We start from the raw sequence: 144,179 nt of genomic DNA on the forward strand, positions 1-144,179 counted from the left end.
AGAGGTCGATAACTAATTTAGAACATTTTTAAAGGAAATAAAATACATAAAAACATTAAGGAAGTATTTTTCATTGAATTAAAACAAATAAATGAGTCGTAAAAGAGTTCTAGCTTGACCCTCTTCTTTCTCGAGCGTTATGGGAGTGTAAACTCGCTAAACAACTTAAGAAAAACATAACAAAGGAAGAAGAAAAAGTAGAACTTGAATTAAAAGCAATACGATAAGCAGAAGTATGAAAATACAAGGAAATAACAAGTACAAGTTGAATTTAAAGTCTAAGAACGAGTTCAACAACGAAGGAGAAAGTAAATGAAGCTTGAAACGAGCATGGAAGGGATGTTTTGCTGCTGGAGGAACGGTTTTCTTATATAGACCGTTGGAGTTGTTGAACTTCCCACCTTTTTAGGTGGCAATGAGTCGAGATACACCTAACCACTCCTATTTGACTTAGACTCACAGTTATAACTTTGATTCAAACACATAGGAAATGTCCTCATTGCCCCTCATTCATTAAAACGAATGTTTTGCCAAATTGTCCTCCAAAATTGTGTTAGGCGCAATTTCTGCAAAACAGAAAATTGTTATTTTCGTCCAATTTTGACTGCATTTTTTCTCATATTTTTCCTAATGTACCATAGTTTGACTTTCATGCAGAAATGTTTTATGCATATTCTACTTTAAGAATATGTAATACTTTTTGGCAAATAATGTTAGGAAAATGGTCAAACAGGCCCACCGACACGTGTTTCTACAGTAAAAAGTCAACCCTAACACCAAACAATGATAAAAAAAACCTACTTAATAAATTCATACACCCTAGTACATGCTTGATTATTAAGAATAACTCCTTATCACATTAACAGCAAATACAATCAATTGTAATATCCACATGATACGCAACAACCCAAGCATATTGAGCTACTCGAGCCACAAGCCACTTGAATCCAATCGTAGAGTTGGTTCAACCCGAAAGACTAAGGGTTAGAGGGATTACTTTTGCAGTCATTACCTTGAGCAGACAGATTACTCACTATGCTCGAGGTCGGAAACATTCCACGAGTTTGATGACCAATCAAACAAGCATGCTCCGAAGGGTCAAATACGAAAGCCTAAGCTAAACCACACAACGGGATTCGAAATTTGAGAAGGGTTTGTACACGGCAAAGGGATAAAAACATACTAGGTTTTTTATTCAATTCAACATTCAAAAGATGCCTAAACAATAAGGGGATACAAGCCTATTTATAGGCTAAGGCCCTTTGCCTTTTAAAGAAAATAACAAAATTAAAAAGAAAATTAAAAATGATAAATTCCTAAAATGTCTAAAACATGCCTAAAGATGAAATTTAAAATTGTTAAATAAAAAGAAATAAAACAAAATAAAATCCCATAAAATAATCAAAAATCAAAAAGGAAATTTATTACTTAAATGGGAGGAGTGAGCGGCAAAGCAAGGCTGACGCGCGCAGGAGGGCGGGGCTGGCACGACGCGCGCGCGCATGGGCAGGGTCAGGGGCGCTGGGCATTGAGGGAGGCACGCTGGGCGTGCGGTCATGGGCGTTGGGCGTGTGGACGCTGGGCGATGGGCACTGGCGGTGGGCATGCGCTGAAGCGTGCGGATGCTGGTGGCTGCAGGGGCACGCGAGTGCTTGAGCGTGCAGGTGTTGGCGCTGAGGGCTTGGACGTTGGTGGCGGCAGGGGCGCGCGGATGCTTGAGCGTGCAGGGGTGCTGGCGTGCGAGTGCGAGCGGCAAGCCATGGGAGACAAGCGTGGGTGAATGGTAGCACGCACAGGGGACAAGCGCTGTGAGGTTAGCGGGGTGTTGGTGCGCGCGGCTGGTGGCGTGCTGTGAGGTTCTCGAGGCACATTGGCATGCACGGAAAGGGCGTGCGCCTGGAGGTGCGTGCATGCGGGTGGCCTCTCGATAGGCTTGTCCTTGAAGTGGGGCCACTCGCTTGGCTTCTCTTCTTCTCCATGCTTCCTTTTGACCTTAGCGGGTTCTTCATTGGCCTTCAAAATAGTCAAAATTTGTTGATGGGTCCAATGAAGTCTTCTTTGTTTGGAGGGTCTTTTCTCAAGCTCCTCTTCTTTGTTGGTGTAGGTGTCATTTTGGAGAGTTGGGCCAAATATGATCACATCACTCCCGATATGATAAATATAAAATATATCAGACTATTAAGTTAGCCTTTCATTTCATTATATATATATATTATATATATATTTTGTAAAATATCCTTGAAAAATGATATTACTACCAAAAGATACTATGGTTAACACAACCACATCCATAGCTTATCGTCTTTTGTTATCTTAGCTGATAAATTATAATAGTTGTAAGCCTTTGAAAATGTAAAATATTGAGAAGTATTGAAATGCTTGTGCATTGGATATACAGTTTCATTACTCCAAAATTTATTGACGCATGTATCTTGGTCTAGAGAAAATTGGCTCCAAAAGTTGAATATTGATAGTTAAATGCACATGCTCAGTGAACTCAGAGAGCTCAATAAAAAGTTGAGTTTCACATTCCATCACCAAAACAATTTAGATACCCTAGCACGTGTTTGATTATGAGGAATAACTCCTTTGTGACATTAACAACAAATACAATCAACTGTCATACTAAGATACACCTATATGATGAATATAAAATATATCACGATATTGAGTTCTTATAACTACCAACTTGGTATTTATTTTTAGATATAAACTACACCCCGATATAAACAATAAGTATTTAATTAAACGTTGAATTCACAGCCCAAATTTTGCACCACCCGAATTTTATTTGATTCTTTGACAATATAAACTCTCAACATCTCCAAGGTAGTATTCTATTATCCCCTATTCTTTGCTTTAATTTGTTTGCAGAGGCAATAAAATTATTGATTGATATGATTCCAAAAACTTTAACTGCTCGATGATGATAACTATTGATTTATGGAAAAACGAATGGGGTTCCGAAGGAAACAGTAGAAAGGCCAAGTTGGGCAACTTGTTCCTGATTCTAAATCATCCTCCTAAAAAGAATTAGGGGGACATGTTTAAAGGATTTAATTGATTTTAAAACATACACAAAATTGTTCAAAACTGCACTCCCCTATTTTTTTAAACACACACAAAGTCAGAAATCGAAAACTTTGAAGACTATGGGTATGGACACTGTATCATGGAATCTATATCAACTATAGTGCTTTGTAAACCAAACTCTAACACCCAAGATATAAAATCATAAACAGACCTCGAGTTTTAAATGGTGAGAAGCTGGCGGGCTCCGGCGACGAGAAGAACAAAAGGGGCTGCTACCAGCGAGAAAACGGAGAAAACAGTCGGAAAAATGGTGTTTTTATGAAGAATAAGAAGAAACCGGTGGGTAAAAGAAGAAACTGACGGATGAAGAAGACGAAAAGATTTTGGGGATTTAGAAATTTGGGTATTTTTATTTCAAGAAAGTGTAAAGTGGCATAAAATTACGGATTTAAAATTTACCCTCTCAAATCAACAATTTTAAATATTCATAATTTAATAATATTTAAGTCTAAATAAAAATGATATATTGGTAAATTGTTGATGGTTACAACTTAAACGGATATATTTTATAATAAAAGTGTATATTTTTTAGGATGAATCATTTTATGTAATTATAATCTCTAAAAGGTCTATCAATGTACTAATCAAAAGAAAAATGACAACTAGAGGAGTGACTATATTAAATATTGTGACTTAGAAAATGGCCAAAAGAATCAAATATCGTGAAAATGGTTAAAAGGTGGTTAGAGTTCAACCATGGAATTTTATGTGGACAAATATACCATCCCATCAAAATATGTAAAATTATCTCGCCATCACCTCTAAAAATTCGTGGCAAAAATACCATTGAAACAAATATTTGTTACACCTTAATTTTAGTAAATAAAAAAGTGAATCAAAATTATAAGGTTTCAAATTTTAAAACAATATCTAGATTTACAAATTTCAAATTTTGGAGGATAAATCTGTTAAATGCAAACTTTGAAAAAAAAAAGATTGAATCAAAATGTAAAATGGACTAACAAATCGAAAAAACAAGGTAGAAAAGCGTAAAATTAATAAAAAAAATTGAAAAATTGAAAATATTATTTTTAAAAATATAGATGGGATAGTTACATTGGGGGACATGAAAATTAATACCACGTCAGTCTCGTTTATGGAGGGGTAGGTAACGAAACAAGATTTTCCCTTCTTTTTCTTACCTTCTTTCATTTTTTATTTTCTCTTACCTTCACGTTGCACGCCTTCCCTTATTTTTTCACATGTCGTAACTCCATTTTTTAAGCTTAATTCGAACACACATGCTACATGCCTACAAGGGTAAAGCTTCAGGTGCAAGGACTCAAAAACCCAGAACTTAACGAGAAGGACTGTTTACATGGTTATGTACTCCACACTCGCCTGATTCGAGAGTTCCCCTTTCTTCTTCCTCCAAATTTTTCAACTGCATGTTTGCAATTCTTCCCCCAAAATTTACTTCAATAATAGATTTGTCGCTCTATACTTATTGTTCCCTTAAATAAATGAAGTTTAAATAATAGACTGTTGGTTTTTTTAATCCGTAACAACTTCCTATTTGTAGGGGATTTTTTTTGGACACAAATGATTTTGTAGGACACCATGTAGATATGATCACTTGGGGAAGACTTTAGATTTTTTCGAACAAAATATAGCAATTAATAAATTATTGTTAAGATTTGTGTCCAACAAAATCCCCTCAAGCTACAAAATCCCCTCAAGCTACAAATGATTGTTGCTCCCTTTATAATAAGTTGAGACTTGTCTTATTGTCCCTGTACATATGATTAAAGGTAAGGCAATAGCAGGTAGACGTTCAAGCCAACGATAGATAGATGTTGTAATATCTCCTTCAAGACTAAAGTCGGATAAACTGTGCACAATCACGTTGGACAGTGAGGACAAGGTTACAATAACTTACCTCTTCAAGTTTACCGGTAACTATATGTCATACTTAATTCAATCTATGTGTAGACTGAGAATTCTATTACTGAGAACGCAACTACCCCAATCCGGATGGAAATTATAGAGGCACATACCCTTAAAAAGACGCTAGACAAACGGTCAAAACGTAGCAAAACAGAAAACGAAAACCCGGTGAAAAAAGGAATGAGCAACCGAGTAAAACAAAAGCAAATGATGAAAAGGTTAAGGAAAAAAAACAAAACCAAGAAAAATCATCAGCGGGCCAAATGAAAAGAGCGAGGTAAGTATGATTTAAATTCGGTTTGTATGGATATAGTTGCACTGTAACGACCCAGAATTTCCCACACACTTCTAGGACACGTTAACTACCCAACTGATTAAACTTGACCCCAGACACGAGATGCCAACTCCCTATACAATAATTATATAAAATCAAGTTCCACCTTTCATCAATTTAACAATAAATCAATTCCATAGAATATCAATCAACAACATCCGTGGACAACCTCACGAGGCAAATTTATTATTCAAACTAGGCAAAACTCAATGAATGGAAGAAAAACTAAGATAGACACCTATCCCGAAATAAAATAAACAACAAGTGGGAAACTCCCAATTGTTCAAATACGAACAAATGGTTTATTGACCATAACATAAGGTCTTAACTAATGACTTAAGCTAAGCAAGAGTGACTATGCAGCCTATGGTCCTCGCTCGTCATATCTCCTCCGTCTCATCACCATGGTCGCCCACGAGTCCTTCACCTGAAACAATAATTGTAGAGGGCGGGTGAGTATATAAAATATACTCAGTAAGTAACCCTCACCAACAACACACACACATCATGCTCAACCAAATCATGAAACATTCATAGTCATGCTTTTCATCACATTATGTAGTCAAACATAGACACATTCTATAAAATTCGGGACAACCACAACCAGGAACACATTAACCACCAACCTCTAGTCTCCCTAACATCTCAAGTACCTCTACGCTTATCACAGCTATCCTAACCTTCCACAGTTAACTTCTTCGAGTAGAGTCGGCCCCTGACCATTTTTACCCAGAGCCCCGACACTACTGCATCAGCCCTCGACCATTTTTACCCGAGGCCCCGATGACTTCACCATCTATTGGCCCTTAACCATTTTTACCCAAGGCCCCAATAGCCTTCCTTCCAAAGGACTCCTCGCATCGACCCTGGATCGTTTTTACCCGAGGCCTCGATACTCAATTAGTGACGTATCAGCCCCCGACCATTTATACCCGAGGCCCTGACACTCACTCATACATTTACTCCAAGAATCAAACTCTCATCAGAGTCTTACTATATACTTTCTTAAGCCATGACCCCTGCATCTTTCAGCTCACAAATACAGCTCAGCATGCTTCCACAACATAAACAACATTCTAATAATGAAATGATAACCAATCATGCTCTCACAATATAACTTTTCTTAACAACGATTCCACAATGAGTTTTGTCACAACAAGGCATAACCAAACAAATTTTAAACCATTAGAGTCCGACACAGTTCACCCAAAATACTTAATATCCAACATCAATATTCAATAAACATTACTAAGTATAATAACACACAAAACACGCCGCACAATTCATGCATACTCAGGCAACCAACATTTCCACACCAATACTCAACGGTTAAGCAAAGCAGAAATCTCACCATTTTCATCGACAAATATCCAACACTACTCCAAGTATACCGATTAACACAACGAGAGTTATTTAGCACAATGACGTAACAAAATTAATATTAAACGCCACAAAACCAGAACATTAGAGACCATTTAACACACATGAACGCACGCACACGCCCCTTGTCTACTTACACACAACCGCGCCCTTAAGTTTTGCGTCGATCTCCCACCTAAGCACTAAAACAGAAAAATACAGCAAGTTACGTACACTATTCGGCCTTCGAAATCAATTCTAAAAGGGTTCAAATGACTCATTACCACCAAAACTGACTTCGTATGGGTGTGGGTCACCTAGATCTAGCTCGCCAAGATGTGGGTAGTCTAAATCGAGCTTCGAACAGATGTGGGTCACCGCCAAACGTCCTAAAACGCTGCTGTAACGCACGAATCCCGCCGCTGGTTTTGTTACTAGAGTGGCTGTTTTTGCTCGATGCTGAGGGATCGTCGTCGTTCGTGGCCGCCGGAGTTACTGTTCGTTGGAGAATGAGATCGTAGCAGCAGGTCGTCGAGGTTTGCCGCGGATCTGATCTGTTCGTCGTGCGCCGCCGCGAGGAACGCTGCAGGAACGGTGATGGCAGATCTGGGTCGTTCGCCAGAGAACGCGTCGCCGGAGAAAATCGCGCCACCGCTTCTGTGGATCGCCGGGACGTCGGGTCGACGTCACGCTGCCGCTGGATGGGTCGCCGTCCGTCGCTGCTGCTGTTACGGAGGTGGTCGCCGGCCGCCGCTTCTGCTGCTTCGAAGAGGTGCCGCCGCTTCCGTCGCCGCCGTGAGGTGTGGTCGCCGGTGAACAAGAAGAAGAAGAGGGGTGGGTGATGGCTAGGGCAACAAGGGAGAAAGAGAAGAAGAAGATGAAGTCCTTTTTGTTTTCTTTTTCCTCTTTTCCTTTGTTTTAAAACCAAATTAACCTAATAAAGGCCCAACATGACCAAGCCCAAGAGAAAAGAAATCCATCCCATCTTTAAACTAAACCCACCACACGGAGCCCGATAATTATAAATCTAATTAGAGTTTAGAGCCCGATAAATATAAATTTAATTAGAGTTTAATTTTTAAAATAAAAATCTCCTGATTCGAGACTAACTAACCTGAGAGACTCGGGGCGTTACAGACTTCCCTCCAAAAACTTTCGTCCCCGAAAGTTGACTTTTCCAGCAGTTCAGGGTATCTCGCCTTGATATCGTCCTCCCGTTCCCAAGTAGGCTCTTCCAATTGGCGGTTTCTCCACAAAACCTTAACCAAGCGAATCGTCCGGTTCCTTAACAACTTGGTTTCTCTTGCCAAAATTTTTACAGGTACCTCTTCGTAGCACAAGGACTTATCTAGTTGTAATGGTTCAAGATCCAAAACGTGCAAAGGGTCATGCATGTACCTTCTCAGCATGGACACGTGAAACACATTGTGAACCCTGCCAACGATGGTGGCAAAGCCAACCTATACGCGACTAGGCCGATAAGTTCCAAAATTTCAAAAGGCCCAATGAACCTTGCACTGAGCTTCCCCTTTTTCCCAAATCGTAAAATTCCCTTCAGGGGTGCCACACGAAACACCCGCTGACCTACCACAAACTCGAGCTCCCTACGTCTGACGTATGCATAACTCTTTTGACGGCTCTGAGCAATTTACATGCTTCCCCTGATCTTTTGAATGGCACTGTTAGTCGTCTTTACCAAATCCGGTCCCAAGAGAACTCTTTCTTCGACTTCGTCCCAATTAACCGGAGACCGACACTTCTTCCCATAAAGTGCCTCGTATGGAGCCATCGCAATCGTGGCTTGCAAACTGTTATTATAAGCGAACTCTATTAGGTAGAGATACTTGTCCCAACTACCACCAAAGTCTAGCATGCAAGCTCTGAGTATGTCCTCTAAAACCTGGTTCACGCGCTCCGTCTGACCATCAGTTTGGGGGTGAAATGCTGTGCTAAAGTCCAACTTAGTGCCAAGGGATTTGTGTAAACTCCGCCGAAAAGTCAAGGTGAAACGCGGGTCGCGATCGGACACTATGGATACCGGTATACCATGTAGCCTGACAATCTCCTGCAAATACAGTTCCGCCCATTTTTCTACTGTATACATGGCCTTGTCGGGAATAAAGTAAGTAGACTTGGTCAAACGATCTACAACTACCCAAATCACAGTAAATCCCTTAACCGTCCTTGGTAGTCCTGTAATGAAGTCCATAGCCACATCGTCCCACTTCCAAACTGGTATGCTCAAAGGTTATAGCAGTCCAACAGGTCTTTGTCTTGAAGCCTTTACCTGCTGGCAGGTCAAACACTTGCTAACAAACTGAGCTATTTCCCTCTTCATGTTATGCCACCAATAATGTTTCTTGAGGTCTTGATACATTTTGGTGCTTCCTGGATGAACCGAGTATGGAGCATTGTGTGCCCTCTCAGTAAGTTCTTCCTCAAAGAATAATCTTTTGGCACACACAACCTTCCGCGAAAAAGCAAGGCCGCCTCACCCGAAAGAGTGAAATCTCCATGGCCCACCATACTAAAGCCTTTGGCCAAGCTAGGATCTTCCTTTTGGGCAACGATGATCCTCTGTCTCAGGCTAGGTCCCACTGAGAGTCGAGCCAACAACGCTGAGACATCATCCACTGTCAGCTCCACCTCCAAGCGTTCCAACTCGCTGTGCATTGGACTGCAGGCCACTACTAAAGATGCCACACTTGCCGCTTTTCTACTAAGAGCATCGGCCACAACGTTCGCCTTACCCGGATGGTAACTAATCTCACAATCATAGTCCTTCACCAACTCTAGCCACCGTCTCTGTCTTAAGTTAAGCTTCTTTTGAGTAATAGGTACTTCAAACTCTGATGATCAGTGAAGACCTGAATTCTTTCTCCGTAAAGGTAGTGCCTCCATAACTTTAAGGCGAACACCACTGCTGCTAGCTCTAGGTCATGAGTGGGGTAGTTAAGCTCATGCACCTTCATCTGTCGAGAAGCATAAGCTCTAACCTTCCCATGTTGCATCAGCACACATCCCAAGCCCTTTCGCGAGGCGTCGCTGTAAACCACCAAACCTCCCGTTCCATCGGGGACAGTTAACACCGGTGCAGACACCAAACGCTTCTTTAGTTCCTGAAAAGTCTCCTCACACTCGCTGCTCTAAGTGAAGGTAGCATTCTTACGAGTCAACTGCGTCAACGGTGCCGCTATCCGAGAGAAATTCTGGATGAACTTCCTGTAGTAACCAGCCAAGCCGAGGAAACTACGAATCTCTGTAACTGAACTAGGCCTTGGCCAATTGCTAACAGCCTCTACCTTTGCGGGGTCTACTGCAATACCATCCCTAGTGACTATGTGACCTAGGAAAGCCACTTTGTCCAGCCAGAACTCTCACTTTGAAAACTTTGCATACAACTTATTTTCTCGTAGTGTAGTCAAAACCTGTCTGAGATGCTCCTTCTGACACTTCTCAGTCTTGGAGTATATCAGGATGTCATCGATAAACACAATAACAAATGAATCTAAATAATCCCTAAGGACCCGGTTCATTAGATCCATAAAGGCTGCCGGAGCATTTGTGAGTTCAAAAGACATCACGATAAACTCATAGTGCCCATACCTTGTTCTGAACGCTGTCTTTGGAATGTCGGCCTCCTTTAACCTTAACTGGTGGTACCCCGAACGTAAGTCTATCTTCGAGAACACTTTCGCTCCCTGAAGCTGATCAAAAAGGTCATCAATGCGTGGTAGGGGATACTTATTCTTAACCGTAACTTTGTTTAGTTCCCTGTAGTCTATGCAAAGTCGCATAGAACCGTCCTTCTTCTTAACAAAGAGCACAGGCGCACCCCAAGGGGACACGCTTGGGCGGATGAAACCCTTGTCGAGTAATTCTTCCAACTGTAGCTTCAGCTCTTTCAACTCTGCCGGAGCCATTCGATAAGGTGCTTTCGAGATGGGAGCCGTCCCCGGCAGCAACTCTATACAAAAGTCCACTTCGCGAAATGGTGGCAAGCCGGGGAGGTCCTCAGGGAACACGTCAGTGAACTCATTAACCACACGAATCGCCTCAATGCTTGGCACAACCTTCCTTGCATCCACAACGCTAGCCAAATAGGCCCAAGCACCATGTTGGACAAGATGGCTGGCCTTCAATGCCGACACCACCCTTGGAACCCCGCCCTTAACTCCCTTAAAGGTAAAGTTTTGTCCGGAGGGTAAGCGAAAACTAACTTCCTTCTTTGAGCAATTAATATTAGCCCGGTTAACAGGTAACCAATCCATGCCTAGTATCACATCGAAATCGTGCATATCCAGTTGAATTAACTTTACCTCCAAGGTCTGACCATCGAAAGAGAGCTGGCCTCCTTTCACCACTTGACTAGTGACCAACACAGATCCTGACGGTGTGGATACCGACAACAAAAAACCTAACGATTCTAGCTCTAGGTCCGCATGTCGAACAAAGGTAGAAGCAATGAAAAATGACTAGATCCAGAGTCAAATAATGCGTAAGCAGACATACTAAGCACTAAAACAGTCCCTGCAAAAGTAATACGCATGCAATAAAACACAAGCATAAACACACAACTCAAAACTCGCAAAGAGAAGGTACCTGTGACCACCGCCTCGGCATGCTCAACATCCCCCCTGGTGAGAGCGAAGACGTGCGCCCTATGGGTTCCACCTTGAGCTGCCGCCGTCGCAGGGGTCTTCTGGCCTAATGCTTGGGTATTCGAGTCGGTCATCGGACACTCCCTTGCGAAATGTCCTTCCTTCTGGCACTTGAAACATATTCTTTTTCCCAACCAACATGGCCCAGCATGGCTCTTCTTAAAAGAGGGGCACACCGGAAGAGCAGTCTGCCTTTGCACATGATGCTGGTGTCCTCTTGAGGGTTGACTGGAGGAGTACGATGCAAATTTCCTCTTGACCCCCGAGCTGGAGCCTATCACCTGCTGAGACTAAGGCTCCTCGAGACATTTGTCCATAACCAACGCACACCTGACTGCCGCTGCATATGTAGTTGGTTCCTTGAGAACAAGTAGCCCATTGATCTCCCTACACAAACCGTCAATGAACTTGTCAATCTTTAATTGCTCAGTAGGAATATATTGCATTCCAAAACGGGACAGCTCAGTGAACTTCCTCTCGTATTGGGCCACAGTTAGGCTCCCTTGAGTGAGACGGAGAAACTCTGCCCGTTTTTCATTCCTGACGGTCACGGGGAAATAGTTCTCATAAAGTAGGTCCTTAAACCTTGCCCACGTGACAGGTACGTTGGCGTGATCCTCCGCTGCCGCCACCGACTCCCTCTAATTTACTGCTTTTCCCTAAAGCATAAATACTGCTCCCCGGACCTTGAAATCGTCGGAGCATCCTAAATACACATAAAGGGCTTCCAACTCCCTGACCCATTCCTCGGCCGCAGTAGGCCTCTCACTCACCCCGTTGAAAACGGGTGGCCCAAAGCGTTTGAAATCCCTGATAAACTGAACCTCATCTTACGAAATTTGTGTCTGGCGAGGCTGCTGCACTTGAGCTCCACCGTCTCAATTCGCATTATCCAGCAGTACTTGCAATGCCTTAGCTAGCAACGCCACCTGGGATTCACTTAGGGAACTCCCTGAGGAGCTGCCTGAGGGACCGGGGGTGCTACCCCTCCAGGAACTACCGGGGGAACATTTGGATCCGCTGCCTCCTCACCCCTAGGATTCAGACCCCTCATAGTTATGACTCTCGTGTTCCGTCGGAAAGCCATTGTCTAAAAGAATAGAGCAACAAGGTCATTAACGCACTAACCAGGGCACAACACAAGTGCAAAGTTCAAGCAAGTCTATATAATGAACCAAGGAAATGCGCTCACTTATCTAATGTCAGACAACAATGATATCTCAACCATAAGCAATGTAAAACATTCATTATCGAACTAGGAAACGTACCTAGTGATGACGAGGAGACTGACAAGGACCATACACTATCGACTGCATGTTTGCGATTCTTCCCCCAAAATTTACTTCAATAATACATTTGTCGCTCTATACTTACTGTTCCTTTAAATAAATGAAGTTTGAATAATAGACTGTTGGTTTTTTTAATCCGTAACAAACTTCCTATTTGTAGAGGATTTTTTTTTTGACACAAATGACTTTGTAGGACACCATGTAGATATGATCACTTGGGGAAGACTTCAGATTTTTTCGAACAAAATATAGCAATTAATAAATTATTGTTAAGATTTGTGTCCAACAAAATCCCCTCAAGCTACAAATGATTGTTGCTTCCTTTATAATATGTTGAGACTTGTCTTATTGTCCCTGTACATATGATTAAAGGTAAGGCAATAGCAGGTAGACATTCAAGCCAACGATTGATAGATGTTGTAATAACTCCTTCAACTGTGCACAATCTCGTTGGACAGCGAGGACGAGGTTACAATAACTTACCTCTTCAAGTTTACCGGTAACTATATGTCATACTTAATTCAATCTATATGTAGGCTGAGAATTCTATTATTGAGAACGCAACTACCCCAATCCGGATGGAAATTATAGAGGCACATACCCTTAAAAAGACGCTAGACAAACGGTCAAAACGTAGCAAAACAGAAAACGAAAACCCGGTGAAAAAAGGAATGAGCAACCGAGTAAAACAAAAAGAAATGATGAAAAGGTTAAGGAAAAAAAACAAAACCAAGAAAAATCATCAGCGGGCCAAATGAAAAGAGCGAGGTAAGTATGATTTAAATTCGGTTTGTATGGATATAGTTGCACTGTAACGACCCAGAATTTCCCACACACTTCTAGGACACGTTAACTACCCAACTGATTAAACTTGACCCCAGACACGAGATGCCAACTCCCTATACAATAATTAACACAACGAGAGTTATTTAGCACAATGACATAACAAAATTAATATTAGAGACCATTTAACACACATGAACGCACGCACACGCCCCTTGTCTACTTACACACAACCGCGCCCTTAAGTTTTGTGTCGATCTCCCACCTAAGCACTAAAACAGAAAAATACAGCAAGTTACGTACACTATTCGGCCTTCGAAATCAATTCTAAAAGGGTTCAAATGACTCATTACCACCAAAACCGACTTCGTATAGGTGTGGGTCACCTAGATCTAGCTCGCCAAGGTGTGGGTAGTCTAAATCGAGCTTCGAACGGATGTGGGTCACCGCCAAACGTCCTAAAACGCTGCTGTAACGCACGAATCCCGCCGCTGGTTTTGTTACTCGAGTGGCTGTTTTTGCTCGATGCTGAGGGATCGTCGCCGTTCGTGGCCGCCGGAGTTGCTGTTCGTCGGAGAATGAGATCGTAGCAGCAGGTCGTCGAGGTTTGCCGCGGATCTGATCTGTTCGTCGTGCGCCGCCACGAGGAACGCTGCAGGAACGGTGATGGCAGATCTAGGTCGTTCGCCGGAGAACGCGTCGCTGGAGGAAATCGCGTCGCCGCTGCTGTGGATCGCCAGGACGTCGGGTCGACGTCGCGCCGCCGCTGGATGGGTCGCCGTCCGTCGCTGCTGCTGTTACGGAGGTGGTCGCCGGCCGCCGCTTCTGCTGCTTCGAAGAGGTGCCGCCGCTTCCGTCGCCGCCGTGAGGTGTGGTCGCCGGTGAACAAGAAGAAGAAGAGGGGTGGGTGACGGGTAGGGCAACAAGGGAGAAAGAGAAGAAGAAGATGAAGTCTTTTTTGTTTTCTTTTTCCTCTTTTCCTTTGTTTTAAAACCAAATTAAACCAATAAAGGCCCAACATGACCAAGCCCAAGAGAAAAGAAATCCATCCCATCTTAAAACTAGACCCACCACACGGAGCCTGATAATTATAAATCTAATTAGAGTTTAGAGCCCGATAAATATAAATTTAATTAGAGTTTAATTTTAAAATAAAAATCTCCTGATTCGAGACTAACTAACCTGAGAGACTCGGGGCTTTACATGCACATTCTAATATTTTCTTCTCTTCCAACAGGATGTTTAAAAGTCAAATGATGAGGAATTACCCGATGATAACGCATCTTCAGAAGAATACAAGATGAACAACTCCAACAATGAGGAAGAATCAATGACAGAATCAGAAGAGATACTTCCTCGATCCAAAAAAAAAAAGACTTCAGAAGACAGCTTAAAAAGGTATGTTGCTGTTAAATTTAATTTCCAATAACGATTCATAAAATCAATGTGCTAAATTTGTGGTTTCTGATCATTGTAAAAAAAGAACCTATAAAAAAGGTTTCAAATTAAGATAAGGATAAATAGCATAGGAGGAAGACTACAAGCGTGGTGAAGCAGCAAGCCAAGGATGAAGCTAAGGTATTTTCTTATTCATACGCCGTATATAATAACATTTACGCTGTACTGAAAGTAGTTTACGTGGATCTATAATTTGTAGCTTGCTACCATCATTTCATTACTTACTTCAATTTTACAATTGTTAAAAGATGATTTGTACCTAATGAAGGCGTCAAGGAGAAATTAGGCATTGAAAATAAATCATTGCTGCAAGGGGGTGATAATGGATACTAGTCAAACAAACCTAGGCGACAAACATAGTGATAGGTTTAGAAAAACCTATTTTGGCTATTTATTGCATTTCTCAAAATTAGCAAGACCTCATCTCAACTTCTCCTTCACCTAATCCAACGCCTTTGTAAACTAAGAAAGGCATCACAATTAAACTTCTATATTGGGGGAAAGATGTTAAAGTTTGGAATCAAGGTTTTTGCCATAGTGATAGGGTTGAACTGTGGTTCATTACCCTAGATAGACATAGATTTGGTAAAGGTGGAAGGACACATAAGGAACATTTATTTTGAGGGGGAGAAATCTGTGATAAGGAAACACATGAACCGTGCTTTAAAGGTTAACAAGAATGCACCAAAAGAGGATATGGTGAAGATGGCCTTGCTATATTGTTTAGAGAAATTTCTTTTGTCACACCAAGATTCGGTCCATGTAGAGATGGACCATATCCTAATGGTAGAAGATGAGGAAATATTCAATAACTACCCATGGGGGAGGCTATCGTTTGACCTTTTTATCGATGACATGAAAAAAACGCCAGACAATCAGGGGCTAACAGGCGTAGGGATGAGTGCAGTCATATATGTGCTGATAGTGTGGGCGTACGAGGTGATACCTTCACTTAGTGCCCCGCCAAATTATTATGCACGGAGGATTGGATATTGGACTTCGCGAATGCTCAACTAGGAAGCCACTGAAACCAAAGTGGAAGTAATTGGCTACAAAGATTTTTTACTGCCAACGGTAATGTTCTAGTTATTATTATTTTTTAAATAAATTGTACTGTCAACCTGATTAAATTACTAAATATATCATTCTCTTGTGTAGCTGGAGGTGGTGCCAATGGAGCCAACCAAAGAGGAACTAACCATGCCATATATGGCGTCGTTCCTCAAAGAGCAAGATGGACCAGCAATTAGGGGGGGTCCATGGCCTGGCATTTGGGATTGCAATAGTTATAACTGAAGGGATGTGAATCCTGGAGCGGAAGCGGACCATTGTTCGTGAAATTTGGGAAACAAAATCAAAACGTGCAAGATGAAAATACAGAGGAAAACCATTACCTTTGAAGAACTTTTCTTCAACGGTTTCCACCCGAACACCACCACCGAGTCTTCCTTGCTATCCTCTTAGGTTTCGAGAACACGCTTGTGGGAGGGTTTCGTTTGGAAGATGAGGGGATTTTTTAGAGAGATCGATTGGGAGAGAAGAATGGGAGTTCTGGTGTTTTTTGTTCTGTTCCTCTGTGTTTTTGCATAACTACAAAAAAAGGAAAACAAAAAACAGTGACGTGGGGAGTTGCCCCACGTCACTTAACTGCCCACTCCTGCAATTTTGCAGGGGAGTTAATTATTATATATTAATATTAGTAATTAATAATAATAATAATTAATATATATATAATTTATTAATTAATCATATTAATTAATTATTAATCCAATTAATAATTAATTAATAAATATATATATAAATCAAATAAATAATTAACACTTGATAATTTATTATAAAATTAGAATCATATTCTAAAACATTTCTCTCGCATAACCTATAGTTGTAATGCACATCTTATGCACATTATTTTTAACCTATAGTTTTAATATGAATCATATTCATATTAATTTTATTTGAATCTCATTCAAATAATTTCTCTCATAATATATAGTTTTAATTTATAATTAACTATATATTATAATGTATCAATATACATATAATTCCCTAAGTAATTTGAACAATTCAAATTCTTCTAAAAACTTGATCCTCATTTTACCTATTATGAGCTAGCAAGGGGACTGAATGGACCTACAGATCAGAAGCTCATTGACCGATGCAAGATTAATCGGTCAAACTCATTGACCGAGTTAATCAAGATTCGTTAACTACGGGTCATTCCACTGAAGACCCGCAATTGCACTCTTCTCACTGCAGAATGTTTTCGTGTCCATGGATATACGACCATTAATGACGAGTCAATCCTTCACGAGTGCTCGTAACTCAAGTTGGGTCAAATTACCGTTTTACCCCTGAGTTACATCTTACTCCTTAAATACCACTGTTCCTCTAATGAACAACCCGGTTATGGTCCGACCAATAATCGGAAGTCCCTCTCGGGCCAATGAGAGGGTGGGGCCCTTTGTTCAAGTCTCGGAGTCATCATTTAAGGGAACACTCATCTACTCCTCTAAAGTCGGAGATGAGTGAATTCCATCTTGTGAAGTTATGTTCCCAACTCCCCACTCGGTCTCGTCCCCAAAATGGTAGGAATATTGAGTCGGCAACTCGGGCCACTCTCACCCATACAGATCAAAGGACGAGCCCTCACGGGCAGGAGTCCATAACTCACTCAGGATTGAGAATGAGTTGTCTGGTCATCCTAAGAACAACAATCTATTAATTAACGGCGTTACATCTAAAGTTGGCTATTTCGTGGTCCGGTCTTATACAAACTCATTGTATAGGATACCCCTACTCGCATGTCTCCACACGAACGACCTGGATCGAGTCGTCTGTAACCTTTACAGAGTGGGTCGTATCTATAGTGTTGCCAGGATAAGGTATCCAGCCTTATCCATATACTATAGACCCTTTAGGTTATTCACGGGACATTATCCACTTGTATATCAGGGTATATAAAATATGTACTTCGTATATCAAGGGTATATCAAATATATACCCAGTACATATACTGTCCCGGTTACACTAAAATAACCTCGGATGTTTAGTTTATTGGATTTTGGACAATGCAATGCTATGAATTCAACAACAAATTTATTGAATAAAACTTTATTGAATATACATTTGTTTTTATATAAATACAAACTACGAGTTTAGGGCAACACACCCAACAATAACGAGTGTTTGACTGCAATTGAAATGAAACACGATAAAGTTGTAAAGAAGTAGAACGAATTTGTGGGAAAACTCGATGACATTATGACAAAGCTTAAATCTTATTTTTGAAGAATTGAATAAAAGTACTGGACTGGACGATGAAAGACTCGGTAGGTTTATGATGAGAAGGGACGTGACTGTGGGGACTGCAGTCAAAACTATCTACGAGGTAAATATAGTTAGCTACTGAGTAGGTTTATTACAGTTTCGTCTTGATATATGAATGTTGTAATGTTGGAAGGGACATCATCTTTTACAAATGAGCTTGAGACTCTGGAAGCCGAAAAACAATAAGATAATGAAAAGGCTAACCATGCAGTTGATGATCACCAACATGAAAAAACCCCAGCTGTGTAGAGGAAAGATGATGAGGAGGACCCTACGGGTGGATAAAGACAACCATGCCTTGTGGCTACGCAGGGTGTCCGAGCGGGTGCCACCTCGAAAACAAATGCAGGAAATGTCTCTGAAAAAGAAGACACTCAAGACAAAACTCAGGTAGCAAAAAAGTAAAATAATATGTGATGGACTTGATGATATTGATAATCAAATCAATGAGGTCATTTGATGTATTGACGAGGAAAAATTTATTGAGAATATGAAAATGACCCGGGGGGGGGGGTGGAGACAGTGGGAAAGGTGACCCTTTGTTTTATATAGATGTATAGACTATATAAAATAAAACATGTAATTGTATAATTCTACTATATGTAGGAAACATCCAAACTTACTCACAATATGCTTCCAAAGATACCGGCTAGGAGCGGAGTAAATAAGTTGTAACGGGTGAGAAATCATATAACTGTGTATACTTATTATTTAAAACTGGTTTGACATTTTGGAAATCTGCTATGGGGATCAAAATACAGGAGCAAGTATCCCATAAGGTTGGACTTGTAGAAGAGAGGTCGGCAATTTAAGAAATACTGTATACATAATTGTCTTAACTGTAAATGTAGTTAGCTACATGAATTGTCATGGTAACATGGTCTATTTGATTTTTTAGCTGAACGCCAATGTAATAATGTAAAGAAAAGATTTATTGGCACGTGATGAAACAATGAAGAAGGTGGAAGGTTGACCGAAAATATTGTTGCGGACATCTTTATAGACGCAATGAGAGAAAAAAGCATTGCACGTGATAAGCCACCAACGAGATACCATCAGCAATTGTTTGATCTCCTAAGCCAGTCCCAGGAACCCCAAGAGTGACACACTTTTGCCTGAAACTTTCTAGAACATTCACATTACATAGCTTATACATTACGTGGAGAATGGAACTTTGTTTTTGCTTTATTTAAACTATGTATGGACAGACTTTGTTTATGCTTTTTTTTTTTGGCTGGCTACTATTTTTGACTTATAGGATCAGGAAGTTATCACTTATTGTAACTTTCTTTATGTTTTCTTCGGAAAATGTGGTAACTACGTAGTTATACTGTGTATGGACAGTTTAATCCTATATCTGGTTACAACCAGATATATAGTATAATTCTATATCTGGTTGCATTTGATAACCAGATATAAGATTCTCTTATGGTAAGTTTTGATGCTTTCTTTTGACCATGTAGTAGCTACATATTTATACTGTGTATGGACTGTTTGCTATTTTTGTTTACAGTTCCATCCATCATATTTATACTATTTATGTTTGCCTTTCATCAACCCATGCAAACTATATCTACTTTCAAAAGTTGGTGTTCAGTAAGTTTTTTATGAGTATATGCTTATGCTTTTTTTGTTGGCTACTCTTCTAGGATCTGGAAGTTACCACTTGTTGTAACGTTCTTTATGCTTTCTTTTGAAAATGGGATAATTACGTACTTATACTATGTATGGACAGTTTAATCATATGGTTGCATTTGACAACCAAAAATAGGATTTTCTTATGCTAATTTTTTATGCTTTCTTTTGACCATGGAGTAGCTACATAATTATACTATGTATGGACTATTTAATTCTATGTTATCAAAATACAACTTATATAAGGTAATGATTTGTAACGACCCTATCCGACTCCAAATTGGTGATGGTGTAATTATTGACTGAAAAACAAATAATAAAATAACTCTCATTGTTTACTATCAAGAAGACAGTAAAAGCTTACAAATAAAAAAAACAAAAAAAAGAACAAATTAATGTTAGAGTTCCTTTTTACACCGTCTCTGATTTTGTCCTAACTGACCACATCTACCACATCTACCACACTTTACTGTCGATCTCTTTTCAACAAGGGCAACAAGTCTCTTTTTTCGTGGCTCGAACGTAATCAATTATGTCGCGCGGACTACAATATCTCCCGTTGTTTTTGCTTAATATTATCTTCGCACAATCACTTATCATTGTTGTAGTCGCTTGCTTATGGTCATTACGAACAACATCAATTGAACAAGTGTGCTTTGGTACGAGTTTTCTAACAATCTATAATTTACCATCTCTATATCAAGAGGAGTAACTATACCACTTACATGTTTCTTTGATGCACCTTACAACTAGCTATTTTTTTGGATTCGGGAGTTTTAAACTGAAAACTCCCCTTTAATGCAATCTCATAAAATGCCTTATTCAATTTTTTTTTTATTTTGAAAAACACAAAATTCTTCCATCTTGAAATTCGAGGGAGCATAATCAAAATCAATAGGGTCCATGAAGATAAATTTCTTCCCCCTAAGGTAAACTACATTCTAATTGGCGTTCGTTTTTCCGTTGCCCCCATAGATGGTATTATATACGAGGTTAGTGTCCACAACTATGCAGCAGCCATTGCACATAACATCCGACAGAAGGGATATGGCCCACACCACATCCCTGTTCACATTATTCTCGCGTTGATTGATTTAATTTCTAAAAAAATGTAGCAAAACTCATGAATTAGTTAGGTTTGTTATACATCTTAATTATATTATGTTGGAGACAAATTAATAATATTTTAAAATAATTTGAATGATACAGGTAGATTAGGCTATTTGATTATGTTGATTTGGTAGTTTGATTATGTAGATATCTTTCTGGTTTGGTTATGGAGAGATTTTAGGGATTTGACGGTTTGATCATGTGATTTCTGGAATGTGGGTGGTTGAAAACCTGGAGGGGTAAAATGGAGAAATGATGGAATGACAATATGGGCATGAAATGTGTGGAGAGGTAAATATGGAATTCTACCATTCCCCTAAATTTAGAGGATTCAAATATGACCATCATATGCAATTCACGAAAATTTTGATCATTTTTCATTACGGTATCCTATATATAGCGGAAAAAAAAAGAGTGAAAGTCATTGGGTCATGAATAGGCTCAATTTATGTTGCCCTTTGTTTTTAACATATCTTTATATATATACACACACGTTACTAACTTTTTTTAGGTTGTGTGCCCTGGTTATAGCCATAAAACCGAAGTTTCTTGTTGTCGTGGGTTTTATACATTTGTGTTGCTGCACAAATATCAAAGAGTCGTCGTGGAAGTTTTGGTAAAGCATAAAAGTCGAGATCCTGGAGTTGTAGTGTGTTATCGGCAACCTGATCTCGTGAGTATTGGTGAGGTTTTTCATCCATATATTCCTAGGATTCTATTGTTATAGTTTCTAGAAGCTAGGTGGTTTTTGCGAGGCCTCCAGAGTTGAGATATTGTATCGCCCATTGTATTTATCCCAATGTCATTGTAAAACCCATTGTCACGGAAGATTGGACATAGCACATAATTGGGTGAACTATTGTAAATTATTTGTGTTGTTTATGTGCTTTATATACATCTCTTATATATTATTATTGTGGTTGATTGTATTTTCACTGAAAATTTGTGGAAGGCGAAAAGTTTCTTGATGAGTAAATTTTTCCAAAAAAACAAGTAAAGAAAAGTGCGCTTCTTGCAAATTTAAGGCTTTCTTGGTTTTGGCTCTAGATGCAACAATCTCTCACTTGGGACAAAACAATGTCACTCATCTTGGCAAGCCCATCAAGGTTCAGTTTTGATACCACCATCAACAACCTATTCTCATTGCCTCTGATACCACTTGTTTGGAAATTAATGCTCGACATAATTTTCCCTTCCACGATTATCCAGCAAAAATCAATAATAAGAGATTAATGGAAAGCACGTAAACAACACAACAAAATTATACTGAGTTCGCCTAACAATGGCATTTGGCTCATATGCATGTTCCACTAATATGACAATTGGATACGATAACTCACGAGTATCTTACCCAGATATTCATCCTCCAGAGGTTCCAACAAAAGTCAGACTTCTAAGTATTCAAACACTCTACTTCGGTACAAGAATGAAAAACCTTACAAGAATTCCAACAACGGATTGTCGACGACACACTACAATCCAAGGAAATCGTTCTTTTCTTCTATGCCAAAGCCTAGTGCCACCACGCCTAAAAAATTGCTTCTGCCGATTTTTTAACTCACCAACCAAAACCTAAAAAAAAAGAAGAAAATATATATAGCCTGCTGTATAAGAGAGCTAATCTGTATAAGAGAGCAAATTAAAGGTGTTTAAGAAGAAAAATTGCAGATTTTCTATGCAAAGGAGTTAGAATTATATTACTTGCTGATTCTGCAGGTCCGTGAGGTAGTTGCTAATTGAGCATTTCTTCAGTGTATTGAAAATGTGGCTGCGGTGTAGATCGTGTTGTATCTTCAATTTGATTAATGTATTAAAAGTATGAAACAAATAAAACAAAGTCGAAGTAAATCTTATTCAATCATCCTGCTAGACCAAAATCATTTACATCTCACCCAGGAACAAGATTGGGTAAATGAATATTGGTAGTATAATTCATGTTATATTTTAACTGATCTTAAACAACATATTGAAATAGATTTTAAAAAACCACACATATTTAGGGCCCATTATTGATTTCTTTTATGAGATACATTATACTGCTTTAAAGGGTTGGATATAGAGACCAAGCAACAAAGAGCGTAAATGTAAGTATTCTTTTAATATGTCAATAGATAATATTAATTTTACTCATTTCAATGGTCTAATTCATATATTTTTGTGTGTAATAAAGTAATATATGTTGATCTCAAGATCAAGATGAAGGCATACACAAAGACTGATGAAGAGATTATGATTATGGTCCTTAGAAAAGAGATACAAAGAAGGAACGAGAGATACCAACGCTACTTCAAATTATGAAGAAGTTGTTGAATGAATTAAAGTACCAACACAGAGATAATTTAGATACCAAAATATATAAACATAAATCCAAAGGTTTTATATAGTCATATAGTCTTAATTAGTTTCAATGGATTCAGTAGCGTTCTCATCTTGGAAGCTCGTCGTCACTGTACCCTAAAGAGTTCAATGAGTAAGTCGTTGTAATTGATTGACTTTCTTCAATAATCTCTAAACAATGTTGAGACTTCCTTAATTCTTCTAGTTCCAAATATACTTGCCTCATGGTAGGCCTATCTTTCCCCTTTGATCTTAAACATTTAGTAGTAAGTTTTGCTACAGCGCTAACAGCCTCCATCTTTTCTTCATTCGCTACTACAATATCTAGAATTTCAGCAAGCTCATTAGACTTTTCCAATGAAACGAAGTAGTCTAATAGAGTTTTGTCCTCATTCTTCGCAAATGTCACAGGTAGCTTACCAGTTAAAAGCTCTACCATTAAGACTCCAAAGCTATAGACGTCACTCTTTTCAGTGTATTGACTTGATCTGAAGTACTCTGGATCGATATATCCAAATGTTCCTTGCACTTTCGTTGTCAGATGAGATTGATCACTTGACACAAATCTTGACGTTCCAAAATCAGAAACTTTTGCACTATATTTATCATCCAAAAGTACGTTTGAAGACTTGATATCTCTGTGAAAAATTTGAGTTGAAGCTGTAGAATGCATGTAAGATATGGCTCCTGCAACTTCTGAAGCGATTCTAAGACGAGTTTCCCACGAAAGAGAAGGTGATTCTCCAGGATCTTTCTTGTGAATGTGGTGTGAAAGCGTTCCATTTGAAACAAATTCATAAACTAGCAAAGGAAACTCAGTTTCTAAACAACAACCCAGAAGCCTGACAATATTTCTGTGGTTTATTTGAGAAAGGATAATAACTTCATTAATGAATTGATCGATCCAGCTTGCCTCAATTTGCTTGGACCTTTTAATTGCAACAATATTGTTGTCATGAAGCATTCCTTTATAAACTGTGCCATACCCTCCTTGACCAAGAAATCTACTTTCACTATATTTATCCGTTGCCTGCTCAAGCTCTTCTTGTGTAAAAATTTTGACTCTCTTGGTATCTTCCAGCAGTTTTTGTTGCAATAGGAGGCCACCATTTTGCTTGAAAAACTTTTTCTTATGAAGTTTCTCTCTTCTTTTCCTCAGTATTAAACTTATAACCATTACCATTATACCTTCAATTAACACAAAGATATTAGTTAGCAATCAAAAAAATAAGAAGTAATTTGAGATATGAAACGAGATTGGTATAAGTTCAATGAGTGTGTTGAGATTTTTATACAATTAAACTCATGTGTATGCGTCCTTGACGCTCAGACGAGATATAACTATAAAATCAATATTTTTTTTCGAGCTGTTTTGCTGCTAAAATAACATCTAAGATGGGATACCTGCAAGTTGAATAACGGTCGGAAGAACTACATTCCTTATTTCACAAATATTAAAATAAATAGTTAACCCATTTCATTTGAACTTATCTAACTAATTTTGATCAAATCCAGCTTATTTAACCCATCCATTAATAATTAATGGAATTCAGATTGATCAAAATATTTATATATATAGAAGACAAATATAAGCAAAACAACACAATAATTAATAATAATTCAATCTCAAGAAACAAAAAGGAAAAGAAAGCACAATAATTAAAATCCACACACATGCAGAGAGAGAGAGGAAAGAGAGAAACCTAAAGAGGCTGATATCATATATACGGGGAAACTTGAAGAAGTATCACTGCTGTTGCTGTCGGATATTGTACTGATATCATTTTGGCCCAAAGGAAGCAAAAGAGGCGTGAAGGGGTAGATGTGGCTTGAATTTGAGAGCTTGTTTGCTTCCAAAACGCTTTCTTCCTCGACCCCAAAATCCCTTGCAACCGATGCAATTGTTTCATTTGGATGTAGTACATACACAGCCAAGGACTCGACTCCATTAGCCTTCTGAGCTTTGGTAGGACAAGCACATCGCAAAGGAACTTGGACTACTCTCCCTATCGAAGAAGTATTATCGATAACATAGTCTTGGTTTCGACTTCTCAACGACGAGCAGCTTGTTAGGCCTTGAAAAATATCATTCGCTATTTTCTCATAGCTATCACCACTCTCGATAGTGTAGTCTATAAATTTGAGAAAGAAATTACCTGAACATTCACAAGAAACGTTAAACAAACCATAGTTACGTACTTTAAGATTAGAGAGAGGATGGAAGAGATGGGAAAGAGTGTCGGGGGTGGATCTGAAGGCCAAATATGAAGTACATGGAGAAACAGGATGAGTGCATAAGTAATTTTTTGGCGTTGGAGTATTAGAGAGAGAGCAGCTGTCATTTCCCAAATACGTCTGTTGGCTAAGGGATTGTTGAGGAAAGAGGAAAAGGAAGAAGATGAGAGAAACAAACCAAGCCTCCATTGCTTTACAATTTTGGTTCGGCTTGGCTTCTTGTAGTTGCTTTATAATTTAGATTACCAGTCATGGTTGGCTTCGTGTGAAAATAATGAAAATTAAATCAATTAAATTCTTTTTGTTTACAGAATTTTAAAATGCGCATAGATTTATATGGCACCCATAACTTTTAGCACCAAACAATAGTGAATTTGAATTTCCTATCTCTACTTATTTTGTTGTATTAAAGTAAATTTATTAAAAGGTTTTTATTTGCTTTAATTGATTTAAATATTATCATTATTATTATTGTTTGTTTTTCAAATGTAAAATTTTTGTTAAGATCTTACCCTGATTTATAATAGACATGAGCTACTCCTCTAATTGTCAATTGATTTTGAGATGGAACTGCATGAATATTAATATGGTATCACAGTCCAAAACGCTCAAACGAGCAACCGACACATTGAAAATGAAAGGGACCTTACAATAACATAAGAGGCCTATGTTCCACCTTGTTTGATTTCTCATAGAAGAAGGATTTTTGTCTTCTTTAGAAAAAAAAATTATTTAACAATCTTAATTTAACAACCTCTTATTTTTTTAACCAAAAAAAATCTTTTTTTTTTAAGCCTCATACTTTTAAATATTAATATTTGGACATTTTACTCCAATGATATTTAGGATATGTTTGGTATGCAATTTAGATTATGTTGGATTTCCAAATTCACTTAATCACGTAGATTTAATAAATATTATTTTATAATAAATAAAAATACATCTAATGAATATATATTTGGCATGTTTATTTTTTAAAGCTATTCTCAAATTTTTGTGATTTGGAAATTTTTAAAAAATAACATTGTCATGTTTTCAGTTTTTTCCTATTTTTAATTTGAAATTTGAAAATTCAAAATTACATTAAAAAGGACAAAAACTAGAATAAATATAATATTTCATGTCATCGAGATAAACTTATTTAAATTTTTTCTTTTTAAAACTTAAAACTCGTAAAATATACTTATATAGCTTATTGTAAAATAATAATTCTAAATAATTAATAAGATATATGTTAATAAATTAATTAATATTATTTTATATTAAACTAAAAATTTCGTAGAACAGTCAACAATAATTCAACTTGAAGGAAATGAATTATGAGTTTATGTCCTTATTTTTGTTAGATATGCTTTTAATTATAAATTTATAATTAAAACCATATCTAACAAAAACAAGGACTAAATTCATGACTCATTTCCTTATATATATATATAATAAAATTATATTACAAAAAATACAGACAGAAAGAAAAAGGATAGCTCTAAACTTTATGAAATAAAATTAACAAATTATGTTTTAAATAATTTTAATCATTTGCTTCAATTTAATTTTGATCAGTTATTAATTTTTAGAAAATATTTCAAATCTGACTAAAACCATGTCATCTATAATATGTTTCAATGTTTTTTTAATTTGATGACCAGTTTTGATAGAAAAGTAAAATGAGATAAACTATAATTATAAAGGTGTTCAAAATAATTTAAAGTTAAAAAAATATATGGAGTTTTATGGGGGTATAAGAGTGAATTTTATGTCAATTGGAGTATAGCTCAACGATAACTAACATTTACTCTTTCTGTTGAAGTCCGAAATTCAAACTTTCATACTCCATTTTGTTGTTAAAAAAAAGAGTGAACTTTATAATTATTTTAATAATTAATTAACTTTGAAAATCACACAAGCATATAGTCACTAGTCAAGTCAATTGCTTAAATAAATTATAAAATTAAGTCAGTGTCAATGATGTGATTAATTTGGAGGGACTTATATTACAAGTAGAACGATTCAAATTTTAAAATTAAAATAAGTTCCTTTCCATGGCATCATTTTCAATATTTGAGATCAAAATAAAAAGAACCACACAATTCTATTCATTTGCCCTTATTCCTATCTTTCTTTTATCTTCTATCATTTTCATGAATCCTGTCCACTCACTTTAAATTTTAGTTCAAAGAAGTCAATAGCTTATGTTGGAGGTAGATTTTAGCTCACACGTGGCGCACGTTAATTGGAAGATGAGTATTACACGTGGTTTTCATAAATATGCTTCAAATGTCACCACCTCGATCCCATGTTCAATGCCCCAGTCGACGTCTTGCGTGGCCGAGCCGACCAAGCTTCATAGAGATATGCTCCCACTCCGTTAAGTTGATCAGCTTCATCTCGGCTCAGCCCCAATCTCCGACAGACTCCACGACAATGCGCCGCGATTCACGAGCACCTTAAAGAGCCGTTGAGGCATTAAATTGATGACTTAACACACGTTAAACATATATCAGAGGTTAAGTCAGTTGCGCATTCCAAAAAAGAGTAGAACACACGAAAATAAATAAAGTGTTCATTAAATTGTGAAGTAGATGGCTGAAATCCCCTCGTACCAAATCTTATCGAAAGGCTTTAACCGGTCTCTAATCTCTCTAATGTCGTATTGATCTGAGGAGAGGGCCGAGGCACAGCTGCGAAAATATAAATATATATAAATATATATCTGTGTGTGTGTGTGTGTTCAAAATTGAATGTTAGATAGAAGAGACAATACGACTACCTGTTCATAGTGACGAGCCACTCACTCGAGACGAAGAACCAACTGTCTCGCCAATGTTTATTGGCTGAGGACGAGTCTACAATCTTGCAAAAAGTGTTCCGAGCTGAAATATGATATTGACCTGGAGACTCTTTGTAGTGCTTTATGATATGTGTGGCAAAGAATTGACCTACATCTAGGAGCATACTCTCGTCGCCTGCACTGAAGCTCTACCAAGTGAACCACAAGCCGAGGAGAGTGGAACACTCATTAGGCACCAGCTTAGTCGGGCCCAAGTTAGTGGGTCACGTTGAATGAATGGGTGTAAAGGTAACCGAACCCCGCGGTCGAACATTTGGGGATAAAAGCCTACCTACCCTAGTGGAGGGTTGTCTAAGGTTTTTCCGGCTTGAGGAAGCCTCATTTGTATTCTATTTGAGACCCTGTGGTTAAGGGTGTGGGCCACCACAACTTGAAGTAGATGCCCCACCTCTTTTTGACTCTATCTTATTTTGGCTCGACTCTAACCTAGAAGTTGACGCGTCGTCCCCTCGACCTACGAAGACCCTAATAATTACACCCTCGGACTCACTAGACAACTCACTCATTAACCAAAGAAAATAAGAAGTGACCTAAAGGGATGTCTGAAGCGAGGTAATCTTCGAAGCGAGGGAGACTTTTGAGAGAATTTGAAAGCTTGCATACACGAAAAAGTGATAAATTAACTCTCTTATTTATAGAAAGTGATGATGTCATCTCGATCGTTTAAAAAATTTAGATCCAAGGGTCCAGATTTTATCCCGCCAAAACCAGCTTAGCATGACGTCATCATACGTCAACTTGATCATTCAAATTCCACCTAATCTGGTTCGCACTTTCCCATCACTACACCATTCAAGGACGACACTGAGTTGAGGCAACCTTGGCACCGCAGCACAATGGGGCCCAATGTTGGAGGTAGATTTTAGCTCACACGTGGCACAAATTAATTGGAAGATTAGTATTACACGGGGCTTCCATCAATATGCTTCAAATGTCACCACCTCGGTCTCATGTTCAATGCCTAAGCCGACGTCTTGTATGGCCGAGCTTTCATATTTCAAATGTCACCACCTAATCATGTTATTTTGTTTTTTAAGAACTTTCATATTTCAATGGCAGGCAAAATATTGACATGCCACGTGGAAGAATAAGGAAAGATCATCTCACGTCACCTTTTTCCTGAGTAATCTTGAAAATGTGCAATGACCGAGCGATTAGCCCAATGAAGGCTAATATAAATACCTAGCATTGTCATCCATGGACTTAGTAGGTCAACGCCAACGTATCCCACACAAATTGTCTGTAACGGTACTGCAACTCATTTATAGAATGGTAGATCTGCTTTTATGTTCTTATATTTTTAGGTCTGTTTTAAAATATTGTAGAACTGTATTATTGCATAAATTAAAGTTGTATTATGTGATATAATGTAGTGTGTTACATATATATTACTGCATTCCAAGTTATTTTTTCTGATTCATAGTGGTGAAATTTGCTAATATTGCAACAGTATAGATAGTTGAGTGGTAATTGACATATATCTCCAACCAATAGGTTGTGAGTTCGAATCCCCACCCCACGTGTTGTGAAAAAAAGGGAAAGAAATTTACTAATATTTATTATTGAAAACTCTTGAATTATATTCAGAAAATGCATGGTTCTTTATGAGTAAGCAAATAATTTTAAAAAACAAATACCATTTTCATATTTCTTTTTAAGGTTGAGCAAAAGAGAATATTTTTGTTTCTCTTGTTTAAAAAAAAAGAAAAAGAAAGAAAGTGAATATTGTTGGTTAGCTAGTATGCAACCAACAATATTATATTTTTTATTCGATCATTAAAGAAACGATGAAATGTATTGCCCGTTATTAAATAATATTGGAGACCATTTTCCTCCGGGATGCATTAAAAATTAATCTCACCCACATTTATATTGTATATTATTTTTTGTTATGTTGTAAAGTCATTAATAGTCATGTTTTTTTTTTATTATTCATTGCTTATAAAATGAGGACTAATTTGAAGTTTTTACCCAATCTAAAAACAAAGAACAAAACAATAGTCATGTACATTTTCCATAATTCTTCCATTATTTAATTTTCTCGTTCCCGTGTAGGTACATCAAAAGTTTCAAAATTCATTTTATGTACATATTCATGATTCTCAGTTAGGATGAATTAGGGTCTATCATATCCTAGGCTTTTTTTCCCTAAGAAAGTTAAATTTTGAAAAAAAAACAAGTTTATCTTTTACCTGCAATATTTCTTGTTCATGCACAAATTAAAAAAAAAAAAGAAAAACTATATCTTTTCCATGCATCATTTCATATGTCTATATTAATTTTAAAAGAGAATAAATTTATCCTAGCACATGCATCATTATTCATGGTCATAAAATTTCAATTTTTGTTTCCCCAAATTGCGGTTCAATAATTGCATAACATCATCTCATGCACATCAGTGTTTTTTTTTTTTTTAAGAATTCAAATTTTAGAGCATTCTCCATCTCATCATCAACAATCATTCTCTTTTATTTCTTTTAGAAAATAGTTCAACAACCACATATTTTTCACTCTTATAGTGCAAAATACATAAGACAAAAGCATGGAGGAGGATGATGTTGAGCTAAAGTAAATGAGAGACTAACCTCCATTTGGGATTTATGCCCTGAAGCCTCATAATTTATTAATTAAACAATTTGATTATTTTTCATGTGCAATATGTATTATCTATCTTATGAAAATCCAATGTTACATGTATAAACTTGAACAGTATGTAGTTGACATGTGGATGATTGTGTTGAAGTAGTAACCTAAAGAGTCTATGGTATATAGATAAGTTTATATGTCTTAATTATCATGGTATAACAGTGTTGATACAACCCACTTTGTAAAAGTTACAAATGATTTAAGCCTAAACATCCATATGGAGACATGTGAGTGGAATTATCCTATACAACGAGTTTGTACAAGACTAGATCATGATGTGTCTATTATTTTATCATAATACCATTATAGCAATTGAAAACACATCACTGCGATGATTATGTGCTTATTTAATCATAATCCTGAATGTGTTATGAACTGCTACCTATAGGGTATGTTCTTTGATTCACATGGGTAAGGGTAGCCAAAGTGTTTGCGCAATAAATCTACTTTTTTAGAAACAATTCAATTAGGGAGCTGGGAACGTTCCTACAATATAAGATAGAATTCACAGTCACTGAATATTTGAAAGTATAAAGTGTGTACTTGTCCTGATTGAGTGAGCATATAAGTGGTTCCCTTAAAGTACTAGTTCGGGACTTGGATAACAGGGTACCCACCTTATTTATAACCCAAAAAAGATTGACCCATGATGAGATCATGGAAGACTATTGTTAGGGTTGACTTTTTACTGGAAAAATGTGTGTCGGTAGGCATGTTTGATCACAAATTTGAACCATTTCTCATCATTATTAGCAAAAAAAAATTTACATATCAAGTAGAACATGCATAGAACATTTATAGATAATTTGGAATATATGGTACTTTAGGAAGAATATGAGAAAAATGCGGTAAAAGTTTGAAGAAAATAACAGCTTTTCGATTTTGCAAGGAAATTGCGTCTGGCGCAATTTGGTCACTTGCCAAAAATGATGAATCTCAACCAATTTCCACCTAAAATAATGGGGAGTTCAACCAACTCAAGGGCCTATAAAAGGGAGGCTCTCCCCTACAGCAAATCATATCTTCCAAGCTCGTTTTCAGGTTCATTTACTTCGTCCTTTGTTGTAGTTTTCGTTCATATGCTTTGGATTTATGTTTTAGTTGTTATTTCCTTGTATTTTCATAAGTTTGCTTACCATATTGTTTTGAATTCAAGTTCTACCTATTGTTCTTCATTTATTCTATTCTTGAAAAGTTCTTAAACGAGTTTACACTCCCCTCACACTCGAAAGAGAAGATGATCAAGCTAGAACCCCTTATACGACTTATTTATTCGTTTAAATTCAATAAAAAAATACTTCCGTTATGTTTTCATGCGTTTTCTTTCATTTAATTATGCACTAAATTTGTTATCAACCTATTTTTTGAACACCTTAGCCAAAATGATTTGATTTTCAACATGCTCGGGATTTTGCACAGATTGCGCCTGGCGCATTATTGGGTTGGTTTCTAAAAACTTCTCTTTACGTCTTTTTTTCCATTTCACGAGTGCAAATTTGATTTATGCACTAAAGTCTAACTTTGAGAAAGACGTGTTAGGTAAAATAATAGGAAACTAATATGGGATGTGACTTAGACATAAGTGCATAAAACATAGTCCTAGACATAGGTCATTTGACTCATTGTGCAAATGAGTTGATAAATATTATCTAGGATTGTAATCACACATAGAAATATGATTGTAGGTTACCCTAGCCTCTGCAGCAACCAAAAGCGGTAGTGAAAGAGTATAACTCAAATTCCCAAGAAAAGCCAGATTGCGCCTGGTGCATTTTACCAAAAGTGTGTATCTTCCATATTTTCCATTAAAACAAAGGTAGGAAGCAAAAAGGCTGAGTTTTATAAAATTGCTTGATATTTAAAATCTCAAACAACAACTTTTGTCACTATTTTCTTCATATACCACAATTGCATATTTGAACCATTCACTTCTTTAAAACGGTCTTGAAAAGCAACAAGTCCATGAGGATTTGACCTTGATTACTCCCAAGTAATACTTGTAACCGTGTGTGCTTGCATGAGTCTCTAATCTTTTTAAAGGTAGAGAAAGTCCCAACAACTATCTATTAGAGAACTAGTGGGACATAGAATAAGAGATGGAACCAGGGGCAAAAAGATAATTTTGCCTAGTTGGAACCATGGATCACTTTGTGAAGGATTAATGAGCAGTTAAAATTATATCAGTGGAGTCACCTTGGATTAATAGTAAAATTAGTTAATTAATCAATTGTTGACCATTAGAGCTCAAAGCTGAAGGTCCACAAGGTCCCTTGCTAACTTTTTAAACTTTGCACTGAAAAATAAGTTTGTAGAAAATTAAATAATTCGATTAGAGATTCATTCATAGTTTTAATTAAAAGTTGCCATGGAGATTTGTTAATTCGATTTATACTATCCCTACAGTGCAGCGCCACGGTGCTGTCTGCGCAGTCTGCTTCGACTTCTTCGCTGTTTTCTGCAATTTTCGCCAAATCCGACGCCACGAACGACTTTCGAGCGACTCGGACTTATAGAAACAATACAGAAACACAATGCCCAAAACACCGGGCCCTTACATGATCAAATCAAGACTTAAATCGCAATCTACATGCCAAAAACCGAAAATTTTCCAACCTGCAAACCCATATTTCAAAAATATGAAAACACCCACCAAAAACACCGATTTTGCTCCCAAGAATCAGAACAACAACTTGGCTCTGATACCAATTGAAGGGATGTGAATCCCGGAGCGGAAGCGAACTGTTGTTCGTGATATTTGGGAAACAAAATCAATTTGCAAAGAAGGAAAATACAGAGGAAAACCATTACCTTTGAAGAACTTTTCTTCAACGGTTTCCACCCGAACAGCACCACCGAGTCTTCCTTGCTATCCTCTTGGGTTTCGAGAACACGCTTGTGGGAGCGTTTTGTTTGGAATGTCAGGGAGAGTTGAGGGAAAGAGCTTGATGGAGAGAAATCACAGAAGTTCTTCGTTGGGGCCTTTTTTCTGTTGCAGAACACTTCTGCAAAAAAACTGATATGACGCGGGGATAACTCCCCACGTCATAACTGCCGCCATTCCCCTGCAATTAAGCAGGGGAGTGTTAATATTAATATTATTATTAATATTAATATTAATAATTAATATATATATATATAATATATATAATAATTAATATATATATATAATTAATTAATCATTCATATTAATTAATAAATGTTAATTAATTATTAATCTAATTAATAATTAATTAATATGTATATATATCAAATAAATAATTAACCCTTAATTATTTATCACATAAATAGAATCATATTCTATTGCATTTCTCTCGTATAACCTATAGTTCTAATGTACATGTTATGCACATTATTTTTAACCTATAGTCTTAATATGAATCTTATTCATATTAATTTTATTTGAATCTCATTCAAATAATTTCTCTCATAATATATAGTTTTAATTTAGAATTAACTATATATTATAATGTATCAATATACATATAATCCCTTAAGAAATTTGAACAGTTCAAATTCTTCCAAAACTTGATCCTCGTTTTACTCGTTATGAACTAGCAAGGGGACCTAATGGACCTACAGATCCGAAGCTCCAATGATACGAGATTAATTGGTCAAACTCATTTACCGAGTTAATCAACATTCGTTAACTACGGGTCATTCCACTAAAGACCTGCAGTTGCACTCTTCTCACTGTAGAATGTTTTCGTGTCCACGGATATACGACCATTAATGACAAGTCAATCATTCATGAGTGCTCGTAACTCAAGTTGGGTTAAATTACCGTTTTACCCCTGAATTACATCTTACTCGTTAAATACCACTGCTCCTCCAATGAACAACCCGGTTATGGTCCGACCAATAACCGGAAGTCCCTCTCGCGCCAATGAGAGGTTGGGACCCCTTGTTCAAGTCCTGGAGTCAGCATTTAAAGTAACACTCATCTACTCCCATAAAGTCGGGGAGGAGTGAATTCCATCTTGTGAAGTTATGTTCCCAGCTCCCCACTCGGTCTCGTCCCCAAAATGTTAGGAAGATTGAGTCGGCAACTCGGACCACTCTCACCCATACAGATCAAAGGACGAGCCCTCACGGGCAGTAGTCCATAACTCAGTCAGGATTGAGAATGAGTTGTCTGGTCATCCTAAGAAACGACAATCTATTAGTTAACGGTGTTACATCTAAAGATTGGCTATTTCGTGGTCCGGTCTTATACAAACTCATTGTATAGGATATCCCCAGTCGCATGTCTCCACACGAACGACCTGGATCGAGTCGTCTGTAACCTTTACAGAGTGGGCCGTATCCATAGTGTTGCCAGGATAAGGTACCCAGCCTTATCCATATACTATAGACTCTTTAGGTTATTCACGGGACATTATCCACTTGTATATCAGGGTATATAAAATATATACCTCATATATAAGGGGTATATCAAATATATACCCAGTATATCAAATATATACTCAGTACATATACTATCCCGCTTACACTAAAATAACCTCGGATGTTAGTTTATTGGATTTTGGACAATGCAATGCTATGAATTGAACAACAAATTTATTGAATAAAATTTTATTGAATATACATTTGTTTTTACAAAATACAAACTACGAGTTTAGGGCAACACACCCAATAGAATTTATCGACTAGGTCTTCCCAACTTGTAATGGATTCTGACGACAACGACTCTAACCAAGTCCTGGCTTCGTCTCTAAGTAAATAGGGGAACAACTTGAGTCGCAACACTTCTTTGTTGCATCCTTCATCCTTAAACGAATTGCATACCCCCATGAAAAACTTCAGATGTGAATGTGGATCTTCAGTAGGATGACCGTAGAACTGACCCACTGTCTGGAACATCTAAAACATTACGGGTTTTAGTTCAAACTTTGGGGCAGCAATTTCCGGCTCGATTAGGGGATCTCATTCCTCAAAATCCACAAATTACTATAGAAAAGTACTAATCCCAAATGAAGCAAGTCAGCAACCATAAGCCCTTCCAAGTCAATACAGACGCTAGCAAACACGACATGGCAGCCAACAATGTCACGCAAGATTGAAGAAATACAAACAACTTCATTTAAAAACAAGTAAAGTAGTGACATGTTCAGCTTACAACAGTTAGAGCATGGAAGACTCCCCCGAAATGGGGTTTAGCTCATGAATGAAGAAGAAAATAAAACGGGTAGAAGAAGGAAACAACCCATCTCAAGGAGACAGCAGAAAACGAAGAAGAAGTTGTCAGTTGGAAATTGCAGCAGAATATCCCCTTCTGTTGTCAGCATGCTCCCCCCAAAAATGGCGAGAATCACTCCTCTTATCTTTTCAGCTTTCAAAATCATGCTCATCTCGGGATCTGTGTGTGGCAGCTAGGGCAACACTCCCCTTTTATATCGAGCTCCAAATTTAGGGCACCCAGTTGAAAGTTGTACGGACACGGTAAATCCCAAGTCTAGGCCGTTACTGTGCAGTGAATCCATGCTCTAGCTCTGCTTCACTCCAACATTTATCTACTCTGCCTCGAAATTATCCTGCCCACTCTACTCTGGGTTTTTGCACTTCCTTTATGCTTAGTCTTTTGCTTCCAAACCTGTGCATTTACACCAGAAATAAGAGCATTTAGTGCAATATTTAGCTACAACATTCAAAACCTGGGGCTTTTAGCTCGGATTCGATTTTCTACTATTTTCTATGCTAATTGCGCACCATAACCATCACACTTTGACAATTACTTGTATAAAACAACCCAAATGAATACTAGAATAACTCTCTTTTGGAAAGTTATCAACTTCCTCGAACGGTTGGAGAGGTTTTCTTGAAGTAAAGGTTGAGTGATTGCAATAATGAAAGGGGTTGTGTGTGTGTGGAGGCTTCTCTTTCTTGTGGCATTTATACCTCCTCCCGTTTTTAGGGTAACAAAACAAACCCTGTGGGACCCAGCTCTCACTTTCAGGTGAAACCTCCAGTCGTTGTGGTAATTTCCGTTGGGAAGTCTTTTCACTGCCAGCTTGCTGCTTTCTGTCTCTTTTTAGACCTGATGTTGTAGCATCATCAAAGCTGCAGCAAATGCTCAAAATTAGATCATTTATATATGATAACATTATGAAGGAGAAATCTAACTTCTATGCTACTTTAGGCACAACTCAGCGAATATGGGGACTAGATGAGACTATCTTTAGCTATCTTATATGAATTTTAGACACAAATAACTCTCTTTAGAAGAGTTATCATCGGCCACATCCGACATCGTTTCCCTTTAATGACATATGATAACTCTCTAAAAGAGAGTAATTGTGGCAATATATTAGGCTAAATTGAGTGAAAATAGGAGAGTCATGGTCATAAAAGCACACCAAAATGAGGAATTTAGTGAGGAATAGAGTAATCATATATGAAATCCTTGTTTTGTTATATGTTGATAAATTTTAGTTAATTTATTATTTTCACGACGGTAAGTTCCCAAACTCCGAGCGTGCGCACGCGGTGGCCAGCAAACGTGCCCGTCCCTGTGGCAGCGTTCCAAGAGAATGAAGTCCGCTCTTCGCCAGATGGAACTTCGGGTTTTCGTCTTGGAGAGGAGGTATAGTTTTCCACAGATCTAGGGTTCTGAAAGTTTATGTGCCTTATATTCTTCTATGCACTTTTGAATATCGCCGAGGGCGATGCGTATAACTTGTAATGCTAATTTAAGTGAATAAAGCTGAAACTTTCCTAATACCATTTCACCTTATAGTTCTTTGCAATTTTTTTCGTATTTCTTTTTGTCTTGACCCACCACGCGCCGTCGGACAGCCCACGTGCGTTCGGAGTGTCCACGCGTGAGGGTCAAGCGCTTTAAACAGGTGTGTCGTTTGTAGTTTCTTCACACGCGGTAGTTTTAGCGTTGTTTTGGATGGACGCGTGGCACAAGGTCATGAACTTGCTCGCACGATGCTTCGTCATTGAGGCATCAACTTACCCGTACGACGTTTCCGCTCCCCAAGGTCATGCTTCATTAATGCCTCTATAATAACTCCTTCAATGCGACCCATGGCCTTTCTTCCCGGGTCGGTGATGACGTCCTTATAAAACGGGGCATTTCCTTCTCGTCTTCCCACCTTTGACGATAGGGAAGAAATGAAAGCTTTCTATTAACGAAGACGTGTGCACGACAACATTGACTTTCCTCTTGGCGAGGGCGAACTGGCTTCCGAGGTTTTGAGGTTGTTTCGCTGTTGCGGATATGAGGAGTTTTTCTCACAGTCAGGCGAACCAAGCTAAATTCTTCCATAAGGCTAATTCTACCCTTGACATGGAGAAAGTTGAATTGGAGACGGAGATTGAAGCTCTTTGTGCTGACGAGGCTCTTCGTGACCGTGTGGCTACCTTGAAACATGCCCTAGCCTTCTGATTGGATGGGTGCAAGAGGAATAGGCGGCATCGACATGCACCTGTTCAGAAAACGCTCCTTCGAGTGAAGGCTCCGTCGACTAAAATAGTTGTTCAAGGGGGCTGGTCATGCACCGGTTGCTCGGGTTCTATCGTAGGGTAGCAGGCCATGACTCCACTGCCAATCATCTTTGTAACCATATTTATTATGAGGGGTTTGTTGTTTTTGTACGTTCCTAGCAGAAGTTGAACTCGGTGGATTCAAATGTTTAATGAAAATGACGTTCTCTTTATTTATTTTGATTTGCTGTGCTCGACCTAGGTTCTAGGGAGTTGGGGTTATATAGATTTTCTCCCCCAACCCAGGTTGCGCTTTTCCCTCGGGATGGGTGGAGCTTGGGTCTTAGGGCAAAACGTAAACTCAAAATAATTGCAACGAAAAGATTCCCACTTTATTTAATAACAGGAAGAGTCACCTACACAGCAACCGATCTATGATCCTCTCATGGGTAGTACATACGTAGGTGCTCGGCATTCCACGGGTGGCGAAGGAGCTTTCCTTTCAAATCTTCAAGCGTGTAAGTTCCTGGTCATATGATGCCATTTACATCGTACGGGCCTTCCCAGGTGGGGTCGATTAGTCCATCTGCTCGTTCCTTCTTGAGATACAAAGCCACTCGATCGTCCCTAGCTTGGTACTCCTAATTGACAATCGGTTGAAAGTCGCTAATGATGCTAAGGTACCGAGCCCCCGTCGACTTAGCTAGCCTGAGTATGGCGATCAGTGCCTCATACTCGGCCTCATTGTTCATGGTTCAAAACTTAAAGTGGAGCACATACTCGTGGCGACTCCCATATGGACTCGTCAGTAAGATTCCGGATCCGCATCCCTGGTCGTTTGCCAATCCATGAGTGTATAAGGTCCACCGAGTAGGGTTAGCACCATCCTCGGATTGCGTCGGGGTTAGCTCGACGATGAAATCTGCAGCCACCTGTCCTTTCACGGACGTTCGGGAGGCGTATTGAATGTCATACTCGCTCATCTCTACGTCCCACTTCATGATTCTTCCTTAAGCCTCAAGCTTTTGGAGTATATGTTGGAGCGGTTGGTCAGTTAAGATTATGATCTAGTGGGCTTGGAACTAGGGTCGCAACTTCCTTGCCGACATGACCAGCGTAAGGGCAATCTTTTCGATCTGGGTGTACCGGGTTCCCGCTCCGATCATGGCCTTACTGGTGTAATACACGGGGTGCTATTTACCGTTCTTCTTCTTCACCAGTATTGAGCTGGCCACGCTCCCTGAGACAGCCAGGTAGAGGTATAGATCCTCCCTCGGATTCGACTTGGCCAGCAGAGGGGCGGATGCCAGATACTATTTGAAGTTGGTGATGGCTTTTTCGCATCGGTTGGTCCATTCGAAGTTTCCTTCCTTCTTCAACGTCTTGAAGAAGGGCAGGCATTTGTTGGTCGATTGCGAGACGAACCGGTTTAGGGCTGCGACTTTCCCATTTAGGCTCTGGAGCTGCTTCAGGTTGGACGGGGGCTGCATGTTTAGGATGGCCTGGATCTTTTCAAGGTTGGCTTTGATCCCATGCTGATGTACTATAAACCCGAGGAATTTACCCGATCTTAATCCGAAGGCGCATTTAGTCGGATTCAGTTTCATACCGTGGTCGTGCATGACCTAGAAAGCCTAGAAGAGATTTTCATCGTGCTGTTCTGCGATTCGGCTCTTAACTAACATATCATCCACGTAAACCTCCATTTTTCTCCCAATTTGGGACGCAAACATCTTGGTCACCATCCTCTGGTATGTAGCTTCCGCATTTTTCAACCCGAAGGGCATGACCTTGTAGCAGAACAACCCCTGTTTGGTGATGAAGGAGGTGTGCTCTTGGTTAGCCGGATGCATATTGATTTAGTTGTATCCTGAGTAAGCGTGCATGAATGTTAACAGTTCATGTTCTACGGTAGCATCGACTAGCTGATCTATTTGGGGTAAGGGGAAGCTGTCCTTGGGGCTAGCCCTATTCAGATTGATGAAGTCTACGCACATCCGCCACTTCCCGTCGGCATTTTTTACTAGAACTACATTGGACAGTCTGTCGGAGTAATGGACCTCCCGAACGAAGCCGACCTTTAGCAATTTAGTCACTTCTTCCGTCGTGGTGGTGTTGCGCACTACATCCATGGTCTGCATTTTTTGTCTTACTGATTTAGCTCCCGGGTCGACGTCTAGCCTGTGCACAGCGACCAATGGATTGATACCCAGCATATCCTCATGAGGCCATGGTCGAGGGAGGGGAGTGTTGTCGCTGTGAATGTTGTCGTCGTCTCTGCTGCGGTCTAAGGTCGCCGGAGAAGCACGTCGTTAGAGAAGAAGGAGGTAGGGGGTAAGTGGCAGCTAGTGCAAGGATGGGTTAAGGATGAAGACAACAGGTTACAGATTTTTTTGGTTTTTATTTTATTTTATTTTTGTTTATCTTTCTTTTCCCATTTTTAACGAAAAATAATTATGATGTCACAAAGAGCTTTATGATCCAATAAATAGGGTTTTATTTTTCTAATTCTTTTGTTAAATGGAAACTCACTTTAAAAAGGGTGTGGGAAAAGATTTCAAGGGACAAATTAAATTTTAAAATCCAAGAATAAACTCCTAAACGGAAAATTAAATTTCAAAAATGACATGCGACAACCCAAGCATATTGAGCTACTTGAGCCACAAGCCACTTGAATCCAATCATAGAAATGGTTCAACCTGAAGTCTAAGAGTTAGAATGATTACCTTTGTAGTCGTTAACTCGAGCAAATAGAAATGGTTCAACCTGATGGCGTGTAGGGGGTGAAGGTGCTTGGGGCGTGAGGCAGGGGTAGCGCGCATGGGCGCTGGGGCGGACAATGGCGCGCAGCCGCTAGGGCAGGCATGGACGTGTGGGTATGTGCGGTAGACTGGGGCGCTAGGCAGGCGTGGGCACGCGGGCATGAGCAGCAGGCGGGGTGCCAAAAACCGTTCCAACTTTGCTCTTTAATTATTTTATGCATTATGAATGTATATTTTAATTAAAATCATATTGCATATTGTATGCCATATAGTTTTAAAATCCCACCATATGTTACATGCATAATATGTATGTTTGATATATATTATGTATGTATGGTCATGCATCATATAGTTATAAATGTTATAATGTATGAATGCATGTTATATTTTCATAATTAATATAAGTGTTGTATTAATTAGATGAAAATAAAGTTGCATTGAGCATGACATTACTTTGGTTAATATAATTGTTATATTAATGTATGCTAACAATGCATAATTATAGTTTTAATTTCTTAAATTTTATAAGAGTTATAAAATGTGGTAGATAGAAATTAAAATCTATAATAAAGAATTGCATGCAAACATAAGGTCTAAGTTTATTAATTTTAAAGGGGTTTAAAATTAATTAGACCTTAGGTTATATCTTCTAATGTGATTAGGGGGTAGTCTTTTATTTTATTTTAACCAGGTTTAAAATGAATTGATAAAAGACTAAATATAAAATATTGCCTATAAGGGAACCCTGTCTAAGGAAGGTTCTGTCTAGGTTGAGGTATTTAAGCTGACCGTAGGGGAACACCTCTACCTGGGAACCGACCTGGGGTTGAATTAGTCAATATTTTATATACATGCAATAATGTTGTTGGTTTATTAAAGTGTTTAATGAACTAAAACATTATTGTACAACTACCAATATAAGAGTTATATTGGGCCGACTAAAAATTCAGTTAATTAATTTCATTTAGCCAGAATTTATCTAAGTAATATACTCTAGTCTTAGAATACTAAGTGGGAGCAAAAGAGAATATGTAATATACTGCGTATATATTTGATATACAAAGTATATATAACATACTTTTCTCTCTCTATCACGTTCTCCTTTATATTCACACTGTGAGTTCCATGCTCAACCTCATGTTGCCCTGGGCGCGGCCTCCCTACGGAAGGTGTTTGCATGGTTCAATATTGAGGTGAATGGAGATAGTATTCATAGTAAGTAGGAGAAGGACGTGTGACAACACATCCTGCGGTCTCCGCCATTAGTTTGCACCGTGAGGTTTCATACATGACTTGCGTGTCGTCCTGGTGCGACCATCCCTACGGAGGGTTCATTATACGGAATCAAAACCAAGGCAAACTCCAGAAATGGATAAGGGTCTCTTAGGTTTTGCTCCAATATTTTCCTTCCCTACGGCGGGATTATTCGGGTAGATCTCTGAGGTCCGAAAATAACGTGTCACACTTACGGGGAGTTGTTAAGTTAGTTAGCAATTTCCTGACCAAATAAACGATGACTAAAGTTTATAGGAATAAGAGTTATTCTGGTGTAAAATTTAGTTGAGAAAGTCTCAATTCAATGATGGAGTACCTGTCTGCCCTACGGTAGCTGTTGCTCTAAATCACTAAAGCATCGTTGCAAAACAATTTTGTTAGGGTGCTTAATTACTTTTGCTAAAATTTGATTGGGTTTAAAGCCTAATGCATGAAACTGATATAGGTTGTTTTTACTTTCAGCATATCTGCTTCCATTGTTGCACTCCTAGCCGCTCAAAAACTTAACGGCCAGAATTACAAATAATGGAAATCGAATCAAAACACTATTCTCGTGATAGATGATCTTAGGTTCGTCTTGCAAGAGGATTGTCCTCAAGCTCCTGCGCCTAACGCCACTGTGGCAGTGCGCAATGTCTATGGCAGGTGGATCAAGGCCAAGGTCTACATCTTGGCGAGCATATCTGATGTGCTTGCCAAGAAGCACGAGGACACGGTCACCGCTAAGGAGATCATCGACTCGCTGCAGAGCATGTTAGGACAACCGTCCTCACAGGCTCGGCATGAAGCCCTTAAGTTCGTTTACAACTCCCGCATGAAGGAGGGTTCCTCATTGCGAGAACACGTTCTCAACCTGATGGTCCACTTCAAAGTGGCTGAGTTGAACGGGGCCATCATAGACGAGTAGAGTTAGGTCAGCTTCATTCTGGAATCTCTTCCGAAGAGTTTCCTGCCATTCCGCAACAATGCGGTTATGAATAGGCTGGAGTACACTCTTACCACGCTCTTAAACGAGCTGCAGACCTACCAGTCTTTTATGAAAAGTAAGGGACAAGAAGGGGAGGCAAACATTGCCACCTCAAAAAGGTTCAACCGAGGTTCGTCCTCTGGAACCAAGTCTGCGCCCTCTTCTTCTAGAAGTAAGACTTTTAAGAAGAAGGCTGCTGGTAAGGGGTCTAAACCTGACTCCGCTGTTGCCGCTGCCAAGAAAGGCAAGGTGAAGGTTGCAGAGAAAGGAAAGTGTTTCCACTGCAATATGGACGGGCATTGGAAGCACAACTGCCTAAAGTACTTGGCCGAAAAGAAGAAAGCCAACGAAGGTAAATATGATTTACTTGTTCTGGAAACATGTTTAGTGGAGAACGATGACTCCGCCTGGATATTGGATTCAGGAGCCATTAATCACGTTTGTTCTTCATTTCAGGGAATTTGTTCCTGGAGGTAGCTTGACGCCGGAGAGATGACTCTCAAGGTCAGAACGGGAGAGGTCGTCTCAGCTGTGGAGGTGGGGGAGCTCAAGTTGTTTACAAACAAGAATATGTATATATTATTAGATAATGTGTACGTGGTTCCTAAAATTAAAAGGAACTTAATTTCAGTTTCTTGTTTGTTAGAACAGATGTATTCCATTTCATTTCAATTGAATGAAGCGTTCATTTCGAGAAATGGTATTAAAATTTGTTCTACTTTGCTTGAAAACAACTTGTTTATGCTAAGACCAGCCATAACTAAAACAGTTTTAAATACCGGGTTGTTTAAAAATGCTAGAACTCAAAATAAAAGGCAAAAAGTTTCTTAAAAAGAAAATACCTATCTTTGGCACTTAAGATTAGGTCACATTAATCTCAATACGATTGGGAGGTTGGTTAAGAATGACATTCTAAATGAGTTAGAAGATGATTCTTTACCACCATGTGAGCCTTGTCTTGAAGGCAAGATGACTAAAAGACCTTTTACTAGAAAAGGTTATAGAGCCAAAGAGCCCTTAGAACTTATACATTCAGACCTTTGTGGTCCGATGAATGTTAAAGCTCGAGGAGGGTATGAATACTTCATCTCTTTTATAGATGATTATTCAAGGTATGGTTATTTATACCTAATGCAACATAAGTCTGAAGGCCTTGAAAAGTTCAAGGAGTACAAGACTGAAGTTGAAAATCAATTAGGTAAAACCATTAAAACACTTCGATCAGATCGGGGTAGAGAGTATATGGACTTGAGATTCCAGGACTATATGATAGAACATGGAATTACGTCCCAACTCTCAGGCCCTGGTACACCTCAACAAAACGGTGTATCAGAAAGGAGAAACAGAACCCTGTTGGACATGGTTCGATGAATGATGAGCTATGCTCAGTTGCCTAACTCGTTTTGGGGTTACGCAGTGGAGACTGCGGTTTATATTTTGAACGTAGTTCCATCAAAAAGTGTTTCTGAAACACCTTTTGAGCTATGGAAGGATCGCAAAGCTAGTTTATGTCACTTCTGCATTTGGGGATGCCCGGCACACGTGCTCATGACTAACCCAAAGAAACTGGAACCTCGTTCAAAAGTATGCCTATTCGTAGGTTACCCTAAAGAGACGAGAGGTGGTCTATTCTTCGATCCTCAAGAAAACAGAGTGTTTGTATCGACAAATGCTACTTTCTTGGAAGAACGCCATGTTCGAGATCATAAACCATGAAGTAAGGTAGTGATTAACGAGATTTCTGAAGAGGCTACAAACACATCAACAAGAGTTGTTGATCAAACTGGCACTACAACAAGAGTTGTTGATGAAGCCAGTACATCACGTCAGTCACATCCACCTCAAGTGTTGAGGGTGCCTCGACGTAGTGGGAGAGTTGTGTCACAACCTGACCGCTATGTGGGTTTAACTGAAACCCAAGTTGTCATACCTGATGATGGCGTCGAGGATCCATTGACCTACAAAAAGGCAATGGAAGATACTGACAAGGACAAATGGGTCAAAGCAATGGACCTGGAAATGGAGTCGATGTACTTCAATTCCGTTTGGGAACTTGTAGATCAACCTGACGGGGTAAAACCCATAGGATGCAAATGGATCTATAAGCGAAAATGAGACGCCGAAGGAAAAGTACAGACTTTTAAGGTGAGACTTGTGGCAAAAGGCTACACACAAAGGGAAGGGGTGGACTATGAAGAAACCTTCTCCCCTGTAGCTATGCTTAAGTCCATTAGAATACTTTTGTCCATTGCCACATATTATGACTATGAGATATGGCAAATGGACGTCAAGGCTGCTTTTCTGAATGACAATCTTGAAGAAAGTATTTATATGTCTCAACCCGAAGGGTTCATAGCTCAAGGTCAAGAGCAAGAAGTTTGCAAGCTTAAACGGTCTATATATGGACTAAAACAAGCATCTCGATCTTAGAACATAAGGTTCGATACTGCGAACAAATCTTATGATAACAGTGCGCATCTCACTTTATTGTGATAACAGTGGTGCTGTGGCAAATTCTAAAGAACCTCGAAGCCACAAGAGAGGCAAACACATCAAAAGGAAGTACCACCTTATACGGGAGATAGTGCAACGAGGAGATGTGATCGTCACAAAGATTGCTTCGGAGCACAATATTGCTGATCCTTTTACGAAGGCACTCACGGCTAAAGTGTTTGAGGGCCATCTAGAAAGTCTAGGTCTACGAGCATTGTACGATTAGTCTAGGGCAAGTGGGAGAAATGTAATGGGTATAGTGCATGCCCTAGTTTATTGTATTTTCCCTTTGCTTTATGATAATGTACACTCCACTCGAGTTTAGTTCAAGTGGGAGTTTGTTGGGTGTGTTACCCTAAACTCGTAGTTTGTATTTTGTAAAAACAAATGTATATTCAATAAAGTTTTATTCAATAAATTTGTTGTTGAATTCATAGCATTTCATTGTCCAAAATCCAATAAACTAACATTCGAGGTTATTTTAGTGTAAGCGGGACAGTATATGTACTGGGTATATATTTGATATACTGGGTATATATTTTATATACCCCTTATATACGAGGTAAATATTTGATATACCCTGATATACAAGTGGATAATGTCCCGTGAATAACCTAAAGAGTCTATAGTATACGGATAAGGCTGGGTACCTTATCCTGGCAACACTATGGATACGGCCCACTCGGTAAAGGCTACAAACGACTCGATCCAGGTCATTCGTGTGGAGACATGCGAGTGGGGGTATCCTATACAATGAGTTTGTATAAGACCGGACCACGAAATAGCCAATCTTTAGATGTAACACCGTTAACTAATAGATTACTGTTTCTTAGGATGACCAGACAACTCATTCTCAATCCTGAGTGAGTTATAGACTACTGCCCGTGAGGGCTCGTCCTTTGATCTGTATGGGTGAGAGTGGCCCGAGTTGTCGACTCAATCTTCCAAACATTTTGGGGACGAGACTGAGTGGGGAGCTGAGAACATAACTTCACAAGATGGAATTCACTCATCCCCGACTTTAGAGAAGTAGATGAGTGTTCTCTTAAATGCTGACTCCAGGACTTGAACAAGGGGCCCCACCCTCTCATTTGCCTGAGAGGGACTTCGAGTTATTGGTCGGACCATAATCGGGTTGTTCATTAGAGGAGCAGTGGTATTTAAGGAGTAAGATGTAACTCAAGGGTAAAACGGTAATTTGACCCAACTTGAGTTACGAGCACTCGTGAAGGATTGACTTGTCATTAATGGTCGTATATCCGTGGACACGAAAATATTCTACAGTGAGAATAGTGCAACTGCGGGTCTTTAGTGGAATGACCCGTAGTTAACGAATGTTGATTAACTCGGTAAATGAGTTTGACCGATTAATCTCGTATCGTTGGAGCTTCGGATCTGTAGGTCCATTAGGTCCCCTTGCTAGTTCATAACGAGTAAAACGAGGATCAAGTTTTGGAAGAATTTGAACTGTTCAAATTTCTTAAGGGATTATATGTATATTGATACATTATAATATATAGTTAATCCTAAATTAAAACTATATATTATGAGAGAAATTATTTGAATGAGATTCAAATAAAATTAATATGAATAAGATTCATATTAAGACTATAGGTTAAAAATAATGTGCATAAGATGTACATTAGAACTATAGGTTATACGAGAGAAATGCAATAGAATATGATTCTATTGATGTGATAAATAATCAAGGGTTAATTATTTATTTGATATATATACATATTAATTAATTATTAATTAGATTAATAATTAATTAACATTTATTAATTAATATGATTAATTAATTAATTATATATATTATATATATATATTAATTATTAATATTAATATTAATAATAATATTAATATTAACACTCCCCTACTTAATTGTAGGGGAGTGGGGGCAGTTATGACGTGGGGAGTTATCCCCACGTCATATCAGTTTTTTTGCAGAAGTGTTCTGCAACAGAAAAAAGGCCTCAACGAAGAACTTCTGTGATTTCTCTCAATCAAGCTCTCTCCCTCAACTCTCCCTGACATTCCAAACAAAACGCTCCCACAAGCGTGTTCTCGAAACCCAAGAGGATAGCAAGGAAGACTCGGTGGTGCTGTTCGGGTGGAAACCGTGGAAGAAAAGTTCTTTAAAGGTAATGGTTTTCCTCTGTATTTTCCTTGTTTGCAAATTGATTTTGTTTCCCAAATATCACGAACCACGGTTCGCTTCCGCTCCGGGATTCTCGTCCCTTCAAATTCTTGATGAAGTACTTCCCAGCTAGCAAGAACGCTAAGTACAGAAGCGATATTAATAACTTTCAGCAATTTGTTGGGAGAGTCAGTAAGTGAGTCGTGGGAGCGTTTCAAGCGATTGCTTCAGAAATTCCCTCACCATGGAATCCGAAGGTGTATCTAGATTGAAACATACTACAATGGATTGGATGACACTACACGTTTGGTCATTGATGCCCCAACAAATGACACATTGCTAGCAAAACCTTATGCTGAAGCTTGCAATATCTTGGAGAGGATATCATCGAACAATCATTCATGGTCAGACCCTAGAGTCATTCAAGGTAAAGGAGGTAAGGGACTTAATGAATCTGAATCATACTCTGATTTGAACTCGAAAATTGAAAATTTGACAGATTTAGTGATGAGAAGCATGACACAATAGAGCACAGTGGGAACATCAACTGGTAAGGTAAACGTCGGCCACATCCAGGAGATTTCTTGCTTATTCTTCGAGGGAGATCATCATTATAACAATTGCCCTGGCAATCCAGAGTCGGTTTACTATCTAGGGAATCTACAGAACAATAGAAACAACACATATTCCAACACATATAACCCCGGCTGGAGAAATCAACCCAATTTCAGTTGGAGTGGTAATCAGGGAGGAAATAATGTTGGCACCTCCAATGGTTCAGCGTACCAGCCGAAAGGGAAATATACCCCAGGATTTGCGAATCAAGGTCAGGTAGCAGCACAGAAGCCCGCAGAAGGAACAATTGCGTCATTGGAAAAGTCGATGAAGCAATATATGGCCAATAGCGATGCTACTGTGCAAAGCCAAGCCGCATCACTAAGAAATCTAGAACTGCAAGTAGGACAGTTAGCAACCGATTTGAAGAGCTTACCTTATGGAGCATTGCCAAGCTAGATGTGCTGAAGCAACTGCATGTTTGCATACCAAGCCCAGTGCAGTGTGTGCCTAAGAAAGGGGGCATGACTGTGGTGGAGAATGCGAAGAATGAGTTGATACCCATAAGGACAGTGACAGGATGGCGTATATGTATGGACTACCGCAAACTGAATAAAGCCACCAAGAAAGATCATTTTCCTCTTCCCTTCATCGATCAGATGCTAGACGGACTTGCAGGCCAGAAATAGTATTGCTTTCTAGACAGGTACAGCGGATATATCCAGATTACGATAGCCCCGCAAGATTAGCAAAAGACGACATTCACCTGTCGTTACAGAATGTTCGCTTTCAGACGAGTGCCCTTTTGGGCTCTACAATGCCCCACATCGTTTCAAAGTTGCATGATGGCCATCTTTTCAGACTTGCTAGAATCAGTGGTTGAGGTGTTCATCGATGACTTTTCAATCTTCGGAAAGTCATTTGTCGAGTGCCTGGATAATCTGAACAAGCTACTGCAAAGATGCGAAGAGACTAACCTGGTATTAAATTAGGAGAAATGTCATTTCATGGTGCAGAAGGGAATTGTGCTAGGGCTCAGAGTCTCCAGCGAGGGCATAGAAGTAGACAAGGCGAAGATGAAGCAATAGAGAAACTGCCCCCACTTGTGAATGTCAAGGGCATCCGAAGCTTCCTGGGACATGTCGGTTTTTATCACAGATTTATAAAGGATTTTTCGAAAATCTCTAAACCTCTATGTTCTTTACTTGGAAATGACAAGGAATTTAACTTCACATCTGACTGTTTCCATGCGTTCGAAACACTTAAACATGCTCTCACCCACGCTCCAATAATAACAACACCATATTGGACAAAGCCCTTCGAACTCATGTGTGATGCCAGCAACTATGCTGTGGGAGCAGTCCTTGCTCAACGCAAAGAAAAGCTGCTGCATCCGATATATTTCGCCAACAAAACTTTGATAAAGGCGCAGATCAACTACACCACCACAAAAAAGAGCTATTAGCAGTGGTGTTCGCCTTTGAGAAGTTCAGAGCATATCTAGTAGGATCCAAAGTGACTGTCTATACAGATCATGCAGTGTTAAAAATATATGCTCACCAAGAAGGACGCTAAGCCAAGGTTAATTCGCTGGATTTTGCTGTTACAAGAGTTCGACATAGAAATCAAGGACAAGAAGGGAACATAAAATTTAGTTGCGGACCACTTATCCAAATTGACGGGCCTAGGATCCTCAAGGGACGAATCAGGGATTCGAGGAACATTTCCAGATGAGCAAGTATTGGTGATTGAAGCCCTGAATGAGGAAGAATGGCCATGATTTGTCGATCTAGCTAACTACATAGCCAGTGGAATATTGCCAGCCAACATAAACAAGCAACAGCTCAAGAAGTTTCTGCATGAGAGCAAATTTTATCTGTGGGACGACCCATTTCTCTATAAAGTATGTCAAGACAAAATGATCAGAAGATGCGTTGTCAATGCTGAAGCACAGCAGGTGCTAACCAAATGCCATTCTGCACCATATGAAGACACTTTGGAGGACAGTGGACAGCGGCAAAAGTTTTCCAGAGTGGGTACTTCTGGCTGAATATTTTCAAGATGCTTACGCATTGGTACAGTACTGTAACGAAAGCCAGAGGGTTGGAAACATCTCCAAGAGATCGGAAATGCCTTTCACATACATTTTAGAGGTGGAGCTCTTCCATGCCTGGGGCATGGATTTCATGGGGCCCTTCCCTCCGTCAAATGGACACTTGTTCATTATGTTAGCAGTCGACTATGTATCCAAATGGGTCGAGGCAGTGGCATGTACCAGCAGTGACGCCAAAGTGGTCGCCAAATTTTTACACAAGCATATATTTACAAGGTTCGGCACCCCTAGAGCTATGATCAGTGACAAAGGCTCCCACTTCATCAACAAAGCTATAGCCTCTATCCTTGATAAGTACAATATCAGGCATAAAGTGTCTACAGCTTACCATCCCCAAACGAATGGGCAAGTTGAAGTATCCAACAGGGAAATCAAATGCATCTTAGAGAAGGTTGTGAGCACAAATAAAAAAGACTGGTCAATGAAGTTGGATGATGCCTTATGGGTCTATCGCACTGCATTCAAAACACCTTTGGGAACATCTCCGTACAAATTGGTTTTGAAAAACCATGTCACCTGCCCCTAGAGTTGGAGCATAAGGCATTCTGGACCATAAAGAAGCTGAATCTGGATTATGCCGCAACAGGAGAAGTGAGGCGTTTGCAATTACTAGAGTTGGAAGAGTTTTTGGAGAGATGCGTATGAAAATGCCAAAATATATAAGGAGAAAACAAAGAGATGGCACGATGCAGGAATCCAACCACGACAATTCGAAAAAGGACGGGAAGTTTTGCTATACAACTCACGGCTAAAACTTTTCCCAGGGAAGCTCAAATCGAGATGGTCTGAACCGTTTTTAGTATCACATGTGTACCCTCATGGAGCCATCAGAGTGCAAGAGATGGACTAAAGAAGGGAATTTATGGTAAACGGCCAAAGGCTGGAGCATTTTTATGGATGAAGCGTGGTGCGCGATGCTGGAGCCCACCATTTCGCGACAGACTGAAGAAATTCAACAGAGGAATAAAGGAGCAGAAGTCAATACTAAATCCTTGTCATGCTCCCGCAATGTTAATTCCGCTTTGCATAGTTTAAGTTTTTCTCATTTCATATTCATAATTTAATTTTATATTTTTTTTTAGGTTTAGGGATAAGGTTGAAGTCAATATGAGCAGTCGGTAATTAAAGGATGGTTGCAGCAGTAACGAAGAGCTGTCGATGGCACAGGGAGAGAGTAGGTGGTAGTGCGGCCGTGTGGCAGGCGTGTAGAGGGGCTAATTAAGGAAACTACACCATTAGAAGAGAGAGGTTTGTCGTTTCCAATATATGGGGAAGGAAAATTAATTATGACAATTTCGGAAAATCTATTTTGATTTGGGACGGAAATTTTGAATTGGGATTTTTTGGGTGAATTCAAATTCCGTTTTTTTCGTTTCTTTTTAAAGGCCACGATTCCCCACCACCTTCCCTCACTTCGCCCAAAACCGTCTTTTCCCTCCCTCATAAGAATCCCAAACTTCCTCACCCTTTTCTCAGAAACCCTAGTAGCAGTCATGCCTCGCATTAAGCATAAAGTTAATCGAAAGAAAGCTGCCGCACTCTAGGTCTCCGCCGGTGAAAAGTCGAACGGTAAGTTCCGCGAAGCTATTACGGTGATTCCGCCGCCAGACGCTTCAGCAGAAAGAAGCTCAGCCTAGCAAATGCCGGAGAGTTCAGAAAACACCCAAGAAGGGCCAGAGCTCCTACCACCGCATCCGCCTCTCTCCAGTCCTCAAGTGAGTATCCCAGCCTTGTCATTTCTCTCCCGTTCACCCCGCCTGAAGCACAACCCTCTTCCCCCGCTACAAAGAACCCACCCCTCAACCCCGCCGCTCCCATGGCCTCCCTCTCAATCGCCAGCACCCCACCACCAACCAACACCCAACCACCCACCCAATCGCCCGTCCTCCAACCTCCAGATAACCCTACAACCATCACTGCTTCCTATACCCCGATAGTGGTTGAGGAAATCCACCCTCAGGTGCTCCTCAAGCCAACACCCACCGACGGCCCCACCTCCCGAACTCGAAAGACAAAATGCCTGTCCCCTTCATTGCCCAACCCTAGCCCGACCAAAAGCCCAAAGCCCTAAAACCACCACCACCATCTAAATCGAAATTGGTAAAGACCGTTTCCTCATCTGAGGGGAAACGGTGCATTAGCGGCTCCTCTGTTTTGCAGGTACCACAAACACCGAGTTCAGCAAAGTGTATCAACGTCATACCTGCTGCCCAGACGTCCTTCCAGAGGTTCGTGGACCCCACAGCCAAGGCTAGCTACAAAGCCATTAAGAGTAGAGATCTCAACTATGAGAAGGGCTTTGTAGCGGCCGATATGCCCCAGATTGTCAAAGAGGGAGCAGCAAAGCAGAAGTGGGAGCATTTTTGTGCTCCCCTTACGCCGGTGCTACTAGAGCTGGTGCGGGAGTTTTACGCCAACCATGATCCAAACAGAGTGAGACGCATAGTGGTGCGAGGGGTCGAAGTAGACTGGATGCCCGAGCGAATCAACAAGGTCCTCAAGCTCCCGAGCAACCCGCAGGCCGACTTTAATCAGCTTATCTAGCAACCCTCAATCAAAGAGCTTGACCATGCCCTCCAATTAATAGGGATAGAAGGCGCATCGTGGCAGATCACAGAAAAAGGCGCCCGCTCCTTAAAATCTGGTCAGCTCACTACTGAAGCAAACATTTGGCTCTACTTTGTTAAGAGCCGAATCATGCCAACAACGCATGATTCATCTGTTACAAAGGACAAGGTCCTTCTGTTGGCTTGCATTCTGGAGGGGCGTTCTATTGACGTTGGCCAACTCATTCACTGGGAGATCGCCCATTGTGCAGCAAAAAGATCCGGCCATTAATTTTTCCCAAGCCTCATCACCAAGCTCTGCCTCCGTAGAGATGTCCCCGTTTTTTATGACAAGGAGCCCATTAAAGACAAATTGGTGATCGACAAGCATACGCTGGAGCGTCTAATGCTGCAGGACCCTACGCGTCGTGGAGTAGTGCCTACTACAGCCATCAGTCAAATGATGGCTCAACTCGGAAAACTCCAGAAGCAGTTCACGCGTATGGAGGAAGCGCAATCAGGCTTTGCTATTCAAGCAAAGAAGCGAGATGCGGGAATCATGGAAGCGCTGGAGCGATTGAAAGCGGCGGCCCCTTCGACATCTACTGCCCCCCTGCTGTATTGAAGATGCTGGAGCAATCCCGCATCTCTGAAGAGGAAGATCAGCCCACGGGCGACTCTTCAGAGGAAGACAAGAGCTTAGAAGAGAGCGAATCAACCCTCCCCATTGTCTTTTATGTTTCTAGTTAGCATTTAAATTCCGCAATTTATTGCTTTCTGCATTTCAATTATGTTTTTAAGTTTTCATCAAAGTAGTTCTTATTTTTAATCAATATGTGACCCCCCCCCCCCATTTTGTTGAAATCAATTGAGTGGTTGTTAGCATTCTTGTGTTCTCAACATCTGCTTGTTGCCCAGCCTGGTGTATATAGTTTGGAGGCTAGAGCCTCCTGCACGCGCAGTTTTCCCTGTTGATGCTGGAGCATTTTAATGTCGTTAGCTCTCTTTTGTTCATCCTCTGATTCATGTTTGTCTGCCAATGCCCTAGCATCCCTTTCATAGTACTGGCCCCAGGTAGCGCCTACCCTAGACAGAAATTTCAATGGTTCTCTATCCAAAGCCAACCCTTATCTTTGTATAGCTAGCATGGACATCTTCTTTTAGATCCCCGTAGTTGTTAGCATTAGCCCTCCGCACTCATGTATATATTTTGATAGCGAACATCCTTGTATTTCTCATTTTACATTCGCTTTAAGTTTGAGGGTATGTTAGAGCTTTACATTCTAGATGTCCTTAGCCACATTGAGGACAATGCAACTTTTAAGTTTTGGGGGCGTGAACCTTCAGTTCTTACATCTTTAGCAGTAATTGTATAGAACCATGAATCTTTCTAATCCTGTAATTCACCCCAATTCAAAAAACAAATAAAAAAGTCATCACATCCAGAGCATAAAGAGGCTGCAAGATTAGGAAGTGCTAGTAGCCCATGGTTAAAAGCCCAAGTTGGTAGTGCAAAGTTTAAAAGTTTAGGTTAGAGAAAGGGGCTTGAGAAATAAATCTCTAAGAGAAGTTAAGCTTGAGGCTGGGAAGTAGAAGGAAGCTAGAGTTAGGCAGAAAATAGCGTCTTCTAGAGTGTCAACAAACTTGAGCTTCTTTCATTTTTATGCTCCAGCTGAAGCACTTAGCAGAATATGTAATTTCTATGCATTCTTGATTAAAATGAAGGTTTGAGACCTATGGCAGGTTGCTTGAAGTGCGAGTTTCTAACACTCTTCATTGGTGAAAAGGGAAAAAATGTATGTTCTTGCTTGGGGACAAGCAAGATTTTAAGTTTGGGGGTGTGATAACTCTCTAAAAGAGAGTTATTCTAGTATTCATTTGGGTAGTTTTATAAAAGGAATATTCAAAGTGTGATGGTTTTGGTGCGCAATTAGCATAGAAAAGAGTATAAAATGAAATCCGAGCTAAAAGCCCCAGGTCTTGAATGTTGTAGCTAAATATTGCACTAAATGCTCTTATTTCTGGTGTAAATGCACAGGTTTGGAAGCAAAAGACTAAGCATAAAGGAAGTGCAAAAACCCAGAGAAGAGTGCGCAAGATAATTTCGAGGCACAGTAGATAAATGCTGGAGCGAAGCAGAGCTAGAGCATGGATTCACGTTGCAGTAACAGCCAAGACACGACATTTACTGTGTCCGTACAACTTTCAGCTGGGTGCCCTAAATTTGGAGCCTGATATAAAAGGGGCGTGTTGCCCTAACCGCCACACACAGATCCCGAGAGGAGCATGATTTTGAGAGCTGAAAAGATAAGAGGAGCGATTCTCGCCATTTTTTGGGGGAGCAAGCTGACAACAGAAGAGGATATTCCACTGCAATTTCCAACTGACAACTTCTTTTTCGTTTTCTACTTTCTCCCTAAGATGGGTTGTTTCCTTCTTCTACCCGTTTTATTTTCTTCTTCATTTATGAGCTAAACCTCATTTCGGGGGAGTCTCTCATGTTGTAACTGTTGTAAACTGAACCTCTCACTACTTTACTTGTTTTTAAATGAAGTTGTTTGTATTTCTTCAATCTTGCGTGACATTGTTGGGCGCCATGTCGTGTTTCTAGCGTCTCTATTGACCTGGAAGGGCTTATGGTTGATGACTTGCTTCATTTGGGATTACTACTTTTCTATAGTAATTTGTAGATTATCAGGAATGAGATCCCTTAATCTTGCCTAAAGCTGGTTTTACTGTTTCGGAACTTAGCAACGGAAGTTGTGGGTTTTCATGTTCGGATGTTTCGGAAGGGAACCATGTCGAGCTGGGCATTAACAAGCATTTGTTAATTAGAGGGTAGGTTAATAGGCTGTGAATGCATGTGAGTCTCCCTCACTCTCTCATATCGGTATTCTCCCCATTTTCGTCTTCTGTGCTGATTTTTCTGCTTGTGTTCAGCTTTGCAAAGTGTGTCTGCTCTGGTGTTTTATTTACTGCTTATTTATTTTACATACACTCATTCACGTCCCGAAACAACTTTTATATTTCGTTATTTTATGCTTTTGGTATCTGTGAACGCTGTTTAAAATATTATCCAAAGTCCCTGTGGATTCGACCTCGTTGCGTACTGCGATCGACATTTTGTGTATACTTGCATGTGTTGTCAACACGTTTGTGTGGACGTAACAAGTTTTTGGCACCGTTGCCGGGGACTTTAGTGATTTTATTCTAAACAATAGTGTTTGTAGATACGCTGCTTAATCGAGTTTTCTTTTTCTCGCATTTTTGTGTGGTTGTAGGTGCATGAACGATTTTGAGAGCTTGGAATACATTATCGATCACAAGATAGAACAAACTATCCATAAAAATCGATGAGAACAAAGAAGAACCCAAGCTGAAGTAAATATGAATCCACCCAACCCGAATATGCGTCAACCTATTCCGCCGAATGCGAGGATCGAGGAAATAGTAGATGGGGTTCATGTTGCTGTTGACCCTGAGGTAGCAATGCCCCCTCTTACGCCCTCAGGTTAGAAGAAGTTATTCATTTATTGTTCATGTTTGTTATTTTTGTTGACTATTAAGTTTGTTTACACAATCTATCTAAAACCCCTGCATTGACTTTTATTTCAACATGTGTACTAGAAGAAAATTGTTTAGTTTAATGCAATGATTTCTTGGGTGATTATTGAGTGTTTGGTACTTAGCCTCTGCGAATTCGAACTTTTTATTATTTGCTGCGATGATTGTGTATACTTGCACGTATAAGAATTGGTAACATAAATCGAACCAACATCCGACATCTATACAACTTGCATAGTAGCTTACACGTCTGTTATTAAATGTGCGTCATTAAATATCCATTTCTAGTGACGAGGCAATGCCTACCTTCGAAAGAGTAATCGCCTAAGAGAGACAGTGTCAGTGACTACAAGCAGATTCGTCGAGGTCAGAGAGACATTCGCCGACAAAGTGCAAAGTTGTGCAAGCAAAAAGAACTGTCCGAGAGTTGGGCACTCTGGCTAGTCAAAGCCAGTCAAGCAGGAGGAAAGTAACCGTACACATGGGTTACTTGCCCAATCAAGGTGCTCCAAAAGCCGTGAGCACGTGTGTCCCTTGACTCGTTCCATTAAAGGTAATGTGTGCTTGCAGGTGTGCTTCAGAAAATGAGCCGGGTTGCATGACGTTTCCTAAACGGGCGGCTTCTCAAGTGAAAAGTTGCTAGAGGCCATATTTAGCTTGAGTAAAAGGAGTGTTAGCCTGGCAAGTCAAAAGAGCGAAGAAGCCAGCGAGAAGCGATATTGCAGCTAATCTGCCACAACAGGTGGCCTGAATAGACGTTGGCTGAAGGGTAGGGTCAACTTGAAGCAAGCCTCAGAGTAAAGTGTTAGCTGCCTCAGCAAAGTGTCAATTATTCAGAGAACTTAAGAGTTGAAGCCAAGGGAACTTGAAGCAAGAGCCAAAGTGTGCTCAAGTTTAGTATTGTGTTTCTGAAACATGTCTTTGGCCAAGTTTGAAAGCAGGGTGCAAGAACGTCTACGATAAGATACTATTTCACGAGCATTGTGCCAAGTTGATGTTTTGCTGCAACACTGAGAAAGGGTTGTGTCAGTTAACCAGTCTGAAGAAGACGTCATTGAAAGCGATGACGAGTTTAAGCGGGAGAGAGTGTCACAATCACATGAGCTATATGTGGATTGTCCCCCAGGAATATGTCATCGAGAACGATAACTGATTAAGTGGGGGAGAATGTCTCAACCCTACTATAAGAAAGTGGGTTGAGACCATCACCAAGTGTGCAAGCGTAAGCGACATGCATATGTCACCATCAGGTCATGTTGAGGACCGAGAGAGAAGTCGTGATGCAACCAAGGAGAATGATGCATCACCTATCACATCCAAAATATGTGTACAAGAATGCCTAGAGAAGGCGTACGCAGAATGCAAGGCGAAGGAAATGTCAGTAGTGTCGGTGACAAGCTCAGCGGGGGCCAATTGGGGCCCCAAGCCATTACCCTAGAAGTCGGGGTTCCATCGAGAGCTTGGACAAGCGACTTTAGTGTTAGATGCATATCAAGATATGCTAGCACGCCAAGTTTCGTATCGATCAGAGTTCAGACGTGCACTCTACATTGGCGAGTGACTCCTTGCCACTTTGCACGTACACACCTACCAAACCAAGATTGTCTTTGAATGTACTATAGGGAGAGGCATGGTGTCAGCTCTCCACCACCCCTGGGCCCTATGGCCGAAGTGAGCTACCTCATGGCACATGTGTGTGTCATGGCGTGAGCGAGCGTTGCAGGACCAAGGTCTTGGGCGTCTTGTTTCGAGAATGGAAATCTCAAGGACAGTGTCGGGTGGCAGGGGGGTGTCGGCATTGCGCCTCGTCTCATGGGCTGGAGGTTGCACATAGGGGCCGTTATGTAGTACGGTATGCTCAAACGACAAGGTAAGGGCGCAAGATCATAAATACAAGTCCATGGGTCAGTTCTCGGTATGCGTGTCCAAGTGAGCAGCGAAGCCCGATAACATCTCGATGCTCGGGTGGCATCCTACAGTATTGGGGGACACTCGATAAGTGAGAAAAAGCTAGTCTTGGCCCAGTAAGCGGTAAGACTCATCCCTGTTGCCAAATAGGGTAATTGCTTGGCGGAGTTTAGTTTTATGTGACTTGAACCCAAGACCTAAAAGATATTCCTTGAAGCCCCAAGTCACCTAAGTTATCCATTAGGGACAATTATACCATTTTAAAATTAAGTTGCAGTATGGTTATAACGGTTGTGCGAGATACCTCTGCATTAACCTGTTTAAGGCTATGAATCATCATACGAGCTATTTAGATTAACCTTAATTGGGCTAATAGCTCAACCATTGCGCATTTTCAATGTTACTTAGAAAAATGTCATGTGAAATGATCTTTCTTTATTCTAGTGTGTGGTAAGTTGGTATTTTTCCCTCTCATAAGTAACCGTTGAAATATGCAAGTTCCTAAAAATACAATATTTTTATTTAAGGATGGAATAAATAATCGCCCATAAATTCTGGAGAACTTTGAACTATGTAAGCGGTTGACTTGGCTACTTTTCTTTGAATAAAAATTTCAAGTGATTGAAGAGGACCGATAGAAATGATGAGAAGATAAAAAGAAGATAAGAAAATACTATTTTGTGGTTCTTTTTATTTTTATCTCAAATTGATGCCATGGAAAGGGACTTATCTTTAACTTTCAATTTTGAATTATTCTACTTATGACACAGGACCAAATTAATCCCATTTTATAATATAATAATTTAATTTATGTAAGCAATGGATATGATTAGTGGTTATGCTGGTGTCATTTCTCTGGTTACTCAACTATGGGGTTTCAGCCTTTCACCTCAATAGAAAGAGTAGAAGTTAATTAAAACTTGATATATGTTCACTCCTATACCTCCATAAAACTCGTTATATATTTTTTTTTTATTTTAAATTATTTTGAAGACCTTTATAATTACTAGTTTGTTACCTGTGTCATGCACATTTATGTATCTAATATGATACAATTTAATAATTTTATAAACAATTAAAGTTAATTCATCTTATTTTCATTCACAAAATTTTTAATTATTTATATTATTATTATAAAATCATAGTTATATTTTATGGTTAAAAATATATATATTTTCCTTAACTTTTAAAAGAAAAGGAAAATCATTATATTGGAAATTATAAATTTTATGCCACTTGATAAGAAATTTGTATGAACTCATATTTTTTGTTTTTTCTTTTTAATATTTATTTTTTAGATAAATATTTTTATCTAATACTTACTTCAAATATTATATAATTTTATTAAAAAAATAATTAAGTTAATATATTTGAATTATTGTTACTAAAAAAATATGAGAAAATATTTTAACAAAGATACTAAATTTCTTATACAATTTGAATTGCCAAATTAAAATTAAAACATGCACAAACATTTTAAATAAAAAACTAATAATACAAGTTATAAAAAAATATTAGGAAATAAAAAACACAATAATATAGAAATTACATAATAAAAAAAATAAAAACAAGAGTAACAAAAATAAAAAATAGTAAAGAAGGTAGCTTTAATGTATAAGTTTTCTGTCGACTTTAATTTAGTATGTATGTCTTGACTCTTAGTTGCTGAAAAATGATAGAAAAAAATGCCTATTTATATTAATAGATGACGAAAAATTACAAATCTTTTAGAATTCTAAAACTTCTGAAATTATATTATCAGTTATTATTAGTAAAAATAATTAACCTCTTCATAAATTAAATATAACAACCTTTTACCTTTTATAACATTTTATATTTCATCTTGTCCTCCAAAAAATAAAATTTCATGACATTGTTATGGTTGATATTTATTATTTATAATTTATTAATTAATTTATTATTTACCATTAATTTACAAGACAATACCTATTTATAGTAGACCATGAAAATTTACAAAATTTTTAAAATTCTATTATTAGTTATTGTTAATGAACATAATTAAGCTATTCCTCAATTAAACAACAAACCCTTGCATATTCTAACTTTTTTGATTCCCTTTTGTCCTAAAAATAAACTTTTTAGATTCCATGCTATTTTTATGGTTGACATTTACTATTTATACTTTATTAATTAATTTAGTATTTACCATTAATTTTTTATGGCATGTTTTTTAAGTTTATAAATTATAAAAGATCATAATAGTCTAAAGATATTTTTTCAATATATAATAAACATGAATCTATAAGACATTTGAATTACTAAATTAAAATTAACATATGCACAAAAATTTTAAATAAAATAACATAATAATGCTAAATATAAAAAAAATATTAACAAATACAAAAAAAAAAATAATAATATAGCAATTATAAAATAACAAAAACAAAACAATAGTAACAAAATTATAAAAAATAAAAACTAAATCAATACACACATCCTTGAATATAGATTGGTCTTATTAGACAAACATCATTATTTAACTTCATCAGAGTAAAATTATAACCGTATACAAATCAAGATACAACTTCGATATATAAATCTGATTCCAAACTGAATATATCGTGTATGAGTTGCTTTCAAGGTTAGAGAAACTTTAAAAGCTAGAAAATGAGGGAGCAATAGTAGAAAGTTGGCCTTCAATGACAGTTAAATTCTGTCATTAACATAATTCATGACAATTATGTAATTGTCATCTATTAAGGCATCAAGAAAGAGAAGAATATGACAAATTTGAAAAATTATCATCAATACATTTTCAACTACACTACAGTTATAATTTGTCATGAATAGATTTTCAAGCACAATTAATAAATGTCATGGAAAGTCATTTAATTACAATTTATAAGTGTCACTAAAACAATCAAATATTTTTGTCATCCTGTCAATAAATACCTAAAGATGAGAGTTTATAAATTGTCATGAACTAGTATTTAATGACAGTTAAATATTGACATGAATTTTTTTTAACGATTATTTATAACTGTCATGAAAACTTTTGTAGTGATAGTTTTAATAGTCAATATTGCCAGTTTTAACAATCACGAAAAATTGTATAATGACAACTTAAAAATGTCATGCAACATTAAATAATGACATTCGATATATGTCACATAAAGATTTACAACGACAATTTAAAACTATCATGATATACTTAATAATGTCAACATTTAATTGTCAAGTAACGGTTTTAAATGTTTTTTATTTTTTTGTCACGAAACATATTTTGTTGACATTTATAAATGTAACTTTTCATATAAACTTGTTTTGAAATGTTTCTAAAAATCGCTTTCCATAGTTGTACATGTACCTGTCAATTGTGACGTATTTTACATACAAAAACATATATATCCATTAGTACACCAGCCCACCTACAAATATAAAGTGTATACATATAGTAAATTATATATACATCAACGAAGGTTTTTCATATCCATCAACCCCGTACATAAACAAACTATATCAAGTAACTACTAACCCAACCAAAAATGGCCCAACAGTCATCTTTTAAATATTCCAAGTAGCTACCTGTCGTGGTTCTCCAGGCTCTTCTTGGAAGACCTAAGCAATAGACGGAAACTTCAAATATTTCACAATAGTATATGCAAAAGGTCAAACTACAACAAATATGGCTAACATATTACTATTATATGTTGTTAGAGTTCATACCGTGTAAACATGAAAGGTCAAACTACAAAATGTAGCTAACATATTACAGAAACCCTCGGCCCTGCTTCCTTCAACTCTCGCTCCCACATGCTGAACAACATATTCAAAACAAACAATTAAGAAAACACGAATCTAACTTCGGCAAATATACACAAAAGTGGAGAACCTAAACTTTCAAATCTCTTACACTGAGTTTACTTCATCTTTCTACTCATTGTAAAGGTTAACATAGTAGAAAAGATAATTATATTTCAGACCTTCGGAATCAACACACTTTCATAGCCTTTATGTAGTGCCAGAGAGCTAACAATCACAACGCACCTATGATATTTTTCTTTCCTTCAAATCACTCACACAAAACCCTTCTTTCACAAAAATAAAGACGCAAAAAGGCAATATCAAACAGTTTTTGAAATTCTCAAAAACTAAAGACTTTACCCAAATAAAAACTGATTTAGGAACAACACAGATGTTGAACACTAACAAACAAAAACAATCTACTTATCTAAACCTTAATTGGTTATCTTTGCTACAGGATAACCAGAAAATTATCCCACTAGACTTCCAACTATATGCATGACATAAATATGAACAATAAGTCTTAATTGGCTATCTTTGCTGCAGGATAGCTACACAATTATCCAACTAAACTTTAAACCACACAACTATCCAAGGAGACATTATACTATATGCATGACACATATAAACACTAAGTCTTAATTGGCTACTTGCACAATCTTACATAAGCAAGTCAAGCCTAAAATCAATGCACGATATTCACAAAAGAGACCACATAAGTAGCCAAAACGGGAGAGAAAGACAACCAGAAACAAGATATGAACACACCAATCTAAACAACATAGCTTTAACAAACACAAACGAAACGGAAACATTATCTAGCACATTTCTCACTGCAAGAACAAGCTTTCACAATTAGTAAAAGTAATGAAAGGAAAGAATATGCAAGAAAAAAAAGTTTGAACACACTCCACTATTGCCAAAGTGCTAACTTGCAAAAAAACAATAGAAAATAAAAACTAAAACTGAAGGAGGGACAGAACAAATGAAAACTAAGTGCTTCCTCCCCTCCCAATAATAAAATTAAGGGAATGATCACCCTTTGTCTTTTGCACTATATTTATGTACATCATTTTCTCTTATTCAATTGAATGCAATTTATTGCTTTAGTAATCATTCTGATCTCCTCCAATGTAGTACCCATGTATTTTATTTTCTTTCTCCACACCAAAATGAAACAAAACTATATATATACATTCTCTATTCCTTGAGAAGACATGAAAAAATAATGCCTAACTAACTTTATGGGGTGGTAAATGACACAACGAATAATTCTACTATGAACAACATGCTTCTAAGATCATACGATATGTTTCAACTCAAGAATATAGTCAATAACATGAGGCGTTAACAGTGACCAAGAACCATACCTCAATATGCCGTTACAGTATATGTTGTTCATGCTAAGTGTATTGCCCAAAAGTATTCGATCAAATCTTTCACTCAACAAAAATTTTCAATCTCCAACATGCGGAGGCCAACAAAACGACAATGAGTGACTTGAATGGGGAAGCCAAAAAACAAGACAGCACATATACTACGAAAAGTATATGTGCGAGAGTATGAACTCTGCCAACTTCTTCCTAATCATATCCAAGTGCTCCTGTATGTAACACTGCGATGTCCCTTTCATCTATACATATTTATATCAAAGTCAAAGCAATACAATGTGAGAATATATATTATTATTCAAACATTCACACTATGCTATATACGTACACATTATGGGATTGTTGAGTTACGGGCGAAGACTATGTCACGCATGAACCGCATGACATAGTATCCACATTCTATTGCATTCGGTTGTTTTGGGCACTGTTAATATAACATATAAATAATACACCGCAATGAATAAGTTACATATAAATCCAGACAAATAATTGAACTCCAAAAACGCTTTACCGGTACACGCTTCAGAGCAAATGGTTTTATCTGTATATTTCTTACAGCCCTACACCAAGTGACTCATATAAGATAATTCATCATTATATATGCTAATAAATATTCAATACTACATGAGGAGGCATGCAGTATACTTACATGGTGATGACACTAAGAATATCGTTTGTCAGGTGATTTCTCATCGAGTCAAGAAAAAATGTCATATTCTTTGCGGGAGACATCGTTATCAACGTCCAATGATCTATTCAAATTCAAGTTAATAATTACTTATTGGCACGTCCAAAATATTTATCTATGGCAAAGACGAAAACTTACCTGGAATGATATGGAAACATCAGCAGTTGGTTCAACTCCAATTCTGAGAGTCTTTTAGTCAATACTTGCACGCGGTTTTCTTTAGACAGATTAGTTATGGAAGTGGCCCCAGCATCTAGAAACTTGTACGAACTTGACTCATTTTCGTTGCCCAACGATCTATGTAAGAACCTACACAAAGGCGTTGAAAGTTCAGTATTTAATAAAACAATATATTGATCAACATAACGTACTCTACAACCAATAGAAAATCAACTTGAAAGCGATTAGCTTACGTTGTGTAGGCATCAATGCATGGAGTAGTTGTCGGTTCCATATGAAACAACTTCTGTACATCATCCACCATGATAAACAACTTATGTTCACGACCGAACACATCCTTTGATATAATCATTTGAATTCCCCTTCCAAGGTAGTTTATCTCACGAGTTAATCATGTTAAACTAACGGGCGTGGGTTGTGTTGGAGATTTTCCAGTTGCCAAACTGAACAGCTCCCTCAAATGTTTTATTTCCTTCAATTCAAGATAATATGGTTGTTAACGATGAATTAATGAATTCTTACAATCAACTACGAGATGTTACCTTCTCTTTATCGGATATGACTAGACTTTATGGCCATAATATATGTGAACCTATTTCTTGCGAGAGAATATCATTTCCTCCATGAGTCGGAATTGGAAGTCGAGAGTCGTCATCAACCACCATGTCTATGGACACTTTCACGTTTCCATCATTCCTCCCAGATTCAAATATAGTGCCCGCAGCGACAACATTATCGATGGACCCAAGTGTCACACGACAATGAGTTCCCTCCTGTATCGAAAACAATATTTATAAGCAGTTAACGACGTTATATTTCTTGTTTCCCTAAATTGAAAAGCTGGTGAACACTTACCTTGAACTCCAAAGTTTCTTCCTTGTCCAATATCTTCAAGTGAACACATAAAGTAACATTAGTTAAGTATTGGTAACTACGTGCATTATATTTCTTATAAGAAAACTTGGTAAACATAAAAATTTACCTCATATATATTCTCCTTTTTTAAAACCTTTTCATCTTGCTCATGCTTCAATAAAGTACCACGCTTTGATTGAGGAGATTTTTTTGAAGCGTTTTTAGATGGTGTGGTACGCTTTGACTGAGGAGATTTCTTTAGAGCATTTTTAGATGGTGTGGTACGCTTCGGTTTAGGAGATTTTTTTGGAGTCTTCTTAGCTGGCGTGCCATGTTTTGATTTTGGGGAACCTTTTTCATGCTTCTTCAGTTTTGCTTGAAGTTCTTTCACAAGAGTTGTCATTCGATCATACTCTTCGATGTCCACCTTTTTCTCTCCTACTGGGGGCGCTGAGTGTTTGGTTGGATCATGGAAGTACTGGATTTTTTATATGTCCCGACCCACTACTCTAACAAGTCCAGGCCGATCCCGACTGCCTAGTGCGATGGATAACAAATCCCCATATTTGTCCACATTCTCTTCTTCCAAGCCTTGCGTTATCATGAGATCATCCTATAATTGTAACAGCAAATATAAGTTCAAACAATTATTATTCGTGCTTAAACATTAATATAACACTTACCATACACTCTACGACTTTCTGTGTCGGTTCATGCACAATCTTCCCCTCGCGATTCGTTCGAGCCTTCTTCCATAAGATGCAACGATCTGATGGTCTCTCATGTGATGCATCAATTTTCTACACACATAGTTAAATTTAGTTAATAAGTATTGCTTAAAATGTTATAATAAATATATAACGTACCAATTCCTCAGCAAGGTTTGCATAACCCTTCCGCGACATGCAATGGTTATACACGTGTTTTTTACGCTTTTCTCTGTTCGTCTCACTTTCTCTTTGCATAAAGGCGTTAATGTATCGGTGTACTACATTTTCTGATCTAGAACATACATAAATGATGTGCAAAGTATCCAGATTCTTATCCGTACCTCAAAGTCTTCAGTCAATCTAGATTTCACGAACACTTCCCAATGTTGTTGCGAAATATGCAAGTAGTCTTTCGGAGGAGCTTTTAATTTATCCTTGTCGTTTATGAATGGCTTAATGAACTTGTTCGTGAGCCTGTACTTAAAGTTTCTAAAAGCAATCCCAGCCACTTGAACTGATTGCCTACGGAAAACAAAAAGACAACAGTTCACACGTGTTAGAATTTTATTAACACAACAACAAATAAAAAATTATAAAATATTGTATATACGTACTTAATACATAATTAAATATCAACTCATGTGCCTTCACAATCTTCTCTTGTATATAGTGGGTCATTTTCATCAACTTTAGCTGATGGTATGTCCTTCGAGATTGAAGTATAGTGCAGCGAAGAATCATCAAGATCATCCTCGGAATAAGTGTAACTGAAGTCTTTCATTGAGGGTGTCACTACGATTGACCATTGTACATCACTTGGATCTTCTACATAGAAAACCTGCCTAGCTTGTGATGTCAGTATGAATGAATCTGACGTGTGTCCAATACGATTTAGATCAACTAGTGTAAATCCAAGTTCGTCTATTCTAACGCCGTTGTGGTTTTCAACCCAATCACATTTAAATAGTGGAAGTTTAAATGTGTTGTAGCTAATCTCCCATATCTCTTGAATGACCCCATAGAATAACATGTCTCTAACTATTGGATTCTTATTTTTTGCACTAGACACTTGAATTGTCGTGGCAACTAAGCTTACCCCACTATTTTGGAAACTTCTAATATTGTCACGTTTTTTGGTGCTATAAGAACATCCATTCATCCTATAGCCGTCATACATCCTAACCTCTGGGTTAGGCCCATGAGCCATCCAGCGCAAGGTTTCCGAAATGCATTTACCGTCTGTAATTTCGCTCATCGCCTATGGAAAGGGAAAAAAAAGTCACATCTGATTATACTGCATACCTATCAAGTGTATAAGATATCTGAATTATGGACATTGTTCACCTTATCACGTATCCAGTTGTCGAAGCTTCTGGTGTGTTCATTCTCAAGCCACTTCATATTATTTGACCTACTTGGATTTTCCTCTTCAAATGTTTCATGTGTTGTCTGCAACAAATGTTGAGTGTTATGAAAATCTTCAACTGAAAGACACTTATGAGATTGAAATCTTAATACCTTCGATATGGTTCCACTTCTTCAGTGTTCTCCAGTACATAAATATGAGCTTCTTTTAGATGTTCAACACTCAGCTTTACGTATGATCCAGCTTATAAAGGCCTATCACGGAGACTCTCTCCTACATTGTTTTGAGAGCCCAGTCCAACTGCATCTAGTCCAAAAATAAACTCAGTGCAAAATTCAACAGCTTCCTCCACTATATATATGACTGTGCAATACTTCCTTCAGGACGATTTCTATTCTGCACATATCCCTTCAATACTTTCATATATCGTTCACATGGATACATCCACCTTAAATAGACAGGCCCACAAAGTTTAACTTCTCTCACAAGGTAAATAGTAAGATGCACCATTACATCGAAAAATGAAGGTGGGAAGTACTTCTCCAATAGACATAATGTGACCACTATATCATCTTGCAATTTATCCAATTCTTCAACATTCACAATTTTAGAACATATTCGGTTGAAGAATAAACACAACCTGATAATGGTATATCGCACATGCTTCGGTAGAACTGAGCGTAGCGCGATTGGAAGTAGTTGTTGCATCAAAACATGACAATCATGAGATTTCAGCTGGTTGAGTTTCAAGTCTTCTAAAGAGACAAGACTCCTAAGGAGTACCCTTCAGGAACTTTGACATCATACAAAGTCTTATATAAAGTTCTTTTCTCCTATCTTGATAATGCGTGACAGGCAGGAGGTATATAAGTTCTTTTCCCTCTCGTTACTGGTGCAAATTCAGTGCGAATATTCATCTCAACCAGGTCAAGCCTAGCATTTATTCCGTCTTTACCTTTTCCTGGAATGTCCAATAATGTTCCCATGATATTTATACACACATTCTTCTCGATATACATTATATCCAGACAATGTCTGACATGCAACTTATTCCAATATGGGAGTTGAAAGAATGCCGATTTTCTCTTCCAATACCTATTGGCAGTTTGCCAGCTCAACTTATTGTTGTCTTTCTTACCCCTTGGGAAGTTCATGTCAGTAAGTATTCTAAAAATAGCATCTCCCAACAAAGGTTGTGGAGCATTTGCACGCTCTTGCCTACCATTAAATGCTGTTTTTTGTTTTCTATATGGATGATATCTTGGTAAAAATCTTCTATGTCCCATGTACACATTCTTTTTCCCATGAACCAACCGTATTGAAGAAGTGTTAGTGCCACATATCAAGTAAGCTTTATAACCCTTCACAATGAATCCACATAAGTTTCCATATGCTGGAAAGTCGTTAATAGTCCACAACAAGACAGCTTTTAGAATAAACGATTCTTGTTTGTGCGCATCATAACACTGAACTCCATCTTCCCACAAAAGTTTCAAGTTCTCAATCAACGAAGCTAGATATATATTTATATCGTACCCCGGTTGTTTCGGTCCTGAAATTAACATGGTCAACATCAAGAACTTTCTCTTCGTGCACAACCATGGTGGAAGGTTATATATTGTAGTTATCACTGGCCAACAACTATATTTATTTTTCCTATCCCCATATGGGTTAACACCATCCGTTGATAAGCCCAAACGTAAATTTCTTGATTCCAAACCAAAATCCGGCCAAAGGTGATCTATCAACCTCTAAGAGGGAGAGCCAGTTGGATGTCGCAAAACCCCATCTAGTTTCCTACCGATACTGTGCCATGTCAAATTCTAAGCATGATCGGAGCTCCTAAATAGTCTAACGAATCTTGGAATTATCGGAAAGTACCACAACTGCTTTGTGGGAACTCCTTCTTTCTCCTTAGTTGTATCCTTATTTAATTTCCACCTAGCCAAACTACAATAAGGACATCGGTTCATGCGTGCGTATTCCTTTGTATATCAGCAACAATCATTAGGACATGCATCAATTTTCTCATAATTCAAACCCAGAGAACACAATGTTTTTTTTGCCTCGTACATGGATTTCGGCATTTCATTCAATTCTGGTAAGAGGTCACTAATTACAAATAGTAATTCTGAAAAACTGGAATTGGTCCATGAATATCGTACTTTCAGGTTGTATACTCTTACTAAAGCTGACAATTTCATGAACTTTTTACATCCAGGGTATAATGGTTTCTTAGCATTATCAAACATATTTTCAAACGATTTCGGTACATGTGAAATTCCATCATAAACAGTCTAAACCATGTCAATCACATTGAACAAATCATTATCATCTTCGTGATTCTTATTGAACTCACCATTCAACCTATCCTCATCTGTTCTAGGTGCATGTTCTTCACCATGCTAGAACCATACCCTATAGCTCCGATCAATACCGTGTTCGTACAAGTGATTTCTAATGGTTGCAGCATCCTTATCTATACGGTTTTCACATTTCAAGCAGGGACAACGTATAACCTTAGAACCATTTGCATGATGGAACCCAAATTCAATGAATGACTCGACTCCTAACTCATAATCCTCAGACAATCTATTTTTTCATCCATGATTTGTCCATTTTCCTGATATTAGGCAACTTATTAAATGATGACGTAAACAATTTGCGGATGATAATATGTAAAAGATAGAAACTACAGGTCGAGACTAATTTTAAGGTTTATTCAAAGTACATCAAATATGTACAGTATGATTAAACTTGTTGTCAAACTTCAAGAACAGGAGATCATCCCATGAAAGGCATCGTAGGGAGGACCATCCCAATGAAGAAACTACCATGACGTATAATGGTCATTAAAAGGAAAAGTTTCCTAGAAACAAACAAACTTGCAAAGATATGGAGGCTAGCAAATATCTAAATATAGTATCTAACTTGGTTAGTCTAACAATTAGACAACTCTCATAAGATATAATTTAACTAAACTAACATGGAAAAAATAGAAACCTTCCTATTTTTATTTCTATTCCTATTTCATATTCCCTAAAATATAGCAAATAAACACATTTGTTTTTTTTTCTTCCCCACTCATTTTCCTTGTGTATATAGCAAAGGGATTCAAGAAAAATTATTATGATTGTTGTGTATAGAAGAAAGTCTTTACTAGTGATGTCTTTGTTCTACTCCTCCTCTATGTCGATGACATCTTGATAGCTTCTAAAGATAAAAGCGAGATTGAGAAGATAAAATATGAACTTATAAGTGAATTTGAGATGAAAGACTTGGGCCAAGGCAAGAAAATTCTGGGTATGGAGCTTCATAGAGGCTGTCCAAGAAACTCATATTATTGTTTATATCACAAGCTGAATACTTGAACAAGGTGATAAATCGTTTCCATTTGGAGCTTGCTAAGACAGTTAAAACTATATTAGCCCAACATTTTAAGCTGTCAACATGTCAGTTTCCTTCTACATAAGATGAAATTGAAGAACCGTTTGTCAGTTCCATATGATAGTTTAATAGGAAGCCTTATGTATGAGACGATTTGTAAACTCTAACATATCTTAATGAAACAATACTAGACAACATATGCTTTAGAGTTATAAAACTAGCAGCAAATATTTTTACAAAAAATTGTTAAGGTGAAAGTTAGCCTATGTTTAAAAACCATAACTTCCATGAACTAAGATGGCATAATAATTACATCTATGCATTCAGTCCACTAAAAGAGATAAAAAATTAAATGGGAAAACAATCAATTACAAATTAACTCATACCAATAATTATTCAATTGAGAAGAATGAAAGCACTTACATGTCTTGTTCTCAAAGTTTCAATATTAGATAGACCTTTATTTCTAAATCCTTGCCATCAGCTGCACCAAGCCTATATAATGAAATAATAACATGATGAGAAATTAATTAGAAAACCTTCTTGTCGAAACCATGAACTCAACTAGCCCGAAGCACATCATCAATCTCAGAGCAGCCAATATTCAGCTTATAACAGTCAAACATATTTCCATAACCAGAACATGTAAATTTTTCAAAATGAAACACAACCTCTCCTACGACGAACATATATCCAACAGGCTTCTCACAAAAGTTCAGCATGCTTTTCAAACACAACCAAGCAAACGACAACATAACAACAAGCTTTAAAAGCCACAACCACCAATATAAACTCAGCATGCTTTAGCCCTACAACCTCATCACAAATATTCAATAAGTTTTTAGGAACACAACCAAGCAAGCAACTTAGTAAACACCATTTGGAAACACGTCCATCAATTCCAGAAAACAGTATTTAATCCCACGTGTTCAGAACTAAACAAGAACCAACATGTGTATCCAACAGTTCATTAACAATATAGCAAGTGTAGTTTAAAGTTTAACTAACTTCATGGCTACTTCATATACCTAACTCAGGATTGGTACAAGAGAACAGTACGTACATCGTCGTCGTATCACTATTATCTAACATCAGTACCTTCATCCATGTTAATAATATCAAGTTTAGGATGTATAATCAAAACCATAGGATTATCAGGATGAATAATCTCTCCTTTGTAATTAGTGAGTAAAACCATAGTTTAAATTGAACAAATCAGTGAATCATAGCAATGATCTCAGAATCCTTTTATCATCTATCTTCATATGCAGACATGGATGTACATTGCAGTCCCATTACTTCTGTATGTGAGTGATAGACTTATTATAAAATTCCACGAATTTTACCATAAAGTCAGTGTGAAAAAAGGTACAGAGATCTGCAACCCTTTTATCTTATCTTGGAAGTTCGGTCAAGCAAACTAAACAAATTCTTCGGTTGTACTCGAATTTTTCAGGGAGTATTATATAGTGGAAACGTTCTAGCACTATACTTGGCGAAACATTCGGGATTCAAGTACAAAAGTGGAATGTATCTCTTTGTTAAGTGCCCGGATATACCAAAATTTGAATGGTAATATCTCATATTTTAACATAAGAAGTTGATTATAGGGTTTGGAAGTTTGATTGCTTGAAATTGGGATTGTTTTCACTGGATACAGGCATCCATTCTCTATCACTTCTGCACCAGGAGATGACTATTTAAGTGTCCATATACGTGCAGTAGAAGACTGGACAAGAGAGCTCATAAATAGATTTAAATCCGTAATACATATTTCTACGATCAAGCTCTTGTGCCTTCTATTCTTTATCACCATTTGCTATTTTTCATCCATTTCTACACACTAAACAAGAACCAAACAATGAACAAAGTTGTCGCGGGTCAAAGCTGAAGGAAGAAAACGCACCTCAAGTCGAGCTTTTCGGAAGTTGCTGCGGGTCGAGTCAATCACTAAAGGAACATCAAGGATGGTGTGCGTGTTCGAGGTTCGTGAGTTGCCGTTGGATAGCTGAGCCGCCGAGAAAATCAATGAAAAGCGTTGAAGTCGCCGTGAAATCACGCAGAAGCTACCCACCGAGGAGGTGAACCAACTGTCGTCGAACACTCAAGCTGTCGTGGGTCATCGACTTTTTGAAGTGAGTAGGGCGCGGCTGCGTGATTTCACTGGAGAAGAAAACCGTGGGAAGGGGGGGGGCGCGGGGGGGTGGCGCGGCTGGTCACAAAGAGAGGGGAAGAAAGGATAAGATGGTCTAGGTTTTCCTTTTTTTTGTTTTGTTTTCTTTCCTTTTTTTTTCTAAGACCCAAATTAAAAAGAGGCCGTGGGTAAAACTAAAACTCTAATTTTCTTTAAAACTAACGATTTTTAGAAGAAAATCCCAAGCGAAAACACCAATGCAATTAGAATTAAAATTCATAACAAACTCACGTCAAGCCAGAATAAAATAAAAAAACAAAATGAAATGAAAGAAAATAATTTAGAATAAATTTGAAATAAATTATAATTCTTTGTGTTAAACGAAATCCCACTCTAAAAAGGATTTGAGAAAAATAATTAACTTTCAAAACCCAACCATAAAATACAAAACGGAAAATCAAATTCTCTAAACGTTGGATTAAGATTTAGTAAAAAAAAATCTCTTTAAAAAAAATTAAAACTTAATTCATCTCAATCTAATGAGATTGGACTTTAAGTTCTAATTTACCCAAAAATAGATCTCTGAAATTAGAAGATCCAGTAATTTAATTATCAGCTTAAAGGAAAATCCAAATGCACGGTTTAAATCTTAAAATAAAAATAACTCGAAAACTTGGGACGTTACAGAAGTCATCTTTCTCAATATCTTCTTCCCCAACATTAGAAGCCTCATCTTTCTCAAAAGAGTCTGGAATTGTAATATTTAAGAAAAACTATATTACCGATGCTATTTTAGAATGGTCAGGAATATTAATATGTCCCGAATATTTCGAAAATAGTCGGGAATTGTAATATTTAAAAAAATAAAAAAACAATAGCAACCAACAATTTATTAAAATATTGGTGTAAAGTCCACTATTCAACTTTTTTTCTAAAAATAGTCGGGAGTGGTAATTTAAAAAAATTAAGAAAAATTTTGTCCGACTATATAATAAAATAGTCGGGAATATAGACCTCTCCCGACTATTTCAAAAATCGTCGTCGGTAATGGTAATATATTGACACGACCCACCCTAAACACCTAACTATCGGACAACTTGTGCCGACCACAAACCCCCAACCATCCCCCAGCCATCTACACCTTCATCCTGATCAACTATATCCTCTTGTGAATCTACATGATGGTGGCTAGACTCACCAACTATGTCTTCTGCCATTGTATTCTGCCTACTAGGGACATGTTGAGTTTCAAATTTTTTAAACCTCCATGTTCTGCCCTCACGTAATAAAATAAAATGACATGCATATCACACAATTATAACATAAACCATTAATGCATCATCTATTCATGTTATACAGGATCTTTCTTTTGCTCTGATACCAAACTGACACGACCCGCCCTAAACACCTACTAACTATAAGACAAGTCGTGCCGACCACAGACCCCCAACCATCTACCAAGTCTTTAGTCAATTTCTTTCTAAATTTCTAATACTAATTTAGATTATTCTTCAACATATAAAACATAAAGTGTAACATAATTCATTTCGAAAATAACTACTCGGCCACGACTTCTAAACATGTTGTACAACCACAAAAGGTACAACTATTCCAGTATAAGTCATTCTAGATGTACATACAAAATGATATGCAAATTCTGAGACGGTGAGTGGCAGAAACTGGTCGGCTTTCTCTTTGAAACTCAGGTGCAGCCTGGTGGAGAAAAACAATGATAAATAGTGAGCTTGGAAGCTCAGTGAGTGGCATTTTATTAAGAAAATAGTTTCGTAAAACTTATTCCATAAAAACAACTGAAATTTCAATTCTTAAGATGAGCTTCATAAAGCTGAAGTAATAAACATTCTCGTTAAAACTTCAAATAACTTGAGCAACTAAAATTAAGTAATTTTCTGAACATAACTTGTAACAACATATACTTTCTAAAAACACTTTCTGAATACGTATCAAATATCTTCTTTCAAACCTAAAATAGGTTAAGAAAATTCAACACCGCATATGTACCCACATTCTATTCTGGTCTACTGGCGCAGAGTAATCTCAATACACACAGCAGAATAATTCTATTTCTGGATATACTATAGAAACACATTCACATAGCATACGAGTAATCACTTGGATACAACAATATGGTGGTTTGTAAACTTATTTCTGCATAAAATTCTCAATCTTATAAACAGTTCTAAAATTCTTCTTTTTCTTCTTTCTAAGAACATTTCTTTCTCAAATCACTTTTAAACATATTTCTTTCTAATCATGTTCAGTAAACACAACAGTTTCTCAGAAAATCATAAAACATTTCTATGTTCTCAGAAGCATTCATAAATTCTCAGCAAACTCAATTTCTGAGCAGAAATAATCAAACATACGTAATATATATTTTCTTGAAGTTCTATAATAGATATCTTAAAATAATTAGTAAAATAACCACTCACAATTCCTATGAACGAGGTGAATTGGGTTGGTACGCTGCTCCAATTTTCGATCGTCCTGAAATAATAACCAATGAAATTTCAATTCACACTCAATTTCCAATTAAACTCTACAATTCTTCGAATTAAACCATAAATTAAATCAATAACCCAATTCTCTCTCTACAATCCAATTACACTTCTTTCCCTCTCATTTTCCTTACAAATGGGACCCACAATACACAAATTCCAACTTGGTTATTAACCATTGGTTATACCCCAATTTATTTCCAACCAAAACCCACCTCACGTTTCCTTTGCTTCAATTTCCAATCATTTTCCTTTTTTTTTGTTTAATTCCCAACACATAGTCTTTCTCTCTTCTCTACATTATTCATCTTCTTCTTCCCAAACGGTGGCTTCTTCCCGTTCCATTTCCCTTTTTTTTCCTTCTTTGCAAATACCACCACCCAAATTTGTGATCAAAACACATAGAAAACCAAGTTCAACATCTATTTCAAGAAATCTCCTAGGCAAAGCAACAAACTCATAGACCATTTCATTCTAATCTCAAATAAACTTGTGATTCACAAACCCACAAAGTAAGGGAGTCCATATCCTAGAAATTCAGGGTTTAAAAATTCCAAAACTTACCAAAGTCAAGTTCCCAGCCTCAAACCGGTTTCAGAATCAACTTCAATTTCATCCTCCTTCCTCTGTTTCGTTTACGTTTCTTCCGTTTCTTTTTTTTTTCCTTCTCTTCTTTTTCTTTCGTTTTCTTCTCTTTTTCCTTTTTTTCTTTTGTTTTTCATCTCCACGTGGCTTCCTCCACAACACACACATCTCACTTTCCCACTTCTCTTTTCTTTTCTTTTCTTTTTCTTTAAAAAAAACTCAAAATTACGAAAACACCCTTACATATATAAAAACAAAATTTTACCCGAATATTAGGCAAAAGCGTCGGTAAGAGTAACTTCACCCAGTGTCGATAATAAAAGCGTGAAAAATATATTCCTTTCCTGATTATTTTATTCAATAGTCGGCAGAGTCTCTACTATTATTCTTTGATCGGGAAAAATATGTTTGCCCAGCGTCGAAAATAAAAGCGTTGGAAAAAACTCATAATTCTTGTAGTGTCGGCGATCGATTATGTGAATTTGCGTCATCTAGGTAACGGATCTTGAACGACGGCGCGAGGAAGATAATGAACTTTTGGTTTTTTGAAAAGAACATCGAAAACAGATGAGGAAGAAAGAAGTTCGCAAAATGGCGACAAGAATCTAATTAAAAAACAAATTCTAAAAACTAAGATTTAATTAAAAAAAATTTCTATCTAAACTTCAAAATTTTATGTTATAAAAATTTAAAGCTTTATGAACCAAAATAGTTCCAATTTAAACTCAAATTAATTCCTAACCATTCGATTAAGTTGACTACCTTTCATTCCAATAAAAAAAAATCAGGGTATAATTTAAATATGAATATTTTATTTACGGAATGCTTGGTGAAACTATAATTAACTTATATAATTTTTTTATAAAAATGTATTAATAGAGGGTTGAAAAAATAATTTAAATTCATAGAGCTCAAACTCAGGACTGAAGAGAGGAAGGGCACAATTACGCAAATAAGCATACCACTATAACAAATACCATTTTCTACTTGTTTCATGGAGTATTTGGGGAAACTATTAAGTCTATACTCGATGCGACCGGACAATCTCGAAATAATTAATATCGTTAACAAAGCTGCAGTTTTTCCGCCAGAAATGAAACGCGTTCAAAATCATTTGTTTTTGTATGACATACATTCTCAAGATGGTCTAGGTAATTGTCATGGAATACTTGAAATTTTTTTATTTTCATTGACGATTATAAAATATCATAAAAGCATGAAAATTTTCGTAAATTGCCGTTTTTTCCCGCCAAAATCACGCCTCCACCATTTCGTGACAGTTTTCCACTGTCATTGAAATTTCGATTTTCACGACAGTTTTTAATTGTCATAAAACTTACAAAATCCGAAAAATAGCATTTTTTCCGGCCAAAAATGCACCCCCATCATTTATAACAGTTTTTTTTTCATCCAAACTTTTTTACTGTTCACAACTGTCATGGAAGACCAACATAACATCATACGTCTGTCTTACTGGCTATTGGTGTTTTTTGTTCGGACCTTTACAATCAAAGATTTGTCATGCCAGACACACAACAATTGGTACGTTCACAATGCCTAACCCTTACGCACACCAACTAATATGGCACCCCCACCCCACCTTCACCCAGTTAAGAAAGGTATTCGGAGGACTCCGTGGCCTGTATACCGTGTGACCTGTTAGGTTTGACTTTTTGCCATAGAAACGTGACTGTTGAGGAATGTTTTACCATAAAACGAACATTTTTTTCATATTAAATTAAAAATGTTTACATATTTTTAAAATATGATATAAGGAGAATATTTATGGGTAATTTGTAATATAGGGTGTTTTGAGAAAAATTGGAGTAAAACGTAGTCAAACTTGACAAAAACTCATAGAATACCTATGTTGTAGGAACCATGCTCCTGGTGAATTGTTGGCATATTTTCCAAAACGTGTGTTTCACTTATGGATGGCACGAGAGTCATTTCACAAGTGTTTCGTTGGAATAAAATGAACCTAAATTGAGTTGTTTGATGCATCTCAACCCCTGTCAACCCTGTCCTCCTCTTTTGGTGGGGGGAGTTCAACCAATTTGGAGTCCTATATAAGGAGAGCCTCCCACTCCATTTCAGCAACCATTGTCATTCATTCCCAATTCCTTGAAGAGCTTTATCATTGAGTTTTAGTTTAAAATTCATTGTAGTTATTTTTCCTTTTTTATTCTATTTTATTTTTGAAAACTCTAGTGTTAATCTTGTCTTAATTAAAGTTATTTCATTTATTCTTCATCTATTTTATTCCTTTAACGTTTTTAGCGAGTTTAAACTCCCTTCAAGCTCGAAAAAAGAGAGGAAGTTATTCAAGCTCGAAAAAAGAGAGGAAGTTAATAGAACTCATTGTACGTTGTTTTATTTAAATTAATAGAAATTATTTCATGTTTTATTTTCTTTAATTATTCTCTAATTTAATCAACCTCTCTATGGAATGTTAGTTATGATCTAAATTAATTGAAATTATTTCATGTTTTATTTTCTTTAATTATTCTCTAATATAAATATGGCCCAAATCAGAGAGAACACTGTAGTTGTGGTAAAAAGAAACAAAGAGGGAGCATTTTATAACAGGCGCACCCCTCGTCTTCTATGAATCTAATCGATGTGGGACATCACGCTCCCTTTCCCTTAAGCGTAATATTCTTTTTTTTTTCTTCCTTCCTTCTTTATTTTAAATTACATGTTTTCTTTTAAATATATCTTCCCATACAAAATACTTAATTTCATATACTAATCAGTTGGTAGATATCTCGAACTAACGATTTTTTTTATTCCAGTTGAATTTTATTTTTGAATTCTTTTATTTTGATATAAACTTACCATACTTCTTCTTTTCAAATTTAATTACAAAATTTTCAAACTTATCCTCCAAATACCAAGCACAATTTCACTAGATCCTTAAATGTCGTATTTTTTTTATTAATTAAATTATTTGTCCTAGTTCATGTATTATAACGATTTGTATATAATAAAATTTTATATTTCGATTATGTAACTAAATCCTAAATTGGATTACAAATTAGAAATATAACCCTTTGCAAAAAATTATAAATATAACATAATTCAACGAACTTTAATTTTTAGTTCAATTATTTCCATATATTCTTCAACATTTCTATTGACTTCAACATTTCCATAGGTAAACTATTTTAACATAGGATGCTTTAAAAGTGATCAATATATCTTAATTTAGCCACAATTAAAATTTTATTTACTAATTCAAATAATTTCCATCAATTTTCAAAATTTTCGTAATTTTTCTTGAAATATCCGTGGACATTTCCGTAAAATCGAGACCTCGACATTTCTATCGACATCGACATTTGAAACCTTGGTTAGGCTAGGCTCTACAACAATCAAAAGCAGTTTGTGAAAGAGTAGAACTCAGATTTCCAGAATTAGCCAAGTAGCGCCTCATAATTTTTTCCCAAAGTGTATATTTTATGTATTTTTTTATCAAAACCAAGGCAAAAAGTGATAGCGCACTTTGCGAGCTACAATTCGTTAGACTTGTATTGTAATTAATTGTTAGCTTTTGTTTCTTTATGACATTATTTACGCACATAAGCTATATTTTGCAAGAATGAATAATCGTGAAGAAACAAAACATAAATTGATCAAATTGAGAGGAAAGTCATAGCCCAAGCAAATAGAAGACACTACGGCACTTAATAAAGTCCCAAAATCCAAGGAGACAGTGCCACGATGCTGCCACAGAGCGTCGTGGCGCTCCGAAGTTTAAATTTCGCATTTTTTGAATAGTTTAGTGTCATGGCGCTGCCACGACGATATTTTTCTTTCAAAAATAGGGTTTTGCAGTCGCCGAGAGGGAGGAATTTGGGATAGGTTTTTTGGCAGTTTTCCTTTTTGGCCAATATGGAGGGCACGTATACCATTGAAGAGCTTAGAAAATAGATTTTCAAGGCTTGGGATTGTGGAGATCGCTTCGGGGATGGACAATTGACACACCAACTTAATTTTTTCTCCTTTCGCTTGATTTTTATAGTTTTGTTATGGACTTCTCATTGTGATTAAATTGTTTTTCATTGAATATGACAAGCTAAACCTCTTGTCTTAGGGATTGATGTAGCCATTAAAATTTATGAATTGGTTATTTAGTTTTTCTTGATTGAATGTTTATGAATTTTCTATTTATGTTTCTCTATGCTTAATGCCTTTAATCTACTGGTCATAGATTGATTGATTTTAGACTTGAAATCTTACGCTCCGGAGAGGTGGGTTAGAGTTAGAAGTGGGATGCATAACAAAACGGATTTTAAGATCGGGAAATTTAGAAGTCTTTTAGATATCCTTAGAAGACTTGTTCAATAAAGCCTTTACTTTTTATAGAAACTAGATATGGATATTGGTTTCTTAATTGGTAGAGAGAATTAGCTTGAGATTTGAGAGTTCTTGGCATATATAATTAATAATTTGTTCAATTTTGAGGAATTAAGGGCCCGTCTGATAACCATTTCCGTTTTTTGTTTTTTGTCTTTTTGTTTTTTAGTTTTTGGTTTTTGGTTTTATGTTTTTAAAAAACAAAAACTATATATGTTTGATAACCATTTTTTGTTTTTTGTTTTGAAAAAACAGAACACGAAACATATTTGGTAACCATTTTTAGTTTTATGTTTTTAAAAAGTTATAAAATTGAAAAATACATATTAGAGAGAAAAAATTCTATATAGAGTAGAGATGACAATGGTGTAGGTGCGAGTGAGGATGTTCTCCCCCACTATCGTGCTCGTGAAAATTTTTAATCCCCATCTCCACCTCGTTATTCGGTCCGAGAAATGTTCTCGAGAAAAATTATCGGTTTTATAATTGTTTTTAATTATTTTTAGAATTTTAAAAATAAAAAGGTGTAATAAATATATATTAATTATTTACAAAATGGAATCAGGGACGGGGTCAGAGTCGGGACATGAGTTTCCTATTTTTTGTACTCGACCCTGCGGAAATTTTTTTCATCTCTAATGTAAATATATCAAAATACAAGTTTAGAGAGGTGTAAATAAACTTTTGGAAGATATATTTTAGAGAGATAAATAAAAAAACAAATTAGTGAAAGAAGAGTTAAGACAAAAAGAGAAAGATTTTAGAGAAAAAAAAGAAAAGTAGAGAGGAAAAAATATGTAAAGAAAAAAGAAGAAATTATAAAGAAAGAGAAAAATTATAATGGAAAAAAATTTAGAGATAAAAATAAATTTAAAATATAATTTTCAGAGGAAAAAATAGATTAGGAAGACAAAGAAAAGTTTTAAAAGGTGAAATTGTAGAGAGAAAAAATTTCGGAAAAATATTAAATTGTTAGAGAGAGAAATGAAAGTGATCTGTTAGAAAAAATTAAAAAATAAAAATACATAAAGATGAAAAATTTTTAGAGATAAATAATAATAAATATTTAAAATATTAAAATTTTTGAGAGAGAACAGTAAATTTTGTAGAGAAAATTAGAAAGAAAAATATTTTAGAGTAAGAAAGAATTTTGTTAGAGATAAATATGAGAAAGAAAAAAAAATTAGATTTCGAAAAACAGAAATCAATTTTTGAAAACTAATTTTTTTATTTTTAATTTACATAGGATTTCAAAATGGTTTTTCAAAAACCAAAAACATAAAATTGAATTGGTTACCAAAAAACCTTGTTTTTAGAAAACTAAAAACCAAAAACCAAAAACCAAAAACAAAATGGTTATCAAATGAGCCCAAAGTAGTTGGTTCATAGATTCATTAGGTGAAATCAATTCCCTAAAACCTTTATCGTAATTGTTTTTAACTTTATTTTAGTGCATGTTTATTTTCTTTCAATCTATTTGTTCATTCAGATTCGATTCTCTAAATAAATTTGAGTGATTGCATCTGTTAGTACTTGAGTGAGCTAGAAACCAAATCTAGGACGATATAGGTATTCACTTAGCATGTATATTAAAACTTGACCCGTACAGTTGCGGTAAGCAATTTCTGCTATAGGAAGTAGAGAGGTTGTGTTTTATAACAAAGCTTGATATTTGCAACCACAAGCAACAACTTTTATCGTAATCTTTACCAATTTTTGAAGCAGAAGTCCTCGAGGATTCAACCTTGGAATTACTTTCTTATGTTATTTGTAACCGTGTAGTCTCTTATATTTTTAAGGTACAGAAAGTCCCAACATGACCTCAGACAATAGGCAGATGGGTAACGTAGACTGTGGTATATTTGCATGTAAATTTTTCTAATATGTAGTGACTGAGAATGATTTGTACGCATAATAATACAAGCAAATATACCAATGGTTTAGGATCTAGTATGTCGTCCAACTATGGTTTAATGACGATTTATTTTAGTGTAATATTTGATTCTTATGTACCACTCCAACAAAACTTTCGTTAATGAAATGAGAAAGAAATCCTTATTTCGTTAGCGAAGCTAGAAAAAATCAGCGGAACAGACTATACCTCGATTCAACGACGACTTGTTATGGGAACAAATCTATGGATTTGAGATTCCCCAATTTCTCCGATTAAAATGTTCCAGCGCCGACCCGAAAGTTCACAAATTCATTAAATATTAATCTTCAACTTACAACTATTCATTTCAATCTCAATTTCAACAATCAAAACAAAGCCTCAAAAATTATTTTTAACCCATGGAATAAAATCAAATCCTTACCAGTTCGTAGCTGGAGATTGGACGAGAAACCTCGATTCACTTCCCATAAACCAGCCTTTCCTTTGTGAGAATGCCGGCAACGGGAGCAAAGCCGCGCTTCTCCAGCAAGCTCGCCACCGACAACACTTGAGAAAATTCGTTTCATTAGTGTCAGCAACAATGAACAGAGGTGGGCTATGGCAAAATCTGAAGGAGACGTGGGAGTATACGAATGTGGGATATGATGGGGAAAAGAAATAGCCATGTCTCAATTCTTTTAAGATCTATTGAATCAAAGTATTTGTTTTTAATTAAAAAGATACAAATGCCACGTATTTAAAGTAAACAGATAAGTAAATGTCACTTAAGACCTAAAAATGCCTCATCAATTATCTCAGTGACACTAACAGAAACTATAGAGACTCTTTAAATCCATTCTCTAAAGGCCCAAGACCAAATTGTCATGAAGCTTACCACCACTGCTTCTACTTATGTATTATTTTCTCTTGTTATCAACTTTGCAAAAATGTTTTCAAAATCTAAGTGAAATTTTGAAAACCAACAAAATTAGTTTCTAAAAACATGTTTTTGTTTTTAAAGTTGGCTAAAATAATTGTGAGAAAACTAGCCTGATTTTAAAATAGAAAACTAAAAACAAAATCAATAACAAACAGGACCTTAACAATAAGTTTCATTAAGATAAATAAATTGGTTTTAAAGCTATGAATAAATAATAAGCTTTTCATGTAAAAATAAACATTAATAAACATCGTAAACCTAAACATAGCTCAATTGATTAAGGTATTATTAAACAGACAAAAAATTTAGAGGAATTGTGTTTATGCAAAAAATTGATCGAGGTATGACCTGGTCCAAGTATGACTACTGGAACAGCTTGAGTGTCATTGGAAAGGAATGACCAATCCAAGAGGTCAATGAAGGTTGACTGAAATGAGCTGGAGTGTTTGGAATGAGCCGAAAGGCCACTTTGCAGGGAAAGACCTGCACAAGGGAACAAACACTTCGACGCTCAAGTAAGTTTTAAGTCCGACCTTAGTATGGAGACCGAGCTAGAATACGATACCACCTGACTGAAGAGTGAAGTGTCCTATTTATAGGTTTAGGTACCCGACAAGAAGTTCAACCAGCGGTTGAGCATGTCGGGACTAAGGTCAGCCTGTCGGGAGTAGCTATTCCTGTAACGCCCCAGGAATTTCACCATTTCCAAACAGGGACCGTTGTTAAGCCTACCTAAAATTTTCACATAAACAAGAGAATTTTCTTCACAACAATACTAAGCAATAGAACTACCACGCTTCCGCTGCGCTATTCTGATTTTCAACACTCATGAGAGCTTGAACAATTAGAACAACAACACTAAAGTTTTAAGAGAAACTCAAATCCTATACAGATAAACCGTTTAATACCAACTTCACGTTAACCAAACCCTTCAAGGAAACCTTTACTAACTATAAACCATCCACTAAATGAATTTTAACATCTCGAATGGCAATGAAGCAAAAACTAATTCAAGTACGAACAACTTAAACGAATGTATTCTTAAATATTCTATGTAGATTACAATCCCGTAGTTCAAGAGGCTAACAAAGTTAATGCTCTAAAAGAATAATGAATCAGCACCCTTACAATCATCCTTTAGACAATAAAACTAAACAAAACCAACCACTACCAACTCAACTACAAGATTAAATGGCCACAACTATCCTAACTAAAAAAAATTAATTTCACGCAGCATAACTAATGGTATTTCCGATCAAGCCTCCTCCTCACCATCACCATCCCAAGAGCTAGCTCGATACCTGCAAACTGGAGGGGAAAAAGAAGGATGAGTACAACCATAGTACTCAGTAAGCAGCCCTTATCTGAAGGGTCACGCACAAACAACATACTTATCAAGGAACAACGTGTCATGCTTATTAAAGAATCAACACACACACATCATGCTCAACCAAATCATGAAACATTCATTGTCATGCTTTTCATCACATTATGCATTCAAACATAGACACATTCTATAGAATTCGGTGACAACCATAACCAGGAACACATTAACTACCAACCTCTGGTCTCCCTAACATCTCAAGTACCTCTACGCTTATCACAGCTACTCTAGCCTTCCACAGTTAACTCCTTCGAGCAGAGTCAGCCCCTGACCATTTATACCCAGAGCCCCGACCCTGCAACATCGGCCCTCGACCATTTATACCCGAGGCCTTGAACTCTACATCGACCCTCGATCATTTATACCCGAGGCCTCGATGTCTTACAATCTATTGGCCCTTGACCATTTATACCCAAGGCCCCAATAGTTCTCCTTTCGAAAGACTCCTCGCATCGACCACCGACCATTTATACCCGAGGCCTCGATACCCAATTAGTGACGTATCAGCCCTCGACCATTTATACCCGAGGCCCTGACACTCACCCATTCACTTCGTAACTTTCATAACTCCACATATCATTTCTAGCTTCCAACCAGGATTTCAGTACTACTTCCCTAATAACACCAACCACCACAAATCCCAACAACAACACAACCACTAGTAAGATTTCAATGCATCACGGGTCTCATTGACACAAAGTTTGACAACAACCAACCTGCTCACAGCATAGCGCACACAAAGCTTCCACAAACAACCCTATGACATTCTTCACACAACATGCATGCTTTTCACAACATAACAAATCCTAATCACTTCCAACCAACCATACAATATCAGTAAGTTCCTAAAGTTGCAGACAAAAAACATGAATACCAGTCATATACATATCCAATATATAAAATAACCGCAAGTTACAATAACAGCATCGACCTCATAAACCTGTCCAACAATTAAAATAATAAGAGAGACATGTTTATAATGTAAAATCAGCAAGAACAATTTCTATTAACACACATCAACACACACACCCGCCCCCGTGCTACTTACTCTGTTATGTCCCAAAATTCTCACAAGAGTCCTACTTGCTACTACGCCATGCCTCATGCATCAACAATCTCATAACAGTCCAATATGCGATACACCAAAATGATCGTATGTAAAAGCCAATCAATCTAAAATAGTCCAACATGATCCAACAGCTCCAACAGGCATCGTTCACAGAAAAAGCACAATCAACCACTTATCCAAAATATAATTGATAAATACCTAGCATACATCAAACACAACCGATTTCTCATAAATATTCAATATGCTTTCGAAACAACAGATTATAGTACCGGTATACAAATTTCATCATGAAAACCAATTAGAACATAATAACAATTCAATCATAGTCATCCAAGATTACCTGGCTACAATTTATTCACACAACCACATAATTTTCCCAAGATATATCAACAGTTTTATCAACAATGACGTTTACTAAATGATAACAATAACAAGCGACATGCAAGTATCACACATGGGCACACGAGGAAACAACCATATCATATCAGCACACAACAACCAATCCCTCCAGTAAGAAACTACTTACAACAAAGTTCTAATGCTCTACCAAGTTCACCGAAGGGTTCCTAAATCCAAAAGCAAACCAAACTTGATTAGAATTCATGTTAGAAACACTTAGTTTGCATCGAAAGTGAGTTTAGATGATCCGCTGCCTACTATCTCACCATAGAACCTCTTGGGTAAGGAGTGGGTCGACGCCGAGGAGGTTCGGGTCCCCAAAATCGAGTTCCAAAGGCAAAAAGCTTGCTGGTCCGACGCCAAAAAGTGATGGGTAACGCTGATTTGGGTCCGATTGAAGGTGGGTCAATGCCGAACCGATGCCGTAAGGAGTGGGTAACACTAACCAAGCTCCGTTTGGGTGTGGGTCAACATCGAACGTCATTGAAGGGCCGGAAAACGTCACCAAATCTGCTGGTCCTTGCAAAAACGGGCGCGGGGTCACCGAATTCGGTTTGCTACGAGTCACAGTGGTTGTCGAAGTTCGTGGTTTGCTGCAGCCATCGAAGGTAACGCGCCACTGCTCGTGGAACTCGTGCGCCTCTTGTCGAACTTACCATTCGCGGTGGACCGCCGCGGCTTTACACGCAAAATGTAGGATTTACTCACTGTAGGCTCCGGAGGTTCCGTGAGTCTGCTGCAGATGAGTCGTCGGCCGGAGGATGAAACTGCTGCCGTGGGTGCCGTCGAAGAAGGAGAAGAACGAGAGTGGGTGGGGGTGGCTAGTTTACCGAAGAAGAAGAAGAAATTGGGGGGGGGGGGGGGGTTGACGGCTCAACAAGGAGAGGAAGAAGGGGGATGAGAAAAGGTGTTTTAGGGTTTCTTTTGTTTTCCAACATTTTCTTTAACTTGTTTTAAAACCTAGAAGCCCAAACCTTTATTCTTGAAGGTGGCCCAACTAAATAAAACAATGACCTAATAATTATAGTTTAAAAATCAAATAAAACCCACAACAATCCAAAATAAAATAGTTAACTGAAACTCTAAAACCCAAGTGTAATAATTCAAAGGAAAGTAGAATTTATGAAGAAAAATCCTAAAACCCCTGAATTTAAGATTTAACTAAAAATCTCCTGCACAGGTCGAGAACTTAAATTATCTTAATCCAATGAAATTAAACTTAATTCCAATTTAGCCAAAAATTAGAATTTCAAAGTTACAAGATCCAAGAATTAAAGTTATCAACTTAGGGAAAAAATCCAAGGACACCATTTATCCAAAAATAAACGAGTCCGAGAACGCGGGGCGTTACAATTCCAATTCATACTCATGTCATATGGAATTTGGCTAAGTATGGAAGCTTGTTCCTCCCTTGAATGATATTAAGGGAAGACCTTCAGGTCGGCCTTCAGGGAAGACTTTGATGAGGTCGATCCTCAGGTCGACCACTAGGGATGACCTTTAGATCGACCTAAAGGTCTCCCCTGAAGGTCGGCCACCTGGGGAGACCTTCAAGTCGACCTTCAGGGAAGACCTTGATGAGGTCAGCCTTCAAGGAAGACCGTTAGGTCGACCACGAGAGAAGATCTTCAGGTCGGCCATCAAGGAAGAACTAAGTTGGACCTCTCTCTATCTTTCATGTGTCAGTACGATTTTCAGCCCCAAACATTGGCCCCCATCTGGCTAGTCAGAGTTCGACCTAGCAAAGAAATTTTTCCTGGGTTTGAAAATCTGCCTAAGTGCTGACTTACTTCTTTTGAGCTCGACCTAAGCTGGGTGCTTAGGAGTACAAGGTAAGAGCTTGGACAAGCTCGACCTAAGCTGGGCGCTTAGGAGTATGAGGTAAGAGCTTGGACAAGTTTAACCTAAGCTGGGCACTTAGGGTCTTTAGTTAAGAGCTTGGAGAAGCTCGGCCTAAGCTGGGCAGTTAGGGTTTTGAAGTAAAAGCTTGGAGAAGCTCGGCCTAAGCTGGGCGCTTAGGGTTTTTATGTAAGAGCTTGGAGAAGCTCGACCTAAGCTGGACACTTAGGGTTTGATGTAAGAGATTAGAGAGGCTCAACCTAAGCTCGAGGCTTAGGAGTTTGAGGTAAGAGCTTGGAGAAGCTCGGCCTAAGCTGGTCACTTAGAGTTCGAAGTAAGAGCTTGAAGAAGCTTGGCCTAAGTTGGGCGCTTAGGGGTTTGACATACTTCTTTTGTATTTGGTGGCCCCCATTGGAGTGTAGGTCGGCAGCCCTTAAGTTGGGTCTGTCATGTTCGCTTAAATATGATCAAATGATGGGAAGTTATTTCTCTAGATGAGGATGAGTTGCCTTATCGAAGCTCTTATCCTAGGTGGGGATGAGATGAGATGAAAGTTCTTCCTCTATGTAGAATGGATTGAAGGCAGCATCTTAACTTCAGTAAGGGAGGAAATCAAGAAACCAGGTGCACCAGAACACTTCCCAATATCAGTAAAAGGTAGCTCAACAACCAGGAATGCTAATGCCTAACCAGCAGCAAGGTATAAGACCAACAACTAATTCTTCCAATTCCATGAAAGCTATGATGAGATAGTATATGGATAAGAACGATGCAACAATTTAGATTAAAGTTGCTATATTAAGAAATCCTGAAGTTCAAATGGGACAGATGGCGAATGAGCTAAAGAGTAGACCTCAGGGCACCTTACTGAGTGACTGAAAATCCTAAAAAGGGAGGGAAATAACAGTGTCAAGCCTTGATCTCATTTTGTGGAAAAACACTACCGCCACCATATCCTGCACAAGTACAAGCAGACAAAGTGGAACCTCCCGCATAATCGTAGTTAGAAAATGTAGCAAAGGAAATTGCAGAAAACATGCTTATAGATGAGGATAAAGTTAATCATGCTGGAGAATCGCAGTAGCAGGAACTACACCAAGGACCAACAGTACAGTCAGAGATATAAAGGCAACCTGAACTCGAGATAAATAGAAGAAAGAGGGCTGCAAAAGCAGAGCCAGCTAAACAGGTATCCATTGAGACTCTAGAGTAGAAAAAGGTGAAGTTACCAATGTCATACAAACCACCACCTCCATACCTTCAGAGGCTCAAAAAGAGAAATGAAATCATGATATACAGTTCGACTGTTTTTTTAGAGGTTATGAAGCAATTTCGTAACAACATACCTTCGGTAGAAGCACATGAGCAGATGCCCAACTACGTTAAATTTTTTAAGAGTATTTTGGCGAAAAAGAGAAGACTAGGGGAATTTGAAACAGTGGCCTTTACCAAAGAGTGTAGTGCCATTTTGATAGGAAAACTTCCTCAAAAGATGGGAGATACAGGGAGCTTTACCATTCCTATTTCTATAGGACGTAAGAATGTGGGCCATGCTCCGGGTGATTTGGGTGCAAGCATAAACCTGATGCCCCTATCAGTATATCAGAAATTGGGAATTGAGAAGGCACGCCCCACCACGGTGATCTTACAGTTGGCTGACAGGTTAATCACACATCCAGAGGGTAAGATAGAAGATGTTTTAGTGTAGGTGGACAAATTCATCTTCCCATCTGACTTCATCATATTAGACTATGAAGCTGACAAGGAAATCCCAATGATTTTGGGAAGGCCTTTCCTCTTCACTGGTAGAGCTTTAATATATGTACAAAATGGGGATTAACGACGAGAGTAAATATTGACCAATAGGTGACATTTTATGTTTTTAATTCTATTAAGTTCCTTAATGATGTGGAAGAATGTTGTATGTTAAGGATTGCAGTTGCTTACAAAGGAGATGCAGGTTGAGGAGCTACTAGATCAGTTGGAAGATGAGTTGCGCATAATCTTTGAAGTAGAGGAGAAGGAAGCAAGATGATCCAGACCAGTGAAAGAGGAACACAAGTAGAGAAAGTATTCAACAAGACATTTGAAGCACTAGAATTAAAAGATGGAGAGCAAGCACCGCGACAACCATATGTGGAAAAGGCTCCCAAGTTGGAGTTGAAAGCCCTACCAACTCACCTGAAGTATGCTTATTTAGGAGAAGTTGAGACACTACCAATAATCATTGCAGCTCACTTAGCTGAAGACAAGGAATGTTGACTGCTAGGAATGTTGAAGAATCATAAGAAAGCTATTGGCTCGACACTTGCAGACATGAAGGGGATCAGCCCAAGCTAATGTATGCTTAAGATTAATTTATAAGAAGGCTGCAATAACTCAATTGAGCATCAGAGAGGACTTAACCCTGTCATGAAAGAGGTAGTAAAGAAGGAAATCATCAAGTGGCTTGATGCTCGAATAATTTATCCTATAACTGACAATGATTTGGTAAGCCCCGTTCAGTGTGTGCATAAAAATGAGGGAATTACAATGGTGCCTAATGACAATAATGAACTGATTCCAATAAGAACAGTCACGGGTTGGTGCATATGCATGAATTACAGGAAGTTGAACAAGGCAACAAGGAAAGACCACTTTGGATTGCCATTTATCGATCAAATGCTAGATCACTTAGCTGGACATGAATATTACTGCTTCTTTGATGGATACAGGGGTTACAATCAAATTACAATCACCCCTCAAGACCAGCAAAAGACTACTTTTACTTGCCCATATGGCACATTTGCATTTAGTAGAATGCCTTCTAGATTGTGCAATGCTCCAAAGGTGTATGATGGCAATCTTCTCAGGTCTAATTGAAACAGTAGTCGAAGTATTCATGGATGATTTTTCTGTCGTTGGGAAAAACTTTAGTAAATGTCTGAGTAATTTGGAGGAAGTATTAAAGAGGTGTGAGGACACTAACCTAGTCTTCAACTGGGAGAAATGTCGCTTTATGGTGCAAGAAGGAAATAAAGGTAGACATAGCCAAGTTTGAGGTTATAGATAAACTACCACCACCTACATCAGTCAAGGTTGTTTGGAGTTTCCTTGGATAAGCAGGTTTTTACAGAAGATTCATCAAGGATTTTTCTAAAATCTCTAAACCTTTACATTCTTTGATGGAAAATGATAAAATTTTTTATTTCTCTTCTGATTGTTTGCAGGCATTCTCAACATTAAAAGAAACACTCATAAAAGCCCCCATAATGATAGCACCAAATTGAAGTGAACCATTTGAAGTCATGTGTGATGTCAGTGACTACGTTGTAGGTGCTATATTGGGACAGAGGAAAGACAAGCTTATTCATCCTATCTACTATGCTAGCAGAACTTTAGTGGAAGCTCAGCTCAACTACACAATCATTAAGAAGGAGTTCCTATCAGCGGTTTTTGCTTTTGAAAAATTCAGATTGTACCTATTTGGAACAAAAGTAGTTGTGTACACAGACCATGCAGCCATTAAATATTTGCTAGCCAAAAAGGAGGCCAAGCCAAGACTAATAAGATGGGTGCTGCTGCTACAAGAGTTTAACATATAAATCAAAGATAAGAAGGAGTCGGAGAATCGGGTGGCTGATCATTTATCCAAAATGGAAATCGAAGGACCAGTGGAAGGACAGAATACTATACTAGACACATTCCCTAATGAGCAATTGCTAGCTGTGAAAGAGAAGAAAATTGTAATGCCCCGCATTACCTATAAGGGTATTTTCATGACTTTATATTATTATTGTTTTTTTAGGTAAGTTAGTCAAATCTAATTAGCTTTATGCCAATAAACTTTAATCAATCCTAGTTAATAATTGTAGGCTTCTAATACTCTAACCAATTAAGCTCAAGTTAATTTTATTTACTTATTAAAAAGAAATTTACAACAAAATTTAGTAATTCATCTTATCAATGTTTAATTAATTATGTATGTTAATCAGAAATAAATATGCATAAGAGATTAATAAGATTAGCGAGATTATAATTGTATTTAAGTAACAAAATTAACAATACTACTTTAGTAATTAGATAAATGTTGTGAAATATGGTAATTGTAATGGTAGCATTATTTGAGTATTTATAAAGTTTCAAACATTTTATCCAAAGTTTTATTTTAAGGTAATTAACCAAGTAAAACCCCATGTTACCTTTATTTTACTCTTTATTTTTCTACCTTAATTAAATTAATTTAATTGGGGGAATATAGAAAGTTTTAATTAACTCATAACCATGATTAGGCAATATAACTCACCTTCCACTAACCATGATTAGGCAATATAACCCACCTTCCACCCAAGAGACACATGTAGTAATTAAGTTAGTTAGGAAGACCAAAAAACACTAACAATCCCATTAAGTAATTGACCATGCATGAGGAGAGAGAGAAAGTTGTTCTATCTTCCAAGATTCATGTTTGTTTCATCTTCCAAGTCATTCTCTTTACGTTACCTATGTTTGTTTCATTCATTTTCCTCCAAGAACATTTCTAAACAAATCTGAAAATTTCCTCTCAATCATCTATCCTATGTTTTAATCACACCTTAGAGGAGTTGTGGTTGCTTTTCCAAGTCCCTTTAAGGATCGTTCATTGCGGTTTTGTCTTTTCGGTAAGAACGGTTTCTTTTAGTCTAGTTTTGTAAGTAGATTTTTCCTAATAATTTTTATAGAACCTAAGCATGTTCATATCCATTTTCTAAGGTTTCCATCATCATTTCAAGCTCTCTTAGTTGCTGAAAATTTTCTCTTCTTATTCTTTACGGTAGAGAGGAAAACGCACCAACGGTAAGCATCATTCTTCCTTGTGTAAATTATTTTAAGGGTTCATTATTAAGATAAAATAGGTACTGTTTAGGCTTTATTTTTGTTGATTTGAGATCTAAAAATTTGAATTTAAAAGGTTCTAAAAATGTTCATAAAATTGCTTCATAACGGTTTTTAACAGTTTATGTTATTTTCGTAGTTTTAGCTTGTTTAGTATCAAATTTTGGATTGTTAATTCTGAATTTTTGAGACCATGACCAGCACCTTTAAACTAACCTAAAATGTATTTGAATGCATTAAAATTGATTTTTATGATTAGTTTTACCTACGGTTTAAAATTGTGAAAACTAGTGCTATGTGTTTTCTCTAGTTTTTTTTTGTAAATTTGCAAAATCAGTAAATTATTTTTATCGATATTATAGTATATAAATCAGAGACTAATATGAAGATTTAAAATTACTTTTCACAAATTTTTATATATATTTTATGATTATTATGGACTAGGTTAATTATTAAGGGATTTCTACTAGTAGAATAGTGAACATATCTAGTTATGAGAACTTATTGGAGAAAGCTTAGTTTAAGTAATTGAGTCCTAATTTTAGTTGTGTTAATTGTTATTAGGAAGCTTTAAGGAATTTCTTTTAGTTTGCGAAGTTCAGGTAAGTGGATTCTAACATAAGTTACCGCCTTGTATGTTTTGTTGTATTATTGTTTGATTGTAAGTGAATTATGTTATGTGTTGCTTTGTTTTGTTATTGAATTATGTTATTCATGTTGCTTAAATATATTTTGTTATTGAATGGTGATTGTGGTTAAATTTTATGTATTACAAAGCATGTTATGATTCTATGGCTTTCTCATGTCATTTTAAGTATGTTTAATAGCAAATCATGTTTAGGTAAAACATGACATAATGTGTGATGCATTGCATTCGTAGTGAAGTTAGTAGTCTTATGTGTCATGGATTTAGGTAAGATTAATGTTATGCATGAAATACCAAAATTAAGCAGTTATGTTATGCAGCTAGATGTATGATATGACGTGTATGGTTTCTGCTAAAGGCTGGGCCCTAGGAAACAAATTAGTTCATGTTAATGGTATTTATGGGGGGTAATTACCTTATAAATATTACATGCGGAATTGACGGTTATGGTATGGGGTATTTCTGTATAGTCTGACGCCAAATTAAGGATTTAGATATGTAAGTTTATGCTAGCAAGCACAAGTATCTTAAGTTAAGTTGTTCGTTGGTTTATATGTTAGGTTGAGGTATGCATGCATATAAGCATGATGTGTGTGTTTGAGCATGAAAGGTTCCTTATGATGGGAACTACTGACTGGGTATTTTTTTATACTCATTCCATGTTGTTTCAATTTTTTCTACAGATAGTTATATAGTTGACGAGAATAACGTCGAGGATGACCGGGGCATTGACGAGGAGGAGATATGAGACACAGTTGAATTTTATTTATAATTTATACTTTTAATTATGACTATACCACATTTTTACTTGTTTTATTTAAGGATAATAACTTTGTGATTTCCGCTGCTAAAAATTTATAAGTTAAGTCTTATTAAGTTATCGTTTTCATTTTTAGATGAAAAATACAAGTTTTTATATTATTTTATTTTAATGAAATTATGTTTTATGAGTAATTATCTCAATCTTATATTATTAATGACATATAAAAATTGGGGTCATTACAAAAATGGATCCTGAACCATGGTTTTCAGATATGGTTAATTATGTAGCCAGTGGAATCTTGCCACCTGACATGTAGAAACAACAACTGAAAAGATTCCTCCATGACAGCAGGTTTTATTACTGGGATGAACCCTGTATGTATAAATTGTGCAAAGATCAAATTATGCGCAGATGTATGGAAAATACTAAGGCATTGACAGTGTTAGAGCATTACCATTGTGCTCCGTTTGGTGGCCACTTTGGAGGATAGAGAAGAACAACAAAGATTTTGCAATGTGGATGTTATTGACCATCAATCTTCAAAGACGCATACTCGTATGCAAAAAATTGTGATAAATTTCAAAGAGTAGGAAACATCTCTAATAGGTCTGAGATGCCCCTGAACTTTATCCCAAAGGTAAAACTTTTTTATGTTTGGGGCATAGACTTCATGGGACAGCTTTCCCACCATCAAACGGTAACCTCTATATCCTTCTGACAGTAGATTACGTATCTAAATGGGTGTAAGCTCTAGCATGTGTGAATTGTGATGCAAAGACTGTGTTAAAGTTCCTCCACAAAAATATCTTTACCAGATTTGGAACTCCTAGAGCTCTTATTAGTGATGAAGGCACCCATTTTGTCAATAGGGGGTCACACTACTTGCAATATATAACATTAAACACAAGGTATCAATGGCGTATCATCCGTAAACAAATTGACAAGCAGAGGTTTCAAACAGAGAAATCAAATGCATACTAAAGAAAATAGTGAATACCAGCAGAAGAGATTAGTCTTTTAAAGTAAATGACCCATCGTGAGCCTATAAGACAACATACAAAACTCCCATAGGAACCTCCCCGTACAAGCTAGTCTTTGGAAAAGCTTGTCGTCTACCATTGAAGTTAGAGCAACGAGCATTCTAGGCAGTCAAGCAGTTAAACATGGATCTATCAGCAGTAGAGGAGGTATGGAAATTCCAGCTTCTGGAATTAGATGAATCAGAAGGGAAGCCTATGAAAATGCATATATACAAAGAAAAGACCAAGGTGTGGCATGACAGAAAGATAAAGCAAAGAATATTCGAGCCAGGGCAAAGAGTTTTACTATTTAACTCTAGGCTCAAGTTGTTTCCTGGAAAACTGAAATCAAGGTGGTCGGACCCGTTCACAGTAGTGCATGCGTATCTCCATGGAGCCATAACCATTAGAGAGGATAATACTGAAAGGGAGTTCACTGTGAATGGTCAAATATTGAAGCATTACTAGGGAGAAGAAGTAGTGAGACAGATGGATTCTCACTAGCTCGAGTCAACCTGAAGAAAGAGGAAAAGAAAATAAAAGGGGAAGAATTCTTATCTAGCTGCAATTCCCCTTAGTTAGTTTAACAGTGAGTTAAGTTTGAATTTTTGATGATTTCCAGTAGGTTTATTTTGAAGTTCTTTGTTTTGTTTGTTTTGAGCAGTGAAACTAAATTGTGATTCAGCAGTTGCAAGGAAAAGAGAAGTGTAGGGAATGAAGTTATTAGTAGTGATGAAGGCAACTCTGATAATGCTGAAGCATTGTTGAAAAGCATCAAAAGTCTGGAGGTTAATTATGAGGGGAGAATAATCGTTGGAAAAGAGAGAAAAGTAGTTTTGCTTTTCTTCAAACAAACTGCGAGGAAAAAGAATAGAGGGCCAGAGATGGTCGAAATTTCCCCAAACACAAATTTCTTTCTCCCTCCAAATCTTTGGAAAAGTGAGGAATAATTTTTTAGCAAAAGACAAAAAAAAAAGGGGGGCGGGGAGTTTCAACTTTCAAAATTACAAAACGAGGGAAACGTGTTTAAGTGGGGCAGGTAGAGAAAACATGGGCCTTTAATGCAAAAGATATGCTAGGTTTATTTAAGAGAGAGAACGTTTATTTCTTCAAATTTAAAAAACTATTTTCCCCTTCTCGTCATCTTCTCCAATTTCTGCCCTGACCAACCTCCACCATAACCTCAGCCCTCGAGCAGCACCATTCCTACAGCACCAGTGTATCACCATGCCTAGACTAAAGACAAGGGCAATGAAAGGTAAGAAGGTCGTTCCTCCTCCTAGCCTCACCCCGTCTCGTTCGCCCAAAAAATCACTATAGAAGACCCCTTGAAAGTCTCCTCCTCCACCAGAATAGCAACCAGAAAAGCACTTGTGACAAGAGGTAGCTTCTTCCCCCCAAAGAAGAAAAAGTAAGCAAAAAGAGGGCGAAAGCCTACCAAGGTGAAACGTCCCCCAAACCCGCTGAAGAGGAAGAAAGGGTAGCCCCAGACGTAGAAATCCCGCAAATGAGCGACCGGTTGAAAACGAAGAATTACCACCAGAGGAGAGGAACGAAAACAAAGCTCCGACCTTCTCTTGAAATAGTGTAGGCGGTGGAGGAGTTTGTCAAAACTCTATTAGATAACGAGCGGATACTCATGGGTTTCGATGAGTTGGGCTTCGGCAAGCGAGGTGAGCCAAGTGGAGCCAAAGATAAAGAGGAAGAAGAAGCAACTGAAGAGCTCCAGAGTGACAAAGAGGAAGAAGTAGTCCCTATGGCCACAAGGGCATCTCCCAAGCAACTAGCTGGCAAGAAAAATAAGGTGAAGAGCGAAACGCTAAGGAAATAAAGAATGAAGAGGCCCAAGTCAGAGAAAAGGGGAAAAAAAGGTTGTTGTAGGAGAGCTAGAGTAGGAGAGGTTCATTGATGCTGCAGCATCCGAACGATTTGAGGAATTGAAAGAGAGAAACCTGCTGGGTGAGAGGGGCTTCCTAACTGATTACTTAATGCCAGACTTCATGGTCAGCACCATCCAGAAGCATGAGTGGCAATCTTTTTGTGCCAAGCCCAAGCCTACAATCATCCAACTGGTTTGGGAGGTCTACGTCAAATCAAACCATCAAAATCCCGCTAGAGTAATGGTGCGGGGAAAGAAAGTCTGTTGGAATCCTGAAGCCATCAGTGAAGTATACAATCTGCCTAACTACTCTAAAGCAACTTTTAATTAGATGTTGGCTGCTCTATCTGAGGAGCAGCTCAATAAGGCCCTGAAATGCATAGGACTAGATGAAGCTAGATGGCAATGGTCCACAAGGCAAGCTCATGCCCACTATACACGATGCTTCCATCACCAAGGAAAGAGTTCTCTTCCTGTTCTGCATTATGGAAGGCCTTAGCATAGATGTAGGCCAGCTCATTGACATGGAGATTGTTGCTGTGGAGAAAAGGAAGCAGGGAAATTTATTTTTCCCAAATCTGATCACGGAGCTGTGTACCTTTTCGGGTGTCAAAGTAGAGGAGGCAGATCAAGTGCTCAAAGATAAGGAGGTGATTAATGAAGCTGCCATTGAGAGGTTGAAAGCAATGGATCATAGCAAAAGAGGGGGGAACATTGTCTTCGCCATTAAAGAAGTCACCACAAATCAAGCCAGCATGTTAAAGCATCTCAGCTTTATAGCAAAAGTGTTAGCAGTGGTAGAAAGAAGGCAGCAAGCTTATTTGCATTATGCGAGAGAAAGGGATATTATGATCTGTAAGGCCCTAATGAGAAATTTATCTCATTCATTCCCTCCATTCTCTAAAATTCCTAAGGAGAAGATTGTTTAAGAAGAAGATGATGTTGTTGGCGCATCTTAGCCCGCGTGCAGCGCCAGTGATGAATAAGAAGGATAACAAGGGGAGTTGATTTTCTCCTACTTGAAAATTTTTTTAGTTTTCCTTCATTTTTACATTTCGATTCTTTAAGTTCAGTAATTTACTTTATGCCTGTTTTAGTTAGCTAGGTTGTTAGTGGTTTGATAGGTTTTCAATTCATATGCAACTGCTTTATTTACTATTGTTTTCTTTTAAAGTAACTTAATGATTCAGAAAATGATTCAGAAATGGAAAGAACATGGTTAAAATTGAACAGCTTAGTGTAGAATAGTTGAATTGTGCATGCTGATCTATTTTAGCTAATGCCTGTGATGTCTGATCTGAAGGATATTTGATCTTGCAAGAGTTAGAAAGGAAATATACAACTGTTGTCCTTATTCTAAGGTGTTTTAGAGTAGCATATGATAGCTTCACTCTGCTAGTATCCCCTAGCTGCCTTAGAAAGTTAACCTTAGCTGAATTTCAAAGGCTGAGTATCTCTCTCCACATACTGCCAGTGAGTTATTGTCCTTAGGAAACCTTGCAAGATTCTCACTCCTCTAGAACCAGTTTAGATAGGTAGTACTCCACATTTTTTATTTATCCTATCTTTACTCTAAGTGTGGGGAGCCTTGTCCTCATTCCTCCAATTCCATATATCAAGCATTATGGACAATACTTCACTTTAAGTTTGAGGGTGAGGGATTTTTATTTCAATACATTATACTCATTCTTGTAATATCCATTGCAATGCATTCAAAGCTATGTTAAATTTTAGGGCTTGTAATTCAGTTATGAGAAGAAAAAAAAATTTGCGAAGAAGTGCATGGTCTGAAATGCCTAGTAGCCCATAACTATCCTAGGAGGGCAGTAGTTAGCTAGCAGTCAGAATTAGGGAAGTCAATTTTAGAAAGGAAGTGAGGGGATCTTTCAAAGGCTTACTTAGTCTTAGTGAAATAGTTGTTTGATTCCTTTCTAGTTTGATGCTTCAACAGATTGAGAAATACTTACCATAGTAATGAATCTTAGGTAGTTGACAGAAATAATTGGCATGCATAATGGACAAATTATAGCACTTGAAAAGACAAATGCTAGTATTGCTTCCAAGCAATAGTTCAAGTTTGAAGATGTGATAACTCTCCAAAAAAGAGTTATTTGGGCAAGAATTTCACATAGTTTAGCTAAGGCTAGTCTCAATTGCACCCATTTACACTGAGTTTATGCATGAAACGTTATAATTTTCTCTCTCCTTTACTTTGCTAACATTGTTATATAGAAGTTTTATTTTTTAGTGTTTTGCTGCAGCATCAACTATGCTACAGCATTGGAATTAGAAAAAAGCAGAAAATGACAAGCTGACAGTGACAAAACTTTACACTGGGAGTTACCACAGTAACTCGAGGAATCACCTGGAAGTGAGAGTTGGGACCTATGAGATGTGTTTGTTGCCCTAAAAATCGAAAGGGGGTATAAAAGCTAACATTTAAGGAAGCCTCAAAGAGACTTTTACACATCACCTCACCCTTACTTTAAGAAAACCTCCCAAAGTCAGTTTCAAAGAAGACGAGAGGAAGAGAACAGAGCCGACTGAAGCAGACCAACCAAATTGGAGTTGAAACCTTCAGCTCTATCTCTTCATCCTTGAATCCATTATGTATTGCATTTCTTCTTGTTGTTTTCTTGCTTTCTTTTATGGCTATGAATAGCTAAGCCCATTTATAAGGGGGAAATGTTGTGAACTTTTTTCTTAGGCTGTAAAACTGTGCTATTAGTGTTAACGATGAATGAATATTGAGTTGAAGTTGTTTTCAAAGTTTATTTTTAGCATGCTTTATCACAATTGTTGAAATATCTCCTTGTTAACCGGAAAATTGTAATAGGGAGTGGTAAACTTCAATTCATGCTATAATCTGTGTGAGTTAGAGAGTTGGTACTTAGGAATAGGGCTCACCTAGCATGGTTATAAACTGTTACTATATGCTTTTGAGTTTGTCTAAAAACCCTAATAGTCGAAAATCTGGGACGTCGGGGAAGACTCCATGTCTGTTTGACCAATATTTCAACATTGTTAATGTTATAGCATCGTTTGTGTAGCCTATAAAATGTCACGTTTAACTTTTCTCCTTACCCTTTTAAAAGTCAGTGGTTAACCATTTTATTGTGTACTTTCCTTTTTAAAACTTCGTGAAGTCAATTTAAGTTTAGATTAGTTACATTCGGTGAGCATTGTGGCGTTTATTCATTTAATTGCTTATTTTGTCCTTGTTGGATATCATATTGTGTTTAAATATTAGCTTTCTTTAGCAATTATGCAAGTGTTTAGTGAGCAGTTCCTGTGGATTTGAACTTTTTATTACTTGCTACAACGATGGTGTATACTTGCACATAAAGGACACAAATTCATCCAACATTGCAAGAAAAGGGCGACGGGCTGAGGAGCTCCCTGAAGTCCTTCGGTCTTACCAAACGACCCCAAGAGAGTCAACTGGCAAACCCCTTTCTCGTTGGCCTTTGGTTTCGAAGCCGTAGTACCGGTCGAGATAGGAATGCCAATGAAAAGGATAGACTACTACGAGCAGGAGAGGAATGAGGAGGAATTGCTCCTCAACCTAGATCTCCTAAATGAAAAGCGAGAGTTGTCTCAGTTACGCCTAGCAGAATACCATAATTGGATGGCCAAACATTACAATGCCCCGAGTTTGACCTCGGAGAGTTTAGGTTGGGCAACTGGTCCTCCAAAAAGTTCACTGGAATCAAGCTGGGAAGGACCATTTGAAGTTAAGGGCATTGTATGACCGGTTACATATATGATGGCCGATCATAAAATAAAAAGCATAAGTTCCAAAAGCATAAGTTCCAACAGTCTAGAAAAGCGTAAATTTCATTCTTGTATAATCTTTAGGTAAAAGCTTGGGACATCAATCTTCGTTCTTGGTGATTGTCTTGTCTTCGGAGATAATATCTTTGAAGCTTTCCGTTTTTCCATAAACAACACTTTTGGCGTTGGTTTATGTTGTCTTTTGGGACGGACAAGATCAACATTTTCGACGATGTTTTTTTATTACATTTTTCGTCTTTGTAACATTGCTTTTATCTAGAAAAAAAAAATTATTTCATATATTAGTAGTATATCAGAAAACATATATTAGAGGTAATATGTTCGAAATAATTGGTAGATATCATCATTATATCAGAAGTAAATCAATTTCATATTTATATCAAACATATATCACATATATATCAAGAGTATATATGTCAATCATAGTTATATCAAAAGTAAATCAATAGTATATCAGAAATGAATCAGTTCTATATCACCTATAATAGTAGATGTCATAGTTATATCAGAAGTAAATCAATTTCATATCATATGTATATCAAACATATATCACATATATATCAGGAGTATATCTGTCAATCATAGTTATATCATAAGTAAATCAATAGTATATCAAAATTCAATCAGTTCTATATCACCTATAGTAGTATATATCATAGTTATATCAGAAGCAAATCAATTTCATATCAGATATATATGAAACATATATCACATATATATCAGGAGTATATCTGTCAATCATAGTTATATTATAAGTAAATCAATAGTATATCAGAAGTCAATCAATTCTATGTTAGTATTAGATATCATAGTTATATCAGAAGTAAATTAATTTCATACCATATGTATATCAAACATATATCATATATATATCAGGAGTATATCTGTCAATCATTAGTATATTAGAAGTCAATCAGAAGTAATTTATTGTTGATTCGGGCCTGCAGGGTATACTTGTAATTTAGAACGTGGGCCTCCACCACAGCAATACAATCAACAAAGATCTCAAAATAACACTGGGTAAAGTGGTAACAATGCAATTTTGGAGGCCATGATGAAGGAATACATGACAGGAATGATGCCGCGATACGAAGCTTGGAGATGCAAGTGGGACAAATAGCTAATGACCTAAAAACTAGACCACAAGGTATACTGTGAGGACACACAGAGAATCCGAAGCGAGATCGTGAAGGTAGGGAGCAGTATAAGGCGGTCATCACGAGAAGCGGATTAAGTTAAGATGAACCCTCATTTCTAGATGAAGGAACCAATGTGGCTATTCCTGCATCCACCTCCACTCCCACAACCAGAAGAGAAATCAGAACCCGTAAGTTCATAAGAGAGATAAAAAAGCAAACAAAGGTAAGCAAGTAGTGCCTTGCACTACTCCACAGGTAGGTAACGTTAAGATTCCTCCACCTTTCCCCCAAATACTAGTAAGAAAAATAATGATAGTAATTTTAAGAAGTTCTTTGAGATTCTAAAACAGTTGCATATTAATATACATCTCATAGATGTCATAGAGCAAATGCCTAACTACACCAAGTTTTTGAAAGATATTATTTCTAGGCGCAAAAAGTTAGGAGAACATGAGAAAGTAGCTCTAACAAAGTGCAGTAGTGATGCTCTAGGGAATCCATTGCCTGTTAAGTGTAAGGACCCAGGTAGTTTCACTATCCCTTGCTCGATAGGATGTAAGAACTTAGGAAGAGCATTGTGTGACTTAGGGGCAAGCATTAATCTTATGCCTCTTTCTGTATTTAAAGAATTAAATATAGGAGAAGCTCGTTCCACTACTGTCACTTTGCAACTAGTTGATAGGTCCATTACGAAACCGGAAGGGAAAATAGAAGATGTGCTTGTTAAGGTTGATAACTTTATTTTTCCCGTCGATTTCATAATTTCGGATTATGAAGCAGACCTTGAGATTCCGATCATTCTTGGGAGGCCATTTTTAGGAACTGGAGACATGGTATTCAATGTTCGGAAATGAGAAATCACTATGAAGGTCAATGATGAGCAAGTCACCTTCAACGTCCTTAATGCGATGCGGCTCCCGGATGAAGTCGATGACTGCTCTGCAATAGGGGCAATCATGGAGGATCTCTAGAAGATCATTGTGAAAGACTTAAAAGCAGATTTGGAGGCTGCAAAAAAAAAGGGAAAATTGCGCCTGGTGCAATTTTGCCACAATATGAGCATTTTGAGTTTATGCAGCCAAATGATTTGAAAACCTTGCAACCTTCCATCATTGAATCTCCACAACTCGAGAAGAAACCCCTACCCTCTCATTTAAAATATGCTTATTTGGGTTTAAACGACACTTTGCCGATTATCATTTATTTGTATTTGTCGAATGAACATGAATCTTCGCTTCTACATGTTTTGTCTAAGTACAAGAGGGCTATTGGATGGACCATAGCGGACATAAGAGGAAGTAGCCCTACTTTTTGCATGCACAAAATCATCCTAGAAGAATGAGCCACCAATTCTATCGAGAGCTAAATGAGGCTCAACCACAAAATGAAAGAGGTGGTAAAAAAAAGAAGATAATTAAATGGTTAGACGCCGGGGTGATCTATCCCATTTCAGATAGCAGCTGGGTTAGCAAGGTTCAATGCGTTCCCATGAAGGGTGCTATGACGGTGATTACTAACAATGACAACGAGTTGATCTCGAAAAGAATGATGACTGGTTGGAGAGTGTGTATGGACTATCGTCGCTTTCGAAAGAACAATTTTCCACTAACCTTTATTGACCAAATGTTTGATCGTCTTGCAAAGAAGAACTGCTATTGCTTTCTAGATGGGTATTCTGGTTACAACCAGATTACAATAGCTCCGGAGGACTAAGAAAAGACCACTTTAACGTTTCCTTACGAGACATTTGCGTTCCGGAGAATGCCGTTTGGTCTTTGTAATGCTCCTGCCACCTTCTAGAGATGCATGACCGCTATTTTTCTGACATGGTAGAAAGCACGGTAGAGATATATATGGATGATTTTTATGTGTTTAGTGAGTCGTTTGATATTTGTTTAGAGAATCTAGATAATGTTTTAAAAAGGTGTGAAGAGATTAACCTTGTTCTTAATTGGGAGAAGTGTCATTTTATGGTACGTGAAGGTATAGTCCTAAGTCACAGAATTTCAGGAAAAGAAATTGAGGTCGATTGGGCTAAAATAGACTTGATTACCAAACCACCCTCTCCTACTACTGTTAAAGGTTTTAGAAGTTTCTTAGGACAGGCGGGTTTCTACCACCGTTTTATAAAAGATTTTGCGAATATTTCTAAACCTTTGGGTCAGTTGTTGGAAGTGGATCGACCTTTTGATTTTGATGAAAACTGTTTGAAAGCTTTTGAGACACTTAAAGATGCACTTAGCTCAGCACTTATTATAATTGAACCATATTGGAACTTGCCATTTGAACTAATGTGTGATGCAAGTGATTTTGTTGTAGGTGTGATGTTAGGACAACGAAAAGGTAAAATTCTTTATCATATTAATTATGCAAGTAAGACCTTGAATAGTAGTCAGTTAAACTATATTATTGTGACTGATAAAGAACTTTAAGATGTTGTTTTCGCATTTGATAAATTTCGTTCATATTTGATTGGGACTAAGGTGATAGTTTTTACGGATCATTCTATGTTAAAATACTTGTTTACTAAAAAGGAAGCCAAGCCTAGGTTAATTAGAACGATATTATTGCTACAAGAGTTTGATCTAGAGGTAAGAGATAGAAAAGGAATAGAAAACAAAGTAGCATATCATTTATCTAGGCTTGAGTCTTCTTTACAGCATGATAATTGTGAAATTAGAGAGCATTTTGTTGATGAGCATCTGTTAGCTATTTCTGAAGTCCCTTGGTATGCTGATTATGCGAAGTATCTAGTTAGCAACATAATTCCTAATGACTTAAGTAAACATCAGATAAATAAGTTCTTTCATGATGTTAGGTTTTATAGATCGGATGAACCTTTCTTGCTTAAATTGGGACCTGACAATATTCTTTGCAGGTGTATTGTTGAGCATAAACAGAAGGAGATCCTGGAGGCGTGCCACAAATCGCCATATGGTGAACATTTTGCTGGACGTAAAACTGTGTCGAAGGTCCTCCAAAGTAGTTTCTTTTAGCCGTACCTATTTTGAGATGCTCACATATTCGCTCAAGGGTTGTGACCATTATCAAAGATCAGATAACTTGTCACAGAAACCTGAGATGCCCTTAAACCCAATATTGGAAGTAGAGTTGTTTGATGTTTGGGGCATCGACTTCATGGGTCCGTTCCCGCCTTCATTCTGTCATAATTACATTCTCTCGGCTTATGACTATGTTTCGAAATGGGTTGGGGCTCTAGCCACCCCTACTAAAGATGCTAATGTAGTTTCTCTCTTCTTGCAGAAGTTCATTTTCATTAGATATGGTACACTCAGATGCTTGATTAGTGATGGGGGCACGCACTTTTTATATATAACAGTGAGTAATTTGTTGAAAAAGTATAACATTCATCATAAGATTGTTGCCTATCACCCTCAAACTAATGGATTAGCAGAGGTATCAAATAGGTCAATAAATTCAATTTTAGAGAAGTCTGTGAATGTGAATAGGAAGGACGGGGCTATTAAACTTGATGATACTTTGTGGGCGTATAGAACTGCTTATCAAACTCCGTTAGGCATGTCCCCTTATCGAATTATTTTTGGTAAAGCATGTCATCTTCAATTAGAATTAGAACATAAAGCATTTTGGGCTACGTGGAAACTAAATTTTAATTATGTTGCTGCAGGTGAAGCAAGATTGTTACAGTTACATGAGTTGGATGAGTTTCATCAGTTTTTTTATGAGAATATTAAGATGTATAAAGAACAAACAAAAAAGTGGCACGATAAGAAAATAATGGATAAGAATTTGAAACGTGGAGATTCAGTTTTGTTGTTAAATTCTAGATTAAGGTTGTTTCTAGGTAAGCTTAAGTCTACATGGTCGGGTCCGTTTGTAGTTAAACGTGTTCATCCACATGGAGCTGTGGATTTAAGTGATTCGAAAGGTAATGTTTTTAAAGTAAACGGGCATCGAGTTAAGAAATAATTTGGTGAGCATATTGACAGAGGCAAAACCTCTGTACTATTGAAAGATACATGAAAAAATAGTGAGAACAGTCCCTCGGCCAGTGTTGTTTTTATGTAAAATATTTTTTGTCTTCTTTCTGTGAAATTTTTACATTCTTTTTAAGGCTTTTTTGTGTAGATTCCAAATCTAATTTTTGTTTTTGCATTTGAATTTTACATAATCAATATCTGACTCACGTCAAAATTGCGCTAGGTGCAATTTAAGAGGAAAAATATCGATTTTCGAATTTTGGGTATGATTTTTGTGGGCTTAATTTGGGTTATGTTTAAATGGGATTGGGGTTAGTTTTTAAATCAAGAAAAGGCCCAATACTAAGCCCTGTTATGTTGTTAATATGTGTTAAAACATAAAACAAAAAGTCCTAAGTTTCCAAAACCCTCATTTCTGATTTCCTCACATCTCCCCACTTGGTTTTCAAACCTTCTCTCAAGAAATCTTCAAGAATCCTAAATTTTCTCACATCCCTCTATTTTTCGGCACACTTAGGGTTAGTAGGAGGAATTTTTGTGTTAATTGTGAAGCAAAAGCTCAAGAATCCATGGAAGGTTCTTCCTCTTCCAAACCGAAAGACAAAGAAAATGGGACGAAGAAAGCGCTGCTGCCATCGCCGACTAAATCGGGTATGATTCCCCTAGAACCACCTCGTATTCCCAAAACAAAGGTATTTCTCGATTGTAATGATCCTTGGGTATTGGAAAGCTTAAAAAAGTTTGAGATATTGCACCCTTGCCTTGTAGAGAAAGAATCCATGTGTAATTCTGAAAAAAAAAAATCAATGTAGCATCGCATGATGCTAGGTTTAATAAAAAGGGTCATAGTGAGAAGAAATTAGGAGAATTTGGTAAGGTCTATCTTTGAAAAAATCAATCCTTGGATGAGAGCGGTGCTGCTTTAGACGAGAGAATTGTTAGGCTTAATGAAAGAGTGAACATTGAAAATAAAAAGAAAGAAATTAGGGATAAGGAGAATGAGGGCATTTGTGCTACGATTGAAGAACTAAACACAAAATGGCAAGAATTCATGGAAAATTCAAGGAGAGTGAGTGAGGAGATTCAACTTGAATTAAGTAGTATGAGTATGCGCTGTAGGTTGAATTCTTCTCAAGATAACCCCATTTCCTAATCTTCAAATCTGTCTATCCCTCCCCCTCTTTCCGCTACTGTTGCTATGAATGTTGAAGGTCAAGAACACGACAAGGAGCCCTTGGAGCATTCAGATTCAGCCACGGTCGAAATACACTGTCGAATTGCGCCTGGCACAATTTTGGAGAACACTCGTCCGACCACACTACAAGGTATTTTTGTCTCCATCTTTTGCAGATCCTATTTTGACTAAAAAGCCCTTAGTTTTTATTATTTAGAACGGGAACGAACAATATTGAAAATTGTCAAATTTTTGGTACCGTTGAATTGAATGAGGCGATGTGAGAGGATCCACTAGAGTATGATTGAAACAGTGGGGCAGCACAAGAGAGATTAAATGTTGATGGAGAAAATGAGGATCTTGGAGAATTACCCCAAGAGGTGCATGGAGATGAGTTTGAGGAAAAAGAAGAAAACGACGATATATCTCAATATGAAGTGAGAATACGTACTCCGATGCACGAATCGCAGAAAAATGATGAAGAGTCCCCTACACAAAAGCAAGAAGAAACATTCAGTCTTGTGGATGTCTCTAATGAGGCCATGGAGGAATCATCTTCCTATTCTTCAAAAGGTAAGTCCCCTTCTCTATCAAGTTTGAATGTTTATGACCCCAACTTTGTTGCTATTGTAGAGACCTCAGAGGAGGAGGTGTGCTCAACCCAAGTGATGAAGAAAACATGAAAGAAGAAAAAGTTGGTAGAAATTGCACCCGGCGCAATTTCCAGGCTAAGGACCCGAGCCGCTGTAGCATGTTTGGCTGTCCTAAAAGAGGCTGAGGTTGTTCCATCTAAAAACACAAAGAGGGCTAAGAGGCTTGATGTGATCATATTTGACCCAACACTAAAAAATGCCACCTACACAATGGGAAGCAGTAACAAAGATATAACAAGGGTAGTGGGAGTTCTAATGGGGAACTAGAGTGTTATTATTGCCACAAGAAAGGACACGTGAAACGTTTTTGTAGGAAGTTTAAAGAAGAATATGAGAAGGGGAACAATTCTACAAATGTTGTAACAGGAGATAAACGGATGATGAGTTTCTGGCTTGTCTTCAAATGAACATATATGTAGACCAGTGGGTAGCGGACACTGCAGCATCAGCGCATGTTACTTCAGACAAACATTGGTTCTCATCTTTTATTGCAAGCGATTATGGCTCGGTGGGGATGGGAATAGGATTATCTCCAAGGTGAGAGGAATTGGAGATGTATGTTTGAAGACAGGCGACGGGCTGAGTTGGTTCTACGAGGCGTCTGGTATATATTCCTATCTTCAAATTTAATTTGTTATCTGTAGGGAAGCTAAACGACGATGGCTACATCTGTGAGTTTGTTAGGCGTTGCTGGAAGCTAAAGAAAGAATCCAGTTGTTGGGTGTGTTGCCCTAAACTCGTAGTTTGTATTTTGTAAAAACAAATGTCTATTTAATAAAGTTTTATTCAATAAATTTGTTGTTGAATCATCGCTTTGCATTGTCCAAAATCCAATAAACTAAACATCCAAGGTTATTTATGATGTAATCGGGACAGTATATATACTGGGTATATAGTTGATATACGGGGTATATATTTGATATATCCCTGATATATGAATGGATAATGTCCCGTGAATAACCTAAAGGGTCTATAGTATATGGATAAGGCTGGGTACCTTATCCTGGCAACACTATGGATACGGCCCACTCTGTAAAGGTTACAGACGACTCGATCCAGGTCGTTCATGTGGAGACATGCGAGTGGGGGTATCCTATACAATGAGTTTGTATAAGACCGGACCGCGAAATAGGCAATCTTTAGATGTAACACCGTTAACTAATAGATTGCCATTTCTTAGGATGACCAGACAACTCATTCTCAATCCGGAGTGAGTTATGGACTTCTGCCCGTGAGGGCTCGTCCTTTGATCTGTATGGGTGAGAGTGGCCCGAGTCGCCGACTCAACATTCCTACCATTTTGGGGACGAGACCGAGTGGGGAGCTGGGAACATAACTTCACAAGATGGAATTCACTCCTCCCCGACTTTAGGGGAGTAGGTGAGTGTTCCCTTAAATGCTGACTCCGAGACTTGAACAAGGGGCCCCACCCACTCATTGGCCGAGAGGGAATTCCGATTATTGGTTGGACCATAACCGGGTTGTTCATTAGAGGAGCAGTGGTGTTTAAAGAGTAAGATGTAACTCAGGGGTAAAACGGTAAAACGGTGTTTTGCGTCCATATGGGATATTGTTTGGATTATGGAGCCAAAATAGGAAACTCATGTCCTATAACGAAAAGGATTTTCAACACTACTACCAATTCTTACAAGGAGTACGATATTATTGTATTATAAGGATTAAAATATCGTTTTCCTATAAGAATTATGATATTTGACCTCTTAGAGCCTTTATGTTAAGTTTCATTTGTATATAATCCAAATAAAAGAGACTCGAGTGATTGTGGGCAGTGTTGAAAAGGATTATGTATCTCGTGGGTTTAGTGAGTGTTTTTCATTCCTGTACCTAGTGTGTTATAATACTTAGAACCTAGGGGGCTTTTGTTGGGACTTCTAGGGGATATTTTCTGGGAGAGTTTTTTATTTCAATCCTTAAACAATTATTAGTGAACTACTTACATCTGAATAGATGATTGGACGTAGCCCTTAGTGACGAACCATTATAGTTTGTTGTATCGTTATTATTGTTCTTTTACAGTTTTCTTCCTATTTCCATATTTTTTGTTGTATTTGGATATTTCTCTGGAAGAGAAAATTATACAAGACTGTTAATTTCCCAACAGGACGATAGTGGATTTCATTTAGTTCATTTTATATAGAAGAAAAATATATCTTTCTTTTCAAGAAAGATATATTAACCATTCTTATATTAATATTCACATGTTTATATCTGAAAACCAATAAATAATGAGAGGACTAGCTTATCTCTATTTTAAACCTTTGTAAGGTCATTTTATTTTCAATGTGGGATTATTAACATGCCCCTTTAAGATCGTGACTCTTTTAGCTCAAATTAGCCAGATCCCATTTTTGGACCAGATGCTCGTTTGAGTCTTTGCTCTCAATTGACAATATAAGGAGTAGTCATTTATATTAGTAGTAGTCCATATCTATGGGATCCTTAACATGTCTCTTCAAGATGGTGACTCTTTTGGTTCATTGATCTTGGATGGATGTTATTTTTTTCCGAATGCTCGATTTTTGGTTTCGATACCATATCAATATTCATGAGGTTCCATCTCAAAGTTAATTGGCAATGAGAGAAGTAGCCCATATATATTATAAAGTTTTGTAAGGTCTCATTTTCTTTTCAATGTGGGATTCTTAACAACTTTTACCAACTCTTTGAACTAAATTTAGTTATTTATGACTTGTTTGGTAAAATTAATGTTTCTTATTTTACGTTTCCACGTTTATTTAGAAATTCAAGCATTTGGTAGATGTCAATGTTTCCTTTTTCTCATTTTTTAGAAACTTTCCTAAAATTGTATAGAAATTTTGAAAGCAATAACTGAAGTTTCTTGAAGTTTCTTGTTTCTCGCTTCTTTTTCCAATTTGTTCCGAAACATAAATGTGTTAACTGGAAAGAATGATAGATTGCTATTGTAGAGATCATGCAATTATATTTTTCCCTGTTTAGGGAAAACAAAAAACAAAAAGCAGGAACATTACTAACCAATTTTCAATGTGAAGAATAATCTATTTATGTTATAAACCCTTGTTAGGTCCCTTTTCTTTTCAACGTGGGATTTTAACACTTATTTAATTTCATGTGATATTCTTAAACAATTATCAATTAAATGTTTTAAATAAAAAACATTACTTGCATTTTTTAAAAATCGTATTATTTTTCTCTAGGCGACTGCACATTTTCTCTTTTGTTGATTTGATGATTAATTCAAATATAAAAATGAGTCTAATTCAATTGGTTAAGGCATATATTTTCAATAAAAAAAAAAATAGCAGTAAAATATATTAGGTATTATTCTTAGCTGTAGATACGAAAAGATTTGTTGTCATATTTGATCTCAATATATATGAGAGAAGAAAAATAGATCGTAAACTATATCAACTACTTATAAAAGTCGGTGATTCAGCTTTATAATGAATTCCTCGTTCTACAACCTCTCGTTTGTTTCAGGAGAAAAAAAAAGAAAATTTCTTCTCAACCATAAAAAATGATTTAATAATCTAAAATTTTGTACTAAAGTATTGAAGAATTAAAAAATAAAATATTGAAAAACAATAGAGCATGTATAGCACAAATAAAGGGCGAATATATTAAAGGAGATAGAATGAAACATATCTTATTAAACTATTTTACACCCATGTCCAATGAAACATATCTTGTTAAACTATTTTACACCCATGATCTTGAAGAACATGATGATATTAGTGTTCAACAAATTTATTGGAAAAATAACTTTGAGAAATTTATTCACAAAGATATTACACACCACAACATACGAGACGTTGGTGTATAAAATTGGAATGTGATGATTCAGAGATCTCAAAAGATTTTTCCATGAAGGAGAGTAAATATAATGTAATTTTCATAGTATACTGTTTTCCCCCTAACAAAGGTCTTAAAATATATTTATTATTGAGGGGAAGCTACAGAATGCCCCGTGGAGCTCCCTTGTCGGAATACGTTGAACTCATTCAACCCGTAAAGGAAGGCCAAGAGCATGGTACAGACGTCTACAATTTGGTTAAATATGCCGACAAAATCATCGAACATGGCGTCTGGCACGTTGTCAAGGGTGCATCGAAGACACTGCCGTACCACTATAGGATGGCAGTGGAAGGATACAGAATGTTGGTAGGGGTCTCCACACTCATAATTGGATGTCTTTCCCCTCTCTATCTCTCGCTTATGTTGGGGTTGCAAGTAGCACAAACAAAATTCCACATTGGAGAAGGAAAATGAGTTACCTATATTATATAGGAGAGGATAATTATCTCCATTGGTACGAGGTTTTTGGGTAAAACCAAAAGCAAAGCTGTGAGAGTTATGTTTAAAGTGCGGATAATATCATACCATTGACGAGCAGCATACTTGGAGTACTATTTTCCTTAACAAGTGGTATCACAACCATGGTAAAAACACCTAGCTGTATGGGGGGAATATTCCTAAGGGACTGAACAAGAGTGATTAGTGAGCCTTATAGTTTGTTTATGAATCTCTATATCGAACAAAAAATGTTGGAGGTGGCAAGCAAAATGTTCTATGCTCAAGTAAGAATGGTGTAGCTATGATTGAGGGGAGGAGATTGAGAGCACGACATGGTTTGATCATCAACACTAAGTGTTACCATCATATGATTTGTGGAGCAGATGCTCTCTCTCAGATTAATGCTAGTTGCATCGATGGATAAGAGTAGAATCTTCTTGTCAGTCGAGAGTCATAAATCAAGCTCTCTAATCAAGGAGTAGATGAATAAGTGAATATTGGCTCTTTAATCAAGGAGTAGATGAATGAATGAATATTTGAGACAAGATACAAGTAGCACTTTTGTTCTATAGAAGGATTGTTGAGAATGCTCATAATGTTCTTTGTAAGCTATATTTCATGAAACTTATATTACAATTATTTGTTAGTTTTTTTTTGTTTATTTATGACAAGTTTATGCACACAATACATACTTTGCGGGAATGAGTAATTGAGAGAAAACAGGCCGGACATAAATTGATCAAATTGAGATGAACATTAAAGTCTGAGCGAATAATGAGTATCAATGTTCTATTTATTTTTCTCTATGTTTCTGCCTTTAGTATATGGGTCATATATTAATTGATATAGACTTGAAATCCTACGCTCAGGAAAGGTGATTTAGAATTAGAACTAATATGCATAATTAAAGGAGTTTTGAAGGAGTCCTTTAAAGGTGGTTAAAATACGTATTCATTAAAGCCTTTAATTGTTATTGAAACTAGATAATCATATTAGTTTCTTAATTAGTAAGGAGAATTTGTTTGTCATGGAGAGAGATAATTGAGATTTGAGAGTTATTTAATAGTTCATTCAATCTCGAGTAATTAAGTAATTAGTTCATAGATTCAATAGGTGAAATCAATTACTAGAAGCTTTTATTCCTTTAATGCTTAGTTGTTATTGCATGTTTATTTGCTTAATTCTATTAATTTTCTGATTAATTTGATTCTCTAGATAAGAATTAGTGATTGTATTCTTTGTTACTTGAGTGAGCTAGAACCCAATTTAGAAGATGATATCGGTGTTTATTTACAATCTATATTAAAACTTAACTGGTACACTTGTGGTTAGCAATTTCTACTCTAGTTTTAAAAATTGCAAACAAAGTCTCAAATTGGTTAGGGAAAGAGGTGGTTCATGGTACTACTATTATTATCTCTATTAGTATGAGGTTTTTTGGATGAAACTAAAGAAAGGCCATGAGGGTTATTCCCAAGCGAACAAGTATATGATACCACTGTAAAGATATTTAGGTACTAATGTCTTTAACATCTCCCTCTATATCAAGAAAAATATAGAACAACATACACTTACTCCTAAGTAGATTGTCACTAAGATTACTTTTCTCTACTTGCTCCATACCTATTTGCTATCATTTTAAGTTCTAATATAGACATTAAAGTGCACTCGACAAAGTACCACATAGATGTTAGATTTATGTGTGTAGGTGAACCTTTGGAGATATGAAACGAAGGCTTACATGGCATCCCCCGTGACACCTACATCGCACCAGCCTAAAAATGGTCATCATAACACATGAATAATATTTTTTTTTCCTTAGAATCGATTTTCTTCCCAATTATTTTTTTCCTAATAATATTTTAATGAAACATGTATCTATGTACCATGTACATTTAATATGATAAATATTATGAATTACGTAGATGTTGATGACCCTCCACTAGTAGAATTTTGGGCTCTCGTGACGTTTAAAAAACTCCACGAAACTCTTTTGTGAAGTTTTTTACGACGTCATGTATACCCCCATCACGAAAGGTATTCGTAACGTTTAAATAAACGTCACGAATTGTAACTTTGGTGACGTTTTAAAAACGTCATGAACCATACAGGTTTTCGTGACGATTTATCAACGCCACAAAAGAGGATTTCGTGATGTTCTTTAACCATCATGAATTTCACTTTTTGTGATATTTTTTGAACGTCACTAAAATTATGCTATAGTGATGCATAAATATTTTCTGATGTTTAAAAACGTCACAAAACACGAAATCCGAACCTAAAAATGTCACGGAAGATTGATTTCGTGACAGATTAAAAACGTCATGACATCTATTTCTCGTGACGTTTTTTAAACGTCACAATAGATTATTACGTGATGTTATAAACGTCGTCACAAAAAACCGATTTCGTGACGTTTTAAAAATGTCATAAACTAGATATCATGACGACAGAGAAATGTCACACAATTAAATTTGATGTTGCTAAAAGATGGCCTTGAAGAATTATTTCATTGCTAAAAGATCGGGAACCAGAAACCTATTTCGTCGTTCATCAACGTAGCAAAAACATGAATTTTATATAACAAACTTGAACATTCGTATATGAACAAAGTATGATACAATATTCTTTACACATATCAAGTACAAATACATAATGGAACATATGTCTCACACACTAACCCAAAAAAGATGATCATTCATCAATTTGTTGTCATCCTAATCTTGACTTCTTTGAGTTCGTGAAAGACCTGATGAGGAAAACAAAATTCATGTTACATAAATGAATAACGAATAAATAGATAAGGGAAGAAAATCACTTCTAAAATAATAAGTTCTATCTATTAAATGGTGCAAAGGGCTGAGAGGATAAATAGATATTCCACATCGTTAGAAACATCATATGATCCATTATTAGAGCAACATTTTTCTTCAAATTCAAATTTATCAAATGGATAAGAAAAGAACTACCTCAACTTCAAATTTATCTATTGTTAGAACAACATTGCTTCACGAACCATAACACAAATGTACCAAATTGTATAAAATTAAAATTTCCTCGTGGAACAGAAATCAACATTTTAAAATAAACCTAGCACAATGACCAAACAAAGATCCCAACAGAACATAAGCGATTGAAATAACCAACATGCCTACACTTCTTCTGTATACTTTAGTAACATAGCACAAAAATATCAATAATCAATATAGCACAAACTAATAGTATATCACAATAATTAAAAACAATCATCATCTAACGACTCCAATTGCTTTGCGGTGCTTATTTCGTGAAATGAAGATCTGTAGGTCTGAAATATATCTATTGTTAGAACAACATTGGTTCACATACCATAACACAAATGTACCAAATTGTAAAAAATTCAAATTTCTTCGTGGAACAATTAAGAAATCAACATTTTGAAATAAACCTAGCACAATGATCAAACAAAGGTCCCAACAGAAAGCGATTGAAATAACCAACATGCCTACACTTCTACATTCTTTAGTAATATAGCACAAAATATCAATAATCAATATAGCACAAACTAGTAGTATACCACAATGATTCAAAACAATCATCATCTAATGAGTCTATCAATAATCAAATTCAAACCTATTTTTTGAACAGACCAAATAATCTGATAAATGTGGTAATTTAACTATAGTTACAGTGTATAACAAAACTTATTTAGTTTGATTTAGGATTTCAATGTCACAAAACTTATTCAGTTTGATTTAGGATTTCAATGTCACAGTATGAATTATGATCACAACAGTTAATAGCTTACCTTTGTTCTATTGGAATTAAGATGGAAATGGTCACAACAAGCTAAAGTTCATTAGGATGCGGTCTGGCAATATAAAGAAACCTGGCAACTTCTCGTTCCTAATGCCATCTTGAAATCTTTATTACCGGTCCCTGTCATATAACGTAATGATATAGTTACAAAGAGCCATGTTCTTAATAGACTGTAGTTAGTCGAAAATTAGTAAATGAATAACTTCGTAGAGCTTTTTTATTCATTCCAACATAAATGTGTACAACTTCATACATATGATAAGTGATCTAAAAAATTATTTGTTAGTTTGTTTCAATATATAGGATTTTCATTACAAGAAAGTTGCCCACTTCAAAATCTAGAAGCCGATGTTATTCAAAATTAGAATATACTGGAAAAATGAGACTAGTAAGACGTTCATAGCATGGAAAAAAACAATTTGTGAATAATCATTAGGAAAAGTTTATTACCAAAACCGAACCAATAATCAAGAAAAGAAGTCAAGCAATATCAATATTATCTCAAATATTGGTCGACAAAAATATACACATGGCAATCTTCATAAATAAAAAAGAAATGAATCTTGAAACCCGATACTCTAATCTACTTCACTAGAAACGATCACTTCTTCACAAGAAATCCAGTTCAATTCAAAGATCACTTGCTACCTAATATAAATTATTGGCTATAGCCTTTAAAGTGGAAGTTCCATGAGATTTACCTTGAAAACGTGAAGAGTGTAACTTTGTGATCCTTGATAGTTACAAATAATTTCCAACGAACAATGATTAAAATACTTCTACTTGACTGTCCTTTCAGTCCTTCACATTTAAAAAAAAAAAAAGGAGGTTCAAAACAAATCATATTATTCCTGGGGAGGAAGTTCAATAGCATTAAAGTACTAATTTGTTGGGTATTTTTCACATTCTGTGAAAAGTCCAACTTTAGGCCCACATGGCCATTAATATTTTAAGTTTATATATATATATTATTAACCTAGCGGTATGACACAAGGAGAGAGAGGGAAAAAAAGCTGCACGTAGATCGAGGAGAGAAAACAGAAAAGAAAAAGGAAAAGAAATTCAATTCCGTACAGTGACATTTTTTGCACGATCGGAGGTCGATCCGTGGTCCGATCGAGATGAAATTTTGACACCGTGTTCGTAACACGAGGGTCTTCAATCTGGATGGTGGAGATTTCTTTTGGAGCTGCCTACAGTCAGATACAGTGGGTAGTTGGTGCCACTTTCTAAGTGAGATCTTTCTAATTTTCTTCCCCGATTTATTCCCTTTGTTTACCGAGATTTATTGTCTCGAGATATTATTATTGTATACCTCTAGTTGTTGCTAGGGAGAACTTGGTGTACCCATTATTGATTATAGTGGAGATTTTGACTTTGGTCCGTGGTTTTTTACTCCTCACATTGAGGGGGTTTTTCCACGTTAAAATTGCTTGTGTCCTGTGCTTGTTTAGATTATTATTTTTACTTGCTACTTCCTACTAGGTTCACACAAGAGGGGATAATTGGTCCATAAATTTAAGTGTTTATCCCAACAAAGTGGTATCAGAGCGAGGTTAAAAATTAATTAGGCCTTGTGTTGAACAATGGAAACTAGTACAAGTAGAATGGTGACCTTGAATGGCTCAAATTATCAAGTTTGGAAAAGGAAGATGGAAGATGTTTTATATGTGAAGGATTTTTATCTTCCTGTTTTTTCACTTGAGAAGCCTGAAGATAAAACTGATTTAGAATGGGAAATATGTCATAGAAAAGTTTGTGGCTTTATTAGACATTGGGTAGAAGAAAATATTCTAAATCATATTGGAGAAGAAACACATGCACGGACTATGTGGAACAAGCTTGAGTCGTTATATGCCCCGAAAACTGGCAATAATAAATTTTTTCTCATAAAGCAAATGATGGCTTTGAAGTATCAAGATGGAACACCTATGTCAGATCACTTGAATACATTCCAAGGTATCATTAATCAGCTTGCTGGAATGGAAATTAAATTTGAAGATGAGATACAAGGGTTATGGCTTCTTGGTACATTGTCGGACTCGTGGGAGACTTTCAGAACTTCGTTATCGAACTCAGCCCTAAATGGAGTAATAAGTATGGACATGGTGAAAAGCAGTGTTTTAAATGAAGAGATGAGAAGAAAATCACAGGGCTCTTCATCACAGTCAGAGGTTCTTGTTACTGAAAGAAAGGGAAGGAGTAAGAGTAAAAGTCCGAAGGGTAGAGACAGAAGCAAAAGTAAGAGCGGCCGGTTATCGAATGTTGAATGTTATCATTGTGGCATGAAAGGGCATATAAAGAAGTATTGTCGACAACTAAAAAGAGAAAATAAAAATGATAAAGGTAAGGAAAAGAAAAATGATGATGGTAATGATGCAGATAGAGTTGCTGCAGCTACTGAGGATTTCCTTATCTTATTTGATGGAGATGTTATTAATCTAGCTACACAGCAGAGCAATTAGGTGATTGATAGTGGCGCGTCAATTCATGCTACATCCAGGAGAGACTTCTTTGCATCCTACACATCTAGTGATTTCGGCTGTGTTAGGATGGGTAATGATGGATCAGCAAAAGCCATCGGTATTGGTGATGTGCACTTGGAGACCAAGAATGGTACTACGCTGGTTTTAAAGAATGTGAAACATATCCCTGATATTCGCATGAATTTAATTTCCACAGGTAAGCTTGATGACGAAGGTTTCTGCAATACCTTCTACAATGGCAAATGGAAGCTTACTAGAGGATCAATGATTGTAGCTAAGGGGGAGAAGTGTTCCTCACTGTATTTGATGCAAGCAATGGTTATGGATTCTGCAATAAATACAATAGATGATGAGAAGAGTGTTGAATTATGGCATAAGAGACTCAGTCACATTAGTGAGAATGGATTGATGATTTTAGCCAAGAAAAATCATCTTTCTGGTATAAAGAATGCACCTCTGAAAAGATGTGCTCATTGCTTAGTTGGGAAATAAACTAGAGTTTCCTTTAAGGCTTCTCAACACTCGAGGAAGCCAAATATACTTGACTTGGTATATTCTGATGTATTCGGTCCTATGAAGACAAAAACACTTGGAGGTTCCTCATATTTTGTGACATTTGTATACGATCATTCGAGGAAAACTTGGGTCTATATGTTGAAGACTAAAGATCAAGTGTTGCAAGTGTTTAAACAGTTTCATGCCCTTGTTGAAAGAGAAACTGGTAAGAAGTTGAAGTGCATCAGGACCGATAATGGAGACGAATATTGTGGACCTTTTGATGAATATTGCAGAAGTCATGGTATTCGACATCAAAAGACAACTCCGAAGACTCCTCAGTTGAATGGGCTAGCTAAGAGAATTAACAGAACACTAGTTGAGCGAGTGAGATGTTTGCTTTCACAATCTCAGTTGCCAAGATCGTTTTGGGGTGAAGCATTAAGCACAGTTGTGCATGTTTTGAATCTCACGCCATGTGTTCCTTCGAATTTTGAAGTCTCGGACAGAATTTGGTCAGATAAGGAGATATCCTATAATCACCTGCGTGTCTTTGGTTGTAAAGCTTTCGTACATGTTCCTAAAGATGAGAGATCGAAGCTTGATGCAAAGACAAAACCATGCGTGTTCCTTGGCTATAGCCAAGATGAGTTCGGTTATAAACTATATGATCCAATACATAAGAAGCTCATAAGAAGTCGAGATGTTGTATTTGTTGAAGACCAAACCATAGAAGATATTGAGAAGACAAATAAAACAGAGTTTCAGCACAGTGATGGTTTGATTGACTTGGATTCAGTTCCTTTGACACAACCTTCTATGCAAACTGAGAATGAGGTTCAGAATGATCAGTTTGATGGTACAGTAGAGAGTCCAGAACAGGTTGAGGTAGATGATGTTCATGAACAGCCGGCAGAAACAGAAGTTCCTGCAGAGGTTCCTACAGAGGTTTCACTTAGAAGATCTACCAGAAATCGGCGTTCTTCCACACGTTATTCAGTTGATGAGTATGTGTTATTGACTGATGGGGGAGAACCTGAGAGTTATGAGGAGGCCATGGAAGATTAACACAAAAGAGAGTGGATTGATGCAATGAAAGATGAAATGAAGTCATTGCATGAAAACCACACTTTTGACCTTGTCAAGTTGCCTAAAGGAAAAACCGCACTGAAAAATAAGTGGGTTTATCGAGTGAAACAAGAAGAACACATGTAACGCCCCAAGATTTCATATAAACATCATAGGCAACACTAATTAATTCTTCTGGCTAACCTTAACTCTAAACACGAGATAAGCAACCTCCTGGAAAATATTTTAGATGAAATAAAGCTTCGACTTCCATACGTTCTATCAGAAATAAAAATGTCATAAACTATCAGAACTCCGCCCTCCATGGGCAATTTAAAAGAAAACAACAAGATCTCAAATTCGCCTCAGTGGCAAAAATTATTAAATAGTAAAAACAACCGTGCACCTAAACTCCAATGACAACAACGACGCGTTTACCAACAACATCCATAACAATTAAAGTAGTTCTAAAGAATACAAAATTTTCCTCCGCGGTTCACACCTAGCAATAACATATGTCTCAAGGCTACTCGTACCCGACTACCCTTCCCCCATATCCTCACTAACTAAACTAGTGATCCTTCCTCGGTCAAGCCCTCTCCACGTCATCACCGCGGTCGACCCCGTTCACACCTGAAACATATAAAGGTACAAAGGGGGGTGAGTACATAAGGTACTCCGTAAGTAGCACTTCCTAACTAGCACAAAATAAATTATGCTCACAGCCACAACATAAGAACTAACAATAATGAGGCAATCAAATAAGCAGTGAGAGATGGCGAACAATTATCTTGACATTTAGAACAAAACAAGAGCAAGGCAACCAAATAAGCAGAGAGAGATAGCGAACAAATAACTTGACATCTACATACAACAACTAAGCGTCGAAACTACCAATACCTCAACCCATGAATCACTAGCCCTTGTTTCATAGTACTAAAACTTCCTCAACACCCCCCTTTATCACTCCCCGCTTAACTCCTCGAGGCATGACGGCTCTTGACATTTATTCCCAAGTCACCGTACCTCCTTCTTCTCCAGTACTTGATGTCCGACCTTGCCATTTATTCCCAAGGCCAAACACCACTACTTCGCAAGCTCCACTCTTCTTTAATCCCTCAAGCCTAACTCCTCGAGTCGTATTGACCCTTGACATTTATCCCCAAGGCCTCAATACTCCTCTCCAGAAACTTGATGTTCGGCCTTGCCGTTTATCCCCAAGGCCTGAACTGAGCACCGGTCCTTGCCGTTTATTCCCAAGGTACCGATGACTTCCCAGCGTATTGGTCCTTGACATTTATCCCCAAGACCACAATACATGTTTACAGAAATTTGATGCCTGGCCTTGTCATTTATCCCCAAGGCCACTACTCAAGGCTTTGAACCTCCAAGCGATTTATATGCATCTTTCAGGTCAGAGCACCCATGGTTAACGGACTATCATCCCGTCCCTTTACCCTGCACCCTTCACCACTTCACTAACCCTTCCATGACCACCTACAAGTAAACCTCTCACATTCTAAAATCACTGCACCGTTTACAAACATGCTTTTCCACGTAATAAACAAAATTCATCCAACAGCTCACAACCAGACAATATGAATTAAATTATCGGTATAACCAAGCTAGCATTTCATCTACATCCCATTTGCAAAACGTCATGAGCCAATTACTTCTAACTACAACAGTTTAGAATCTACTAGTCACCTACAACAACAAGAACAGGAAGCATATTTCCTCAAGAGTGTTCAATAATAGAAATTCGGCAACAAGATCGCTAGAATTCACAAATCAAACCAACAATCCTTACATGCTCATTTAAATTATTTTAACAAGAAAAACAAACAAAAACAAAAAAAACAGCATCAAGAACATTCCGTTAACGCTAAAAACGCACGCACTCGCCCCCTGGTGCTACTTACACAACCACGTGTTAAAGTTTGCGTCGGCCTCACACCTAAGCATAAAACAGAAAAAAAAACAGCAATTTAATGTACCATTCAGCCTTAAAAAAAACATCTTTAAGAGGGTTCAAAGGGGCTCGTTACCGCAAAACGACTTCGTAAAGGTGTGGGTAAATTAGATCTAGCTTGCCAAGACGTGGGTAGCGTAAATCGGGTTTCAAACGGATGTAGATAATCGCCGAACACCACCAATACGCTGCTGTCCACGTTTTTGCAGCAGCGAAAAACGTCCAATACTATCTCCAACGGCTTCGTTTCAATGTCCCTTGCTACAAAACAACCCCGCTTAGGTGTGGGTATTCTAAATCGATTTCATTTGGGTGTGGGTACTCCAAATCTAACTTCGAACAAAGGTGGGTCAAAGAAAAGTTACCGGGTTTCACGGATCCAAGTTGTTCGAGGTCGTTAGGCTTGTTGAATCGGAGAAAGGACGCCGCGAACACAGCCCCGCGTGTATCGATGTCGCCTGCAGCTGCCCGAACGTCACGCGCCGCCGCTGATCGTCGCACACCGCCGCCGCCGCCCGTCACGCGCCGCTGCTGTTCGACGCTGCGCCTGCTGCCGCCGCCGCTGCTGCCGCTGTGTCCGCCGGAGATGACCGCCATCGGTGCTGCTGCGTCGGAGAGGGAGAGCCGAGTGGAGAGGGGTGGCCGATGGCTTCAACAAGAGAGGAAAAGGGGAAAAGGAGAAGAGGAACTAGAACAAGTGGCTAGGGTTCCCTTTTCTTGTTTCAAACTCTTAACTCCTTTGGGCTTGGGTTCTTTTCCTTATGTTTAAGGCCCACTTACCCAACCCTTCCTTGTTAACACAAACCAATAATAGAGTTTCGTAATTGGCCCAAAGATCCAAAACAAGTGTCGCATAATGGAAATCCATACTAAATGTAACTTGATAAATAACTACACGCTACTAACTCACCACTAAAACTGTAACAATACACACTAGTCGAGATGACACACTTAAATTAAATAAGATCACTGATGAATCAATTAAAAATAACAATGAAATAAATCAATAAGTCAATAAATAAAAATCTATTTTGTTATAAAAATTTCCGGAACTCGAGGCAAGCTAAACTGAGTAACGCGGGGCGTTACAACACACCTCACGACCGCGTTACAAAGCGAGACTAGTTGTCAAAGGGTTCAGTCAGAAGAAAGGTGTTGACTTTGATGAAATCTTTGCTCCTGTTGTGAAGATGTTTTCTATACGTGTAGTTATGGGTTTGGCAGCGAGCCTTGACTTGGAGGTTGAGCAGATGGATGTCAAGACTGCATTTTTGCATGGTGATTTAGATAAAGAGATTTATATGGAACAGCCAGAGGGATTTGAGGAGAAAGGTAAGGAGAATCTTGTATGCAAGTTGAATAAAAGTCTTTATGGGTTGAAACAGGCACCGAGGCAGTGGTACAAGAAGTTTGAGTCAGTTATGGGGGAGCAAGGCTTTCAAGAAGACTACTTCTGATCATTGTGTATTTGTGCAGAAGTTTTCTGATAATGACTTTATTATACTGTTGCTTTATGTTGATGACATTTTGATTGTGGCAGAAATATTTCAAGAATTGATACGTTGAAGAAACAGTTGAACAAATCCTTTGCCATGAAGGATTTGGGGCCAGCGAAGAAGATTCTTGGAATCCATATAGCACGAGACAGAGCATCCAAGAAATTGTATATGTCTCAGGAGCATTACATAGAGAAACTACTTGAAAGATTCAACATGAGCAAGGCTAAAGTAGTAAGTTCTCCTCTATCCAATCATTTTAAACTGAGTAGCAAGCAGAGTCCTTCTACAGAGAAAGAGAAGGAAGAGATGAGCAGAGTTCCATATGCTTCAGCAGTTGGAAGTTTGATGTATGTCATGGTATGTACTAGACCGGATATTGCCTATTGTTGTTGGTGTTGTTAGTCGGTTTATGTCAAATCCAGGAAAATAACATTGGGAGGCAGTAAAATGGATTATGAGATACTTGCGGGGTACTTCCAATTTGAAGCTCACTTTTGGAAGTGGAAAGCCAGTGCTTGCCGGTTACACTGATTCAGATATGGTAGGAGATTTAGATAACCGAAAGTTTACTTCCAGATATTTGATGACATTTGCAGGTGGTGCAGTGTCATGGCACTACAGAAGTGTGTTGCACTTTCTATGACTGAGGCAGAATATATTGCAGTAGCAGAGGCGTGCAAGGAGATGTTGTGGATGAAGCGATTTATACAGGAGCTCGGCTTCAAACAACAGCAGTATGTGATATTCTATGATAATCAAAGTGCTATTCATCTTGGTAAGAATTCAACATTTCATTCGAGAACGAAACATATTGATGTGAGGTACCACTGGATGAGAGATGCTCTCAATGATGGACTGTTTGAACTTGAGAAGATACATACTGATCATAATGGATCCGATATGTTGACAAAGAATCTACCAAGAGAAAAACTTGAGTTTTGTCGTTCCGTTGTTGGGATGACAATTTCTTTCACACAGTGAAAAAGGGGAGATTTGTTGGGTATTTTTCACATTGTGTGAAAAGCCCAACTTTAGGCCCACATGGGCCATTAATGTTTTAGGTTTTTTTATATCTATATATATATATATATATATATATATTATTAACCTAGCCGTATGACACAAGGAGAGAGAGGGAAAAAAAGTTGCACGCAGATCGAGGAGAGAAAACAGAAAAGAAAAAGGAAAAGAAATTCAATTCCGTACAGTGACGTTTTTTGCACGACCGGAGGTCGATCCGTGGTCCGATCGAGATGAAATTTTGACAGCGTGTTCGTAACACGAGGGTCTTCAATCTGGACGCTGGAGATTTCTTTTGGAGCTGCCTACAGTCAGATACAGTGGGTAGTTGGTGCCACTTTCTAAGTGAGATCTTTCTAATTTTCTTTCCCGATTTATTCCCTTTGTTTACCGAGATTTATTGTCTCGAGATATTATTATTGTATGCCTCTAGTTGTTGCTAGGGAGAACTTGGTGTACCCATTATTGATTATAGTGGAGATTTTGACTTCGGTCCGTGGTTTTTTACTCCTCACATTGAGGGGGTTTTTCCACGTTAAAATTGCTTGTGTCCTGTGCTTGTTTGGATTATTATTTTTACTTGCTATTTCCTACTAGGTTCACACAAGAGGGAATAATTGGTCCATGAATTTAAGTGTTTATCCCAACATAATTATCATGAAACCAACAAAACGATCTTATTTTACAGCATAAATAATAACTATTATATTAATACTATTACATACATGAAATGGCGAGATTAGAGTCATCTTGTCCAACAACACAATAATAAACAATTGTTCTCTCTTGCATTGCAACACCGGAAGTTAAATAAACTTCTTACATGAAAGATATTGAGTATTTAGAAGTCATTCCTATATCGCCTCCCTCCTTCGTACCACTAATACCCACAAGAACAATAAATGATCAATACAAAATTAATATTATCATTCTATATATTCTCGCATATGAACTAACTAGACAATTAACATATTATAAGGAGGAAGTCTAAATCTAAATTCTCTAAAATATAACTTTCTCTTACTTTTATATTAATAACATATATGTTCAGCTCTAATCTACTTACCTAGTGATCATTTTATAACAACAAAATTTCAGATCAAATTTCTGATTTAACTGACTAATTTAACACCAACAAAGAACCAAACAATAGTAGACACTTTTGATACGGGAAGAACCATCAGATACGGAAATAAAATGTTTCAAGTGACAAACACGACTCAATATCCTTTTCTTAGAAAAATATTGAACATAACAAGCGTACCAAAAAATTAAATATTATTATCACTAATACTAAACCACATCATCAGTAATTAAAATGGAAGTGAGAGTAGTAGTACTTTGATAGACAAACCTCCTCACTCTCCTCCCTGATCGGTTTGGGCATGAGACAGAAACCTGCAACCATTATAATGCATTTGTAAATGTTCATAAAGGTAGACATTAAACAGCAATGGAAATCAGAACAAGAATAAAGTTGCTGAGATAACCGACTGACTGTGAGTATTTAAATTCAGAAGGAAAAAAAGAAGATAAAATAACCTACAGCGGCCGGCAGGGGTGGCCAACGACGACGGCGTTCAGCAGCTGCGACAGTACCTCAACTAGCTTCGGGATACAACAGTGGCAGAGACGACACCGTTCAGCGGCGACGGGTTGAGTTGCTACGACAGTACCTCAACGACGTTCTGGATACAGCAGCGCTGTTCACGGTCACCTTTTAGCGGCTTTCATGGTGGGGATCGATCAAGCGGAGTGGTCTTCACAAGGGAGAGAGGGACGGCAAACACAATGGACAAAGGGGAAAAGAAAAATTAGGGCAAAGGAGAAAAGGGTAAGAAGATTTAAGGTAAAAAAATAATAAAAAAGGATGGAAATTGATCCAAATGTTTTTTTTTTCTAAAGTAATATAAATAAATAAATAAATATTATCTGTTTTTAATCGAGTGCACAATCTGGCTAAAATTTCTACTGTCTAAATTTTATGGTTTTATGTTTGGTTAGTTTAAATTCCAACAAATTAATTTAAAAATTGAAAGTTAATTTCCCCTTTTCTCTATTCTTTCTCTATGCTTTGTAATTAAATTTGAAAAAATTTTCATTCTTCCAAGATTTGTAATTTCAAATTGCAATCGTTTTTATTGAAAGTGTGGGCATTAATTAAATCTTTTTTGTTTGAAGAAAAGAAATGTATGAACATTTTTATAAAATATATAGATAAAATAAAAAAAAGTAAAAAATAAAATTTGCAATTGGTTGGGAGTTAATATTTAAATAATGTTTTGACTTAAATCTATGTTCTAAAATCTATAAATTTAAGGGTCCGTTTGATAATGATTGCTTGTGGTTTTTCGGTTTTTAAAATCATAATTTGTATATGTTTAATAACTATTTTTCGTTTTATATTTTTAAAAAGTTAATTAACTTTTTATAAAAAATTTAAAATATAATCTTTTATACAAATTTTTTTATAAAAATAATTGAAAATATATGTTAGAGACAGAGAATTTTATATAGAGTATAGATGGTAATGATGTGGGGCGGCAGTGAGGATGCCCTCTCCCGTTCGTGCCCGTAGGAAAAAACTCGTGTGCACAAATATAAATACATTTTCTTACTAAAAACCATTGCTGACCATTTCATGACGTTTTAAAAAAATGTGACAAATCATTATAAACACACCCGTTCGTGACGTTTTTTAAACGTCATTAAGATATATACACAAAATGCCTCACATTTTCAGGACGTGTCTTAAACGTCACGATAAGGTTATATTTCCAACTTTTTGTGATGTTTTTTAGACGTCACGAAAAAGATAGAAATATGATTTTCCCGTCTACTTCCTCACTATTCTTTCGTGACATTTATAAAAACGTCACAAGAAGAAGCTTTTCGTGACGTTTAAACAACATCACAAAAAAGTCGAATATTTTTTTCTCGCAAAAAACGTGTCTCTATATTTCGTGACGTTTAATAAATGTCTCGAAAAAGGTACTTACTTCCAATTTTTTTGTGACGATTAGAAAAAATGTCACGAAAAGTAAAAAATCCGGAACATTCCGTCATTTCCCGGCAAAAACGCATCTCACTCTTTGGTGACGTTTAAAAAACGTCACGACCTACACTAGTTTGGCAAACTTTTCGTGACATTTAAAAATTGTCACAAAATATCAAAATTTCAGAAATCTCCGTTTTTTTCCCCAAGAACGCATTTCTTTCCTTTCGTGACGTTATTTTTTTAATTTGAACACTATTTTACTGTTCATGAGTGTCATGAAAATCCAAAATTCTATTAGTGTTTTTGTTCGATTATGGAGCATCAGCGAGACGAATATGAAGCAACAATAATTTAAAACCGGGTCAATTTCAAAGGCATATGAAGCAAGAATCATAACCCATTTAAATGGATTGTTTCAGAACTCAGTGGCAAAGAATAAGAAAAAAATCAACTGATACTTCATTGAATTAGACTGAATTATTTGAATGTAAAAGATCACTGATGAAGACGTTTTTCAACTTTTTGGAGCCCCTAGATAGTTAAGGCACACTACAAGAAGTCCTCATGAAAAGCTAATTTACTTCAGAAATAGATGCAAGGGAGGCGAGTAAAGAAAACGCATAACTTGCGGCTAACTTATGTCAACAAGTTGGTCTAAGCTCAAATTCGTCACGGAAAACTTAGAAGAAAATAATTAATCATGATGCCACTTCCCTCTCACACGCAAGGTAGAAAAACAATCCTTCCTTATTCTATTATTATCAGATCCCCAAATTTCATAACACTTTAAACAACGATATATTTACGTCTAACACACCATAAGATCCCAAAATTCCAAGTGAAATAACCCCAAAAAGAAATGCGAAGATTGCACAGGCAGACTCAACAAGAAATTTAGCAACAAATCCATTCAAAACGACATTGATTAATCCAAAAAATCCAATTAAACATATTGAAATCATAATGAGAAACTTACTCGGCTAGAGATCTGAGAGAAGCAGGAAAATCAAACAATGTAGGCGCGTAGCAATTAATGTATCATTAAATTTGCAGATGTTGGGCCAAAAATTAAACGAAGAAGAAGGTAATCCACATTCACAATGTTAATATTCGGAAACGAAGAGCGCCTACTAACAATAACATTCACAAAACCGTCAGATCAGCGAATTCTCTACTAACAATTTCTTTTTGTTCTACAAGATTTGAGTAAAGAACTCGCTCATAAATTTCTTTTTGCTCTAAGTTAGCAGTAAAGAACTTCACGAATAGGATTACGGATTAGTACCTTTGGTTCTCGGCGCGAGATGAAAAGAACGGAGAAGAAATCAGCCACCGGAAGCAGCTCACGTTCCTCCTGTTAAACCTTGTAGCATAAGACTTTGAGACGAACGATCTTCTAGTTAAACCTCGCAGTAGCTCACGTTGTTTTTTAGAAAGGTAAAGTTATTTATTATTTTTTTAAGAAAGTAAAGTAAATGATATTTCTTTTAACAATAATATTGTATTATATATTTTTTCGACGGTTTTAATAGCCTTCGATGAAAGCTTTATACCTTTTCTTCAGAGGCCTTTAATAACCTTGGATTAAAAGTAAAAGTTTTTTAACCTAATTCAAAGGTTTTCTAGTCATTTTAGATAAAAACAAGTTAATATTTTTCTGGCAACCTTGGGAAGTTAATAATTTCCTAGCTTTTTCGAAAGTTTCTTAAAATCTTCAATAAAAGATTATGTATTTTCCGAAGGTTTCAAATATTTGTTGATAAATAGATTGTTTTTGGAAGGTTTTCAAGATACCTTTTAATAAAAGATAACACAATTTTCAAAGCTTTATGAAATTTGTTGATAAATATGTATTTTTTTTTAAGGTTTTAATAACCTTCAAAATGACTCAAAAATAAAAAATAAAAAAATAATAACCTTCGAAAAAAGTGCATAATTTTCGAAGGTTTTCTAAAAACCTTCTATAAAATATCATATATTTTTCAATATAATGTTTTAACCTTTATAAAAAATAGTGAATATCATTAAAATACCTCCAATAAAGATGGACCTTTTTCAAAGGTTTTTAATAATCTTAAAAAAAAAGTGCATAATTTTCAAAGGTTTACTCTAAACCTCTGATATAACATCAAATATTTTTCAAAGTCTTCACATATTTGTCGACAAATGTATTACTTTTCAAAGATTTTTAATAACCTTCGATAAAAGGTGGTCGAAACAACCTCATTTTCTTGTAGTTCACGTTAAATTTTTTTTTAAGTACAAAAAATTGGAGATATAAGAGTTTGAACCTCGAATTTCAAGAAAATGAGTAGGTATCAATTATTATTGAGCTACGCTCATGTTATAAGTTAGCTTGTTGTTCATGTTCTTTCCTTATTCTTATTTTATAATAATATTTAATTACTGATGTGAACCAAGGAAGCATCATTGTCATGCCTCGAGAACCCATAACGAGATCAAGAGCCAAGAAGCTACAACAAGCTTTACTTTCTCATGTTCAATACTTGGTGAGCTCGGCTAGGGATGATCAAGAGGGAGATGGAACTTTTCAAGTCAATATCTTCCAAGTAGAGCTTAAGGGAGGCGTTGCATTAAATGAACTCTAAGTTCATTTAAAGAAGTTGAAGTTGAAGTGGAGTTTAACTCAAGTTGCATTCAATAAAGCCAAGTTCAATTCAAGGAACTCAAGTTGCATTAAATGAACTTAAGTGCATCTCAAGCTTCATTTATTGCAAGTCATCCATCAATTAATGGAACTACACTTCAAACTACTTCAAGTGAAGCTTCACTTACAATTGAGAGGTTATAAAGACTTTGAAGGGTGACCAAGACTTCAATTCTTGGATTTAAACCTCTTTTTATTATATTTTCAGTTTTAAACATTTCATTTATGTGTTTTAAGTTATATTTTAGCTAGTGGATGTTATGGTCATCATGTAATTCGGAGTTACAACCTTTCAAATATCTTTAGGTTACTTTTAGGGTTGTTTTGGAGGCTATAAATAGCCTAGCTTGTTTCCTTTGAAATACAGATTTTATATGATTGAATGAAAGTTGCTATTTTGCTTCAAAAGCCTAGAGCTTATTTTTCTTTGCAATTCTTGAGTCTTAGATTTGCATGCTAGAGTCATTCAAGTAGCCTTGATCAAGCTATCTTGTGGAGTGGTTCGAATCTTGAGTTTAGAAACAAGTTTTTTGTACTCTTGATCTTGATCATCAAGGTAAATTCGTTCGAACTTCTTCCTTGGGTTGAAATCATCTTGATTTGGTGGTTTTAGCATTTGTGATCTAAGGGTTTGCATAACCATAAGGGTTGTTAGATCCAATTGGCAATTGTTTTCTTATCAATTACTTTCTCTAACAAATTTTAGTTTTAATTCAAGTTGTCTTTGTCATGCTCAATTAAATAATATTTATTTATCTTCATCTAAAATTAATTACAACAAAAAACTAAAATATAGAAAAGTCAACAATCAACTCTACCATGGGTTAAAATGGACCAATATCTAACCAAAAAAAGACATCAATTCATGACTCGGGCCTTTATTTATTATTATTATTATTTTATGTATTAATATTCTCCCGAAGAAGAAATAGAGTAAAAGAAAATTGATAACTTTAATACAATTTTTTTTTTTTTGATTTTTGGTTTTCTATGGTTGATAACTATTTTTGTTTTTTGTTTTTAAAAAACAGAAAGCCAAACATGTTTCGTAATCATTTTTAGTTTTCTTTTTAAAAAGTTAGACAATTGAAAATACATATTAGAGAGAAAATTTTATGTAGAGTAAAGATGACAGTGGTATGGGTGCAAGTGAGGATGCTCCCCATTCTCGTGCTTGTAAAAATTTTTAGTCCCCGTCTCCATCTCATTATTTAATAATTTCTAGTCCCCCATTCTAGCTGTTTAATAATTTCCAAAACTTTTTGGTTGGCCTAAATACATGATTAATGATAAATTTATAATCATAGCAATAATATGTAAGATAATTTTGCATGTTTAATAATAATAATAATAATGAAAAGAAAAGCAAAGCAAAGAAAAAAAGATAATTTTGTTTTAATTTATGCCACATTACATTTGGTAGATATTAGTGTTTAATTTCAACAAGGAAACAAAACATGGCGCTCTAGTATAAAGAAAACGGCATATGAAGTAAAATTTGCAAAAGAATAATAATGGAAGCCCCTTCTCCTTCCTATGCTCTATCTCTCATCTTCTTCTTCTTCCTCTTCCTCTTCCTCTTCCTCTTCCCTCGCCAATCCATCGGCCAATATCAATATTTGGGAAACGAGGCCAGCTGTTCTATTACTGACGATGTTCCTGATAGATACAAATCCTCATGTTCCTCGTTGATCACACTCAGATCCGACCCTCACTCTGATTACTTTTCCAACGCTACTTTGTTCATTCTTGGAGGTTGTCCTTGTACATGTTCGGCTCTATTTTGGTTCCCTTGGGTTCTAATGATCAGATAATTTCCACATTTCTATACTCTAAGAACTGGAGTTCTTCTGGTTACAATCGTGTTGAGGCCATTCTCAAAGTTATTTACCCATTCATCTTGATTGGAATAGGTATCTCTCTTTTCTCTTTCTTCGTGTGTGTTGTTGTTACTGTGTTCTTGGCTTATATTTGTCAGCTTTCCTGTCTTCTTTTTCAATCCGAGTTCCATTATCTACTTATCAATAAATATGAACTAATATAAATTTTGTTATATATTAATTTTATATATTGATTTGTTGGGATAATGGAGCCAAACAGATGACCCGTGTCCTACGAGGAAAAGAATTTTCAAACACTACTACCAATTCTTACAAGGAGTAGGATATTATTGTCTTATAAGGATTACAATATTGTTTTCCTACAAGGATTGAGATATTTGACCTCTTAGAAATAGAACCTTTTTGTTAAGGTTTCATTGGTACAGAATCCAAATAAGGGAGAATTGAGTGGTTGTGGACAGTGTATGAAAAAAGAGTTTGTATCTCGTGGGTTTAGCGAGGGTATTTCCAATTCTGTAATCCTAGGTAACCATTGTTAAGGTACTTAGAAACAAGAGAGTAATATCTTGAGTGAGATCTCCATTGTAATATTTCAAATTATAGTTGAACCTGCTTTTTTACAGAAGACTGGACGTAGTCCCAAGATAGGAGCGAACCAGTATAATCCCTGTCGTGTTAAGCTTTTCTATCCCTATCTCTCATTCCTTTGTTATTGGTACTTACGTATCTTATGTTAACCTGTGGAAAGGGAAAATCAAATAGTTCCTGTTTAAAGAACTTACAGGAGGATTGATTGATCTATATTATTTTTTCCCAACATGATTAGCTAAGATGAATTGAAGTAGATTAAATATTTTTTTTTTCTCATTGAAGCTAAGGTGGTGTAATAATATTACTGTGTTGTTTCCTTTGTGGATGCAAAGGACGACATCAACTACTAACAAAGAAAAGAAGGCGCAAGCTTTATAAGAAAAAGTTTTTCAAGCAAAATGGAGGTTTTTTGTTGGAGCAGAAGCTACTTGGAGATAGGGAGAGAGTAAATATATTTACACAAGAAGAACTTGAACAAGCAACAGATAACTACAACGAAAGCAGATTTCTTGGTCAATGAGGGTTTGACACAGTTTATAAAGGAATGCATGATAACACCATTGTTGCAATCAAAAGATCAAAGAAAATTGAGACAAACTGGATCGAACAGTTTATTAACGAAGTTATTATCCTCTCTCAAATTAACCATAGAAACATTGTCAGGCTTTTGGGATGTTGTTTAGAAACTGAGTTTCCTTTGCTAGTTTATGAATTTGTTTCTAATGGAACACTTTCACACCATATTCACAAGAAAGATCCTAGAGAATCACCTTCTCTTTCATGGGAAACTCGTTTTCGAATCATATATGCATTCTGCAATTTCAATTCCTATTTTTCATAGAGATATCAATTCTTTAAACATACTTTGGATGAAAATTATAGTGCAAAAGTTTCTGATTTTGGAACATCAAGATCATTTGTGTCATGTGATCAATCTCACTTTGACTACAAAAGTGTTTGGAACTTTTAGATATATTGATCTGAGTACTTTAGATCAAGTCAGTATACTGAAAAAAGTTACGTATATAGCTTTCGAGTCTTGGTGGTTGAGGTTTTAACTGAAAAGCTACCCGTCACTTTTGCCAAAATCTGTCAGCTCGTTGAAATTCTAGATACTGTAGTAAGCCAAAGAAGAAAAGATGGATATCATTAAGAATGTCACAGCACTTGCTACGAAATGTTTTAACAACAAATGGGAAAGAGAGACCGACAATGAAACAAGTATATTTGGAACTAGAAGAAATGAGAAAGTCTCGAGATTGTTCAGAAATTATTGAAGACAATTCGTCAATTAGATCTTCTTTATCATTTTCCGTAGGGGTTGGGGATGACGAGCTTATAAATGGTAGCACCATCATATCCATTGAAACAAAGGACTACATAAATGGGTAGCCATTGGATTTATATGTTTACATGTGTTGTCTTTTAATATTCCTTTAAATCAAAAGACATGAGCCTTTTTTCTGTATATAATATCTCATTAATTTTAGATTCTGTTGTTTTAAATATTATATTATGGTGTTTAATTAGGTTAAATTTCATATTTAAGTTGGGATCTTGTCTCTGTAAATATAATATTGTAAGAAGAGATTTTTTGGTTATTTTGTAAATCACTCTTGGTTATTTTGTAAGGGTAAATGAGTCTTGATCCTCTCATGTATTGGAATATTAAAAGTCTATGGTGTCAGGTTTTGATATAGAAGAACTAAATTAACAACCATAATTATCCGAAAACGAAGATGACCCTTGAAGTGGCATTTTACCAGGGAGGTATCGTTAATCCCCATGTTCTTTTTTTCTTTTGTCATTTTTGTACTTTCTATACTACGTGATTTAAGTTACGGGTGAGCTTTTCTTGTCATTTTTTCGTCGGCGGTCCTTTGGCCTTTACGTCCCTATACCTGACAGGTATGCGCATTGTCTCCATATTTATATATATGCAAGGAGTCATTGCTTGATAGAGGTTGCGTCCCATGTGGCTTTTGAACCCAAGACCTCAAAGTTATTCCTAACTATGTCTGGAGTGAAATACCATATGCTAGAGATATCACACTCATGTTGTCACTCCAAAGAACGACAGGAAGGGAGTGGGGCAGGTCGAGTTCAATGAACAGATGCTACAACAAAGCAATTTCAGCTGTCGCTTGAGCCATAGTTTGATACTCACTCCCAACACTAGAGCGATCAACAACCAATTTGTTTCTTGGAGGATCACGAGATAATAGAAGTTCCATAAAACATGCAATAAGCACCAATGTATCGCCTAAGCAACATGCCCAATCAACATCCGAATAGCCTTTAATGTTAAGATTAACCACTGAAGTGTAATTTTCTGTTCCACATTTTCTGTTTCACATTTTCTGTTAATCAGTGTAGTTAAGGTGTTGTTAGAAACTTGAGTCAGTTTGTTAAGATCTCTAGCTTATATAAACAGATCTCTGTACTCTGAAGAAAGCATGAATGAAAACTCAATCAGCGTTTGATAACCATTTATGTTTTGTGTTTTTGGTTTTTAGTTTTTTGTTTTTAAAAAATAAAAACGTTTGATAACCATTTTTTATTTTTTGTTTTTAAAAAACAGAAAACGAAACATGTTAGCTAACCATTTTTAGTTTTTTCTTTTTTAAAAAGTTACAAAATTGAAAATACATGTTAGAGAGAAAATTGTATGCAAAGTAGAGATGAAAATGATGTGAGTGCGAATGAAGATTCTCCTCCCATTTTCATGCTTGTGAAAATTTTTAGTCTTCATCTCCACTCGTTATTCAGTTCAAGAGATGTTCTTGAGAAAAATTATCAGTTTTATAATTGTTTTTAATTATTTTTAAATTTAAAGTATAAAAAATAGAATCGGGGATGGGGTTGGGATATGCATTCCCTATTTTTGGGCTCGATTCTACGTGAAAGAAAAGTTAAAGATAAGAAAGAGAAAAATTTTAGAGAAAAAATAAAGTCATGTTAAAGAAAAAAATTAGAAAGAAATAGAAAAATTACAGTTTGAGATAAAACAAGATTCAAAATATAATTTTTAGAGAAAATAAATAAATATGAAAAGTTATGAAATGCGAAATTTTATGCGGAGAAAAGTTAGGAAAAATATTCAGTTTTTAGAGAGAAAAATGAAACTAATCTATTAGAAAAACTAAATAAATAAAAAATACAGAAAAATTTAGAGATAAATAATAATAAATATTGCAAAACATAAAATTTTTAGAAGGAGAAAAATAATAGAAACAAACCAATTTTAGAGTGAGAAAGAAATCTTTTACGGATACAAATGAGAAAGAAAAAAAATGTCGAGTATGAGAAGAAAAAAAAACAGATTTTGAAAAGAAATCTATTTTTGAAAACTATTTTTTTTCAATTTATCTAAAATTTCAAAATGGTTTTTGAAAATCATAACACGGAAAATTCAATTGGTTATCAAATAATACTGTTTTTAAAAAATTAAAAATCAAAAACCAAAATGAGAAAACGAACTTTCAAGTTATGCTTTAGTTCAAAGTTTGTCTTGTAACAGTCAGAATAGTTTGTATGGGGTCTTGTGCAATTAATATTGATTTGAATTGTTGGATCTCGTGCAATTTTCCGAGATAGAAGATAAGAAGATCTTAATTTTCAATTTTGAATCGTTCTACTAGTAATAAAAGTTCCTTCAAATCTCTTCCAAAAAAAAAAAAAAAAGTTCCTTCAAATTAGTAACATCATTGACATTGAATTTTATAATATAATAATTTAATTTAGGCTAGATTTCGAGAAAGAATACTCCTAAAATTTGCTCTAGTTTAAAAAATATCATTATTATTTCAAATGTTTCAATATTATCTAGGATTTTTCATAAACATTTCAAAAATATCATATCATCAAATCATTTCTTCATAATTTGAAATCTAAAATTGACATAGCGAAATCTAGAATTACGTGACAATTAACCTGGAAACTTGCTCTGATTGTCTACTAAATTTTCTTTTGAATGTCTTCTTCTGTTATTGTCAACCGAGATTATTTTTTCATTGTCTACTCATTCTTGTCCTAATCCCACTTTCAAAAATTATAGTTTCTTGTACATTTTCTCCCTTTTAAAACTTAATCCAAGCAAATTTTCACGTTATTATTATATCGTTCAAAGTTTAACCGCGTCAATTTTTCATTCAAAATATTAATGAATGTTAACTTAAAAATATAATTTTGGACTTTTATATGACAAGTCAAAGGTGGTATTTAACTTTTAACAAGTTAGGAGTATTTTTTTAATAAAGGGCAAAGTTCAAAGTATTTCTTTCGATTTCGCCTTTAATTTATGTAAGCAATTGACTTGAGCAGTGCCTTAACGTTCTTTTCTCATTTTTATAGTTAATTAATTATTAAAATGTTGGGACAATTACAAATGTGACAAAAATATTAAGTAAAATTAGCAAAATATAAATCACATTTAGTTTTTTCAAATATAGTACTTAAAAAAACGAAGATAAAATTTTAAAATGACAACTTTACCCTAATGATACACATCTGTAACATATCTAACTACTGATATATGTATGTGACGATATACATCTAATATATTACTTATACTTGGACTATGTATGTAATATACATTTAATATACTACTAATATGAGTGTCTGTGTAATATCTATGTGATATACATCTAATATACTATTGATATGAGTATCTGATATACAACTAATATAAGTGAAAATTTTTGCTATATTTTAAAATTTTAAAAACAACTAACCTATTTTAAAATACATAAAAAATTTTGTTATCCACTAAAACTTCCCTAAAATATTTATAAAGTTCAATCATATACTTCGTAGATCTTGATATATTTTTAAAACGAGAGCATAATAAAATCATTTAAAATCTAATTTTTTCATTGAAATGATTGTATTTGAGTTATCTTTTTTATTTTTCTCTCTTTCTTTTTGGGAGAATATTAATACATAAAAATAATAATAAAGGCTGAGTCATGAATTCTTTGTTAGTATTCTAAAATTATGGAGCAAAATGAGGCACCACGATTCACGAACAACGAGGAAATACGAGATTTAAACAAATATAAAATTAAAATATAAATTTGGAATTTAAAAATTGAAAAACACAATTTTAGAATTCAATATAAATTTTCACCAAAATCCACTAATATTTCCACTACTAATTTATCCATGAATTGCCACTATTTATAGGCAATTTGTACAACCATGAGATGTTACATTTGGACACTAATAATAGGTAGAAAATAGACGTATGAGATATTGAGGATTAAACACATGGATAAGCTAAGGGTCAACTTGATACTTGAACACACTAAGCAAATGGAAGAAATTGACACATGGGGTTAGGGTTATTTAGACGTCCCGGATTTTGACACCTAAGGTTGAACATCTAATTTTGGATAATGTTCATAATACTCCCCCTTAGATGCCCATTGTTTATATGAAATATGTCTCGTTAAAACCTTACTAGAAAAAACCCAGTGGAAAAAAAATTCTAGTGAAGGAAAAAAGGTACATATTTCATATAATCTAACAAACTCAAATGAATACAATATATATTGCTCCCCCTCATGGAAATATCACTTGAGATCTCTAAGCCGCCGTATTCCAATATCACGTACCAATCTTTCAAATATTGTAGTAGGTAATGCCTTTGTAAACAAATCTATCAGGTTATCCTTCGAACAAATTTGTTGAATATTAATGTTGTCATTTTCTTCAAGATCATGAGTGTAGAAGAGCTTAGGTGAGATATGTTTTGTTATATCCCCTTTAATATATCATCTTTTGATTTGGGCTATACATGTTGTATCATCTTCGTATAACATCATTGGAAGATTATTAGGAGACAAGCCACATGTTTCACGAATGTGTTGAGTCATTGATCTTAGCCACACACATTCTTGGCTAGCCTCATGAATTGCAAGAATTTCAACATGATTTGAGGAGGTGGCTGTTATGGTCTGTTTCACTGATCGCCATGATACAACAGTTCTTCCACATGTGAACAAATAACCTGTTTGAGATCTAGCTTTGTGTGGATTAGATAAATATTCGGTATTTGCATAATTAACTATATCAAAATTTGATTTGTTTGAATAAAACAAGCTCATATCAGTCGTTCCTCGAAGACAGCGGAATATACGCTTAACTCCATTCCAAGTTCTTTTTGTTGGAGAAGAACTTTATCTCGCTAATAAATTAACTGAAAATGCTATATCTGGTCTTGTATTATTAACAAGATACATAAGTGCACAAATTGCACTAAGATATGGTACTTCAGGACCAAGAATTTCTTCATTATCTTCTCGAGGTCGAAATATATCTTTCTTCACATCAAGTGAACGAACTTCCATTGGAATATTCAATGGATGTGCTTTGTCCATATAAAATCTTTTTAAAACTTTTTCTGTATAAGTTGATTGATGCACAAATATCCTATTTGCTAAATGTTCAATTTGCAAGCCAAGGCGAAATTTTGTTTTTCTGAGATCCTTCATTTCAAATTATCTCTTAAGATACTCTATTGCCTCTGAAAGTTCTTCAGGACTTCCAATTATATTTAAGTCATCAACATACACAGTTATAATAGAAAATCCTGACGGTGATTTCTTTATAAAAACACACAGACAAATTAAATTATTTTGATATCCTTCCTTCAAGAAATATCCACTCAAGCGATTGTACCACGTTTTCCCTGATTATTTTAATCCATATAATGATCTCTGTAACTTTATTGAATACAGTTCTCGAGAACTTTGATTATATGTTTCAGGTACCTTAAATCCTTCAAGGATTTTCATATATATATCATTATCAAGAGATCCATATAAATATGTTGTGACTACATCCATAAGATGCATGTCAAGACTTTCAAACACAGTCAGACCAATTAAATATCTCGGTGTAATCGCATCTACCACCACATAATATGTATCCTCATAATCAATACCAAGTCTTTGTGAAAACCATTGTGGAACGAGTCTTGCCTTATATCTTGTGACCTCGTTGTTTTTATTCTTTTTCTTACAAATACCCATTTGTATCCCATAGGTTTACCACTTTTTGGTGTTCGGACTACTGGTCCATAGACTTGACGTTTTGAAAGTGAGTTTAATTCTGCCTGGATTGCTTCTTTCCACTTAAGCCAATCCTTTCTTTGTTGACATTCTTTGATAGATTTTGGTTCATAATTTTCACTTTCGGATATAATGTCAATAGCTACATTATAAGCAAAAATGTTGTCAGTAACTATATTAGTTTGGTTCCATATTTTCCTGTCATGACGTAATTTATTGAAATCTCATTATTATCTTCAGGTACTTGACATTCCTCGGTATTTTCATGAGTAGTCATGTTTAGGTTTTGTTCTGGAATATCCACATTCTCAATCGAGTAATTTTTATTATTGACTATTTTTCTTTTTCGAGGATTTATATCTTTAGAACTCATTGGTCTCCCACGCTTCTGGCATGTCGCAGACTTATTAATGACAACTTGTTGTATTGGGATATCAATTTTTGATGGAGCATTTGCAGCTGGAATATATGACTTAGTCACTTTCTTAGTATCTATAAATGCATATGGTAATTGATTAGCTATATTTTGAAAATAGATTATCTTTTGAACTTCAAGTTCACTTTGATCTGTACGGGGATCTAAATGAGACAACAAAGATTCATTCCATGTAATTTATTTTTCCAACTTCTTAATTTCTCCCCCTAATGTTGGAAAGTTTGTCTCGTTAAAATGACAATCAGCAAATCGTGCAGAAAATACATCACCTGTCAAGGGCTAAAGATATTTAATGATTGATGGGGAATCAAAACCAACATATATTCTCAATCGCCTTTGAGGTCCCATCTTAGTACGTTGTGGCGGAGCAATGGGAACATATATTGCACATCCAAAAATTCTCAGATGGGAAATATTCAGCTCTTGGCTATAAGCTAATTGTAATGGAGAATATTTATGATAGGCTGTTGGGGCCTAATACGTGCAAGTGGTGTTGCATGCAAAATAGCATGTCCCCGTACAGATGTAGGAAGCTTAGCTATCATAAGCATTGGTCTAGCAATTAACTGCAGTCGTTTTATAAATGATTCGGCTAAACCATTTTGTGTATGAACATGAGATACAAGATGTTCAACACTTATCCCAATTGCCATATAATAATTATTAATGATTGGGATGTAAACTCACCAGCATTATCATGACGAATGCTTTTAATTGTATAATCAGGAAATTGTGCTCGTAACTTAATTATCTAAGCAAGTAATCTTGCAACTGCAATGTTTTGACTTGATAATAAGCATACATGTGACCATCTACTCGATGCATCTATTAATACCATAAAATATCTAAAGAGTCCGCTTGATGGATTAATAGGCCCACATATATCACCATGAATTCATTCTAAAAATGTAGGTGATTCTGTCCCTACTTTAGTTGGTGATGGTCTAATGATTAATTTACCTTGAGAGTAAGCATCACATGACAATTAATTAGTGTCACAATGTCATCGCGACGCGAAGCGGCCGACGTCATCCTCTGATAGGTCTCTTTCAAGATAAGGGTTTGGAGTCGTCATCAATCATCTACGAGGTGTGATTAGTCACCTATTTTAGAAACCTTTGTCTACGAAAACAGAATTTTGGTTCGGGAGTCGATTGAGCGTAGGGAAGCTGTTAGCGCCCTACGACACCTGTTCGAAAACGGTACCATATTTTGTCGAACATTATCCTATTATATTTGGTCCAAAAAGAAAAAAACTTTTGTGTTTGATTTTAAATGTCTCAAATTTATTGGTTCATATTTTACGATAAAATACGAACTAACAAGAATGAGTGGCGCAAAGGCCATTAAATTTTAAGAGCTGGCTATTACTGGCTGACTATAGCGACAGATTGTATTAAGTATGCAAGAAAATGTCACAAATGTCAAATTTACTCGGACAAGACTCATGCTCCTACTTCTCATTTGCATACTTTAACAGCTCCTTGGCCTTTCTCTATGTGGGGTATGAATGTGATGGGACTTATCGAACCTAAAGCATCAAATGGGCACCGATTCTTTTTTGTAGCCATAGATTATTTTACTAAGTGGATAGAAGCAGCTTCTTACCGAGATGTGACAAAAGGAGTTGTAGTCAAATTCATCAAGAAAGAAATTATTTGTCGTTTTGTTCTTTTTGAAACCATAATTTCTGATAATGCAAGGAATTTAAACAATAAATTGATGAGCGAGCTTTGCGAGCAGTTTAAGATCAAGCATCTCAACTCAACTCCTTATCGACCTAAGATGAATGGTGCAGTGGAAGCCGCCAACAAAAATATAAAAAGAATCGTTGAAAATATGACTGTAACGTACAGCTCTTAAAATTTAATGGTCTTGGTGCCACTCATTCTTGTTAGTTCGTATTTTATTGTAAAATATGAACCAATAAATTTGGGACATTTAAAATCAAACACAAAAGTTTTTTTCTTTTTGGACCAATATAATAGGATAATTTTCGACAAAATATGGTACGCTTTCGAACGGGTGTCATAGGGTGCTAACACCTTCCCTACGCTCAACCGACTCCTGAACCAAAATTTTGTTTTCGTAGACCAAGTTTTTTAAAATAGGTGACCAATCACACCTCGTAGATGATTGGTGGCGACTCCAAACCCTTGTCTCGAAAGAGACCCATCAGGGGATGAGTGACCGCTCCTCATCGCGATAACGTTGCGATAGCTTGGCGACTCCACTGGGGATATTAGAGAGTCAAGCCATTTATTTTTGTCATTTACATCCATTATGAAATATTTTGGTCCATTCCTTTTTTATTGCACATTTTGTGTTTTAATTATTTGTTTTTGTAAGTTTGCATTATCCATGCATCTCACACAAATTCACAAGCCTCCTACTCGAGCTTTACCCTTAGAATTAGATCGGAGACTTAGTAGTGTGACATTCGTAGAATTTCGATTCCCGTGCAGGCGCATGAAATTCTCCACTCCAGTCGACTATACTGCGAAAGCATATGGAAGATTTGGGGGCCATTATCGTTTAGGAGGCATTAGTACATAACTTCACACTCATATTCATATTACATTTTATTTTTTTTGTGTTGTTATGTCATAATATTTTTTTAAAATAAAAAAATAGAGTCAATTTGCCCGAGTTTTAACCATAAGGTTTTAAATGAACCACTTTTTTTTTAAATAAAAAAAAAAGAAAAGATCATTTACCTTATTTCTTCCCAACTATTTATTTAAGTTTGGATAGAACTGTTGCATTTCAAAGGGGTTATAAATGTCCCAGTTGTAGGCACATAAAAACTTTCAAACTTATTCACTTATTTAGGAGTTCGTCCTTATAACCCTAAGGTTTCATTTCATGCGCATATTCATGATCTTCCCTCCTGGGATGATTTATAGTCTAGCATTACATTTACATGCATTTAGATTGCATATCATATCACTTGGGGGTAATTGGTAGCACATTATTTCCTTAAAGAAAATAATTATAAAAAAAACCTAGTTTTCCCATGCATCATTCTGCATATTCATAACATAAATTAAAAAAAATATGTCTTTTGAATACATCATTTTATAAAAACTATCTTTGTCATGCATCATTCTTGCATGTCCATAGCATAAATTAAAAAATATATATATGAGGCATTGTTTCGCATAATCATCGTCTCATGCTTATCAATTTCTATCTTAAAAAAAATCAAAATCTGTGCATTATCCATTACATCATAATTAACACGAACTCTTAGAAAACATAGCTCAAGAACCACGTATTTACTATTCTTTATATACAAGGTACATAAAGTAGCATAAAATGGAAGAATTTAACACTGAGCTAAAGAAAATCAGAATCGAAATCCACGAATGGGTCATGGAAGAATTGAATACTAGACTAAAGAAAATAAGAGACGAGATTAAAGAACAGATCATGGAAGTGCAGAATGTAGAGCTAAAGAAGATGAGACAAGACATCGATAATATTCAAGAACAAGTCACGGAAATTTTCAATGTCTTAAAGAATATTGTTACAGTTGTGGACATTTCTCAACCTAAAAATTTAGTCAAGCCTCATGATAATTCATCACTTAGAGTGGACCCACCTCTTTGTCAATCAACAGAGGGCTTCCCCCAGCACAGTTCGTCACGTGAAGCTGAGTTGTCCAAGAAAGGCCAACAAGCTCCTACAAAATATCAGGTTGAATTCACATTCCAAGATGGACAAACATCAAAGGCCAATTATTCAGATAATTCAAAAGGTAAAGAAAAAGAAAATGTTACCAATAGAAATGCTGAAGAAACTACAGGGAAAGAATATGCTCAAAGATGGGGAGAAGCAACGGAACAACTGTCAATGCCT

At 36.7% G+C, this 144,179-nt stretch overlaps 3 protein-coding genes, 2 long non-coding RNA genes, 1 other non-coding gene and 3 pseudogenes across 6 annotated transcripts; 3 read left to right on the forward strand and 6 right to left on the reverse strand.

The window, feature by feature from the left end:
* Window positions 1-23,204: 23,204 nt before the first annotated feature.
* On the reverse strand, window positions 23,205-25,762 carry LOC111019887 (wall-associated receptor kinase-like 1). The gene is made up of 2 exons (XM_022296410.2): window positions 24,977-25,762; window positions 23,205-24,461 (listed from the first exon to the last, which is right to left on the reverse strand). The coding sequence occupies exons 1-2, from the start codon at window positions 25,695-25,697 to the stop codon at window positions 23,362-23,364; spliced, it is 1,821 nt and encodes a 606-aa protein (XP_022152102.2). The 5' UTR covers window positions 25,698-25,762; the 3' UTR covers window positions 23,205-23,361.
* Window positions 25,763-48,211: 22,449 nt separating this feature from the next.
* On the reverse strand, window positions 48,212-48,318 carry LOC148210733 (small nucleolar RNA R71). Its single transcript, XR_015792038.1, has one exon. It is a non-coding gene; the product is annotated as a small nucleolar RNA R71 (small nucleolar RNA).
* Window positions 48,319-50,174: 1,856 nt separating this feature from the next.
* Window positions 50,175-108,110, forward strand: LOC148210734 (uncharacterized; annotated as a pseudogene).
* On the reverse strand, window positions 62,105-71,592 carry LOC148210735 (uncharacterized). The gene is made up of 13 exons (XM_088125854.1): window positions 71,519-71,592; window positions 66,499-66,864; window positions 66,316-66,432; window positions 65,760-66,245; window positions 65,633-65,665; window positions 65,320-65,550; window positions 65,011-65,249; window positions 64,736-64,906; window positions 64,559-64,661; window positions 64,421-64,469; window positions 63,889-64,333; window positions 62,441-62,530; window positions 62,105-62,332 (listed from the first exon to the last, which is right to left on the reverse strand). The coding sequence occupies exons 4-6, from the start codon at window positions 66,033-66,035 to the stop codon at window positions 65,347-65,349; spliced, it is 513 nt and encodes a 170-aa protein (XP_087981980.1). The 5' UTR covers window positions 66,036-66,245; window positions 66,316-66,432; window positions 66,499-66,864; window positions 71,519-71,592; the 3' UTR covers window positions 62,105-62,332; window positions 62,441-62,530; window positions 63,889-64,333; window positions 64,421-64,469; window positions 64,559-64,661; window positions 64,736-64,906; window positions 65,011-65,249; window positions 65,320-65,346.
* LOC148210736 (uncharacterized) lies at window positions 66,980-74,446 on the reverse strand (annotated as a pseudogene).
* On the reverse strand, window positions 74,747-76,424 carry LOC148210737 (uncharacterized). The gene is made up of 3 exons (XR_015791961.1): window positions 76,313-76,424; window positions 75,683-75,737; window positions 74,747-74,942 (listed from the first exon to the last, which is right to left on the reverse strand). It is a non-coding gene; the product is annotated as an uncharacterized LOC148210737 (long non-coding RNA).
* Window positions 108,111-120,415: 12,305 nt separating the features above from the next.
* Window positions 120,416-122,854, reverse strand: LOC148210738 (uncharacterized). Its single transcript, XM_088125925.1, has 4 exons — window positions 122,558-122,854; window positions 122,269-122,453; window positions 122,143-122,177; window positions 120,416-120,853 (listed from the first exon to the last, which is right to left on the reverse strand). Exons 1-3 carry the CDS (start codon window positions 122,787-122,789, stop codon window positions 122,172-122,174), a joined length of 423 nt encoding a protein of 140 aa, XP_087982051.1. The 5' UTR covers window positions 122,790-122,854; the 3' UTR covers window positions 120,416-120,853; window positions 122,143-122,171.
* A 9,291-nt stretch (window positions 122,855-132,145) lies between these two features.
* Window positions 132,146-135,278, forward strand: LOC111019891 (wall-associated receptor kinase 3-like; annotated as a pseudogene).
* A 4,251-nt stretch (window positions 135,279-139,529) lies between these two features.
* LOC148210739 (uncharacterized) lies at window positions 139,530-140,985 on the forward strand. Its single transcript, XR_015791899.1, has 2 exons — window positions 139,530-139,910; window positions 140,576-140,985. It is a non-coding gene; the product is annotated as an uncharacterized LOC148210739 (long non-coding RNA).
* Window positions 140,986-144,179: the final 3,194 nt, after the last annotated feature.

The sequence above is a fragment of the Momordica charantia genome (assembly GCF_013281855.1).
Source record: "Momordica charantia cultivar OHB3-1 chromosome 6 unlocalized genomic scaffold, Mcharantia_2.0 BLBB01000006.1, whole genome shotgun sequence".
NCBI lineage: Eukaryota > Viridiplantae > Streptophyta > Magnoliopsida > Cucurbitales > Cucurbitaceae > Momordica > Momordica charantia.

Bases quoted from the DNA above. Each gene is read 5' to 3' on its own strand.
- LOC111019887 (XM_022296410.2), bottom strand. From the start codon at position 25,697: ATGGAGGCTTGGTTTGTTTCTCTCATCTTCTTCCTTTTCCTCTTTCCT. The intron at 24,462-24,976 runs GTTTCTCTCTTT...TGTTAATTGAAG, and splicing joins TATGATATCAGCCTCTTTAG to GTATAATGGTAATGGTTATA.
- LOC148210735 (XM_088125854.1), bottom strand. From the start codon at position 66,035: ATGACAACTCTTGTGAAAGAACTTCAAGCAAAACTGAAGAAGCATGAA. The intron at 65,666-65,759 runs GTAAATTTTTAT...GTTCACTTGAAG, and splicing joins AAAAGGAGAATATATATGAG to ATATTGGACAAGGAAGAAAC. The intron at 65,551-65,632 runs GTAAGTGTTCAC...TTTTCGATACAG, and splicing joins AAGAAACTTTGGAGTTCAAG to GAGGGAACTCATTGTCGTGT.
- LOC148210738 (XM_088125925.1), bottom strand. From the start codon at position 122,789: ATGGCGGTCATCTCCGGCGGACACAGCGGCAGCAGCGGCGGCGGCAGC. The intron at 122,454-122,557 runs GTAACTTTTCTT...GTTGTTTTGTAG, and splicing joins ACTTGGATCCGTGAAACCCG to CAAGGGACATTGAAACGAAG.